Genomic DNA, 144,179 nt, shown 5'->3' on the forward strand with positions numbered 1-144,179 from the left:
TTGCAGGGGTTGGAAGGAAGCCTTAAGACACCATTGAGTCCAACCCCCCTTCTAAAGCAGGTACCTTGCAATAGATTGTACAGGTAGGCATCGAGGCAGGAATTGGTTCTTGCATAATTGCATACTCTGTGTCACTTAACAGTCATCTATTGAATTTCAGTAGCATTTCTGCACAGAATTGATTCTGATTGAGTCTTACAGTTTACATCTCTGAGCTCAGCTGAAAGTGATTCTGAAAGCTATTCTGGTTGCATAACAATGAAAAAAGCAAAGAGATATGTGCCATTGTGACAGAAATAATTGGGTTATTAATGAGCGGAGTCTGACATGGAATGGTCAGCTCCATTTCCGAGCATAGTGACACCTTCACCATTAACTCTTAAATACCCACCTGTACACACAGCTTCTTAGAGTCCCTGAAGCTTTGCTGAAATGTTTGACCAATTGTTCACTTACAGAATAAGTAATGTTTTTCGTAGCTATTTAAAATCCTACAATTATAAGTGAAAGCTTCTGCTGCCGTTTCTTCTTTAACTTATGACAGCTAAAATTAGAGGGTTTCATTCTATTGTTTTTATACCCAGGGTAGCATGATGTCATGTAGTAAGAACATCATAAAATGAGGCAAAAATGCAGACATCTAATCATGGATGTTCAGTGGAGTTGAAAAAGATGCCCTCTAAAGCTTGACAATTCCTGAAGTGCCTACATTGTGTAAGGATTCTTTCTGTTTGTTTCTGAGGAATGCTCCTTTCCTTGGCTTGCTTCTATGTGGTGGGGAATAAGGGAGTAACCATTGAGGTTGTTAGAGACGCTAAGCTTTGTTAAGGGGTTTTCCTAGTTCGCTACTGGCCAAACAGATCAGAAGTAATGCTAAGTTTAGTCTCTGGGAGGTATTTTAGTGGTGCTATCAGAAAGTCAGACTATGACGCACAGTTTGGATTGGGGATTTGAATTCAAAGTCTTTCCTTTAAAAGGATTTTCTTTATAATGAAGCAGATAAATTGCAGCAATATTTGCTGAAATGTTTTAACTTTGTAGAGATGTGTTTTTCACATCAAAGGCTTAATCTGAAGGTTATAGAAAAAGAAACATTCAGAACATATTATACTTTCTTGTTTTGGGTATTTTGGTATGTTGTCAGGAGACAGGATTCAGTTTGCCAATTAAAGAGGTTTAAAAAAAGACTAAAAAACATCCAAAAGGACTATTTCAGTAGTCAAGAAAAAAGTTAAAATCTGGTGGATTAGAGGGTAATATTTTCTTAAAGAAACACAGACATGCTTGAAATAATTTTCTGAATGGCTTCATAACATCTAATCAGCTTGAAATTAGAAATGTCTATTAGTATCTACTTTGTTTTCATCCAGTTTTTAGTGAAGAGGAAAGCAACTGTTCTGAGAGCAAATGAGAGTTCTGTTTTTAGCCTTGTTCTTAAATACGAAAATGCACCTCTGAAGAATGATGGTGACTTAAAGCCAGACTTTAGAACTTTAGCTTGAAGTAAAGCCAGGAGTTCTAACAGAACAGCTTGAAGATGCTTTACATTATTCTTAGGAGATTTCTGCCATTGAGGTCAAACTCTTTGAATGAGGCTATAATTATAGTCCCAAGTGAGGCTGAACTAGAAAACAGATATCATTTGGTTCTGGATCCAACCTAATGTTAATAATTAGTTCTTAGTTGTTCCTTTTCTTCCACAGACCCCAGTGTTTTATAATGTAGGTCAATATCATGGCCTTATGTTCGAGAAATGAAAGCTCAGAAAAGTGCAGTGAGTGCATAAGATCAATGACCAGGCTGATAGATCTGGAAATGGGCCCAGTTCTTGTAACTCTATCTGATCTTGCATTCTCTCCGTTAAACCCCAGCAGTATTTATATTTTCATCTGGATAGCTGAAAGCAGCTTCATCATGGCTTGGACTTTAACAGTGTAGTACAATGCAGAAAGTTAACTAAAACAAACAAACAAAAAACCTCATTAAAAAAAAAACATAGTATCTGAATTTAGATTTTGGTAGTTTGTGATTTCCTGCAGAAGTTCCACTTAAATGTCCAGACAGGTTTGTGCCCCAGAAAGATGAGTAATGAGAGCAGGCATTCAGGTACCACTGTGTGAAGAATGGCAGAAATTCTTACACAGCAAGAAAGCTGGAGAGAATGGCCCCAAAGCTTCTGGTTTTTGCAGTCTGTGTTTTCACTGACAGGGAATCACATGCTTAATGTAGTGGCCATTCTGTAAGAATCTTATAATAGTCTTCGTGCTTTAAAAAGTTTAAACCTATTTCGTGTTACTTGTTGCAGAACTTTGTCACTCTGCAAAGAAAATGTATCAGTGTTTCCCATGCCTGCAAATCACAGGGTGACATGCAATAGATGAGCTTTGATTAATCAGTAAGCTGTCTTTTCAGAAATGGAAATAGATTTTATCAAAGTGTGACAAATTACAAGAGTTAAATGAATGGATATTAAGGTGAAATGCAGGAGAGTGTAGCAGTCATACTGTCTATCTGATTAATTATAAAAATGCTATGCTCGTATGGGGATTTTCCTACATCAGTATGTAGGTATTGTTATTCCATGCTACATGGAGGACATCTTTTATCTTGGAAGAGGCTGTTGTAGATGAGGTACACTAGATGAGGTGGATGTAAAACCTCGTGCTCACCAGAGGGGATGAAAGACTGAGTGCTGTTTAGACATGTGAACAACTAGAAGTCTTCAAGCAGGAAAGAGTGTGGTTGAAGCAGTTAGCGCACTGATAAAATCTGCTGCTTCTAGCTTCAGCAAAATTGGAGAATGAAACAAAGTGTAGAAACACATGGAAGGAGATGCATAAGGCAGTTCCTATTGCATAACCTTGCATGCCTGACTTAGGTGCCTAGCTGAGGAAAACTTTTCCTGGGCTCTTGAGAGATTAAATGGAGAGGAAGTTCTTCCAGAAAGCAATTCTGAATCCAGAGGTATCACTCCACCTACAGGGGAGTGCAGTGCTCTTCACTGACTATGCAGTGACTTTTTTGGTAAGCTACCTGTCTCTCTCATGCTCCTCAGACATGTACGCAATGTGCAGAGGTAATGTGCGGTTCTGATAGGGTCACTGCAAAGACAGTTTGTAGTTAGGGCCGCCAACCTAATATTGACAGTGTTCTTTTCTCATATTCCAGCACCTTGGAAAAATTCAGTTTTCCCTTCAGTTTTCTCTGTTCTTTGTGACATTCAGATCCCACATGTAGAGGCCTAAAAGTTTGTCTGAAAGAAAAAAAAAAAAAAGTCAGTGGAGGAGAGTACCTTAGAGCTGTGCACTGGGTTTGTAGTCTGAAGACCATAACTCTTTCAAGTTCTTTCCAAGAAAAAGAAGCTTATTTCTGTAATCATGATCGGCTATTGTAAAAATCCCTGACAGAATGGTAAAATGTGCTGTTCAATTCATCAAGATGTAGGAGATGCTTTTTTTTTTTTTTTTTAAGAAGAGAGAAATTTGTGAAGTTTTTCTGCCAGATTTGATTTAGTGAGAAAGCAGTATTTGCTTGAAAAGAACATATGTGAAATCAGGCTATTCATTCAAATGGATGAAAACTGTAACTGAAAGAGGCTTCAAATGTATTAATTATGATTGGAAATAGATTTCTTCAAGTGTTTGATACCAAGAAGTTTGCATCCAAGGCCTAACTCCTGAGGGTCTGTTGAATTCTCAATCCCTTGCATCTGACTTGCAGCTCTATTAACACTTCTGTGTTCCTTTGTTGCACTTGTCATGTTTAATACAGGACACAAGGGCACACTGGTGTCAGCTCTTTACCAACAGGTCTTTGCAGACAGATGCTAAGATTTGATCCTGTTACTGTGTGTTTTACTCACTGCTGTACCTGGGACTTCAAAATGCAAGCAGCATGTTTTTTCCCTGTACATCTTTCCACAAATAATCTTGTTCTGATTTTCTATTAATTATAGATAAAATAGTTTTTAACTGAGCTAGAGATTTTAACCTAACTAGGGGATCTTTATGTTAATATGCTTCATAGTGTAAAAGAAAGTTTTTCCTCCTTTTAGATGACATTCCTGATTCTTGCATTTGTGTTCACCATACCTACATTAAGTTTCTTCTTAAAAGAAACTTCCTCCTTCTATGAAGTGGCCCTTTATATGTAGAAGTTGAAATTCAGCTGATAATATCATCAGGAAGTATGAGTGGTACTTGAAGTCAAGTTGACATTTTAATTACTGTTGCAGAAGAAAAACAGCAGTTTGTCTCAGGAATGATGTTGAGAGTTTCAGATCAGTCCTATGATATAACTGAAGGCAAACTCACTGATCACTTTTTACCAGTGTATGGTCAGTATTAGGTTTAGGAGCTCTGGAAGGGAATCTGAAAGAAAAAATGTTTACTGGATGCCAAAAGCCATTCTGAAATGCTGCTTGCAGACCAGCTCTCTGATGCTACATATTAAAAAGCAAGTTACAGGACTTGGTATACCTGGATAGAAAATAGTACATGAGGAGCACTTTCACATTAGCAGGAGGATTAAATAGGAGTATGTTAATTCTTGTCTGTAATTTTGTTTCATTTGCTTGATTTCACATTGTTAGTGTGAACAGATCCTTTTTCACTAGCAGATTTGGTTGCAAGGGTCAGTTGGTTGACCAGGACTTCTCTGGTCTTACAGTGCTCCATAATACAGAGGAGAGAGAAAAAAATTCAGCTAACTATTGGAGAGTCTGAGCAGAGGTACTTTGCACTGGAAAACTAGGAAATGAAAACCCTCATACTTGGCAGAGAGTGGCAAAATTAGGGTGTATATTCCCCAAAAAACTGAGAGATTAGGAGTTGAGAAAATAAACATGTTTATGTGGTATGCCAATTCAGTCTTGGAGATGACAAAAGGAAGCTCAGTTTCTATTTTGGAATCTGAGTATTTTCTAGCATTTGTCAATAAGGGCAAATGTGTTTTTTTTTTTTTAAAAAAAAAAAAAAAAAAAAGGGCTGCAAGAAAATTTCCAGGGCAAAATCCTGAGGCCAGCTAAAGAAGTGGTTTAAATGTATGAAATGAGTCTTGTTCAGCAAACACTGAAATGCTTGTAAAAAGCTGCAAAGTGGTAGCAAATACAGCTAAAGGGAAATGTGTTTTGAAATTCATGCAAGAAGACTTTTAAGTTTCCAGAGAGGCTGTGGATGCCCCGTCCCTGAAGGTATTCAAGGTCAGGCTGGATGGGGCCCTGGGCAGCCTGGCCTAGTATTAAGTGGGGAGGTTGGTGGCCCTGCGTGTGGTGGGGGGATTGGAGATTCATGATCCTTGAGGTCTCTTCCAACCTGGGCCTTTCTGTGATTCTGTAAGTACTAAACCATCTTTCCTATGTCATTTGGGTATATGGAGACACAAAGTATCCTCAGTCTTGTGGCTGATAAATGTCATCAATTCAATGGAACAGTATCCTTGCGTTGTTCATGGGTGCATGCTTTGTGGTGAAACAAGTCTGTAACAGTAAGCCCAAGCCCTTAAAATGCATGCAACCTATTTATGTTGGTGCTAAATTCTTCTAATGAAAACAAAAATACATGCATGTATGGTTGTTTTTGTATTCTTCTGAGTACTTTCTCAATGTACTTTTTGAAAGAGTGAATAACCAAGAGTAATTACAAATGTGCTCTTTTCCAGGCACACCCCTTGGTGAGAAGCATGCAGCCTCATTCCTGGGCCTGCTGCTCTCATCACGTTGTTTCTGGCCCAAGCACCCCAGCGCTCATCTGATGTGGGTGCTCCTGCACCACAGCTTGCAACGAGCCCTTTGGCTGCCTTTAGGCAGGCCCTTTAAATGCCCTCTTTGATGTCAGCTCAGCTTTGGGGATTGTTTGGTATTTTTCATGTGACCCATAAAAGGAGCTTTCCTGATAAAGACACTGAAGGGCATGGGCAAGGGAAGCACAGCGTGATTCCCCAGGGGATGTCAGCTCTGATAGTTGAAAGGGACCTTTTCATCTGGGACTTGAAATGGTCGGACTGCACCCAACCACTGAGGCGTGGGTGTCCAACTTTTTGACTTGCCTGGGCCGTACTGAGTGGAAAGGAATCTCTTGGACCGCTTATAAAGCATGCAGTATAGTTAACAAAAAATATGATGTAGTTAATGCATCTGGTTTGCAAAACTTTTATGTAAGTATTTTTTATTAAAACATGAAGGCAGGAAAAGTATAAGACTAGAAGGTTGGGCACATGTGCTTAGGGATTTAAAACATCTGTGATTAGATTTCTGCTTTAGATTACTGTCTGGTAGTTAAGAATGGACAAAATCTAATGAATTTTGTGTTTAATTGTCCATGGTGGAAAAAGATAGCTGATAACCATGTAAAACTATCTATGTGTGAGATTCTAGGTGTTTGAGGTATCAAATGCAACTTAAGAAAAAAGATAACTGATTTCTTTGGACTAATGAAAGTGGGCCTTGCCTGCTTAGATTCGAAATAGTAACCCACAGTAAACTGTTCTTGAATTTGCAAATGCTGGTAATGAGCACAGCAATAGTGAGCAGGATAAAGGGCTGACTGCAGGTGATGTTCAAAAGAAAGTGACAAGCTGGAGAATGACTAGATGGGGCTGGTTAGAGTAGTGGGGCTGGTCTTGAGAGTTGTATTTAATGTATTTTCTGGTGTGCTGAGATGAAAATCCTCGATAGAATGTTTTGCCATTGCTGAGGGAAAATGGGTTGTCATTCAAAAAGAATCAGCCTCACTTCTTGACTTGCTTGTTGATAACTTGGTATAATTGAATAGCATACAATGTCAAACTGTACAGTTCGGCCTTAGTAATAACTTCACCTATATGCTGAAGGTCTATGAACCAAAAGGAACTGAGGAGGAAATTAACTTGAGTGTACTTCTTGCTCGAAGTGGAAGGATTAATATATTACACGAAGGCATATACTTTTTGCAGAAAAGGTAATGCAGTCCTGGAAGGCAAGAGCTTCGTAACAGAGAGAAAGAAATATTGAAACCTTTCTACAAGAAGCACCAACTCCTTTTGAGTCTTTCTTGAAATGTATTCAGATGAACAAACTGTGGCAGGTGCAAAGAAGAGCTGCCAGGATGAGCGAGGGAATGAAACTCCATCTTGCAAAAGGAAATGAGAAATGCTTCCTACCCAACCAAATGGAGGTTGCTAGGCAGAAGGATCATTAAATATAATGAGAGCAAATATTGATAGATGGATAGGTTTGGTTTCCATGCTCACGGAGCCCTTAGCCTCCCTACATAGATCACTAACAGAGCGACCCACTGCTGCCTGCTGAGGTGAGTGGTTGCTGATGGGAGGTGAATGCTGACTGATGGGAAGGCCAGCAGACCTCGGAGCTTTTGCACGTGATGCTCACAAGAGGATTGCCAGTAAAGCTGTATTTCTGTCAGAACTGTAAAAAGTGTTCAGCCTTTAAAAAAAAAAAAAAATCATGGCATTTAAAAAATCTTGCCTGCTGTATCGCTTACAAAAGGAGGAAAAATCTTTCCTTTGGGATCTGGCTGGAACTCCTCTGGCCTTTTGAGCTCAGCCCTGGTGGTATCACAGCCTCCCCTTGCCTGAGCAAGGTGCAGCTTTGTGCCCAGTCGGGCCTTGATAGCTCTGTAAGTGCGAGTGCTGGTGACATCATGCTCCCAAGGGTGTCAGCTATTAGCTGCTAAAAATAGCTCCAGGCACACAGTAGAAAAATCAAATATCTCTTTCAACCACTAGTGAATGGGAAGGTAAAGAGAGAGCTCAGCAGAGGTGCTTTTTGCTTAAATACAAGGGCAGCAGTGTTGCACCACGACCCTGGCAACTGCTGCAGGTGGTGCTTCAGGACTGTGAGCTGGGGAAGCCTGCAGGGACAAGTTCATCCCTGATGTAATTCCAGCACTGTGATGGTAAGTGAGCTTTTGTGTTTATTTCCCACTGGCTCAGTTATCTTGCATTTTGCAGCTCTTAATGAAAATTAGGCTATGGGATTCACAGCACTGGAATGATGTCAGTATTACTGCCAATATAATCACTGCTCTATGCAAAAAATGAAACAAAGCAATATTAATACAGTAAAATGAAGCATTCTGAGAAATATCACAAAATTGTAGGGGTTGGAAGGGACCTCCAGAGATCGAGTCCAACCCCCCTGCCAAAGCAGGTTCCCTACACCAGGTAGGGATATATATATCATACAATATAAACTATATACAGGCATAAATGGTACATCTAGATTCCAAGCTGAAGTAAATATCTGCTCAGCACGTGTTTGGAGGCTCTTTGGTGTGAGTTGTTTGAGATTGCTTGCAACCTTTAGGCCTTGATTTTACAGATCTAGGAGGTAAGATGGAGAATTCCGTGTTTGTGATATTAGCTAGGTGGTTCAGATAAAATATAGCTTGATCTGCTCCAAGTTAAAATTGATTCTGATAAAGTGCATATATATGCAGAGGTGATATAACATGAAAGTTAAGATGAAAGTAGGGCTGGGTGTCTCACAATCTTTGAAAACTCCACATCCTGGAGTTTTTATACTAATTAGGCCACGATCAGACATGTTGGTCTAGGCTTATCAGTGCTTCTAGCCTGAGCTGCTCATAGCAGTCTTTGCTGCACTTCTTACTCTAGGGGCTGGCAGGATCAGAAACATGAGGGCTGGGACTCTTCCAGCCAAACACAAGGGATTTTCATTCCAAGTTACAAACACATGGGCTTGAAACTCCCTCGGCTAAAGTATAAGCCTTTTCTCACCTTTTTGAAGTCACCAACATGTGGTGAGTTGCAGCTGTCAGAACCTGCAAGTGATTAGGGAGAACAACCTATTCTCCCTGAAGCTATTGCATCCTGGTCCCCAAAACTGCCAGCTCTGTTTGCAGCCAGAACTCTGGCTGAGAACAGAGGTCTGCTGCACCTGCAGAGCCCAGCTCATATCTCTGCCAACTGCAGCCTTTCCAAGAGGGAATGCAGAGCTGGATATGGATGTAGGTTATCAGAGTGCATGCAAGTAAAGCAATGAATCCATTACAGCAACAGATAACAGATCCATAAAGCAACAGATACATTACTGATCCATTTTGTGAGATCCAATTATGTGAACTTTGTGAAGTATAGAATAGTTTGATTTTTACCCTGTGTTCTTCCTTTAAATGATGATATCTCTAAAAGATATTCCCATCCTTCCATTATTTCATCGAGCTGATTCATCTGTTCAAGATTGTTCAGAGCAGGGATTTGATTCTGCCATATTTCTGCTGGCAGAATATTTTTTTTTGTAGGTCTGCTTGGTAACTGTCATAGATAAAAGTGAAGAATCCCTGGTCCTTCACTTGTTTGGTGTGACATGTAAGGTAGAAGTACCTTGCTGTTACAAATTGCAAGGCAGGGGCTGATGTATGAATGGTTCTGTAAAATTACATTGTCTCTGTTTTCCATAGGAATTAGACAGTGATTGTGACAGTCCCTTTTGTCCTCTAAAAATGAGAATTTACAACTTTAATGATGTTCCTCCATCAGATACAGAGTTTACAATTGTAATGAATTTGATTTTTAAGAGCATAGATTTTTAGTTGTGACTGTGATGTTTTGAGTGCAAACAGACTTGCAGTCAATTTCTTCAGTCTGCAAAGCAGACAAAGAAGAAAATATGGAGGAGATTCTTCAGTTATGGTGGCAGAAGGGTCAAAATAAAATCATAATAAACTTGTGGTGAACTCTTGTGTGAGTGATTTGTAATTTAAGTTGGGGACTAATTTAGGTAGCTACTTAAAAGTAACTGAAAGAGTACTGTCTGAAAGAAACTGACGATAAGGAATAGGAATACAGAGAAGTTTTTAGAACATGAAATGCACTATTTTTTAGCAGACAGTGGACTTTTTCCTTAGCAAGTTTTCCTACCACATAATTTTTCCTTGCTGTATCCCCCAGAAGGCTGAACGCTGCTTTCTCCTGCAGACAATGCAGCAGCACCCTTATTTTGTACTAGTGAAACACTTTTCCATTCACAAGCTATTTCAGTATTCCAGAGCATCTTGCTACTCTAGCATTGCATTTGTCTGAATTTCATGTAATTTCATTCGTAAAAAGATTGTTCTCTCTTGGTTTGGGGTTGCTATCAGGGATGAAGGCACATGTAATAGCACAAACCACCGAGATCTTCAGGCAGACCTTTTGTCTGCTTAGGGCTTTCACTGATGGCCTCGATGCTAATAAAAATGACTGCAGAATAAAATAACCTCTGTAAAATATAATTTCCTTCTGCAATGCTGATGTAGCATGCACATCATGCATCATCTATGGGTGATGACGCTGTATCCTGTGTGTTGTGCTCTCAGGGTTAAACAAAGATGCTTATGAAATATTCTTGGCATGAGGGAGAACTACTTGGGCCTTAGGTTTGATTTCAGTTGAGTGTTCAAACCTTTTTGTGTACAAATGGACCTGATATGTATGGAGAGTATCTCAGTTTCAATAGAAGCAGAATAGAAGGCTATATTGTGTAAATGGCTGGGAATGGATTTATCTGTGTTTGTTAGAAAATTTTGGGAGAGAGGACTTTTAAATATCATAAGAATTGGGGTAAAATTATTGTTAAAATATCCATGGAAATACATAATTTTGTTTTATGCATCCCAAGTTGACCATGTTGCCAACTCAACAGGATGGGCTGGGAATGTGTTTAGATCCAACAGCAGGAAGCTGAGTTTGGACAGATTTTAACTGGAAATGAGGCACGTGTATCTGTTTCCATGGGCCATTAAGCACTGGCATAGCTACGCAACAAACGTGGGGTATTCCACGTGCACAGTAAATTGGTGGCTTAGCTACACAAGACTCATGTGTCATCTGAGTTAACTGACATTAACAAGGTGAAGGATCTGATGTAGAAACTGCTTAGGGAATAATGTTGACTCTTGTGCTGTAAAATGTCAGACTGAAAATTGGTGTAGTGTCTCTGGCTGGAAATTATATGAGCCTACAGCCATGGCTCTGTCCTGTTTGTGCACAGCAGATAGAATAAGAGAAGGGTTTTCTTCTGTTGCATAAGGAGATGCTAATGGTAAATTACTGGTCTAACCAGGAATTTTCACACAATTAGGTAGCGTCACATCTTCGCTCATCACCGAGACTATTTGCCACGAGATTTCTGACTTCAGAAGGGCATCCGCATTAAAAAGAAATCTGAAGATTGTCTAATGTGAGTTTGTGAGAGAATCCTTATCCAGGAAATAGTGTTGTCAGCAGCGCTGTTTGAATTAAAGCTGCAGATTGGATCTACTCCTTCATGCTGATCTCAACTTTTATGTAGGACATAAATTGAATACATTACATTTTCTAACACGCCAGGCCAGCAGTCTCTGACGCAAATACTAAAGCTGAAGTAAATAGGAGCTGGCAGTGTTTTCCAGCCTGAAGTGTCAGAGAGTTTGAAACTTCAGGTGCTGAATGTAAATGTAGTGGAGATGTCCTAGTTGAAAGATGTCTCAAAAATACACCCAAAGATATATATTGAACTGAGAATTCTCTCTGGAATCAGCAATTACTGCTAGCATTGTGCCAACCCAGCAAAGGAGCCTTTTGATGTATTTCAAGAAATGTGCAAGTTCAGTGTCCTGTAGCTGTGTCCGTAAGCACCAGACTCTCAGGCAGGAAAAAAAATGAAGGCGTTTTTTTCGTTGTTGTTAATTGTTAACTTTGCACTCTTGTGCCTTCCTTCCTCTCTCAGCTTCCTTTTTGCATTGCTAGGTTTCATCTTCACAGTGTTTGCCTACAGGCGTCCTTTTTCCTGTGAACACAGAGAGCCCCAAAGAACAAATAAACTTTTTTAAGTTGCTGATCCCGCACGTTTGCAAATTCACTGGGAGATTTGGCTCCCGTGTAAGGACAGAAGGATCCGGCTCCTAGGGAATAAACGTCAGGAACATGAAAAGAAAAGCCTTAGCAGGCACTGGCGCTATAAGAACAAAGAGTGCTTCCAAACGGCACTAGTGAAAACCACTGGGAGATGTGAAATAGTCTGACAGAAGCAGTAAGAATGATGGTTCTGAGTCAGGCACTGAATCAGGCAAAGAAAAAAAAAAAAAAAGAAATCCAAGTGAATTAAAGCCACTTATATTCCTGGAAATGAATTATTTCCTTTTTATCAAAAAGGGAAAAAAGACGAAGAGGTTAAGAATGTAATTATACATTGCAGAAAGAATTATATGGCAATTTCTGTCTCCCAGGCTTGCAGTCAGTGTACCAACCAAGCTCTGCTGTGCTGGCTGCCTTTTTGTAGTGCGTCTCAGCAGCTCTGCTTGTGCTGCCTATTTACTTTTCAGTACTTCCTCTTGGAGACTTTCTTTTACTTCATGCTTTTAGTAATCTTTTAGAGGAAGCTCTGGGTATTATTTTGTGTCCAGAATAAACAGCGCAGCAGCATAAGCTTCTATGCATAGGCTCTCTACTTCTCCTGTGAGTTTACAAATATTGCAGAAAAACAAACTGACCACAGAAATAGTGTTTTGAGACCCAACCACTAAAAACTAGTGCTGAGGACTTCGTTCTTTGCTTTGCCAATGAGTTCAAGTGTATCAGTTGTATAATTTACTATTTATGTCATGAAGACCTTCGGTGAAATACAAAGCCTATGAACCATCTTTCCCCCCCCCCCTTCCTATCTCAGACTGAGAATATTTTCATTCCATTCATCTCTGCTTAGATGCAGGGTGTCTGGAGGCTGCTGCAGAGTGTCTGTTTTCAATGCACGCCGGCGTTTTGCCAGTCATGTGTCACGAGGGAATGTCCTCCCATCAGTATGAACAATATGGCCATGAAAGGAGGTGAACAATAACTGCATTGTGTCCTCCAGAAGGTGGATGGAAGTTAAAGGAAATATGTTTTTGTGCACTGTACTTTAGGGTCTTGTGTATCACTTACACAGTGCTGCTAGATGTGCTTCCTAGTGTTTGCAAATGAAATTAAGTCAAGGTTGTAAACAAGAAAATTGTATTTATGTGTTTTTTTGATTGATGATGATAGAAGCATCATAAAATGCTAAAAAAGAGCAGCTATAAGGAACCTGATCACCAATACGCATTTATCAACCACGATGTTAAGCAGTTAACTTGATTCTGTCTGGACTTACTGGGAACATCCTTTATGTGGCTTTTCTTGATGGATGGAAGTTGATTGGAAATAATTATATTAAGATTCAGTTATTTATAAAGCCATAATTTAATAATAAAAATCTCTGCCTATGAAGGCATTTGGGTTGCTACACTTAACATTGGCGTACCCAGACTCCTGTCCTCTGGTCACAGATGAGGGTCCCTGTCATTCTTAATTGCCTGGAGAGCAGAAAAGGGCACTTCCTGCAAGTTTTCTAGCTCTCATGTGATGCCCAGATGTAGGTGAGCCCCTGCTACGTCACACAAACCACTGGGTAAAATCAACCAGAGCCCAGTTACAATTTCAAAAACAATCCCAGATGTTTTATGGGGTTGCAAGCTGCTTTAGCCTTCATTATCCAAAATAAATAATTTCATTCTTGCTACTTCTCTTGAGGGAAGAGTTAGAAATTGCTTCGTTAGGGTTGAGGGATGCCCAGGAGATAACTAGAAAAAACAATCTACCAGTGGCGTGGCCACCTGCAGCTGTGTATGGCTGTGACTGGTGGTCCCCTGGAACTGAGCTGCAGCACAGGGAAGGCAGGGACAGCCTGGTCCAGGACAAAGCAAGGTGAATGAGAGAAAAACAGGAAGGGGAACAGTGGGAAGAATTAGTCTTTATTTTGTGTGCTGGAAAGATCAAACTGCATTGCAATGTTCCTGTGTTTTGAAATACATTTTGTTTTGGGACCTGACTCTCCTTATGCCATCAGTTTAATAGACAGTGATGCAAATGGAAGCATCAACCACTTGCTTGTCTGCTCGTGCAGACAAACATGTATGTTGGATGGTTGCTTTTGAGCACAGTAGTGATCCAACAGTGCTAAAATGCCATTTGCTATGCTGTATCAAGGGAACCAGATATCGCTGTAGCCACATCATCAAATTGCATTACAGCCCTTGGTCTAATGACATTTGTATAGATCTTCAGCTCTCCGCTGTTTGTTGCTCATCACAGTAGGCTGAAGATAATCACACAGAGACACTGTCCCATTTGGTGTTCTTTCCCTCCGCCTTAGCTAATCATCTCTACAATGCACACAGAAGCCAACATAATCCGACTTCTCTGGTTGATTTCTTTATTTTTCTTTCTTTTAGCAGAGATACTTGAGAGATCAATGAGGTTATTGTGCCTGGTGCATTGCTCAATTCCCCAGCTTCCTGTTATGGTGGGATCTAGCAGGAAACTTCAAGAAATCCAAAGAACAGTCAAATCTCTGCTTCATGCTCCAGAGTCCTGCCCTGCCTATGTAACAGGGAAGGTCGAACAATGCGTAGCCTTAAAAGATTAAGTATCTTTTAAATACTGTATGTTTTGTTCCAGTTGACACAATGCTGGGCTTCATATTAGCATTGCTGAGTGCCCTGGTTCTCTCTACTTCAGCAATACCCACTTAAATAAATAAACAAATAAATAAATAAATGCTCATTAGGAAGGAATTTGGATTGTTTATGATTTTAATCATTATAACTGCGCAATTTGACCAGCTATCTTAAATGCAGTGTGTTTACTCTTAAGATTCAAAATGTTATATTGATAATTTAAACAATTGTAGGGGATGCACTGTTATATTGACCTTGCAAGAGTTATTAAACATAATAAATACAGTATTTACTTGCTAAAATTGAAAGGTTAGCAGCTCAGTCTTTTGGTGCTTCATATGGTAATCATTGGGAAAGCAGCTCTTCTTTAATGTAGCTGTCAGGCTGATGGGTTACAGAAGAAACAGATTCCCAGCTATGCAGGGGCTAGGAATCAGTAAAAGATCAAATGACCCAGTTTCATCAGACCATCAAAGAGTGAGACTTGAATTCCCTGAATTCAATTCGTTTTTTTTTCTGCTCGCTCACTTAGGCTGGTGCTAACCACACGTTCATAATAAATTTGTAATTAACTCTTGAGCTATTACTCATTCCAGGATGGCACTGAACATCAAGTAGCTGTCACTTATAAGGCAGCAGAGACTTGAATAGAAATGCAACTGCCTTTTTTGACAAATGCTTTGGGTTTATTAAGAACACTTTGACAGGAGATACAATTCTCTGTTAGTGAAGATAGCAACTGATTCTGGCATTTTCCTAATGGGAGCTTTTCCAGGGCTATTTGATGTAAGCAAATATCTCCGAAAATTGGCAGTGGAAGCAGTTGGATCTTGTCTGAAGCCTTGTCTAAAAAAAAACACCTGTGTGTGTGCCACAGTTTAGATCAGATTGTACGACTTTATTGATTCCTGACCTTGTGTCCCTGTCTGTCACTCAGCCTCCACTGCTCTGAACCATCATTACTCTGGATCCATGTTTTCAGCTTGCTGAGACACTGGGGACCCCACTGCAGAGGTACCCCTGCTCTGCTGCCTGGTGTGGGCAGACACATTGGCCAGGGGAAGAAGCAAAAATCCCAAGAGGAGCAAGGCCTTTCAGTTTTTGAGTTCTTATTCCAAAAGTCTTTTGAGTCAGCAGCTGTGGGCCCTTCCCAGCTCTGGAAGGAATGCCAGATCAGTGCCGTGAGCGAACAAGGTGTGTGCGGGGGTGGCTGCTGCTCTGTCACTTGTGAGAAGCTTTATTCTAAAAAATGCCTCTTTTTGCTGTCACCGTTGCCAGTGTAACAGAGACCTGAATGCTTCACAGGAGCTGGTAATGGTTTACAGAGGCTTCCTTGTTCATGGCCACTGGCCCTGCTAAACAAGCCCAGATCATTAGTGTCTGGAAGCTGGAAGCCTGTTAGGGTAGTCTGATGGATGATGTGAATGTTCTTGAGCCTCATTTCTAGCAAAAAAAATGTCATGCATAGTATATTGTCCCTCACTGACACACATGAAAGCTAGGCTGGTGCATCCATCAGCATCACATGAGCAATGAGCACTGAGATGGCACCTGGGGAAAAGAGAAAAATGCCTTGGCTAGTGGCAGGAGGTTGGAACTTGATTATCCGTAAGGTCCCTTCCAGCCCAAGCCATTCTATGATTCTTTGATTCTGAGGGACGCTGGCACCTTCTGGGAAATGAGACACAGAAGAGTGTGGATGATTTCCTTCAGAAGTTTGGACCAAAGCCTTGTATAAATGAGGAAAATCATTAACACACAATTAGCAGTTATGTAGTTATAATGGGAATTACTGTTTCTTAGCAATTTCAAATTCATTTTATAATGTTTTTACATTCTCTCTCTCCCCTTTTTTTTTTTTTTTTTTTTGAGCCTCATACTGGCCATTTTCACTTTGCTTATGTGTAATTCCACTCCTTTGTTTGCTCATTAGTTCTGCAGTCTGCAAAGCACTGGTGGTGGGCAATTTGCAGAGCAGCAGGGGCAGGGAGGAGCGGGTGGGCAGGCAACCTGGCTCCTGATCTTGGCTCTGCCCTTAGTCCCTTGGCAAACTGGTTCCTCCACTCTATGTCTTTCTTCCCCACAGAAAGAGACTCACAGGTGATGAACAGCTTACTGCATTCAGCCGCGTCAACCAGTGCCACTTACTAAAGGAAAACACAAACAAAAACAAGTATTTTATTCCTTATGATTCTTGAAATATGCATGAGTTAATTAAATCCAGTAAGCCTCTTCATTTTGCTTTCCTGAGTTAGACCTAAACGTTGAGTCATCACTGATGTACACATCCAAACTGCTATAGACATCTCAGCCTTTGAGGTTTAAGAAGTCTGAAATTATCTCGATTCTTCATTTAACAGATGTGATGTGCAAGCAGTGAGTCCTGGTAACTTGCAGAACAGAGTTATCCTACAGATCTGAACAAGCACTGCAGATTGTGTCCTTCTCCCTCCCTACATTTCACCCTTTTCTGTATCCTCTACTCTCCTTGCCCGATCTAATTTGATTAACAGGGTACAGTACTTTGTTGAGAGCATAGCTGTATCATTTGATATTACTAAATTTGTCTTTTAAAACTGTTGCAGTTGACAATAGAAGTACTGTAGTTTCTCTGCTAGAGCACAGCGTCATACGTATGCATCTGTGTGTGTGACACCTGAAGGCTTGCTGTTCTGCAGTCTGCAATTAGCAACTGTGTTCAATGGCACAGTACTGCAGTTACGTACAGTAGGGTTTGGCTGTGTCAATGCATTCATTTATTGGTGGCATTGTGTGAATGCATCCACTGAGAAATGTCACACCTGTTATTTTCCAAGGTGCTGAATGATAGGGAATGCAAAACTCCTTCATTATAAATGTAAAAATGAGTTTGATTTGGTTGTGATTGGAAACTAGCTGATATTTGTAAGAATTTCTGAAGCTCGCTAATGAACATCATTGTGCTTCTTCAGCTGGCTTCCTGGCTGCTTTTGCAGAAAGGCCAAACAAACTCTGACCATCCTGAACAAAATAATACTTCAGAACTTCTCTCTTCTTAATTCCACATGCCTTTGCTCCCCATGCCAGTTACTGAATGTTGTATTAAGCTACTTTTCATGGCTGTTCTCCTTTTCTGTTTCCATTCATTCCACTTTACACCTGGAGCACAACAATAATGTACTTTACACTCTCTGCTTTTTGTAGTAACTGTAAACTCACAAAAGTGATCACCTGCTGCTTGTGCACAGCAAACTGGTCCTGCTTTGTTCCCTGTAGCACACACTGTAAAATCCTTGGGGAATTATGCTGGGTATATGATAATTTCCAAAGCAGGTCTAGGAAATGCCATTTATAACAGCCACGAGAAGAACTTTTTGGCTGTAAAAAGTAGGAGATTTTTCAATCTGAGACTTAAAAAGGGATCTTCATTGTTTCTGCTTCTCCCCTCTGCTTTTCCCTGCAGCTGAAAATGGGGCAGAAAGCCAATGCCATGACATTTGAGCAGACAGCAGTTTATGGAAGTGTCTGTTATAATTCCACACCCACAGCCTTGGTAGAATGGAGCCTTCTCCCCGGCCATTCCAACTGAAGTTGCTGCCAGAGCTACAGCTGATTGAGACTTCATCAGAAGGCTGGGATTTGTTGGCATACTGAAACTTGTCTGTGTAGGTTTTATGTGCACATTCTCCTTCCCCTGCTTGCCTGCTCCTCTCCCCCTCCAGGAAGAAAACAAAAGAATTTCCAAAACTGCTGTAAAGTTTTCTCAGCCCTCATGCACCCTTGTTACAAGTGGGTTGGACTGTGGCATCAGAGAAGAGGCAGAAGCATGGGAATTGATGTGAGCTCTGCTTTCTGCCTCATTCAGTGATCCTGAGTGTTTGTGAGATACCTCAAAAATTCCAGGAAACATGTGAAACTTGCTAGTGCTCTCTCCACTGCTCTTCAAAGGGAACAGTAGCATCTGAGTGGCTTTTCCAACCCATTTGATGCATGCATATATTTTGGTGTTCTTTTATGCTGAGCACTTTCAGTAGTTCCATTATTATCCTGCATCACTTTGTCTGAAAGAAACTTTAATAGATATTATTCATAAATACGCACACATACATGCCGTATGTAAAGCATCTATGTATATGTATTCACTCTCCTTTCTTCCGTCATCCAGACTGAACTGCCACCACACATGTCGTGCAGAGCATCAGCTGGAGCACAGAGAAGGCACTGCCCTGTTTACTGGGAGAGGTCAAGCCTCTGTAAGCAGAGTTGCTGACAGAATGGTAAAATATCATCTGTCCTGCTCCAGCTGTGAGACTGAGCAAGCAAAGGGGTTTGGGCACATTGTCTCTTCATGCATATAAAGATAGTCTGTGTAATCCTACCTAGTCGGACAATTAAACATTATCAGTAAAACAAGTGAGCTTTCAGGCCTCTAGCTCCTCATAAGGTTTTAAGGAAAAATGAAGTGAGCTGGCTTACTTCCTAGCAAGGGGTTGATCACCATTTTAGTTCCTAGATCTGAAGGGAAAGGTGGAAATGTGAGGGGAAAAAGAGATGGGTTAGTATATCTCACCTGAATGGCTGTATGGATTGCAGTAGAAGTGCTGCCCATGATAAACAAAGAATGAGGACAAAACAAAAGAAAAGAAGTGTTCCTCCTGCAGGAGGGTTCTTATTTAGCCAGTGCTAAGAACATGGATGAAAGAAAAACAGTGTTGCTACTGTAGAGCTGTCAAGAAAGTGGATTGCTATGTCAGTGCATTAATGTTGAAGACTAGCAACTTAGTTTTTCTTTAGTTTTCCTGAAGTCCATGAAAAGGCTCCTGTGATTCATTCGTGCCAGTGGAGGGGATTCCCTCTGGATCTTTTTGTCTCTTGGTTATCTGCATTTTTTTCCTTGCCTCCTGAAGTATGATTACTTCTTGTATATGATTACTTCTTGTATATTCTGAAGTGGTTTGGGAAGGAATTAGATAATGGGCTGATGAAAGGTGGGGACTTTCTGGAACATGGAAAGTACCACACTGATAATGAACTCTGCATTCTTCTGGGACTGAGAAAAGCATGCATGGAGTTTGGTTGTACTTTTAGCCATTTAGATTGTGTGCATGCTTGTCTTTACATCTTTTGGGCTCCAGCCCTGCCAAGACTGAGCTGTTTTTGAGAAAATACCTCATTGCTTCCTAATACCAGATCACTGCTCTAGCGCACAGTATTTCATAACAAATCCATCCAAAGAGTGGTTAGGGTGTGCTGGAGCTGCCTTGGCAGAGGTTTTCAGTTAGAGCTGAGTCAGCACAGCCTCCAGCAGGTTCCCTTCCTCTGCCTTCCCATCTGGGATGGCTCCAACTCACCAGGCAGGAATCCGAGCAGTGGGGACCTCCAGAAGGATTTAATCTATCAGAAACTGAATTGCTGTGCTGGCTGCAGTCACTCATAATTCAAAGAGAACATGTTAGAGAAACTGATCTAGATGGATTTTAAAAACTCATCTGGCACTGTACCTCAGCATTTCTTGATCACTGCAGGAAAAAACTGAGTCTGAAATAATATAAAGTGTATTGCTGAACTGGCATAAGAAAATCTCCATTAGGGGATCACTGATTTTGCAGAGTAGGATTTAGCATCTGAAACCGATGATTAGAAACAAATATGGATAAAAATGGGTTGTAAAATATTGCCGCTAGCAGGACTGGGGATTCACAACTTCTTTTTGTAAAGAACTCCTAAACGGGGCGCACAGTGGATGAGAAGTTTAACAGAAAGAGATAATTCCTTTTATTTGTCTGAGAAAGGAGATTCCTTCCTGCAAAGAGCTTTGCTGTAAGCCCCGGACCATCACAGCTGCAGCAATGCCACTTCTGCAAGACGAGTTCCCCTGCTGAGAGCCATGTCCTGTGTGCTTCATTTTCCCATCTGCTAAGAAACTTCTCTGTCTCCCAAATGAGTCATGAGGATAAATTATGTAATTTTTTTATAAAATGTTTTAATTTGCTCCACTGGAAGGGCAAAGACTGGTAATTTCATAAGATGCAACTACCTAAATACCATCTGAACGTTTCTGGGGCTTTGTTTACTGCTTGTGATTTTCCAGAGCTGCTCCAAAAAGAAGATGAGAAATGATATGTCCATTCAGGGACAATATCTTGTCAGCAATCACTGCTCAGAGAGACAAAGATTGAATTAAGAAAAATGTAAGGGAACAAGCTTAGTTTAACGGGAACTGTCTTTGTGCCCATATGTTCCTTTTATGAAAAGATGAGCGACTTTTACAGCATTATAGTGACTCTGAAAAAAGATGATTTTTCCTCTTCAGCTAAAGTACAGCAAACTGAAACCTGCTCACTGTTGTTTTTTTCCACGCGATCACTCATTCAAAGCAAAGTAAACGTATCTCTGAACGACATCTGTCCTTTGGTAAATGGAGCACAGATGTATGGCAGCAGAGGGAAGCAGAATGTGGACCTTGCATCCATGGCAAAGCTGAGACAACATTTGAGGCAGCCATGGAGGTGTTCCTGCGACACAGTGGGGCTGGGGGAGATGGGGCACAAAGCAGAGGGCCACCGTGTGGACTGAGGTTGGAGTCTGACAGGCTGAGCTGTGCCTGGATGGATGGCGCCCGGGCAGTTCTGCTGTGATGGACCCACGTCGTGGATTCACCACCAAAGGCTGCGGGGTTATGAGGGATACGGGATTTGAATATCCACTCGTAGACATCACAACCGCCCTTCCTAGGACCAGGCTCTTCAGCAGAAGGTGGTGGGCATGGAACAGGTAGCGGAGCTCAAGGAGCCTTTGGACACCACTCCCAGACACAGGGTTTGGGTGGTGCAGTGTGGAGCCAGGAGCCGGACTGCCTTCCAACTCGGGATATTCTGTGACACCCTAGTCCAGCTCCGGAGCCCGGGGCGGCTGCTCCCGGCAACTCCTCACAGAACAAAGCTATGTGTTACGGGCAGAAGGAAGGGAAAGCAAGGGGAGGGGAGGGGAGGGAAGGCCGCTCAAAGGCGCCGCCGCGGGCTCCGCCTGAGGGCCCCCTGCCCCGCGAGGCCACCTCCGGGGGGGCGCTGTGTCTTTAAGCGCTCTGACGTCAGCGAGGCGCCGCCATGGCAACGGCCCGTCACGTTGCCCGGGTCCATGCGGGAGGGGGAGGAGCTCCTCCCGCCGCGACCGAGCGCCATGGAGGCGGTGGCTCGGTGACACCCGCGCGGACCGCCGCCCGGCCACCAGGTACTGCCCACCCGGGCCGAGGCGGCGGGAGGCCGAGCCCCAGGGGCGGGCAGACGGAGCGCTGCCGGTGGGGCGGCGGTCCCTCGGGGCCGCGAGGGCGGCGGTGGGGCGGCCTGAAGAGAGCCCCGAGCGCAGCCCCGAGCGCAGCCCGCGCAGCGCCGGGAGACGCGCGGCAGAGCGGGCTACGAGAGAGCGGCGGCCGCAGGGCGCTCCCCGCCTCGGGCGGCGCCGCCCGGGGTAGGCTCGGCCCTCGCGCCCGCGGGTGGGGCCCCCTCGAGGCAGGGCCGGGGAAGCCTCTCGGCCGCCCCAGGAGCTGCCCTCGGCCGCCGCGCCCCGCCCCTGCCGGGCGGCCACATCCCGCGGACGGGGCGGGGAGAGCGCGGGCGGCACCACCGCGCCGCTGCGCCGGGGGGAGGAGGCGGCGGCGGCGCTCGGCGGAGGGAGCGCGGCCGGGAGGGACAGGGAGACCGAGCCGAGGCGGGCGTTGCTGCCAGTGCGGCCCCAGCGCGGCCGGCAGCGCCGCGACCCGCAGGCGGCAGGGCAGGTACCGGGCGAGGGGCGCGGCGCGGAGGAGGGCCGGGGTGGGCGCCGAGCCTTGGAGCCGCAGCGCCGTCACAGCCTGCCGGCAGGGCAGGGCGGGGCGGGGTCCCTATGCGGAACGGCGCCCCTGTGCGGAACGGCGCTCGAAGGGGCTCGGGGTGGGGAGGGGGGGAAAAATCCTCGTTGAACACCGCGTCCCTGGAGCCGCCCGATCCGGCTCGGGGCCCCGAGGGGCTACGTGGGGGCGGCGGGGAGGCGCCTGCCCTCCGGAAGCCGTCCCGCGCTGCGGGCTGGCGGCCGTGCGGCTCTATCGCTGCCGGCACGGAACGGGTCGGCCCGGCTGGGCTGAGGGAGCGCGGCTCAGAGCCGCTTATCTACTGCGGGAATGCGGGCGGAGTTCTCGCTCTCCTTTATGTGCGTTCCCGTTCTCCTGCCTTCTGCCACTTGTTTGGGTTTTTTTCCTATCGGCGCTCGTCTGGCTTTGAGCGCCCCGTGAAATCGTCGTGGGATAACGGGGTTGAGCTGGGCGTGCGCCGTGGCGGAGCGCTGTCTGGAGGTGCTCCGTCTGTCGGAAAAATGCACCGTCATGAGGTGCTGTGGTGGCACTCCTCTGAGGCACAGCGCTGCTTTCGGCGTTCAGGTTTTTTTATTCACTTCTTTTGCAGTATTTGCTTTTCCGACTGTGCTTAGTGCTGAGGTGATTGCCTAAAAGCAGCAAAGCTAAAGGAGTTTAGGAGTTGAGAAAAAAATAGCTTGGAGTTGAATCTGGTTATTTGTGATATATTTCTGAACTGATAGAGCAGCAGCTGCTCTCTGAGTACCAGGAAAGGAAGAAGTTGGCAGAAGGATCTAGGGAGAAAAGACAGGTAACCAGCACCTAAAAGAACAGCAGAGAAGGGTTGGGAGAAATGAGAACTGGAGTCTTTTGAGTCAGATAGTTTTTTGTAGCTGCGGAGTTCTATGTGGTAGTTCTGTGTTCTAGTCCAGTCTCTTCATTGAAAAAGCTGCGTTCTGCTGAGATTCTAGTTGAGAGATGGGAGCGATGGTGTGGCACAGAGCGTCAGCCTGGTGGTAGCTGGGATTTTGCTTTGCGGCTGTCAGCTCAGTCAGGTTGGTGCACAGGGCTTTCTCTCCTCACCTGCAGCATTACCACAGGAGGGTTTGGAGTGCCTGCTAGAACCCCCTGTGCTTCCCTGCTGTAGGCAGGGCACCTGGGGAATCGGTAGTTCTTGCACAGAATTAAGTGGCTGCTGGGGGGTGTGAAGTGGAAATCTAACCCAGCACTCTGACTGTTGGTAGAAATAGGGGGAGTGATGTAGAAGATGGTCACTAATCTGACAATCGCTTGGCAGGAACAGCAGGTAGAACTGTTAGTTACAACCTGAGAACTCTGAAGTTGTATTAATAATAACGGTAACAACAAATCAAAAAAACAAGCATCCAAATGTGAAAAACCCTTAAAATTCTAGAAGTCTCCTAATGAGAAGGGGATCTTTAGCCTTTTTTTTTTTTTCCTGCAGCGCTTGTGATTTTTGTGTGTGATAGCTGTGATGTTCCCATGAGACAGGCTGATTTTATCTTGAAGGAGGAGGGCTAGGAAAAAGGGGGAGATCTTATGTATAAAAAACTTAGATGTTACAGAGATGTCTTTTTTGTATAATGTGAACTGACGTCATTAAAGTGGTACAGCAAATAGTGGGTGTTCTCTTGTAAAGCCTTCTCCCAAGTGCTTGAGAAGTTGCTCTCGACTGCTCAGGTCATATAAATCTTATGGGGAAGACAGTTGGCTATGTAATCTGTTATATTTATGTGGGATAATGAAAGTTTCAATTATGTCTTAATGTTCCTTAGCTGAGTACTCATATATCTAGTGTTTAATTTGTCCACATATTTTATTTTTCAAACAGTTTCTAAAGAAAAGCCTGGGATTCACAGATAACATGAGGAAAAACTTGCAAAATATCTTTGAATGCAGTGTACGTAGTTCTTTTCTAGAACATCAGGCAATCTTGAAAATGCCACAGAATTTATGAATTTAAGATCTTGAAGATAAAATAAGAAATAAAAACTAAATCAGAAAAAAACCAACGCAATGCAGTGTGTTGTAAATCTTTCTCAGTTACTGTTCTCTGTCACAGTCATAAATTAAGACTATGTTGCTAAAGACAGGTTTGTTTGATGTATTGTTTCTAATGTCAGGAATCACTTTAGCAAATCTCATCAGACCAGTAAGAAATTGAAAATCCCTGAGCCTTGTCATGCAGCTCTTCCTCATGGTGCGTAAGTGCTTATGGACAGTGATAATGGTGTGATCATTTATTTTAATACTGTCAGAAAATATAAATCCACAGGTTAATGCAATTTCTGAGTGCCTTGAACCTGGCTTTTAGTATGGGCAATATTGCTAACCCAAATTTTTCTCCCCTTTAATTGGGTGCAGAGCTGACGCTTCATCTTCTGAAGTGTGAAGTTAAATTTGTTTTTGTGTTCCTGTATGAAACTTCTGTATTTTGTAATCCAGCCTTTTGTAATAGAATTTATGTGAAAGATATTGAGCAGAGCTAAAGCGAACAGTCATGAAAAGCATGAACATATGCTGCTCTCTTAAGGTTGTGGTTTGCTTATCTGAAAGAGCTTCATAGAGCTTTCTAGATAACAAGAGACACTGCTATGCAAAGGTGCAGCTTTTAAATTTAAAAAATCTACTCTTCAGGATCGCATTGCCATGCTCAGCAGTGTGCAGACAGTGAGGTGTTTGATAGTTGAAGAGAGTCTGAAATGAAAGACCAAGAGGTGAGCTCCTCAGTATTTTGAATGGATCTCAGCTTGGCTGCCACCTATGATACTTGATGGTCTGATTCATCTGAATTGCTGTCGTGTGTGTGGGGAATACTATGAAGATGAATGACAGTTGACCTGAAGGTTTAATTAAAAAAAAATATATATGTATGGTTGGCCATGGTGATGTCAATGAAGGCAGTTTCACTTCCTTTGAGATGTCTCAGCTTCCCAAAGTGTGCCAAATGCTGACATACAGCAAATCCAGTTCTGATTCAGTTAGGCTTAGGTCTTGCAGTCTGTTACCGTATGAAAGGACTTCATCTGGGAAGGGAGTGAGAAGTACCCAGCGTACATATGAGTTACTTGGTTTGGAGGTAGAATAGCTTTGCCAGTTTCCAGGAGCCGTAGTTTTCCCCTCCACATTTTTTTGGATCTCAGACAATCATCATTAATCATATGGACCTTCAGTATAAGCCAAGTCTTTGAGTCGTGCTGAATGCTGCTGTTTAGAAACACTGTTAGAAGAGCTGAGTAATGCTAAGATTTAAATGATATTTGTATGATTTTCATCTTCACGTGAGGAGGGAAACAGCATCATCCATCCTAGTATTGGATATGTTTCTCATATGGCGTTGAATTTTGCAGCTACTCTTTGTGACTGGCTTGGCATCTTTGGGAAGAGCAGCTAACTTCATACTTCCAGATTTGGGGACTCCTGGGCACTCTGGGTTTGTTTTCTAGTGTAAGTAGCAGTCAGTGCCTCAGCTCACTGCTCTGTGCACAAGGGTTCTGCCAGTGAGATTGCATTTACTGCACTGCTGCCCTAAGAGCCAGAATTGCTGTGTGCACATTGGTGGTTGTTCCCTGAGGCACTTTGTGCTGGGATGCTCATTTTGAAACCAACCGGCAAAAACATCCCAGAATTTGTTCCTTTTGGGAATGCTGTGAGAGTCACAGCAAGACTTGTGGAGGCTTCTCAGCACTTGGATGTTGTGATGCCCTGATGTGAGAGCTGTGCTCCCCTGCCCCATCAGTACTGCTTTTAGGCTTGGGCAGAGCAGCTCAGCAGGTTGAGGTAACCTGATGGAAAAGAAACCTTTGAACAGCTTTCCTGCTGCCCCCTATTTTTCTTATCTACTGCACTAATTGCTTCTAACGTTAGTGATTTGTGTCATTTTCTATTTGGATCAAAATTGAAATGCAGTTTTTGATGGATTTGTCCACATCTAAAGTCTTGCATTAAAACTGAAGATGCTTATTCAAAACATCAGAATCACAAGGTTAGAAAGGACCTACAAGATCATCTAGTCCAACCGTCCTCCTGTCACCATTGCTACCCACTAAGCTACTAAACCATATCTTGTATATAGTTAAGACTGCACATACATATGGTTATGACCATATAATACATCAAAACACATTAAACACAGTATTAAAAGTTGATTAAACTGAAATAAAGTATATTTGATATGAGTCTCTTTTTGGTGGCCCTTTGTCATGACTGCTGGCGTGATGTGATTGTTGATGTTAGCCAAATTTTGGAAAAGGAGGACTTTTTCCTTCAGACTCTTGATTTCAATTGAGGTTAGTTGTTAGCTGAAACAAATACTCAGCCTGCACAGAGAGGTGCTGTGCTTGTCAGGCTCTCGTTTAGCACACTGAATTTAGAGCTGTAGTGTGCATCTAGTGCACTAGACTTTGATCAGTTCGGGTGATTTCACTGGAAGATTTTGACAGTGCAATATAATGTCTGAGTACTAAACGCTCAACTGTGGTAAAACTGAGGTTTTAAGCAGAGTTATTCTAAAAAGCTTCTGCTACCCCCTTCCCCCCCCCCCCCCCCCCCCCCAAAAAAAAAGAAAATTGAGAAGAAAAAAAAATAGTCATAAGGAAATGTATTTATCTTGCATATTGAAGTGTAAATTGGAGTCCCTTCCTTTACATATGCATTTGGGTAATGGGAAGGAAAGCAAGGAAGAGCTGACCAAGTCTTGTAGCACCCTCAGCATTAGGTGCACTGAACAACGTCTTGAAAAGTGGCGGGACCGAGTTTGCAGAAAGACATGAGGTCTGTGTGGTATAGACTGTGTGTCCAACCTGCTGGGTTTATGTTGTTGTTGTCCTCTTTTTTTAATATGTATTAATAAAAAAAAAAAAGAAGTGTTGTTACTAATACATTAACTGTGTTATATATATATTACATGCAGCCCAAGACGATGCTGTTTTACTCAGGGCAGCTCAGGCATGCCTGTAAGTTGAACCATGTGGTCAAGAAGTTGTGTTTTACTTCCACTGCAGAGATAGGAGGGGGAGTTGGGTGCCCCTAACAGTGTTGGATGAGAAGATTGAGGTGCACATGTAAGTGCTACTGCATTTTGTACAGGATTAAATGCATTTAAGTACCTCTTGTGGCTGCCGCTTACGGGACAAGAACCTTCTTTGCCCTTACTCTTTTTAGATTCTTTCAGTAGCTTGGATACAAAGTGCCTAAATGAAGGAAAAAAAAACAACCAAACAAAACCAGAAAACAATCTAAAGCATCCAGAACAAGGTGGTCAGGAAGTAAAGCTACTGTTTCAGGCACTACAAATACAATCTGAATCTCCAAGGTATGCAGCAGAGAAGGGGAAACTCTTTCATCTAAGCAGCGCAAAAGAGGGAGCTGAATTATTTTTAGTATGGTACAAGTCCAAGTAAAAGCACTCTAAATGACTATATGACTGTGTCAGCTCTTCAGTGCTGCTCCCCAGATGTTGATAAGCATTGACTTGGGTAGGTCAGGTAGCTGGGGACAGGAAGTCATTTGGAACTTCTTTTTCCTGTCATCTATTATGTTTTGTTACAAATGCTGGTAGGCATCAAAAGTAAAATGTACTTTAAAAAAAGATGAAAGAAAAAAAGGAAAAATGGCTTCTGCCAGTGGTGGTAATTCAGAAGCTTGAGCAGTTTGCTGCTCAGTCTCTACAGTGACATTGCAGCCCTGGTTTGCAGACTTTCCTAGTGACTTTGTTAAAAGGACAGGCGAAGTGCTGAGGTCCTCAGCAAACAGTTCAATTGCTTTGGGGTTGCAGAAGCATTGCTGGCGTTTACTTTTTCATCAAGTCTGATAACATTTTGCTTTGTGCTCAGCTTCTGGAGCTGGGAATTTAAGAACATTGAGCTATTTCTACTAATCTCTCAGCCACAAATGCTGATGAAAACTAAAAGTTTAGCCACCAACCTTCTGGTGTAGTATTAAATGTGGAGGTTGGTGGCCCTGCATGTGGCAGGGGGGATGGAGATTCATGATCCTTGAGGTCCCTTCCAACGCTGGCCATTCTGTCAGTAGTAGTGTGTGCGGCAGTGTGTGTGCCCAAAGCTCCAAAACAAAGATCTGGAAGAATGATGTCTGCTTCTTGGTGAGGGCTGGAACCTGAGACAATGTACTTGGCTGGGTTGTTGTTGACCCAGCCTGCTTTGAGATACGCTGGGAGTGTTGATGAAAGCAGGAGTTCTGGTGGGGTGGGCTGAGAACCTCCAGCACTGCGGGCTGTCCGGTGGCTGCGTGCTTGGCAAATGCATCTGGTCTGTCGCTGTGGGCTTTGTGTCTGCAGGGGAATCCTGCTAATTATAGCCTAATGACTGTCATCCTTCATAGAAGAATTCTCACTCTCTCTTATAATTAAAAAAAAAAGAAAGCCAACAAAACCAACTGTAGAAGTGTGTCACTTTTGTAATGTTTGCTTCTGCTGGGAGTGTTGTATTTCGTTCCTTCCTTTTTTTTTCTTCCATCCTCTTCTTTTGAAAGCTTCATCTAGGATTGCTTTCCTTCCAACACCCAGTCAGGTAATTTCTACCTTTTGGCGACTGAACTCTACATGTTAACGTTACCTAAATGTATCTGTTCTTTGTTCCTTGAATTTTGAGATATGATCTCTAAAAATACATCTGGATTTTAAGGCATCATAACAGTGTGAAGTGGAATGAGTTGCAAGCTCAATTTACAACTTCCTGTTAGCATAATGCCAGCTTTATCTAGAAGGGTTTTTATCTTTTCTAAAAGCTTTCTGCTAGATACAATCAGTATGTTAAAAATATTCTTTCTAGAAAGACAGGCGTTACTTTGGGAACCCAGTGATTGTGAAGATAACTCAGCAGCAGCGATACACACTGCTCGAGCAGAGCATCTTCCTGAAGCGTTCAGTGTGGTTTGTATGAAAAGGGGCAGTGCTGCACGAGAAACATCAAAAGCAGCTCCCAGCAGGATAAATATCTGCAACTGCATCTCATCACAAGTGGTGCCTCAAGTGGCTACATGATCTTTGCACTCTTAATCTCTTATGTGCATTAGTAAGGAGGAAAACTGGTGCTTGAACAGTTTTCATTTTCCAATATGGTATTTGTAGTCATTCAGTGATGCTCTAAAGCTGAGGCTTTTGGTAGATTTTAAGGCCTAAGACAATGAGTGTCTCTTAGAAAAATATGTTTATATATATTTATATATTTATATTCACGTATGTAAAAACCACGAAAGTAGCCTGAACTCTAGACTGGGAGAAAACTTACTTTTTGTGGCTTTTAATTGCAATTGCCCAGAAATGTATTGTGAACCATAAGCGAAATTAAAATCAGATGTGAGGGCAATAGCTTTATCTGATATTTGGGTAATCAGTATAAAAAACAAATGCTTATATTCCCTTGTTTTCTTATGAAGGAGTACAGCTGTATGCTGAATGTTACAGCTGCATAATTGTGTGAGCTGCATAATGCCTCGCTGTAGCTTTGGTACCAAGGGAGCGTGTGTGTAGGGCTGAATGGTGAGGAGGAGGGAAGGGTGCAGAATACTATGTATAGATCAAATGCAGATTTCTTTTTTCCAAGCTGATGGATACATCTGAAAGGAAGCAATGTGTGTGTAGCTGGTACTGCTGGGTTTTCTGCTCCTGCAGTGTGTGAGAATGCTCTACTCTTGAGATCTGTCAGCCAGAAATTATTTCAGTCAAGCGTACAGTCATCTGTGTGGGTCAAGGCTCTTCTCTGCAGACTCTATTAGTTTCTCTAAATGTCTTCACCAACTTTAAGCCTAACATTTTCTGTGTACTTAGAGCCTGTTATGTGTACTGTGCAGTCTGCACATGCCTAGAAAACAGGATGCTGCTGGAGTAGTGCTTTGTGCCTGTAGGAACCAGAGCAGACCTTACGTATCCATCACTTGGCTCTACGAAAAAGAAGGGACTGTGCCACTTCAGTCAGCATCACTGCTCGAGCCCCTTAAACAAATCTCAAATCAAGCTTCTAGAGGTGAGCTTTAATACAGATTGCTTCAAAGTGACTTTGGGTTGTCCTTCTCTCTTTGCTATTAAAAGTGTATCGGGCAAGTTGGTAGAATAGCTTCTGGGGATAGGTGAGTGTTTAAAGAGGCAGCTCAATATTTTGGCTCATTGGTCTGTGTGTGCCTGCCTGTCTTTTCAAGGAGAATATTGGGCTGGTACCATCCCTGTCTTGTTACTTTGGCTTACAAGTTTTCACCTCACAAAGGTCTTTCTTGCCACCGCTTCCACATTTTGAATTGCAAATCCAATGGCAGTTCATTCAGCATTGGAAAATCCTGTGGTCACTGAACAAAGTTTTCAGTGGCAATCATGTCGTCTTTTGTGACAGCAACAATAACTTGAATTTCACATGAAGTTCTGGTTACAAGGAGAGAGATTTGGGAAAAAAACAGAAAAAAAAGAAAGAAAGAAAGAAAAATCTTTGCTTACATACTGGAACATTTTGACCTGGAAATGAGCAAAGTCAACAGAACATGCAGGAATGTTACTTGTAGAAAAATCCCTCTTTTGGACTGTGAAATATTCATGACATTTAAAAATTCCTTCTTCCTGTGTTTTTTCAGTCTTTCGCTTAACACTGAATTTCTTGTTTTTCTAGAATCTAGTGTGTTGGCAAAGATGAGCAAGGGGTTTTACAAATGTACTTGGCTTAGACTTTGAGATGGATCTTAGGAATAAACTCATGCCTCTGAGCTTACCGCGCTGATCTAATGAACTGTCCGCTTACTGTGTGTGTAATGCTGCAAGCCTACAGTCACTGTTAACTTCTTATTTCATGGTAGTATCTAACCTGTAACTTCCTTTGCCAGTTTTGTGACTGCTGTTAATAACCTCAGTATTTGTCAGTCTGTTTTTCTTCTATGGAGACCATAATCAACCCAGCAATTGAATGTGGAGACAAATGCAGTGAGCTGCTAGAAGCCATCACCGCATGCGTTCGCTTTCTCCCGCGCAGGCTGTGCACGCAGTGTTGGCTGTGCTGCTGAAATGGCACTGGTTTACATCCAGCAGCACTTTGAGGTGTGCTCTCACTGCTGCTTCCTCTGCCCTCCCCACGTTCATGACAAGCACTCTGGGTTGATGCTTACAGTACTGAAGTCTGAAGGTGAGATTTCGTGCACATCTTCGTCTGATGCAGATTACCTCTGCTGATACATCCAAGCAGTTATCACGGTAAATAGAAGCTCTGTTTTTTCATGGCAGGCTTTATTTCAAAGTTCTAGTAAGATCCCAAGCTATCTATATGTGTGCAATAGCAGGTCCTTATTCTTTATGATGGGGAGGAGGGCAGGGTGTTTCAGTGGAGGAAGGCAAGCAGCAGCTGGCCTGACCCTGCTTGTGCCACATGGCTGTGTGCCACAGTTGGCACCCCGAAGGTGAGGCTGTTCTCATGTCCCACTGAGTGCTTGTTTGCTCGTGGGTCTCTTTTGTCACGTGCTTTCCACCTGTACATGAAACATTGAACACGTATATTCAGCAGTTCCTTAAAATTGAGTGTTATCTGTGAGAGAAATGGGTATTTAACGAAGTTCTGCTAGTGCCATTCCTCTTAGAGGCGTTGGTTGATTATTTCCTGTTTTTGTACCAAAGCTATAATGGAGACGTATCGCTTTAAAACACTTCCAAAATGTGCAGAAGTGCAACAATAGTGGTGACCTCAGAGAACAAGGTCACACCCAGGCTCGTTTCCTGTTTTGTTCTTGGGGAAACCGGGCCTGTGAAATGCTGGAGAGCCCAGGGTTACATATGTGTGTGCTCTGAAACCCAGGCAGCTGCTTGCCCGTGGTACAAAACAAAATTGTGAAAACAAACTCGTACAGAACAATTCCGTTACAGTTTCTAATCTTATTTTTTAAATGCTAATGATTTTTTTTTTGTTAAATTAATCATTATTCTGCTCCTTTCTGAAAAATCTACGGTGTTTCTCCCAACCAGTGTAAAGTGGCACCTTTCAAAGGTGTGCGTTAAAGCTACAAAAGGGAAGGAGGTTCTTTGGGGAGGTTTGGAAGACAGAAATAGGAAGAGAAAGATACAAAGTGACATGTTTGCATGTCCTATGTACTGTTATTTCAAATTATGCCTGCTTGGATTTAAGCGTATTTAGTTTATTGATGCTAAAACTCCTTGGAAAATTGAGTGTCAGGTAGATGAAAAGCATGTGTGGTCTTTTCCATTCATGGCTTTGAGGAGACATAAATGAATGAGCTGAACTGTGTAGGTCTCTAGTGTTGTCGCTAGATGAGGAAATATTCTGTAGAATGCTTCTTTGGCACATCCCAGATACACAAACTATTGCTCCGTGTGTGCTACCAGAGCTCAGCTTTGGAGAGAGAATCCTGCTGTCTGCCACTGCTGAGCAGCATGCTGTGCATGGGCTGTCAGCAGTGACAGGGTGCAGGCAGGTAGCTGGAGCTGTGTAAGTGACTTCAGTGTGTGGAAGTTCAGTGAGGCCTGGATTTGTGTGTTAGCAGTGTAACTCACTTGAGAGAGAGCTGCAGTATTTCTTGGTGCCATTTTCCTATATTTAGTGAAGTGTTAGCAATAGTTAGCATTCCTTATGCTTAGCCACCTGTGTGATCACTAGCAGGGGTGATTGCATGGAAGTGAATCGTGAAGCCTCCTGCCTTGCTTTCTGCTGCTCTATATTTGCTGCGTGTGAGATCCTCAGCATATGCATTGAAAAATGGAGAACTGATATGTATAGCTGAGCACTTCAGTTCTGAAGGACTGTTTTTTGGTGCAGACTACAGTTATCGCTTGAATGATCCTTTAGTTGGTAGCTTTTTAGACTCCAGGCGGTCAGACTGTTCTTTTTCTGAGTCTCCTTAGTCGAATTATATCTGATACAAAAATAGCAGTGCTTTGTTGTGGGGAGGAGTGTGTTTACACTCCTCTGCTCATTTTTTTTCTCCTTTCTATATGGTGATTTTACATGGGAACAAGCTAAATGAAGATATTTTTTAAAGAAACCGAATTACTTATGATCCTCATGTATAAACTGTAATCTTCTCTGGACAGAAATAACTCTGCTTTGCAGCACCGAAGGCTCCTGTCATTCCATGCCCGACTGTTCAGCAACCTGCCAAGTGTCAGCTGCTTCCAGAGCTGCATCGTGCTCTGCTCCTGAGTCAGCAGCGTTCTGGCCGGCAGCACTGGGTTCCCTCTGGCACACGGAGCTCCCCTGGTCTCACTCAGGCTGTGCTCACCTGCTGCTCCAGGTGGCTCCTGACCACGGCACACTGTGTCCTTGGGTGTGTTTGGAAAGAGTTTTCATAGAGAAAAAGACAGCCTTTGAGTCAACGTGCTACAGAGAAAGTACTTTCAAGATGAGAACTTGGGGTAATTTGCCTCTACCTGCCAGCAGAACAAAGAATTAAGCTGTTAGGCCGCTGAGTCAGGATGAGGGATAATTTGTCTCTGGAGCACTCAAGCTTGCTGGTGGCTTTTGTGACACGGGATGTGCTGTGTAATAGCAGTTAATTATTTTGCCTTGAGAGGTGGCAGTTTATTTTGGAGTCGCTCAATTCATTGATCCATATTCTCCAAGGAAGCCCACAGGGAGCAAAGCTGAGCCTGCAGGGACAGAGCTGTTGGGAGAGCAGAGCTGTGCCACAGGGCTGTGCAATGGCAGCTCCTCACTGCTCGCTCCGGTTGCTGCTGGCCCTTATGGGAAGCGTGTGGTGTCCCTGACCCTGTTTGCTGGCTGCTTGGCTATGTTGCAGTGATATACCCCCTGGCTAGCAGCATTATTAACAAGTTCCTGCACTTCCTGTTGCTTATTCCCACCAGGCCTCTTTGCTGCAGCAGATACTGTTCATAGCACAGCGTGCTGCACGTTGGGAATTGCACTGGGAAAGAAGCATCTGGCTTCATCTGATTTGGGTAATGGTCTGCACATACAGCTGCATCTTTACCATGGCTTCTTCTCTCTTTCTCACTTTTACCACATCACTGTAGAATCAGAAGCATCAAAGTCAGGGATGCCTCCACACAAACTCCTGCTTTGCTGTGCTGATTCTGACACCGGCTGTGTGTTCACGTTTGCCAGCAGCTGCTGAGTTGGTGCACAGCTGGGAAAGGATCCGTGAGAGCTTCCTCCTCACCCACTCCATTTCCCCAATTTCCTGTGGGCGTCTCAAAATAGTGTTTAAAAAAAATCCCAAGTGGAAGCATCTTTCTCACAGCTCTGCTAAATACTTCATGGTGAATGGCCATTAGGGCGTACATGCTGTCACGGTGTGATCTGCAGGCAGCCAGCCCAGCAAAGAGCTTGGGATGCACTTCAGTCTGATGGTTACATTGTGCACTGAGTTTGTTTGCTGTAGTATCCCTGTGCTTATCTATAGCTTAAGAGTGTCTCAGAGTTTGATGTTCAGCTGCTGTGAACTGTGAAAGAACTTAAACTGGTTTATCTGAGCTTTCAGTTCATCTGGGTTTTGTAGCAGTGCTGACTTGGAGGCTTTTGTGTCAAACCTCAAACCACTGCAGCATCCCAGCTGAGCAGTAACACCAATGGCCTTGCACACTTCAGGATGTACTGATATTGCTAGGGCTTCTCAGCTAAAAGGAATGGGATTTTTTTGTTTGTTTGTTAAAGGAAAGGTAGGAAAGGCATTGTCCTTTAAGTGGCTTAGGATTGATTCCAGAGATGGGTGGATGGGAGGGCTAGCTGGGTTATGTCCATGTGCTGCCATGTTCAGCTGTAACGCCGTTTAAGCCGTTCAGCTGCTGCAGCATTGTATGGAAGTGGCATTCACAATGAACAGTGCTGATAGTAGTGGCATTATAGAGTCATTAACACTGACTTCATGGCTGAAGTGCAGAATGATCATCAGTGGTCCATGAGCACCAGTTTTCTCATACACTCGCAGTGCTACCTGACGATAAAAGGTGCCCTGGCTTTACCTAATTGTGGCCGTTGTTCTGACTGTGGTGCTTTTTGTGGGTTCTAGAGCAAAAAAGGGAAAACATTTTAAAAAGGAGAGTATGATGCTGTTGGAACTGATGGTAGGACTATATTTCATAGTGGTGCAGTGTTCCTATCAACTGTTTTGAAGTTATAAGTGAACTTCAGAAACGGTAGAAGCAGTTATTAGCAAGCATGCTGAAGTGATTACAGGTTTTAAAAATTGCATTTTGGAATTGGACATGTGTATGGATTACATCTATCTTATACCTGTTGTGTACTAAGCAACGTTAACGTACTCTGGCTTCTGAAAGAGGACATTCATTGTAAATAAAGTAGTCTCCTAGAATGTTCACGTGTGGATTATAGTGTTCTGTAGTTGAACAGAACACAGACTTAAGGAAAGGCTTTGTAGTTGCCTTAGGTATAGCTGAAAAAGTTGGTTAGACTAAAGTCCCCATGCTGTTGTTACCATAGGTTGGATTTGGAGGTGATCCAATTTGTGTCTGGCTCTGGATTTATTCTGAAAAGGATTTCACAGGGGTTCTGTGGAAAGCAGGGGAGGTTCAGTTGAAAAACAAAAGTTTTTTTTAAAAAAAGGAGTAGATTAAAGAAATACTTCTGTTTCACTGTAGCAGGAAGTGTCATACCTCTCCAACACATGAACTGTTAAGAAGTCCAGGGGTGGTTGTTGTATTGCTAAGCTACCTGGAGGGAAAACCTTTTGCTGAATGAGATGGTTGAAGTGTGACTGGACTCCTGTGTCACTTGGTTTCATAGCTGTAGTGGGGATAAGGAGGAGAACTGATTTGAGGAAACTGTTACACAGGCTGAAAAATTTTACATGCAAGGTCTGTTCGTTATTTTAAAAACTATATCTAAAAACTACCCTGAAAGTGGGCTTGCATGTGGCCTCACTGCTTTTTTGAACAGTTGCTTTGTGTCCTTGTTCAGATGAGAACTGTTCTGGGTTGCTGTGGGCTGTGCCAGTGTGAAGATGTTTTTATAGATGTCTGTGTGTGATCCCTTCTTACCAATTAGGTGCTTTTTAAATGAAAATGACATCATGACTTGGCCAAGAAAATATGGGGAAAGTTATAGAAAACTTCTTTGAGCCATAGTCTGTGATTTAAGGTTTTCATCTTTAATTAAAATGAAAACTGTTCTGTGTGCTGTGTACAAAGATGCTCGATCACAGCACTGTTGAGCTTAAAGGTTTTTGAATGACCGCTTCAGTCTCTGCTCTCTGTTGCCATCTTGGGGTGAGGACTGACATTCTTGGAGGTTGCAGGATGGATGAGAAGAGCAATGCTTCAAATGCATTCAGTAACGTTTTTTAAAGTACTGTGGGGTTTTTTTTGTTTGTTTGCTTTTATATTCAAGATACACTTCATTTAACTATTTTCATTATAACTGAGGAGTAGAAACAACTTTGGTTTTGTCAGGGTTGTTAGGCAGTGTACTAAAGGAGTACCTGTTTGGAGCTTCCTGAAGAGTAGAACAAATATAGATGCATAGTGATACTGAAACTTATTTCTCTCCTTCTTATTGGCAGGTTTTCTTCATCAGTGGAGTGTGAAATAGAAACTGAAGCAAGATGAGTGAGCTGGAACAGTTACGGCAGGAGGCAGAGCAGCTGCGAAATCAGATCAGAGTAAGAATTGCTAATTCCTTATTTTTCATGGTGAAGTTCCTTCTTTTAAAGGAGTAAAGTATCAAGATTATATCTATTACTGAGCAAATCCTTGCCTGCAACTTGGCCAATCGTACAAATATTGGACAGATTGCTAATATCTCCCTTTAAGAAAAGTTGCTTCATTTAGTTAAGATCACATTCAGAAACCATTTTATGGTGTTGAACACCTTAAAGTGTTTCAGCTAATCTAAACAATTAAACTTGTTTAAAGTCCAGTGTATTTCTTCCTGTGGATGAAGTAAGCCCTGTGCTAGGGGATTTGCTGCTCTGGTATTTTAAACCCCTCCTGATTCCAGACATCAACATTTTATAAATATTTCTACAGTTCAGACATTTTAAAAATAAGTTGAGATGACTTAATCCACTCTGAAGCTTGCTTTCTGGGAGGAAGGCTATAAGGGGTGGTTATAGTAAACACTCTGAAAATCATTTAAGTTGTATATCAAACAACTCTTGAGCAAGATGTTAAAGAATGTTAAGATCCTGGTCTGAATGTATGAATTCAGTTCCAAAATGTGTAAGTAAATACTTCTGTTCCTTCTCTCAAAGATGACACTGTCATTAGCACATAGGTGGAACACTTCCTGGGGCAGGGGGGCACAAATTAATGGTAAAGGGGGGCCATCCACCTGTGTTAGATGCCTGCCCCAGTAGTTGCAGAACTTGAGCCTTACTTGTAGAAATTACAGGGAATTGGGAAGGGTCGTGTAGTGGAAATACTGAGTCACAGCCTGAAGCAGTGATTGAGCACCTGATGGAAAGGCAGGGCCAACTCGGAGCAGGGGAGCTCGGGTGGATGCAGTGCAGCTGCATGACCAGAAGGGGTAGAGCCAGGACCCATCCCTTCCCAGACCTCATGTAAGGGTTGGCAGTGGAGGCAGAGGTATCTTAGTTGATGTCCCTGTCTATCTGAGGACTTCCAAAGGTAAGCAGCTTTTTTCCTTCATTTCTGTGTCCGTGGCTGCCACATTTGGGCCTGTTCTCATTTGCTGCAGCCGAAGACTTTGCCACTCTGCTATTACTGCTGTACTTTCAATCACAGTAGCATTCTTATGGTTGATCCTTCAGTGTTGCTGTTACTAGAAACCCTGTGGCACAAATTGAAGATAAAACTATTTAAATCTAAGACAACTATCTTAAGCTACTCAGAAGTGGTTGCTGATTGAATGCCTGTATTTGTTTTCCAGTGGCTGGAGACTGAGTCTGTTTGAGGTGTCTAATTTCTCTTACTGTGCAAACAGAAATAAAACCTGTTTTTTGGGCAGGGTTGAATAATGCGCAGAATGTAAGCATAATGTAAAGGGAGAAGCCAGAGAATCTGTATGAAGGCCTGAACGTCATGCATTCTATAAAATGAATGAGCGTTCATAGAGTATTTTTCTTCCTTTAGCATGAAGTGTATCAGCAGCTTAAGTTTCTGTAAGCCTGCCGTCTGTCCTGCTCCCCAGGTCCTGCTTCTTGTGCCTGTTGTCACACCTGCTGTGGCAAGAGAAGTGTATGCAAGACTTGCTATTTATTCGTAGCATGTGGTTGTTACTTCAGCTGGATAGTTCCTTTCCTGGGTGCTCAGTGCCTGCTGAGTGAGCACAGGGAAAGGGGCTGGTTCCAAATGCTTTTTAATCACTTAGTTTGTAGAAAGAGAGACTTAAGGAGAGCTATGCTCAAGCAACCTTTAAGTCCTACTTCTCCTGCTCCTCAGCTTGATGCTCAGTTTTGCATTTTGGATTCAATTGTTGTGTTCTCTTGTTTCAGGATGCAAGGAAAGCATGTAGTGATACAACTCTTGCTCAGGTATGTTCCTGATTCTCTTCCTTTGTATTTAAGCAAACCCTGCAGTTTATGACTAACATGTTTCTGTTCGGTAACTGGAAGAACAGCAAAACAAGCATGTGGGAATGTACCCTGTGCTTATATAATTTGGAATTGTAGGTGAATGAAGTTAAACAGTTAAAAAGACAACTGTTTATTTTTACCTTCATGCCTAACCTAGCAAACAGCCACACCAAAAAATCCCAACCAACCAAAAAAAATCCATCATCTCAGTATGTTCTGATTCCAACAATAGAGTGTGTCAACTGTACTTACTCTGTTTGGAAGGATTTGGATCAGTGTCTTCTAGATGTGCTTTGGGAACAAAAATACTTGGCGTTTAGATTTTGCCATGCAAAAAGTAACAATGCAGTAAATGTTAAAGGATTTCATTCCCTTTGTTTTAATAGAGAACTTTCAGATTTGATAACCTGAAGTAGTCTCAGTGTGATGTAGTGATATCTTCAGAAGCTTTTTGAAGCTCTGCTTATAGTGGTTATGATGTTGTTCTCTTGTAAAACTTCTTTTCCCCAGCGTTGCGTGGTTTTGACACTGATAATCCGTTTTTTTCTTTTCTATTGCATGCCAAGATAGCTTTTATTAATCGAAGTTCAAATGTGTTTAGTTATCATTATGTTAAAAATAGTCTTCAGTATCTCAAGGGTTTTTATTTATTTTTAGATCACAACAAGTCTGGACTCAGTGGGTCGGATTCAAATGCGAACGAGGCGTACGCTTAGAGGTCACTTAGCCAAAATTTATGCTATGCACTGGGGATCTGACTCAAGGTTTGTATAATTGGTCTTTAAACCTGCAACTTGAAGGTTAGGAATAAGGTGGTCAGCAGCATCAAGCTTTGTGAGGCGTGTGGTACAGTCTTGGTGTCCTCAGAGGGAGACCATGAACCATGACTAGGATTTTCATTTCTTCAGCCATAGTTTGTTCCTGTGAATTCAGGGAGGACTGTATAGTAATGAGAGAAGCACTGGGTGAAAGGAGAGGTGCTTTTTACTAGCACAGGCATTTTGCTTTTTTCTTCTTTTAGTTTTAACAAAGCTCTTAGACTCTATTTAAGGAGAAGGGTTTGTGGTGAGGTGTACTCCTAGGATGATGGAGGTTGTATTTTCCAAGATTTGGAGTAATTATGTAACTCCTATGATAACAGATTTTTGAGACTTTAAGAGCAAACTTCATTTCATTGAAAAAGGATCTTCATGTGTATAGCAAAGAAAAGTTACAGGGCTTCTAGGAGGGAGTTCTGTCACTCTGCCTTAAAGCAATTGATGGTCAAATATTCATAGAGCTTTGTGTTCTGCTCTCCCTTGTATGCATTTCTTACACCCAGTTATTATATTTTGGATAACTGTAGTTTTGTTTTTTTTTTAAGAAGCATGAAACGTGTTTTCTTTTTTGTCCATTGTAATCATGAGCCCTTTTGGATGCAGAGATTTGTTCTGTGGTGTAACACACAGCTCTTTGCAGATTTTCCAACAAATGTTGCACTTAATTAAAAAACAATGGCAATAGTGAAAGTCTTTCTGATTCACTTGGAAACCATGCGTGGTGTGTGACTATTTTGAGAGGTTTTTAATACTAACTTGTTTCACTCTGTGTTTGTATTTAGGCTACTAGTCAGTGCTTCACAAGATGGAAAATTAATTATTTGGGATAGTTATACAACAAATAAGGTATTTATAATTTGTATCAATAATTCATGCATAATTTGTGTGTTTGCAAGTCAAAAATGAAATGAAGCAGTTAGAAGGGTGTTTCTTTGTAACCTTCACACCTGGTTGTTTAGTAGAGATATACTGTAGGCTGTGTTCAAAAGTAATAGGTGATACATAATGCTTTTGTCCAGTTTGCTAGTGCTGTAGCTTTTGGCTGTTCTTACCTGCCTCTGTGATGAGGTTTATTTAACTGATCTGGCTTTAAATTATAGAAATGGACAACCTCAGGATTTAATGCTTTGTCTGTGAGGTCAGATGGGGTGGGGGTGGAGAAGAAGGTGTTACAGGAGGGAAACTAAGGCAGAGTGTGGGGCAATGCTTTGTTGCTATAAACTGTCCAATTTCCATGGGTACAGCCATTCTGTTCTGTAACCTGTCATTCAGAAACAGAAGAACCGTATGAAGAAGTCTCACCAGAACAAACAAATGTTGTAGATGTTTAAGTTAAGAATACTTTACCATTAAGTAATGTTGTGCAGGAGTTCTGTATATACGCTCAGGAGACATAGTGGTATTTTTTTATCCTGATGTGTACACGAACATAGATCGCAGTACATTCTAAAACAGAACAAAATTTATGATGTGCAGTCTGTCTGCCATGTTTAATCTGCTGTAATCCAAGAATTGTTATGAATGACTGCAGTAAAACATGAAAGCAAAGGTGTGATGTAGCACTGATGAGCTCTGTCTTCCTGAAGATGCATGCCATTCCTCTGAGATCCTCCTGGGTGATGACTTGTGCGTACGCACCGTCTGGCAACTACGTGGCCTGTGGTGGACTGGACAACATCTGTTCCATATACAACTTAAAAACCAGGGAGGGCAACGTCAGAGTGAGCCGAGAGCTGCCAGGGCACACAGGTCAGCCATACACTCGTGTCAGCTTCAGTTTTCTGTTTTTGTGTTTTACTGCATCAAATGGAACAGTCTCACTTTGAGGTGTATTGTGAACTGTGAAATCGTTTTGCTGGCTTACAAAATAGCTGTGAGAGATCTAGTAACTGCTCTTGGATGGTAACCTTCAGTTTCAACTCTCACATCTGACGCTTTGGTAACTGTTTTGTTTTTAGGATATTTGTCCTGTTGTCGCTTTTTGGATGACAACCAAATTGTCACTAGCTCAGGAGACACCACTTGGTAAGTTTTTTTTCTCTATATTAATTTTCTTTTTTTCCTGCCCAGTGCGTCAGTGTTAAATAAAACTGAAGCTCTCAGTAACCAACTACAGGGTGTTAACGCTGTCGCTTTCTCTGCAGCGCTCTGTGGGATATTGAAACTGGTCAGCAGACCACCACGTTCACTGGGCATACCGGCGATGTAATGAGTCTCTCTCTAAGTCCAGATATGAGGACTTTTGTTTCGGGTGCCTGCGATGCCTCCTCGAAGCTCTGGGATATTCGGGATGGGATGTGCAGGCAGTCGTTCACAGGGCACGTGTCAGATATTAACGCCGTTTGTGTAAGTGAACGTTTGTACTTCTGCATGGGAAGAAGGCAGGAGAATACAGCAGTAGGTGATGGATTTAACCTGTAGTCTGTCGAGTTACCTTGATTTAAAGTCGGTTGGAGACTAAGTTATGTAGAATGAAGATTGCCAAATAACCTGTGATCCAGTGTGTAACTGAATTATTACCATTATGTGTGATGCATTGAAGTGGTTTTGGAATAGTTTCAGCAATGTTCTTGTTCAGCCACTGAGACTGTGCTTTTTTAAGAAGCAAAGAAAGGAGGATGGGAACTTTTTGCAGTATGACAGAGTGTTAAAACTGAAATTGTAGATAAATACAATATGCTGAGAGAGAGCAGAATAGCCAAGCATCCTCAACTTAAGCCTTTTTGTTAAATAAAAGCGTATGCGGTATTTTCTGTTGGGGAAAAAGAAGCTGGAAATGTGCTGGAAGGCAAAGTTAAAAACCAGTGCTTACGTTGAACGTTGATCCTCAGAATAATTTTGTAGTATTTATAAACTGGATTATATTTCCTCTCTGTCATAATAACACTATGTTCAGATCTGCAAGATACAAGCTCTGATAAATAGGGAATGAAATCTAAGCTGCATCTGTTCTTGATAAACATGAAAAATTATTAAGGCTGAGAAAATACCAGAGGCATGACCTGTACAAAAATGCAGTTCCTATACTTAGACCTGAATCCTGAGATGTGCTGAGCTCTTTTCATTCCAATTTCAATCAGTATGGCTATTGTAAGACAGGCTTTGATTTGGAGTAGATTTTGGCAATTGAAATTGCTTGTTTGCAATCTTCTGTCTTGGCTGAGCCAACCTGGCTGACCATCTTAAGAGGGAACATAGTGTGCACTTCACATAGGTCTTCTTGGCCCCCAGAGAGGGCAGAAGTACATTTTGCTTCATTTCACAGGAGTTAGTTATATCCCTTTTGATGCCTGTTGAACTGCATGCAGGAACTTGTCTGAGTAAAAGTGCAGTAATTCGAGTGTTACCAGTACTATTCCAGAAGTGTTTAATCGCAAAGCTGTGCGGGTAGCAGAGTTTGCTGACAAACTATTTTTGTTCAGGACATCATTCTGTCTTTGCCTGGTCACCCTGAGCATATCATATGGTGATGTTTTGGAAATAACGCATGAGAAATGTGTTTTTCTGATGTCAAACTTCTGTCTCTTAATTAACACTTCCAGTTTTTCCCCAATGGACATGCATTTGCCACTGGATCTGATGATGCCACTTGCCGACTCTTTGACCTGCGTGCAGATCAGGAATTAATGATGTATTCACATGACAATATCATCTGTGGAATCACTTCTGTAGCCTTCTCAAAAAGTGGTCGCCTTTTGCTAGCAGGTTATGATGATTTCAACTGCAATGTGTGGGATACTCTGAAAGGGGAGAGAGCAGGTAAGTGCGTGTAACTGCAGTGAGCAGTGGTGGGTATTGCAAATCTGTGCAGGGCTGGTTCATTGTCAGTGCTGTTGCTGACGTGATGAACTCTGCTTGCTTCCTTTTGGCACTGCTCTCTTGGAATGATACCATTTCATTTGGTTGTATCTTCCAGTTGCTACAGTGCATTGGCCATCTTCTATCTCTGCTGAAAGATAGCTCTAAAGGTTAAGGAACAGCCACCAAAGTTGCATTATATGGATGGAAAGTTTATCTTGCTGAAACGTACAGAACTAGGCAATACAAAATGTTGCATTTGCATTGGTTCTGGCACCTATCACAAGTAGTAATGCTTCTGACAAGTAGCTCTGTCTCTGGTATTGTCAAAGATATCACATTTGATTTTGAAATTGACTTGATGGCCAACGTTGTGGATGGCATTGCTGAAAACGTGGGACAAAACAGTACAGAGCGTGGCAAGGGATGAGGAGGCCTGTGGGGCAAGAAGATGGAAAAGTTTAAGAGTAGAGGAAATAAATGCAGGCAGAAACGTGTTTGTTTGTGTGCACGTATTGTTAGTAGCTTCACTGTTCTTTTTCCTGATATGGCTGTTGTGATGTGCAGTTCCTGAAGCTAAAGAAACAGAGGGTGCTTAGACCTCGTTACGTACTTATCAGCCTGTTTGAAGACTTAATCTGGGAGGGCAGAGTAGCAGCTGAAGTCCTTGCTCCATCCTGTAAACATTAACATTCCGTTGTTCTTTTCCAGGTGTCCTTGCTGGCCATGACAACCGTGTCAGCTGTTTAGGTGTTACTGATGATGGCATGGCTGTAGCTACAGGGTCTTGGGACAGTTTTCTCAGAATCTGGAATTAACTGGGAGCCAAACATGTACATTCTCCACTTGAGACCTGGAGAGATCAATGCTGCAGCCTATAGCTGTGAAATAACATTTCTACCTTGTATTTGCAGGTGAAGTTTTTCTATTCACTGATTATTACACAAAAAGGCTTTCTGTAAACTAGAAAAAAAATCAAGTGAAGAAACAGGGGAGGGGGGAAGAAATCACTGACTTTTTAAAAGGGGCCAGCACACATAATCATGGTGACCGACAAACTAAGAGCCAGTCTTTTTGTTTTTGATGGTTTGGTTAGATTGTCTTTGAAGGGTTTTTGCTTGTGCTCAGTCTGCTAATCCTGTACTTTTATTTGTACATAACAGAATATACACGTTATAGCAGCCAATCATGTAACATTTGTCTGTATGTAAAGAAATATGTTTGCATTTTTTTAAGGAACTACATTTATAGCTTTGCTTTAACCTGAGGTGTCACTTCTGAGTTTTGTAGTGGATGAACTATAATTGCTGTTTTAAATGTTTTTGTGAATTTACTGTAGATAAAGTGAAGCCAATGGTATGTATGTGTTTTTATAATGGAAGGCATTTGAATTTATTATTTTTTTTTTTTTAGAGGCCCTGGAGACTCCCAGTTAATACCTACTGCCTTACTCACTCACTTCTTGACCTGCTTGCCTATTTTTAATCGTGGGGGTTCTTCCTTAAGCCAGTGGTTCCTGGTTCATCCATTGGCAGTGACAGCCTCCAAACACCAAGGAGTTAATGCCAGGCAGAGTTGCAACAACAGAGGGAAAAAAAAGTCCAGTTCAGAAGTATTAGCCTCCTTACTGCGGCTTTCCGCATCTGCTATTCCACCCAGCCCTTGGGTATGGAAACCAGGTGACCTGCACTGCTGTTGTTAAGTGGCTGAGTGCTTTTCTTTTTGACAGTTCAGCTCTAAATGAGACAGTTTGGCCTGTCACAAACTCTAACAGCGATTTGGCATGATACTCTGTGCAGAAAGCAGTGTGCTTGCAGAGCTTGCTCAGTCACCCCAACAAACGGGAATTCAAGAGAACTTTGCTTAGAATCTTAAAGATTTAAATGTGCAGTTAATCACCTGTAATTCCCCTCCAAACTGGGGGTTTGCCAAAGCATACCACAACCAAAAGTGCTTGTTGTCAGTTACGTGCAGTGTGAGTTATGAAAGGAATTGTGTAACTTACAGTGAACCAAATAACCTTACTTACTTGTGTGGCCCTTTAAAACTTTGTGCTATGAAGTTAGCGACTTGCTTGTTCTCCTGTGGTCACAGGTCTGTGCCATAGTGGCTCATTAGATGCTAATTGTTCTGCAGTTCTCACACTGTAAATAGCCATCTCCTCTTCCTGATTTATTCAGATGTTGGTGGCAGCTGCTTATAAGTGACAGGTTCTGATCAAGTATGGTTGAGTGTAGGTAGAAGAAAATCGAGTGAGTGATGCCCATCTGAAACTACCCAGGAGGACTGCTTAACTTCTTGGTGCCTGGCAGCATGCTTGTGCCTGCAGTGGATGTTCCCTTGGGAATCTCAAAGCCTGTGGCATTTGTAGAAAGGGGAAATCAAGTCTATTGGCTTTTCTGAAGTGACTTGTCTTAAATAGATGTGAATTTCAAATTACCAGGTTGGAAGATAACGTTCATCCGCCCTCAGCTGAAGTTATGGGGAGTCTGGGTATCGGTGGGTCAGGTACCAAATCTAAGTGCCCAATATTTTGTAGTACGCCAAAACAGAGATGGCTCTTTCTCAAGTTTATGATGTTTGTAATCCTAAATTTCCAAACTTCCAAACTGTGCCTGTAAACTTGCCATGTCTGAGTGGCAAAGGTGCCAATAGATGTACCAGTCACAGCAAATTCACTTCAAGAAAACAAAGCAGCACATCTTGTGCTGCAGGAGCGTACATTTGCCAACAGCAGATCGTGGTGTAGGACCAAAATCACACAATGTATGTCACAGGAACTCCTCAGCATTTTGCTTTTCGATCTGCATTTGCAGAACTATTAAGGAATACTTGTTACTCTTTAAGTGAGCGAGTTGAGAGCTCTCAGATTTGGTTCAATTTTTAGTGGTGTACTTAACTTTTTTTTTTTTTTTTTTAACTCACAGCTGCCTTGAGTGAATTTGTTACTATAGAATTTTAAGAAAATGTTCTTTTTCTAAAAAGTTTTTTTCCATAGAGATGTGTTTTGAACCAATTTCTTAGCCAACGCTGTTGCAAAGACAGATGCCATTTTTACATTCTGGTGTTTAAGCTGGTTTCTACTTGTGAAGCTCCAAAAACAACTTTACAAATGTATATAACTTTTCTTAAAAGTTTGGGTAGACTGTAAGCATGGTAATGGCTCTGGTACAGGTATTACTGCAAATAACTTCACTATCATTGGTTGATGAGCAGTTGTTGGATTCAGCTGCTAGTAAGGAATGCCAACTACTTGCCTGTGAGGTTTCCAAAAGCATCATTAAAATACCTGCCTGTTTTTGCTGTTTGGTTAACTGGTTCTTCTAGTGCTGCAGGTCCCGTGGTGGCTCCTTCTGTGGTGGTGCACAAGGAAAGGTGGAAGGAGCCTCAGCACAACTGGAAAAAGTATCTGATGTGTCTTGGGAACTTGTAGAAAGCTTGTGATAGATCCTGCCAAGGTGATGTTTGCTGTTTAATTACTGTCCTGTATTATCTAATGAAAAAAAAAAAAAAAAAGCCTACAGCCTTGATGTAATGCATTGCTGCTGTTGTATGAGGCCAAATCATGAAGTTTCTTTCTCTTATGGCTATCAGTGGTGAGCTCACTCGTGAGAATGGATGTGGTTTAATGGTTAAATGCTCAAACTCTCTCCAATATGAGGAAGTTAAGAAAATGAGCCTTTGTAGGTTTTACTTACAAGATGTAATTCCCAGCTTTGAGAATGGTCTGTGCCTCTGTGCCTCTGCTATGGTGTAGGCACACGTGTGCAGCTCGTGCAATTTCTAACTGCTCCATGGCAGCAAACTGGGTGTACAGAAGATTTTGCAGCCCCAGTGGGTACATCTTAAACTGTAAAAGTTTGCTGCCATCATGGTCTGAATTTCAAATACCTTGTGTAATTACAGAAATGTAGTAACTGAGACCATTGTGCCAAAACCATTGGTGGCAAAGTAACTCATTCCCAGCCTCTCTTCTAAAATCCTATTGGTTATGGCTTGGAAAGTGGAACGTGGAACTCTGTGCTTTGCGTAGCAAGGTTTATTTCATTCGGGTACAGTTGTTGGGTAGTTTTGGGTTTTTTTTGTCAGCATTTTCCAGTGTTGATTTAATACTGCAATACAGGATGCTAATCAGGCCAGGCAAGCACCCAACCTGGGCTTGTTCGTGTGTAGATTCAGACATCGATTTATTGGTGGGGATCTTGATTGAGATTCTGGAAACCACAGAAGCTTCTAACCGTATACTCACTGAGTACTGCAATGTTGGCCTGTTTTCATCTGTCTCCAGACCTTTTTTCTTCCAACCATCAGCACCATCTGCCTTGCAAAGCTGCAGCTGCCTGGCAGTGTCTGGCAGAACTGATAGGTTTGAGCGTTGACACCGATCTGCGTACTGAAGCGGAATGTGGATTGATGGGCTGCCCCCAGTCTGTGAGAGGGCCTGACCTGGACTGTCCAAAGCTGAATGGATGTAACAGCTGGTCCTGGCGTGCTTACTGTTGTGCATGGGTTGGAAATAGTTAACTCTTCAGTTTGTGTCCCACAATGAAGTTGGCGTTACTTTAAGGTAGAATGAAACCATTGTGAAAACATTCCAAGCGTGCTTAGTCTTTCCTCTTTGAGGACAGTCACCTCCACTAGGTTTAGTGCTGTGCTTTAAGATGTTGGTGAGAATAAGTATTGGCTAATTCAAATAGTTGGTATAAATGGTTGTGTAGCAGAATGACTGATTTTTGAGATAGCATTTCCTGTAAAAGTAATTAAGCATGGGTTGATGGTGCACTTTGTATACAGTAATCTGGCATGCATGCTGGTAAACTACTTCCTACACTTCAGAGGCACCACAAGCCTTTTTATCCAATTGCTGGTTATGTAAAATACATGCAGAATGTTAATGCAGTGTTGTTATGGTAAATGTGTGAACAGTGTTACTAATTGATATAACTGATAACAGATTACATGTGCCTGACATTCTTATACCACACAGTATGTTTAGGTTTTAACTAATATGGACTTCGGTGGAATAGTCTTAGATATTTCAAGCCTTTGTTTTACTTACACAATGGTGCTCTATTTGTGTTTTTTCTTTTTTTTCTTTTCTTTCTTTTTTTTTTTTTTTTAAAGAAGAAAAAAATAAAAGCATCTGAACACTTGTAGTACATATTACATCCAAAGGAGTCCAAAACAAAACTGCTTCTAACCATCTCGGTTTTAATTTGCCTTCAGTTTCTGGCATTTCTCATCAGCTCGGTTCCTTCTGTCACTTGTTGCTGACTACTTTGGATAACTGCAGTCATGTTACCAATTATGAAGTGATTCTGCACTGCCTTTGGATCGTGTATGTATACAGAAACAGTCTTAAAGCTTTTATTTAAGCTATTGAAAAAACCAGGGACTTGTGCCATTTGTTCTTTAACAGTGCTGTTGTAAAAAGACTTCCCTGTGAAAAAAGATCACTTGCTATGAACTCTGTTTATAGCTTTTTTTTTTTCCCCTCACAATGGATCTTTTCTTTGTATTTGTACAGTGGCTCAGTGAAAGATGTTGCCATGAGTTGATATTGTAACCAATAAACAAGTGCTTTTAACCAGACGGTGCCCTGTGTGGATGCTCCTTTCCGACTCCACTTCATAGACCCCTGCCCTGCAGCTGGAGGCTCTTTCCCTGAGCTCCATGGAGGCAGAGCAGCAGGAGGCACTCTGGATGTTGCTGCTTCTGCTGTTAAACAGCAGAATCGTTATTCTTTCTTCCTACCCAAAATAGCTTTTTGGAGGCTAAATGAACTCACCAGGACCTGGTCAGGCTGCACTGAAGAGAGCAGGAAGTTTGTTAGGGACCAACCTGGACCAAAACTATTTTTTTTACAACATTCCTTCATTCTTACCAGCAGAACTCCTGTTGCACAGTGCCATCTGCCACTTTTTTTTTTTAAGGCTGTAGTACCAATTCACTGATTCTTTTCTCTACAACTGAACTAAGCAATCAATACTGCTTGGTGAAATGCAAATTCAACCTCAGTGGTTGTGGGTTTTGTCCTCCAGTGGAAGCAAGGGGGTGGCTTTTCCCTACCGAGACAGTTGTGAAATAACGTTACTACAGGAGAAAAAAGAGAGTCAATTTTTTAATAAATAACTGTAGAACACATGCATGTAAAGTTCTCATCTGGGTACAATCTCTGCAACAACGCTTCAGACGAGCACCCACACACACCTGTGACCTCACACAAAGGCTGGGCTGTCGCTCATTTTCACAGTTCTCCTTAGTCAACCTGAGACACCTCACACACTGCTAACGCCAGTTCAGAGCTGTGCTGCTGCACATCAGAACCCACCACCACGTACACTGTGGTGAAAACAGTGCTCTCAGCTTCAAGTTATTAACAACATTCCATTACTGGTAGCTTTTAAATCTACCTCCTTTTAGGATAGCCCTTATTTACCGGAATATAGCAAATCCTTAACTCTTAGGTTTTGAATTTGAGTATTTCATTAGTCTTGTTAATACATCCATAAAAATATATAAATATTCTGAAAAGGCTTTCTCTTCTAAAATAAGTTATTCTTAAAAAGTCTGGTTAGAAAAACAAAGGTGCTCAGTGATTGCAGGTGTCAGCAGCCACGTTAAGAGGCTTTGCACTGCTAGAAGTGAGCAGAGGTGGAAGTACTCCCACGTACCTGTCACACAGCTCAGGGCAGAGATCAGTGCTACAGCAGAACCGAGGAGCAGGTCAGGATGAGGAAATGCCATCAGACAGCCTCCACCTCTGCATGCAGGAGATGAGCTCTGCCAGAAGCCTGACACCCAAATCTTTCCCTCCAACATGCAAAAATGGGGTCAAAGCCGCCGACTCAGCTGCTTCTTTGCTGCACTTCACCTGGAGGTGAGTTCCAGCTGTGCTCTCAGAGATGAGCATCCATTTTACCAACTATTTGTTTTTACTTAACGCCATCTTGGCTGGAGATGCAGGAGCCAGCGGGGAAACTACAGCCTACTGCATTCTAAGAGTGACTGCTCTACAGTTACCACCTTTTGTTTCTTTATCCAAGAACTGGAAAATCTTCCCAACCCAATTCCTCTTGCTTCAAAAATGGTCAGGACTCCTGTCCACCACGCTGGAGTTCATACTTCCCTTCCTTAAAAAACCAAAACAAGCACAAATGAAAAAGCAGCATTCTTCTTCCCTGGCTATTCCTAGTCAGCTGAGAACAGGAGAGAGACAGCAGTGATAAGCACTCTCCCTGCATAAACTCCTGGATGCCAGGAAGCCAGACCTGCCCCAACTAAGCACTAACAAAAATCAGAAGAGATTTGGGTTTTTATTCTCAAGTGCCCAAAGAAATTTAGTGTTAAAGATTTTTAACCCCAAATCTTCAGAACAAACATAGCAGTTATAAGCATCCCACAGCTCTTCAGTTTGGTTCACCGTCAGAGTCCAAATTAAGCTTTACAATAATTAAGTGTAATCAAAATAAGATTAAAAATATAAATCATTTCGTGTGACTCCACGGAGAAGTGTCATCTGTAAAATTTCTACTTTGTCCTACAAAGGATCACTGGGAAGGGTAACGATGATGCTTTATTTACTCTTTTGAAGAAAATGCTTTGTAAAGCGATCTAGTTCATTCTCAAGGTGAATGGCTTTATTTCTGTAAAACAAACAAAAGCAAAGTATTCACTTCAATGCAGATCAATCACAAAGAGGGCAAGAGCAATAATTCTGTTTGGTTTCTATTCCTGAAACCCACAGCACTGAGAAAACCAGAACATTTGCTCTGGTTGGAGCCTGGGCCTACTCCTGAGTCCCTAAGCCACCCATTGCTGCAAGTTTCTGTTCCACAAAGGCCTACTGAACTGAAGGACAACCTGACAGCTGCTCTAATGCTCTCCTGTTCTCTGGGAAGGTGCCACCCCCCCGGTTTACCTGTGGGAGACAAACACTTAAAGCCACCTCTCCTATACAATAGAGTAAGGTAAAAACTGTCTAAGAGAGAGCAGTTCAGGAGCTTTTCTCATTCTCCTTGGAAGAAGTCTGCATGTATTTAACTCTTAACCAAAGAGCTGTTTGGTTCTGAGTAAAGGAAAGAGGTATCGGTGTCTACACCTGTGTATACCTCACTTGTAGGTTGAAGGTAACAGCAGGCATCCACTCAGAGGTCAGCAGTGCCAGGAACTGGTCCTGGCAGTCACACGCAGACTCACCTTAGTTGCTTGGAGTGGCTCTGTATGTTCTCCAGCTGATCTATTTCTTTGGAAAGACGGGCAATTTCTTTTTCCAGGTTTTTCTGGGTAACATCCACCTGCTGACAGAGCCGAGCAAAGGTAGTGGCCATTTCCCTGAAGGAAAAACAAGTTTGTAATTGGAGCTTGCAGAAGTCTGCCACAAAAATAATGCAGGATAAATCACACAGTGCTGCAGTGCACAGCAAAACGCTGCAATCAAAGCCTCCAGCTGCCAGGGGATTACAGAGGAATCTGCACAAATCAGGAAAATCACCTAATTTTCAAATTTAAAAGGCAACATTGATCGTAAAAAGGTACCACAGTCTGTTCTAACATCACACGTGTCAACTTTTGATCGAGTACCTACAGGTGTTAAGCCTGAGATGGGGATGCTGGCAGGAACCACTGCAGCAGCCAAGCCCAAAATCAGTGTCCATTAGAACCGAGCCTACTCCCATGTCCAACCACACAGTAACGTGTTAAAGAGTCTCGAGTCCACAACTACAGGCTCTCACATGTAAATACCCATGCAGAGGAGCACGTCTTACCCTCTCTAGGTGCCAACTTCACGCCCATAACCTAGCAACACCTATCATTGCTACAGTAACACCTTCTCCCTGTAACAATATCACAAATGTCCCTTACAATCAAGGCTGAGGGGCTGCAAGAATTTCCTGCTGCCTTCCCACACCACCTACAGCCGAGCCCACTGCCAGGACAACCCAGCACCACACGGACAAAGGTTTCTTATCCTGTGTAACACTTACTGCTGCACCTGGTGGCTGCAGTTTGCACTCGTAAGGCTGACGATCATCTGCAGCTTTTCGGTCGCGTAGTTGACGAACTGCTGCTTGAAGGCTCTCTCTTTTGCTTTAGTGGTCCAAGTTAGTCTCTCATAGAGATATAATAAGCCATACATACTTAAGGAGAGAGAGATGAGTTTCCAGCCAACTGTTTTCCAAATCTGAAAAGGAAGACTCGTTAGTTTAAATAAGAACTAATAAAATTAGTTTAAATAATTAGTTTAAATATTGTTGCTACAGAATGCAACTAGACTATAAAGAAGGAATTTATTTTCACCTTTTTTTTTTTTTTTTCTTTTTCTGTTTTTGTCTTCAGGGCCCTTTTACTAGATTAGATTGTTAGCAAATATATGACTGTCGAGCAGTACAGCTCTACCCAAATCAGCTGCTGCCCCCGTGGCTTGGAGAACATCCAGGTTACAGAAGGAGGAAGGAAAAAGCAAACTGGCTCCCACCAGTTCAACAGTACAGAAGGCACAATCAAATCACCCCACAGTTCAGAAACTGAACACAGTCAGAACATGCCCAGCTACACTCAGAGTCATCACAGCAATTTTCCCCTACAATCTGGCATCCAGTCCACCACAAGTGCTCATCCAGCCCAGCCACGCTAGTAAGTTACTACATGCTTCATGCTGCATGGTATGGAACCCCAGAAAGGAGAGAACAGCCCATCTCTGCCATCAGTGAGTGCTGCTAATACTACTTGCCACTCCGCCAACAACGATGATGCTCATAGAGGTCCGTGATGTCAGTGAAGCTAAACTCATTACCAAAGGAACCATGAAATCATCAGGTGATGTGTTCTCTGGAGTTGCAGCAGGAAGGCTGGCAGCAGATGGGGTGGTAGCTAAGGGACGAGGGATCTAGAAGAGTGGAATACAGCAGCCTGAGTCAAAAGCACTGTGGAACTACACAGGGATCGGTTTTATTTTCATATATTCAGGGTTCCGTTCATTTAAAGGGAGCTCTTCAGCACAGAAGTCTGAACAATGATCCTGGTAAACAGTGGAGGTTCTGACAGTTCCCTGTCATACAGGGGCTAGGTTAGAACGAGGGCTCTGCTCAAGGATGCAAATGTGACAAATTAAGAAGTTCCCCAGAGCGTTCAATCCAAAGGAAGACAGAACTTAGGCAACATCTGCAGAAAGTATGGGAAAGATTTTTGGTTCCCTTTTAACCCTGAATATAACTCAATAAAACAAGCCTTGTCAAAAATGTTTCACACAAAAGGACTAAGGGAACGCAGCAGGAAGCAGGGAAACAGGAGAAGCAAACAGGATTTAAAAAAAACATGTAGTAAAAAAATAATCAATATAGCCTCATTAAGGTAACACAAGGCACTTAAAAGGTCAGCCTCATCTCTGAAGCACTCACTTGTAAATTGGGATCTGCCAGTCCCAGAAGCACCCTCTGAGCATGTTTAGGACCCAAGAACCGGTTTACGAGTGAAGTCCATCCCAAGGAAAAGTGGAACATGATATCCTCCTGGAAATCCGCACACAGACTGTGACAGTTCAGATCATAGCTGAGGTCAAACTTCCTGCATGGAATCAGCAAGTGAAGCTGGTTCTGAGCACCAGAAGGCAACAATGGTTTCAGGTTTTCTAGAAACAGAACCGACAGAGAGGATGAGGCTGACAGCATGTTCCCAAGTAGAATCCTTGCAGCGCTGACCAGCTTTGAGAACTACAAGTATCCAAAGTGACTTTTTAAACAAACAAACAAAAACCTAGACAAAGAAATCCTCGAGCATTTTAGCAGTCTGGATCCTAACACAGCAGCCCGTTCACTGCTCAGATAAAACAGCCACACAAAAGCAACTTGTAGATAAAGCACCACTGTCAGAAAAGGAGACGTTAACTTCAAGTCCTCCAGCAATGGTAAAAGATGGTGGCAAGTAAGTTTGTTTATCCAGCCATTTGGTGGTGCCATACAGATAAGGCAACATTACTGAGTAAGATAACAAGGCTTCATGTAATTCAATCATCGTGCTCTAAATCTTTTATTACCAGAATCAGACCAGAGCAGAAGAAATGGATAAGCATTAACATTACATAGGAAACACTGCTACCGAAAAAACCCCCAACGTCTCAAAAAAAACAACACCCAGAGTGCTAAATCAGGATCCTACCACAACTGCTTTGGGAAACTATCCTGTAAATTCAGAGCAACACGGAGACTACACTGTAGAAACATCATGTGACAATTACTGCATTTCATGGCTAAAATGGGGTTACAAAAGGATTAGGCAAGTTCCCAGAGGGAAGTCCATTACTGCTTGCTTAAGCCATTAATGCAGATACTGTATTTTGGTTCAGAAGTCCCTTGGCAGGGCATGGATCACTCTACTGACCCTGGTTCATCCTTCCTCTCCCCAGACAGCTGTTACAGGCTATTACCAGAGACAGTCCTGAGCCAGGATGGTTTACCCTTACTGCTGTGTGGTGCAAACATTAAATCACGTTCAGAAGGAAAATTATTGTGGAAGCACATCTTCCCAGGTTGCCTTCTCTAAACAAGAAAGCCAACACCCTGCTTTGCCCACATTACCAATGATCTCCTGCTGCGACTGGTGCATCGACTCATTGACTTCACTGGAGCAGCGATCAGCCAGGTTCTTTCCCAAACCATCTTCTATGTGTTTGTTGAGTTCCTGAAGGTTTATAAAGAAAATATGCTCATCAACTTCTATTCAGCTCGTCATTTACGTTACGTTGTTCAGAGGTATGCTAAACACTAGGCGTTATTATTTGCAGTGGGAAGAAAAGCAGGTTACCATGAAAATAAGATGCCTTTAAATTGTGACGGAAAAATCTAATTAATGTGACGCAGGGAGGATTTCTCTAGGTTTGTTATCACTAAAGGCACATGGAAAAAGCATGCATTTCAATAGAAATGTGACACTGAAGAGCACACCAGTACGGTGCTGCCCTACAAAGCAGTCAGTCACAATACAGTAGGCGACTTCACTGGTCTCCAGAGAGATAAGACCAGTCCCACCAACAGTGTGGAGTCTGCTCTGGGCATTTTGCAGAGCCAGGACAGGGCAGAGAGACACCTGTATCATAAAGTTCTGTAAAGCTTAAACAAAGCACCATGTAAAATGATAAGCAAATCATGAAAACATAGAAGTCAAAGGAAAGACAAAGGAAACTTACTGTCTTATAGAGCTTCAGTACTTGAGGAGAAGGGTGAAAGTCTGAATAAAATTCATCAACTAGAACCGAAAGTCGGCAAATCTCATCAGTCATGGCAGAGGAGACCTGAAAGACAAAATGCAATCCTCTCCTATCTTTTCCAGACAGACTGGAAGCAGGCTTCTGAAACAACTCAGTTACAACAAGTAATTCAATTACCTGACACTCAGCAAGGACTGCCAGCGTGTCTTTTTATTTCTTTTCTATTCTTTGAAATGGAATATAGATGTACTTCAAATGTACTTCACAAGCTTGGGGTGGGGTATGTACCTCTGTCATGACTGAAAGGGACTGCTGTTCAGAAGCATTTGAACCTGAGAGATTTTTGACACTGCTGTGACCTGCTATGGTCAGGACACTTCAAGGTCATAATATACTCCCTCCAATCAGCTTCTGCAGCTAATCAGAAAAACTCCATCAGTCCAGAGGTAAAACCTGCAGGCTTCTCCTTACAACCACAGACAGTTTCAGATGAGCTGATCTGGATGCCAGAGGCCATGGATAATGCAATTTTTTCCCAACACACACTGGAGATGCTCTGTTTTTTCTCTTGTATGCTCAGGACACACACAGAAGTGGATTACAGCCTAGCGATCTCTTACACATCAATTAGCACTGCTAATGTGAATTAAAACAATGTCTTATCAAATACTTCAGGCTTCACCCCAGCCAAGCATCCTGGACTAATATAATCTGATAGTCTGTATTCATTTATACGCTCTTTGAACATAAATGTTGTCTCCAAATTTAGGAGAGCAAAAACCCGCCCCAAATTATGCTACCACTTTGAAAAGTGCCTATTCCAAACACTTCAAAATTCACATCTACTCAAGCTGAAGATTTGCTCTGTCCATCTTTGCAGAATTTCAGATCAAACTTCTACGAAGCTCGGAGTGCCTGTGGTCAGCCACAGCTCTAATGCTGAAGTGAAGTCACTCGTAAGAAGTTCATCTACTGCTCAACATCCACGTGCTGACAGATTCACTTATTTATCTGCCATGCTGTGTCATGCACACACTCCTCCCTCCCTGCACTACTTACTTTATTTTCCACTTCCTCAGTAACACGTTTGATTTTTTCCTTAGTATCTTCTGTCAAAATGTTCAGCTGATTTCGAACGAAGTCCAGTCTGTCCTTCTGGTCTTCTCGCTCTTCCATTGAGAGCACTCTAACAGAGCAGAAAGGAAATTACCAGCAGGTATTCTCCCAGAAATGAAGCATGTACCATTAGGCATGAACCACCGAGCTCACGGCTTCCTGAGCAGCCAAAAAAGTTCCAAGGTTACAGTAGTGGAACAAAGCAGAAACACTGACTGCTTCTGAGTGACTGCAACGTAGATACAAAATTTACAAGTGCGCTTAAAGGCTGCATTGATTGAATAGAACTCTAATGACTGGGCTTTGATATATCTTAAAAAGTAGCATTTGGAGTTGGAACTGAATAAAGAGGGAGCAGAAATGAGAGGCCTTCAATACTTAGCCTTTCCTGATTATGAGAGAAAGAAAAGATAAGCCCAAACTGTCCTGCTGCTGCTCACCGGCACCATACAACTGTTCCTTACCAATGACATGAGCCCAATGACCCTGCAGAACAGGAGGCAGCAGAAACTAACCTTGTCACAACAAACTCTCTTCAAAGGTGGCAGACCTATTGTTTAAGTAAAACACACTGAAAATCTAGAGCAGTTGTGTCTTGAAGGATCAGCAGTTACATTCAAAGACAATTCAGACTAAGAGGGGTCACTGTACAGGTTTGGGTTGGTCAACTGACAGAAAGGAGGAGGTATCAAAATATTTTCCAACAGTTTCACAGAAGGTTTTCACAGCATCTGACAAAGTGAGACAGATTAATATGTAAACAGGCAGCTTGGCAACGCTGATATGTTTGGGAAGATGAATGTCTGACAGGAATAGCAGAGTCTGTTGGGACATAAAGACACTTTATTAACAGCCACAGAAAGGAGGTGGATGGAAAGGAATGTACGAGAAAGAAGAGGCAGCAGCAAAAGTGAAGAAAAAACATTCGTATCCCAATCTCCAAGAACATGGAACTATGAGAGAGAAAAGATGAGTTATTACCACATGCACTAAGGATGCACTAAGGATGAGCAAAGAGAGAGTAAAGACACTGAAGGATACAACCTGAAAAGAGCCAGTGACACAGTCCAAAGAGCTCACATGGGCTCTTCCCAGCCCTCTGGGCACTCTTAAGCGCTTGCAAATCAGAGCACTACAGCTTCCCATGTAGTTACTCAATGTTACAACACACAAACATCTACAGATAAAGCACTGGATACAATGAGAAAAAAACTTTAAAGTTTTAAAAAATGATTGGAAAACCCACTGATTATCTTTGTGACCATAAATCAGTAAGAAGGAAAACAAAGTAAACCAAGATCAGGAGTCACAGAGCAAGGGCAAGACTGAGCAGTGCAAGAGAACGGTCAGGCTGGCACACCAGAGAAATTCTCCATTTCTCACCAATAGAAAAAAAAAAAGTGCACTTCAGAATCCAAAATGATCCAAGAAACCACCAGCATGGAAACGGCTCCAGGTCATCTAAGACCTGGAGAAACCAAAACCAACCAGCCCTCCAACACACCTACCTTTTTTCTGCTGCAGCTATGTTTATGGCGTCCATAATGTTTTTCACAGTATCTATTATCTGTTTAGCTCTGATAGTGTGCTGTTCAAACTTGGTTTTCACGGCTGACTGCGAGATACACTCCTGCGAGGAGCCCAAGCCACAACACATTACTGCAATTCCATACCAACACCTTCTGGAATTTCACTGTCAGAAAGCACTTGCTGCTATTAGCATGAACTTAAACCCATGGGAAACAAAAAGAGAAAACATACAGAAATCAAAAGATAACAGAAAAGGAATCTCAAATGAATCTACAGCAGCAGGTCTCTACCTTCATACCTTCACGTTCAGTGACAGTAATGTGCAGAGGTTTTTTTGTCTAAAACAAATGAGGAATGGAAACAAAAACCAAACTCTGTGTCTGTGTTAAATCAATCCAGCTCTTAAGAAAACTCTCCCAGCTGCCTATTGGGAACACTGAATGTCTAACGTGACCCCTGGCAATACTGCCTCACATGAGTTCTTTTTGTTGCAATTAATATTCACAGCTTCAAGCAGCAGCTCTGTGTCAGTAAAGTGTTACAAGCTTAAGTCAATACTGACAGTCCAGGCACAAACTATATAATTAGGAATTAGAAACAAAAGTTTTCCAGCAGTCCTTAACATACTGCTGAAGTGTTAAATCTATTAGTACAGAGCACTCTAAAAATTTCTTATCAATCTGAATCTTGAATACTGTACGGCAATTCAGTGCTACAGAAAATAAACTGAAAGATGTATAAATGTTAAATATGGGCAAAAGCAAATCAGTTGTGATTGGTCACGAATTAAGACTTTAGGTAAGCGTGTATCATGAGGCACGTGGCCAGTAAGAGCTGGAGCTCAGTCTGCACTGAGACCACCCAGCAGCAGCATCTTCTGTACTCAGGGGGAAGAAAGCAAGCAGCTCGTTTCCTTAGATCAGATCTGTTTTGTGGTGGTGATGTTTTGTGTAGCTTTGGTTTTTTCCAATTAGTCTGTGGGTAGCACAAACAGCATTTAAGTTGCTTTTGAAAATCTTGTCTATGACCTCAGCACTGTAAAACAAACTGCAGCTATCTACAAATAACCAAGCAAAACAAAAGAAACAAAATGAATGAAATATATTCCCTGTTCCTCGATGAAGCAGATCTAGAAATCAGCAATGAAAGGCCAGAGTTTCAGAAATATCAGCACATTGTTAGAGCTAGACTAGACACAGAGGAAAGAGTCTTCCCAGCATTAGTATGTGGTAGGTAAAAGGACGACAGTCACTCACAACACAACCAGACAATCCAAGTTAGAGCACTAGGAAAAACACAAAGGTTAATTATAGGACTGGAAAAGATAAGAGGACGACAGGAGCATTTTTGCTGTTATTCTGTAAATAACCAACTACTGAAACAAAGATAAAAGCTTTCAATGTTCCAATAACACAACCAAACCCATTGAAAGTCTACTGCCTTCCAGCATGGCCAGACAGTCTTGGTGTTAGGGAAGGACCCTGCTGCAGGGTACTAACTCAGGCTATGTTGTTCATTCCAAATTACAGCCAGAACTACTATTCTGCCCTGCATGCCTTTTCCATTCCTCCATACATCACTTCTGTTTGGTGAAGCAACTCTGCCAACCTACAACCCGTGACATAACTGGTTTGTGGTTTTACGTAGAATATTCACTCAAGACAACTGCATCCAGTCCACTGGATCCAGCACAAGGCTTATTGTGACTTCAGGATGGATCATTGTGGTGGTTGTGACCTTGGGACAAAAATTTCTCATCTTACTGTCCAGCTCGAGACTCTCAAATCTGATTTACCAATGTGCTGAGCATTTATAACACCAAATAATTTAATAAGTCACATGTCTGCCAATTTTTAAATATTCTGTGTTGAATGCATAACTGTAACTATGAAGGATTTTGCAGAAAAAGAAGTGCTTTGGATACAGCAAAAATACATGGTAGCAATTGATTTAAAAACTTAATTTCCACTTTTTCCCAACTAGTTGAAAGTTCCCTGCTCTGCCTACAGACAAAAAAAAAAAAACAAACAAAAATGCGTGTTTGGTTACAAGGAGCAACCCAAGCAAGAAACTTCAAGTCTCTTGGACTTATGTGCTGTCTGTATTCTGAACTAATTATTTCAACATCTCAGACGTCTTCCATAACAGTGCAGATAAAGCCTGAACAATCAGAGCATATCCAAGACCCCAATTTAAGATAACAAATAACAGCTTTAGAGTTATCAAATTCCACAAGATAAATAGATGCTATCACACAGGAATCAACTGATTATCTAGCCAGACCTACTGCCAAAGAACGTGTGAACTCAGCTATGACTACAGTTGAACTGAGGTTGAAGGATGGTTTCAGCACAGCACCAAGGATGCAAAAAGAGCATTATAGTTCAGAGTATCAGAGCTAAGAGGTAGATAATAGTGATAATTTCTAAACTCTGACTTTAAAAACGCAAGTAAATATTTACTTTTACATTAGTGAAACACCACCTTACTGTTTGAGTGCTGGATTGCAATAATGAATTACAAAGCTATCAGTGCAGAACAAAATAAGTCTTACAGTACAGCAGGCGTTTTAGCAGCTAATGGTTATTAAGTGACAGAAGCATTTCTAAGAGCAGTCTCTTATCATCTATACTATACTGGTATTAAGATATCAAACCATGAGCTTAGAACCCAGCTTTGACCCCTTCCCTCACAGAACAACACTGTTCTACCTGCTGCTCTAAGGGGCAACTGATGAACACAGCCAGAAGATAAGGCACAGCTGTCACATGGTTGGAATAGCTGACACTCCTCCACTTGTTCACCAAGGTCATACTCAGTAAAATTAAGCCACACATAAACAGGAGTTACCTTCACATCAGTAAAAGGGGCAGTTAAAAAAAGCCCATCATAAATACCTCAAATATCTGCTCAAAATTTTGGAATTCTTGGAATCTTGTTTGAAACCCTTCAGCAAGTGCTCCACCTGTTGAACATAGCAGACCATAAGGGAGAGAACACAGCACGAATATCCAGATCACTTTTATCAGGCTTTATGATTTTTTTTTTTGCATTTGAGGGAAAACAAGAAAAAAAAAAGATTTCCTACACACCAGTCTCTGGCATTCCTTGGGCCTTCTGTCTCCTGGCACTCAGAACTTCTTTTGCTGAAACAAAAAAGATGCGATTCCTCGCTTCTACAGGATCAATAACTTTGAGCTCATCAACGAGAAAAGTCAGACAGCGCTCCATGTGCTGCCTGCGCACCTGAGGAGAAGGTGGAAGCTCATGAGAAACAGGCAAAAACAACTGAGCTGCCATCAAATCAAAACATCCGAGCACAAAACAAACCATGCCTGACCCTTCCTTGGACTCTAGATGCCTTCTAACCCTACTGATGCAGCAGCTGCTTTAAAATCACTTAATCAGTCCTGGAAGCAAACATGTTTCCTTCTAGAACTGTCTTTATTTATGCACATTTCCTATCTCAGTCAGGTACGGAGGGAACTGATCCATTCCCCATATGCAGAGTACTGAGCATTCCTGCAAACCAGATGCCCTCAAAGAGCTGAAGAGCACACTGACAGCTCCTCCAACATGCTTTGTCACGTATCATCTGAACCCTCAGGCAGCAGTACCACAAAATCAAAAGGTAACACAAAGAACATTAAAAACAAGCTTACTGTGGAAGACAAAGGTTCTAAACAAGCCTTCCACTGCCTGCCTGCGTACACAGCAGTTTGGATTAAAGCAGCAAATTATTTCCATCTATCAATCTATCCTTTAACCTGTAAGACAAAGCTGTTGTTTTCATTCTAATAAGTGTATTACCACAGTGATTTATACAGATATATACCTCCACGTGCATAAAAGCATGCACACACAAATATATTACCATCTTTGCATATATGTATACATCAATCCAAGCAAGAGCCACCAACTCACTTACATCTTCCATATATTCTGGCTCTGATGCAGAGGCATCCCATCTATTGTTCAAGATGAAGATATTTGGCTTAGAGAGCCGTTCGTTCACTTTATGGAAAAAATGTTTTTCCTAAGAATTAAAACACAAACAGAAAACTTGCCAGGCATCTGAAACTGTCACGCATTCTTAGAATCATAGAATCATAGAATCACCAAGGTTGGAAAAGACCTAAGAGATCATCCAGTCCAACCGTTCACCTATTCCCAATAGCTCCCACTAAAGATCTTCTTAAGATCTTCTTAAGAGATCCAACTATGAACGAGGTTGTTTAAAGATTCATATTAAAAATAATTCATTAGCATTGAAAACCACAGACATCCAGCAGAAAACCACAGCTTCTGATAGTTCAAAAGTCATCAACTCTCTTAAAACCGATGCCAACAACACAAGCCAACAGTGCTGCTAACTTGTCTAAAATGGGCAGAAATACAATTAATAAAGCTTCCAAAACAGGTATTTCAGAAAACACTGCAACAAAAAAAAATCAGCTCTTTTATACATCTATCACATCATTTACTGACTGTCTTCTTTGTTACAAAACTGAATCTCCTTCAATTTTTCTTGCCTTCCATTAAGTTTGCTCCCAGCTGTGTGACAATCACAATATTTGTCAGGAAACAGAGAAAACACAAAATATGACTTGACAGTATCTGCTTTTTTTTTTTTTTTTATTTTTGCCCCCACTAAGATGCCTGGCTGAAACTGTGAAGCCTTCATTAGTTGTCATCCACCACACCAACTTTACTTTCTACAATCAGAAGCTATTCTTCATTTCCAACTGTATTTTTTTTTTCTTCAACTAAATTATTATATTATATTATTGTATTAGTTTGAACCACAAAATAGTTACATTTCCTGCTTGAGCTTCTATGGCTTGAGTCACAGAAAGAAAAAGCCACTGCTGAATGTCTCCATTTTAAACATTAAACAAAGAACTGATGGGAAGTCACTGCACACCATACCGTGTTCATGAGAGTTGACTCAGAATTGGCAACCAAGACAAACACATCAGCATCTAAGCAGAATTTGTCAATCCAGCTGTCCAGCTCTGTAGTCACATCTGTGCCAGGACTGTTGATAACAGAAAACAAATTCATTTATACAGCAATGGAGTTTCTACAGTGATGAAAATAGTTTGGGATCACTTAAGGACATTACGGTTAAGATACGAAGTCTTGCACTTTTGGTCTAATGCTGAACTCAAGTTTAAGGCAAAGAAAAAGCTCACTACCACTTAGCACTTATCTGTCACTTATTTGACCATCAACTTGTTACAAAATGCAGTGAATAAATATGCAGATCATAACAGCCAGAAAAGCATCAGGTCTGTCAGCACTCCAGTCAGAATGCTCTTCCTCCCCATATCCCAAGTTTTAGATTGTAATCAGAAAGAATAGTTATTCATTGTGCTTTTTTCCACTAATAAAGGCCTATTTAAAGTTATAGGCCTATGCACAGTTTGCATAACATAACGATCAAAATGAAGCCAGGACTATTAAGCTGTCAGTTGTTCAAAAACAAGTGGAATACAATAAGCATTAGCTCACGTCTGCAAAACCTCAGTTATTTCTGGTTCAGACCAGGGGAAGTGTCAGCTCAACACATAGCCACATTAACTAACAGTGTCAGGGAGATTTTCAGGCACTCACTAGAGTGACATGTACGTCCTGCAACCCTTAAAATAAGCTTCTAGATACGAAGTCCAGGCCGCTCACCCTTCACGTGATCGGTTTGGAGCATTTAAGGACAAGGAACGAGCAAAACATTTACAGTCGCATTGACCTTGGCCACACTTCTATGCTGCTGTTTGTTTTAAAGGGTCAGCAGGCTCAGCCAAAAGCAAGTCCCTCCTGCAGCACTCACAGGACACCTTTTTGTTCCAACCATTACAACGCCAGAATCGGCGGAGCAATGACAGGCAGCACTACGTACCAAAGAACAAGCTCTGCGCTCTTGGGAGAGGAAGAGGGGGAAAAAAAAACAGCAATAGTAACTCTACAGCAGAGCAATCAAGTCAACAAGTCTCTTTTTTAAATGCTACAGTGGCATATTTACTTGAGGAGGTGTTTATTGCAACAGAAAGCATACCTGTCCACTAAGACCAAATCGTCCCTCAGCAGCGCACACTTGGACTTGGGCCAGAAGACATGGACCAGACAGCCAGCCTTCAAATCTTTATCCATGTGAAGGGCATGAGCAAGCTGATTGACTGTCTATCAGGAACATGAAGAGAGAAGACAAACATGCAGTGTGTGCCACAAATGAGTCTGCAAAGCAGCCTAACTGAGTTCCCCACAAACTGTCAAAAGCGTAATATTGACTTTTGGTGAATATTTGTGCCTTTCTTTTAAAAAGATTTTTTTCCCATCTTCTTAACACTTGCTACTACTTAAAGAATGAGTTGTGCTTCAAAAAGTACATGGGAGTTTTGAGTATTCCTCACAGGGCTCCATGTGAGACTGAGAGCTGTCATGAATTTGCCTCAGGGCTTTAAGGCTTCCCCGTGAGCAGCACAGGAAGGTAAGTGCCCTAAGGCCAACTAGAGATGCTGTTGATCTTTAGCAAGTAAGAGAGCTTACTGACAGTCCTGCAAAAATTGATCACTCAATATACACTCTGCTACAATGACATACACCTTAGCCACTTTCAGTTTCACCTACTAGCTTATAAATGATAAATGAGTTATCCTTATACTTCCATTAGACTTCAAACTGCTGTTAAAGACAGAACCTTTGAGAAAATGTTCCTGTGAAAAAAGACTTTTTTTTCTCCATTCCAGAACTCTACCTTGACACTCTTCTTCTCATCCGACCCCTCTGTCATGAGGTAGGCTTTATCTCCATCAGTCCCTTCCACGCTGAGAAAGCAGTTGGTCGTGTGGCCAATCCCACTAGGAAGTACCTTATCCCACAGCATTGCATTAATGACCGAACTTTTTCCACTGCTTGTTCTAGAGGAAAAAAATAATGAGAGCACTCTGAGCACAGTGAAGCAGCATCAAGCACACCTTCCTTATGAATTGAATGCACTCCCTTTTAATCATGTTAGGCCCATGCTATTTTGGGGTGTGAGAGAGCATCAAACCACTTCATCATGGCTTGCCAGAAAAGAATAGAAAGTGCAGGAAAAAGAATAGAAAGTGCAGGAAAAGTTCATCAGAATAGCAATTACAGCACCCTTTCTTGATATCAACATCTCCTGTCCAATCAAGAAAGCCAATTTCCATGTGCATAACTCATGCCATCCGAACAAGCCCAGCCTGTACTGAAAAGTCAGCCTTTACATGGCATATCTATATCTATATAAGGGATCTGTTAAAAAAAAAAAAAAAAAAAAAAAAAGCAAAAAAAGCAGTCCAATTCTGCTGCACCAGAAAAAGCATCTAGCCTAAAACAATGCCTCAGATCAATGCAAAGCAGTTGCTAAATACCACCACCCTGTCCCTCAGAAGGGGCAGCTTGCCCTCTGTCTTGGGCCAGTGCTGGAATTCCCAGAGAAAAGAACTGATGGAAAACCTGTGTAATATTTCGGATAGAATGTTTTGATCGGGTAACAATTCAACATTCCTGCATGAGCAAAGCTAAGGGAGTAATTCCAGAGATGCTGGAGGACATGAGGAAAAGGTTGCATTACAGGAGCAGAAGAGGACTTAGTAGCCTCTGTGATGGCATCAACAGCGACTACTTAAAATGCCTGTGAAATTGCCATCTCTGTAACTTAACACACTGCCCTCAGAAAACATCGATCTGTGCCAGTCAGGAAGGAACCAGGGCTTCTGATATAGCCTCTAAAGCATTAGATGTGGTGTAAAAGGAGCACTGTATCAACGTCCTGAGATATGCCTCCAAGTACTGCTGTCTGGGAATTCTTGTTACAGCCAACTCCAAACAATTTAATCAACGATAATCTCAACTTAATCAACATCTCCAAAGGAAGATGTAAAGCGGTGTGCAAAAAGATAATCAAATTTATTTCTTGCATGCAATCCTTATAATGCAAATGCTGTTTTTAATCATGGAACTTAGTCTTGTCCTTAGTTCAGAAAGAAAAAGTAGCTCAATTAAATCAGTGTTCTCTTGACTCAATGCAACTGCTCACCAACTCAGCACCTCCACAAGGACGTGAAGTTCTCAGCAATGCCCCATTCTGCAGTAAACCTCACCCAGTAAGATTTGAGACTTAACTCTTACACAATGGTGTGAAGTAAACACGGGCTGTAATTTGTTAACTGAGCTACTTCCTCTAGCAGAAAGTTCAGGACTCACTGTAAAACACTTAACAAATTCATTCAGAACGTCAGAGGGAGAGTTCAGGTTAAGGTTTAATTCATTATCTCCTGTGCTGAACTTGCAAAAGCAACATTCACCATGTAGCACAGCTAGTAAATGCATTCAGCTTTTAACTTCGTGAAATGCCAAGGTTCAGATACAGTTTACTTATCCCAGCTCCTCTCATCTTTTTTCTTTAAATAATGGAGCAACTGCTAGCAGAGTGAGAGTGCAACCACATACAACACTCAGTGCTGTATGTACTTTTTTCATACCAGCACCATTTTTTCAGTTAAAAAAAGTCATATACCAGAAAATACACGTAACCATTTAAATAATCTATAACTTTGAAAACGCTAACTAAATATGCAAAGTATTTGATACTCATTCTGTAAAAAGACAGCGAATTCAGATTTTTCCTTGTTAAGGGATTCCAGGGCAGCAGAAATTCACGTCGCGTTCAGATTTGTCTGCAAGCCATGTAATGCATTGTTACTATTTTCCCTAATAAGCACCACATAGACCTATGGAACTAATGGCACAACCAGCACAGCAAGGGCCTCTAACACTGCCTATTTTTCTTCAGTTGCTTATATGTGGAAATGAACAGCTCCAATTTTTGTTTTTCAGCACTTATAATACACACCAACAGAAGTTCTTAAAAACAGTAGTTCAGTACAACAAACACTCTGAACAAACAAAGCCACCAAGTTAAACAAACAGAACATTCAGGAGAAGGCAACTCTCATCTTCCTAAGTCAAATAATAGACCTACACAAAAAAAACATTTTATGTAACCTACCCATAAAAATATGTAGCAAGACATACATAATTAAACTACACAAATAGAACAAGATGGTGTCACAGAAATGTTTAGCACCCATTAGGGGAGGAGTGAGCATGTTCAAAGAATAATCATATAATGAACTAATTCTGGTGCAGGTAAGTTACAAACATGGATGTTAAGTTCTGAAAGAGATCAAATTCATTCATTACCTGCCAAAAAATGCCACTTTCATGTGTCTCCGTGAAAGCACTTCACCGATGACTGCTAACTTCTTTTTATATGCCTGTATTTCTGCTAATTCATCTTCTGTTGCTATACGTTCAAGCTCTGGGTTTCTGTATGTTGCTACACATAGAAAAAAAAACAACAAAAGCTATCACATACAGAATGCATACTCCGGGATACAAGACCTACATTATCAATACTTTGCATGACAAAGATATGTCTAAATTTTAATTATGCAGCAGTAGGAAAGCAAAAATAACTCCATGATGTGAGCCCATCATTTAAGAGTTCCACAGAGCACTCGGGAAATCATGTTAAATCACTACAGATGAATCAACAAACTCACTACTAAAGTTAAAAACAATCTATGTTTAAAGAGAATGCAGAGATCTCAGAATATGAACGGCCCTCTTCAGCACACCAGGCTGTGTCCATGGGCTTACTGCCTGGCCTTTGTGACACTGCCTCCTTCAGAAAGCCAAACAAGGACTGCCATGGACACTAGAGCCAGGCTGGGCTGCCCTCTCAGCACAGAGCTCAGCGGAGTGATGAGCAACCAAGCTGTGTGGCAACGTGCATCTCCACACTGCTGAAACCTGTGGTGTTGTAACCACAGGTTTTTTACATCATATCTTTATGATCCACTTTCCTATCAGAGAGATCAACCTGCTTAACAGGTAGCACAGCCTGTCAATGCTTTTCTTTGTGCAATGAACTGAAACGGGGCTGTAAGTGGCCCCAACCCACATGAGGTAGCTCAGCTTCCACCATCACAGAAATGCCACACGATGCAGCCAGCTATTATTAGGCACAGCCATCCCAGGTATGGCTACTAGTACAGCATTTCACTTTCCTCAAGCAAAAAGCACAGCGATGTCTGAAGGCATACATTCACACAAGCAGCACACAGATATGTACCATAACACATGCTGCACTACCACGAAGTCAATTCAAAGCAACGGATCAGGCCTTACATCAAGTCAAAAACTGACCTTCCACAAAAGCAGCCCCCTCAGTGACGTAGTCCAGCAGCTGCTCAAAGATGGCAGTGATGGTCTTTTTGGCCAGCACGAAGTGCTTCAGCGGGGACACGGCGGCTTCTGCCATTATGTAACTGTGAGGAAAGTTGCACAAAGTGACCGAAACACGCAGAGAGCCCGCGTCAGTGAAAATCGACGTGCTCTCAGCACACTGGGTAATTAAAACAGATCAGCTCTCAGGTAATTAAAACAAACAACAACGTAACCGATGGAAGTAATGCTGGCAAACCCTTCACCCTCCCCACCACTCACGCTGACAGCTGCTCACAAAGCACAGCTTCAGCACCGATTTCGTACGGCTCCGTACGGCTCGTTCCCAAGCACGCCTCACCCCCAGTCCTCCATTTAACCCCGCTCCCGCCCGGAGGTCACAGCCTTCTCCCTCGGCCAGGCCCGGGCATCACGGACGGGGCCAAACGAGGCCAGGCCGCAGCTCCCCGCGCAGCCCCGCAGGTCGGACAGCGCTGCGGGCCGAGGCCCCCGTTCCTCCTCAGGCCCCGCCGTTACCAGGCAACCGCCGCGCCGCCGGCGGGGCACCGTGCTGCCGCCGCCGCCGCCTCCTGCCCCGCCGCCGGGCCGCACACTGACGCCACTTCCACTTCCGCCTCCTCCCCCTCCACCTCCCGGCTCCGCCCGCGGGACGGAGCGGCGGCCGCCATGTTTAGTGAGGGGTCGCGGGGTGGTGGCCGCCATCTGCAAGGAGGGCGGAGGGGACGGGCGCGTGTGAAATGGAGACGGGGCGCTGAGGGGAAGTAGCCCCTCTCTGCCCTTTACAACTGCCAGGGCTATGGTTAATTTTTAAAATAGATATATTTTATATTTTTTGCCATAGCTTCTTCCCCAGACAGCAGTTTAGGTGCAGCCCAGTGCCAGCGGGAACATCTGCACATGAAAGCTGTCTCCAGCCCAGGCCGCCCCGTAACCCCTCACAGCCCTCGGGAAGCCCAAGGAAAGCGCGGGAGGCAGGGCTGCGTGCCGGCAGCACCGCCCTTCAGTCAGACGCCGGTAGCTGAGGTGACGAACGCTTGTGGGCTTCATAAGCACCCGTCGCTTGTACGTTTGGGACTTCTGCATGAAACAGGAGGAGAAAGGCAGCACAAAGGACTGTGGCAATCCATAAGCATTGGGGAGAGAGTAGAGAAGCAGTAGGGCTCTGTGCTGCGGGTTCTTGCAATAAGAAATGGGATTTTAATCTTAACTCTTCCATATAAAGACATTCTCTCATTTGGTAGCCAACATGCTCCCAGAAGCTGTGGTACTCGATGCAGATATTATAAGCTATAGGCTCAGATGCCTAAACACTAAATGAACCACTTCCCAAAGTGACCCTGAGATTAAGCAGAGCTTCTTGTCACTGCAGCAGAGGAGCCCTGTGTGTATCAGTGCAAGAAACAGCTGAAACGGAAAGGCTTACCGAAAAACTCCTGATCACTGCAGTTGATAGCTGTAACCCAGGACTGATCAATTAATGCTAAAGATGACTTCAGGGCCCAGCAGCACTAGGCATGCTCCGAGCTCAGCCTGGTTTTCCACCCAGCCTGAATTCCCAGTGACTGCACAGTGCCCTCCCTGGGAACAACAGGCTGTCCCCACACATACGGTCATTCCTTCCAGCACTCCAACTTCTAAACACGTTCCACTCATGACCTATTTTTTCTTCCACTACATACCTTTCTTGTTTAGGCAGGCTGGTCATGCCCAAAATAAGCCTAAGTAACTTATTTCTGCTCCCTCTGTGGTGAGATGAGACCAACTCGTCACATACATTTCCATTTACTTTCTAATACATACAGTAAAAAAACACACACCGCACTGCTGTATTTGTGAAATCCTAAGTAAAACCTGAATGTATTTCTTATCCAGACACTGTGGTGTGCATTTTAGATTGCAATTTGCTTTCATACCACTCGTATGGCATATTCTTTTAATCCCCATTTTAAAGATTAGAAATCGACATATGTCAACAGGAAGCCACTATGGAATCCTGAGTCACCAAGAGCAGGGTGGAAGAGAAGCTCAAGCATCCCCCCCCCCCACTCTGTTATATCCATATGAGCAAAATCAGCCTTCCACATATGGAACAATTCTTATTAGTACTCCATAACCTACATGACTGCTACCATATTAAGCCAGGCAATATGAAATTAGTGATACTAGTGCAGACATTGCTATTCCCTATACAACAAACTAAAAAAAAAAAAATACAGTCAGGATATGATTGGGTTGTCCTTTTCAAAGATTACATGTAGGATTTGGTACTAAACCAGCATTTCAATACAACAAAAATAAGTCCTGCCTCCTACTAAACCACTATTAAATGGCTCCTTTTCAGATGTTCTGGAAACACTTCTCTAGACATCAGAAATTCCATAAACTCACTATATTCAGCCAATGTTTATAGCTATAAAACTCCAGTGCTAAGTCCCTTGCACACTTGGGAGCTGATAACACTAAGTCTCACCAATCAGGAAATGTTTTATACATTAATTATGCCTATATAATACTTACATTAGACAACCTTACAAATTTACAATCAGTACAGAAACAAACTCCAACATTTTATGGATTACTTCACCCTGATAGCTAAACAGTCTAAATGATCTCACCCTTAATTATCTGTACTACTATCAGTCACTGAGAAACATAGCTATGGACTGAAGCTTAAAAATTCACTTAGTAAGATTGTAGTGCCCAAAGAACACTATCTAATCAGAATAGCTGTACTAAACCACTTTTAAATGATTTTTTTTTAAACCATACCAGTGTTTGAACCAGTACATTTAAGTTTATCACATACACATACTTCCCTCAAATTACTAGTCATAGAAAGCTAATTATAAATCTACAGAATAATTATGAACTAGTTTACTTACAGAGGCTTTCTCCAAATGAGGTTGGTGACATATTTCAGAGCTAAACTAAGATTTTAGATATGAAAGTTACACTATATATTCTGAGCTGGATCACTTCACACATCCCCTTAGAATTGCTGCTTAAAACCCAACCCAGACTGCACACAAGCAGTACATGTCTCCTTTGTGCATCAAAACAAAGACAGCAAGTGAAGGTAAATAAAAGAAATGAAAGTGATGTTGGCAGTCCCTACTAAATGCGTGGATGAAAGCACTGCTGGGACAGGATTTGAAATTGAACACTGACCAAAGACTGAAACAAACGATGAGGTAGGATAGGTAACCTTGAGAGAAAGACGCACCAATTTTAAAAGCTTATCAAGAATACAAGGTGGTCAATACAGGCTGACATATGAATTTTGACATTCTCATGCCCAGGAATTTTTGGAACACAGTTATCTTCAGCAGGCTGGTGCCATTTTCTAAAAGTGAGCAGTGCCCTGCTGCTGTGGAGGATAACATGAGTAGGAGATGCAGCTGAGATCAGTATGGTATTACTTCAGCATGGACGGAGAAGCTGGCTTTCCCTCTGTCATATCAAACTCCAAAGAGCTGCTGTTGTACCTTTCATGTGAAAGTGTGGGATAACAGTTGGAATTATTACGACATGCAACTATTCCCACTGTCCCTCCCCCCAGAATGTGATCCATCCCACTGTACGTGTGATTATACCTACGGAAACTCCTAGGAAAGGAAATTCCTAACACCAAGCCATTACACATGCTTCGTTGACATAAAAACATTATAATTGTACAAGTGCTATTAAAACTGTATTTAATATTGTGTTTTTAATTCCAATCCTAACAAGCTTATTGCAGGGAAAGAAAATAATCAAGCTGTCTCATGTATCTGAAGATGACTTAGAAGATCTTTTTCATTTCCAAATCTCATTAAACAATCAGTACATTTATGTGGCAAGTCTGTGGAATGCCTGAAATCCAAATGGGTTTTAAGGTCTTCAATCTGTCCTGTTGAATACTCACAGTACTGACACAAATAAATCCCTTCAGATAAATGAGAGCTTAAATGCTTGCAATACTCCAACATACCTGAAAAGCCCTTTCCACAGTCATCACAAACATGAGGGAATATTTTGGTGTGTTCAATAGCTACGTGCCTGTTGACGTTTGTATGCAGCCTGCTCCTAAAGCCACACACTTGGCATACAAAGAAGTTTTTGCATTTGTCAAAACTGATTTTGTTTATGAGGCTGTACTGTCCACGCTCCTTGTTATGATAGCTGTCGCTGAGCTCTATCAGTCGGCACGCGTGTTCATTCACCACGTGGCTGTGCAGATCTTCTGGATCGTTTGTTTCATGCTCACAGAATTGACACAAATACTGCTCGTCACAGCTGTGCTCCTGGAAGTGCAGGTACAGCTCGCTGCTGGAGGAGAACTGCATATCGCACTGCTCGCACCAATAAAGGTGGTCATTGAAGTGAGTGTCTGCTATGTGCTGACTCAGATTCTCAAATATCACCGTTTTGTAATCACAGTATTTACAGATGTATGGGTCCTCCTCGTGCAGTTTCACATGTTCAATGAGCTGCACTTTGCTGGAGAAGTTTTCTTTACAAACTTTACAGACATGAGTGTCCGCACACGTCTTATGCTTCAGGATCATGTGCTGCTTTAAATCAGAGAAGTACTTGCTGTTAAACTCACAGAGCTCACACTTGTACAGGCCGCTGCTGTTGGCTCTCAGCAAAGGCCATTTCTGCTGAGCTGTGATATTCAAAGCCTGGTTCTTCTCAAAGATTTTACAGGTTTCAAGAGGGATCTCCTCTAGGTCCTCAGCTTCTAGCTTCTCAGGTGACACAGTTTGTGTTTCTATATCATGGACTTCTACAGCATTAACTTCTGTTGTAGAAATTTCTACAGTTTGAATATCAAGAGGTTTTTCTTCTTCTGTAGGGCTGTCACTGAATATAGGTGAGTCACATACGTCTTTGCACATTCCATTATTAGCAGCTTTATCTGTAGGAGCAAGTAGATAATAAAGGTCAGTTTAAAAAACAAAACAAAACAAAAACAAACAACCCTGCAAAGAATCTGGGCGCATATTTAGTTGGTTGTAGAAGCCTATAAGTGCAAAAAGCAAATATTATCATTCAGGCACTGAAACTATAACTAACAAATAAATAATGTAAGCTAAAAAACCTTGATCTCTTCTGTCAAACCAAGAAAGTAAAGCACTTGTTCCATTAAACACCAGTATACGTGGCTTCCAGCCTCCCAGTGTGTAAGCTGCAAATGCACACTTACCTTTATCCTTCTTTTTAGGGTCTGTATAGTGCAACCCTACGTTTGAATGTGACCCACTCCAATGAGAAGTCCCAGCATGCACTGGACTCCCGTCATCATCTGTGTCTATGCTCTGCACCGGACTATGGTATCTACCTGCAAACATAAAAGAAAGATTTTTTTACTTTATATAATTGATATAATATTCAGTCTAAGGGACATCAAATCAGAAGACCCCAACATGCACTCTTACCTCTGTTTTCAGAATACTTTATGTCTGGTTGTTTCATAGAACAAACGCTGTAGCAGTGGTCAGAAAAAATCCCACTATTGTCAATATATTTAGGGGCACCTGAAGAATCTGTATTACAAAAAACAAACAAACAAACAAACAAACAAACAAACAAACAAAAAACAATTAGCACTAACAAACTGATGTAGCTACATATGGATTCAGTGTGCACTAAAATTCTCATCTGGCTACGTTTTTACTTCTTGCTTTATGAGCATTCTGTGCTGCTCTGCTAATGTTCCTGTTCTGATTTACAGCTTTCTGCTGCTGTCCCAGTGTTCAGAGCATCACATACAGTTGTTGCTGAACTTCCTCTGAAACAGTAAAAGGAACACAGCTAACACAGTGCTGAATGCTTATGGACTGGAATGCTTACTGACCTCTTAATCCCAACTTCCAGGGAATTTCTCCCCTTGTGTGTCAGTAGAATCATCTCCACTTTATGGTCTGTGCAAGCTTTCCAACATGCAGGGAGTAGAGAACAAACCTGCTCAGATGCACAGACTGAAAGTGGCCTAAGAACAGAGCACGCAGGGTGGGCACCCTGCATGTTCATTAGAAGGCATCTTAACCCACCCCTTGTATGTTACTTATTTTCCAAGTACAAACATAACAAAGCTATTATTCTGAGAAAAATTAAATGAATTGGAGCTCTAGGCTGACCTGAATATCGAGAAGGGTGCTGTGTCTTCCGTTTCCTCTTCTTAGGATGTTCATTCATTTTGAACAGTCTATGTTAATCATAAAATGAAAACGTTCAAAATTGGCTAAACTTGTATTTATCAGCTTATACTTTTCATGAAACAATACAAGTATTCTGAAACCCCAAACACCACACAAAGAGTTTTTCTTACATCCCTCCTATTTATTCTGTTACAATTAAGAAAATATTAAAAGCACACAAATAACAAATAGTTCTGTATTCCTGCCCCAGGAGTAAGAAGGCTCACCATACAGACTGCAGCTGCTGCATGGTATGTTACAAGCAGCTCTCCTGCATGCTGCCTTCTGTCAGAGATTAGATACCCTGGGGCAGTGACCTTCAGAGACTTTCACGCTGGAAATAAAAACAGAAGTGATGCCATCTTACCAAAATCCCACACTTTTCAGCGTCAGCAAGCAGAGCAGCTCCGAGGCTGACAGCTGCACTGCACCCACATACAGCAAGTACAGCAGCACGAGGCCTTCATCTGCAGAAGGACAGCATTTAATATAGTTTAATCATAAAATAAAGAAGAAACAGTCCCCCAAATAATCACATCAGAAACAAACACACAACTATTACTAACTGTAAGGCTGAAAAATACCACATGGAGTCGAAAGCAGTGCTCGGTTGGGAGCATCAGCGCTGCTGAGCGCACAGCCCGGGCTGCCCTTTGTCTGCGGCTCCCGAAGGGAAAGGAGATGACACCAAACCGGCTGGGCTGATGCGTCGGCCCAAAGAACTTCAGTGCTGCAAACGGAACCCGAGGCGTTCCGCAGCATTAGGGTGCTCACAGGCCCAGCTTCAGAACCGAGAGAAAAAAACCACATCTCCTATCACGTTACCGACGTTCTCGTGAGATGGAACAATCGGTACGAAGCACGGCTTTATTGTAACGGGCCAACCTCAGGGCGAACCGCTTCAGTGCTGTATCGGAGGCATCGAACGCCGCCATCGCTTCGGTCGAGAGGGAAGAGCCCACAACGCACCGAGACCGCGGCAGGGCGAAGCCGCCAGCCCCGCCGCCCCTCCCCGAGCCGCGGCCTAGCGGGACCGGAGGGGCGGGGGCAGAGCGAGGCAGCAGCGCGGGCTCCGCGAGGGAGGGCCCAGCCACCAGCCGGCACCGGGAGCGCGGGACCGAGCGTGAGTCACGGCTGCGGCCGGCGGGATGCGGCCGACGGAGGGGGGAGGCGAGGAGGTACCGAGCCGCGGCTTCGCACTTCAAATGGCGCCGGGGACAGGGCTTAAAATGGGGGCGGGCGGGAGAAGGCGGTGAGCGGCCCCGCGCGGCGAACGGCCGGAGGGAGGCGGGCGCCCGCGGGTGCCACGCCGATCCCCAGGGCTCCGGGCGACGCCGCGGCCGCCCCTCCCGTGCCTCGCCGCCAGGACTCACCTTTCTCTCCGCGCCCAGCCCGCACCGCAGCCGCCTCCGGACGCGGCGCACCCCGCGGGGGAAGGGGCGGGGCGGGCCGAGCGGCGGCCGCCATCGCGGCGCCCCCTGGAGGGCGCGGTGCGGAGAAGAGGCCGCCTCCCGGCTCCGCTACAGCGGTCGGGCGGAGGGGTGGCGAGGGGCTTTTCCTCCGCCCCATTATACGAGGAGCTGCTTCTCGGCGTTGGAGGCTGGCTGAGGGCCGATTCTTCCGCTCCAAAGGCTGGCGTCGTTGTGCTGGACTTAGTTTATAAAATCCTACCTTCAGCTTTTTCTGACTTCCCAGACAGAGCTCTAGGGGCAGCTGATTAGGTTGCCAACCGTGCTTTTAGCATATGGTCACCCACGATGAAGGCAAGCAGCACGAATACAAGCACTGTGGTCCTTTTCAAAGCACATTTCTGAGAGCTCAGAAGATAACGCGATTCATCTCTCTGCTCTTGAGAATTACCAATCAAACAAGATTTTAGCGTCTCTCTCTGGTTTGTTCTGCACTGTTTATCTCAGTTATAGGAGCCTGGGTTTCCTCCAAGACTGGTTTGGAGGAAGTCCCCATAAATTAACTACAGCCATCCAGTTGGGTGGATGCTCACATACTTCTGTTCATGGCAAAGTTTCCTACGTAAATACTGTGAATATGAAAAAAACACTTTCCCTAGTGCCCAGTGGAGGGCAGCAACACAATCCAAAACCAACCCCTCCTCCAAAAAAAAAAAAAAAAAAAAAAAAAAGCAAACCCAAACAAAACAAAAACCAAGAAAACCAAACCCACCCAGCCCTTTTCTTTGAATCTAGTCCTCAGTGAGACACAATCATGGTAGCCAAGCCACTTTCACATAAAGCACAATGTCGTCTTTGTGTTTTGGCTGAATTTCTCTTCCACAAAGAGAAATCCACAAAGAACAGCACAGCCCAACCACACAGCTAAAAAGGCAAGACAATGAAAGAACAAAATGTGAGGATCGCCTTTGAAGTCATAGATACAGTTCAAAGCTGTAGGCACCAAAAGGTTTCATCAATGCTTTAGAAAGAAAATTCATTTCGCTTTTGAAACTGCCACATTCCTGAGATCTTCAAACAGATCAGGGTCAGATTTAATCATGCTGAACTTGCTCTAACTGGAAACAGAAGGAAGCCCAGGTGGTAGTAACCTCCTGGTTTAAACAGGCAACACAGGTCATGTTCTTTTCAATCAGCCGAAATAAGAATGGGGTAAAGTGTTTAATTAAACACATAGCACATGGTAACTTTTACCTACCTGTGGCAGCAGAGGCAGACTGCTGTTGTGATGGGAGGCACTTCAGCTTTGAGCTTGCAAGCTGCAGAGCTAGAATATCTTGTTGTGCAGCCAAGAGGTGACAAATCTAGCATCTTAGCTCCTTGTAGGAGGACTTGTTCTTCCCTTTCTGGAAGGCCCCAACCTGACTCACATTTCACAGAGAAAGCAAGGGAGCTGTGGAGCATATGGGTTTCAGGGCATCCCTTAAGGTTTGCACCCAGCAGACAACACCACTGATCAGAGAAAGACAGCACTTCTTTATATTCTGCCACCTCAGTCAGTTATTGGATATGTGAGGAGTACAGAACAGATGTCAGGCAAAGATCTTCCTCTTTCAACATCAGGTTTTGCTGAGAATAGACTGGGTGAAGTCTGGGAGATAAATGCTCTCTCAGGTCGCCTTTCACTTTTATTGACAAAGGCCTCTCCATATAGAGCTCCATTTGTGCTCTGAAATAACTGAGTGAACCAAAGACACGTAGTGGTGACCTGATTGCATCCTGATGCATTCCTCATGCCTCCAAAAAGTCAAATCCTCAGCAAGAGAACTCAAATCCCTCCCACAATAACAGTTTGTTGGACGTTGAAGGCTAAAATAAAACACAGAACTTTTGCAATTCTATTACAAGCCCACATTCTCACACTTGTCAATGTATAATTTCCAAAATAAGCTTCTCACTTTTTAAAAGTAAGCAATAGATACAAAAATGCAACCTAGTTTTTATTTTTAAATATAGTTTTGGTGATGAAATATCTTCATAGTTCTCCAAACCAAAACTGATCAACTTCAGAGAGGCTTTGCTGCCATTCTGCTGAAACACTTCCACACTGCCTGCTCTTCTCTCACAGCTTTGGGACAATATCTGAACTAAGTCACTTATTCAGTGTATGCAACAGTGAACACCATGTGCAGTTAAGACCTCTCACATAGCTATTCCCATAAGTAAGGCTAATTTCAGTATTTTTCCCCACCTAAATTAACAGATGTAAGCATTTTCTACCTCCTTTCTTCAAGCCTTTCCAAGAAGGCCCAAAATACCAAATCACACCTGCACAACTCGAGCTGCTATAAATTCTCATTTCAGAACAAGTGTACCAACCATATTATTTTAATTTAGTTTTTAGTATATACAGTAACACTCAAAAGTGTGATAAAAACCCCAAGTAGTATTTTTTTAATTAACAGCATGTGATACAGACAATGGAGATAAATAAAAAGACTTTTTACAGTTCCCCATGAACATGAACTACAATTAAATGGCACAGGCCAAAGTTTGCTTGTTACTTGAATAGCACAGCAGAAGGGATTTTTTTATTTATTTTTTTTTTTAAATGTGCTGCAAGACTTTCTCAGTACAACAATACATGCATTTTACTGCATATCTTAAACTTGTTTTGGCCCATAATTACTAAAAATTTCTTGTTTTCTAGCTATTATACCACAGGACCTGTATTACAGAATGACATACACATCCCAACATCCTCCCCCCACCCCCAATAGTGGTTATTTCAAAGATAACTGTCTGGTTTTGAAAAGGTATTCAACACTGGTGGGTGTTTATACTCTCTTTTTTGATGCAGACATGAACTGCCTCTAGCTTCAACAAAGCAGCATAAGCATCAAGAGAATACATGCTTCTGGGCTCTGTCTATGCAAAATGCCAGCAGAATCCCGGTCAAGGGAGGTGATCCCTGATCCTCTGCTCAACACTGGGGAGACCAAACCAGCAGTGCTGGGCTCCCCAGTAGAAGTGACGTGAACATACTGGAGCTGGTCCAGTAAAGAGCCATAAAGACATGGTATACCTACAGTGCAAGACTGAGGACTGTTTAGACCGCTGAAGAAAAAGCTCAAGGGCACCTACACACACCTGCCAGAGGGCGTAAAGAAGATAGGCGAGGCTCTTCTTGGTGCCCTACATAAGGAGGTTAGGCAATGAAATAGAAGGAATTTCATTTAAACATCAAGAAAAAGCTTTTAGTGGGAATCCTCCTCTCCAGGGTGGACAGGACAGCCCGCTCTAGCTGACCCTGCATCAAACAGGGCAGTCAGACTGGATGATCTCCAAAGCAGGCAAAGGGATTTCAGTAGTGTATGTGGCTATTCAATTAAAACTTGTAGAGGTGGAATGGGGAAAGGAAAGAGAAGATGATACTCCCAGATGACGAAGTTACACATTTATATTCACACACATGCTCAAAAAATAAAAAAATATAAGTGTACACCACAGTGGCTGTAAGACAAGAAGAATTCATCTCTTTCCTCCCTACCTCTCCCTCTTGCCCCAAACAAAACAGTAAGACAACTCAGGACAGCCTGGTACAGTTGATAATTTAGACTTTAAAACACTATTACTAAATCCTAGGAATTGAGCAATATATTTAGACCAATAAACAAAGAATTAGAGCTCAGCTGTGAACATACACATCTTGGACCTCATGGATTGAACTGCAGCAGACGTAAGAGCCTCAGGAGACAGAGCTTCTGCTTGAATCAGGCTTTCAGTAACTTCAGCAATACAGTTGTCAAGTTTAACTGGGAGTAATTCTAATACTGGAACAGGTTCCTAATTAAATTGATTTGAACTAAACAGTTCCTAAACTATTTTACAGCTACTGGGGAATTGGCACCAGAACCTCAGGAGTCAAGATAGTATATTTTCTGGCCTCCCTCATGCTGAAAAAAAATTGTATCACATACAGAAATGACAGCAAGGACACTTAAGACATTAATGCAAATCAATGGGAAAGCTAACAGCATTGCTTAAATTAATCTTCTTTTGCAAATATTTTAAGTTGTTCTTAGACTATGGGCATGTCCATTTTCACAGAGAGGGGTGCTGGAGAAGGAAGGGGCCCACCTCTGTAATGCGATCTTGTACTTTTGAATTCTGTCTCAGAAAGCTCAGAAGTAAAGAATGCTGTACTCTAAATACTGCATTAACAACAACTGTATTCCTCCTGAGTGCGGGTTCACAAGTAGGAAGAAGAAACTAAGAGGTTGTTGGTTTTTTTTTTTTAAGGTAATAAGCAATAAACCTCAAAGTCCCACAGATAAAAGCCACTACAGACAAAATTACCACAGTTATGAATTAGAGCTAAAAAGGCTAGTTAATAAAGAAAGACTATTTCCAAATAAAACAGTCAAGGATTTAATCAGGCAGCTAGTACCCATTCCTATCATAAAACAGCACCCTTCATACTGAATCACATGAACAAGTAGTCTGGGACTTCAATATACACAGAGCCTAATTCTGATTTCATTTACTGTTGTGAATCTAGAGTGTTTCTAATGACATCTGTGTTCTATCTGCACACAGAAATCAGAACTTCCCGAAGAGCAGGGCACCTAGACTTGGTTAGTGTATGCAAACTGAAAACTTCTATATGCAGTTTCTAGTTGGCTTCTTTCAAGAACACAGATTAAAAACCAACCCACACACTGTCAACTGCAGGGCTGAGTGGTGAGCTACCCATCAATTTGGACAGAGAACCTTACCCTAAACTGAGACAACTTTCAGCACAAAAAAGATAAAAATTCATTATTTGTATGAAATGTATATTACAAAATTAAAATGGGGATTCAACAAACTGCAATGATATCTACAGCTACATAGTATTAAAAAAAACAAACGAAAGCCATATAAAACCAACAATGAAAGTGTGGTTCCTCTTTCAAGTAAAACAAAAATTAAAAAGAAACCATGGAAATTAAAAAAAAGATCTCAGAAGCAGCAAATTACAATTCTCTCTGTAATACCACACCATTTTCATTAACTTGCAATATTTTAAAAATGTTAAAGACATCAATAGAACACTAATTTCAGTGGCTTCATTTTCGTGTTTTGTTTTTTTTTTTTTTTTTTTTGAATGGGCCCAGCCCACATCTGCAACCTGTACAGACATGCAGAACAGGAGGAACTCACAATTATCACTTAGAACAGGTGCTGGAACGTGCCATTATTAAAGGACAAATTACATGCCAGTCGTAGAATGACAAAGAAAATGCCTCAAGTTGTCAACAAACACATGCTACTGACTGCTAAAGGGCTTTTAACATTTTACATGGAAAGGGAAGCTGAAAAACCAAACCAATCCTCCAGAAGACCAGCAGCAGGGTCAGCACATACAGAGTTCTCTACGAGCTCAGTAATTTCTAAATTGTCTTTAATATGCAGGCTTATCTTCACCACAAGATACCAAAGCACTGACAGTTTTGGTTTTATTTAAATGCTTAAATGCCTTCTCTCCCCTCCCCCCAGTTTATACTGAAATTATGCCTGAAAAAACCTGCAAATGCACTCCTTCTGAACAGAAATTGTGCATAAGTCAGAGGTGCTTTTTGAGCTGCCTCCAGGAAAGCAAAGAATGTATTTCAGAAAAAAACTAACCAGCAGCAACCTGCTTGATTTGTCATTAAATCAAACATGACTAGCTTCACAACTGATGAGGTTAGTCTTTAAAGTAATATTTCACTAATTTCTTCCTAATGCTTTGCAATAACACGCACTGCCCAGACCTGGGCTCCTTGCTCCAGCAGTTTTCTTACAAAGTTTTGCAGGAATAATGTGTTCAGATTTAACTGAAGCCCAAAACAAGCTGCTTAGTGTTTTGTGCGTTTGATACTCAGAATAAAGGGAACATTTTCCAATGTCCATGAAGTGGGAATAATTAAAGAAAATAAAAATTCCAATTCCAAGCAATCCAAAACAATCTAGAGCTCAGTTACAGGTGTTTTCACAGTCAATAAGCAGATCTTATTTCAGATATTGAGAACAGATGACATCACCCTATTTACATCAACCTAAGTCAATAGTAACTCCATTATCTTCAGTGAATTTATATCAGAAAAGTAGTGTAACAAGGTAAGGTAATTAGTATTAAATGCTTTGAAGCTGGAAAACCTTTTTTCCCCCCTGAAACACCAGCAGAATGTTTTCCAAATGCCCATCTTGGTTACAGTAGGAACAATAGCTTTACGCCCATGATCTTCCCCATTAAAAAAAGACCAACTATAATTACCCCACGTCACAGTATGTCTATATCACTATGTTTCCTTTCTTTTATTATTTGATGCCCATATGAACTTCCACAGCTCATGCACAGCATTTAGTTGCAGTAAGTTTTGGAAACAGAGCCTGATTCCTCATACCTTTCTGTTTGTGCAAAAAGGGTGCAAAACACTGTATGCTTGAACTGAAAGATATTTATACCCATATTTACACAAGTATATCATTAAGAAGGGGTAAAGTACAAAAGAAGGTGGGCTCATAGGATGCAAAAGATTGGAGTTCTCTTTCCATCCTGGTTGGAAAAGTCCAACCATCCTCCTATAATAAAAAAAAAAAAAGTAAAACATTGTTTCATTAATAGATAAATAATGATCATGTAGCACCTAATGTGGCATTTGTGCAACAATTTTACTCTGTTAAATTAAGAGTTATAGCCAACAGGGTTTCAGATTTTGCAAACAAAACAGTTTAAACTCATTGAAACAAAGCCATGTTTTCAAAGAGCTGCACCATTAGTGTTGACTGCAAAGTAATATGTACAAAAAAAATTTTGCTCTAGAAAGTATGCCCAAGGTTAGCACGAGTAAAAATATTCATATGAAAAAAAAAGGAGTATGTAACAGTCAATACAGAATAATGGGAAGTCTGTTGGACTACTCCAAAGGGTTTAGTAGAACTAAGGAAAAAACTTCACATTTCCCACACTAGTCCTGGAACTTCCGTAGTTTTCACAAAGACACGTTTCCCCCCCACAACATCGTCAAATATCTACGTGTACAGTAATTAACTGCAAGAGCTTGACTATGAAAGGATCTTCAAAAACCAAAATCCTGGCTTTGCAATCCCCAAAGTCTTTCATAACGTAATTGATTGCACATTTTTAAAATATATTACAATTTGCTAAATTAAGCCAACCACTCATTACCTCATCAGTACAGCCTGCACAAAGTACAGTTTATTTATATACTTATATTCTAATCTAACACCAGCTGTCAGCATATTTTATATTACATGTGGTATTGCACTTTTTGAGTGGCACCTCAGTGTGTGTCTGGAAGTGAGTGAGTTGAAACCCCGAAAGCCCCAGACCTTTGGAATTCACTTCAAGTGCTGCCAATCTAGCAAGCTTAAAATGTTAGGGCAAACATCACCCTCAGAATCATGGGTTTCACTAATTAAAAAAAAAAAAAAAACACAAAAAAAACCCCAACCTTTTTTAGTAGTTAGAAAAACATTCCTACCTGAAGCTGTGCATGAGGGCAATCTGACATCTGTTTTACTCTGAACAGTTTCAAAAAAGTGGTGCCAATTTAATTGATTGCACACATCATAATTATGTTGGAGGACAACTAGATTTACAAATATATACTACACACACACAAAACAGACAAAGCTATAAAATGCTTGGTAGCTCCACATGCTTTGAGCTAGCCAACATATCTGCTGCATGTTGAACTGCTTATTATTGATCATATTGAAAATTTAAACAGCTATTTCTGATGTATCAGTTACTGGATTAAACAACCACTTCCAGAGCGGAGGAAGAAAGAGGAGAAATGATGGACCCAAAAGTTGAGGGTTTAAACATACGTTCCTTGAATAGCCAGCATATCACTTCAGTAATGTGAAGAGTGTTGCCCCAATTTTTACTTAGTGTTAAAGAGTCTTAGGCCAAGTTCACCTCTGGCATTAGTGGGAGTGTCTCCCACCATTTCAATGGCACTTGTGTCCTCTTTCACCAGGGCTGAATTTGGTCCTATAAATGGTCACCTTCAGTAACATTAAGGGAAGTGGGAGCCTTGGACAGATAGAACTGGGCTGCAAAATTAAAAGAGTGAATATTGGACAAATCATGTAAATAAAGAATATATATTAATAATAGTTCCTATTATATAAATAGCCTTTATAAAAAAATAATCTTTCAATAATTTTAATAACTCACCTTTTTTAGGTTCTTGGAAAACATGTATGAAAAAAATCTATTCAGTTCAAGTTAGATTAAAGCAAACCTAAGATGAACACTACAACTCTTTGTTGCACTAAACCCAATTCCGACCATTCAGTTTCCAGGTTAGTCAGTTTTGGGGGATGATAAGAAAAGTTTCTTTGTGAAGGCATGAATTGCACCCCTAGAAATACTGAGCAGAAGAAACACCATACTGAATGGGCCTATTTCCTACTGTTTTCTGAAACTGTGCAGATGACAGACCCAGAAATCAAAGGATCATCTAAACCCTATGTATGTTAATGCCTCTGAGCACATTTAAAAGGCACTGTCCTCTCACTGTTTTTTAGATCTTTGAGCTTAAACTCCTTCCCTTCAAACTACACTGCATTTAAATATTAACTACCACTTGAACTTCCTTTCAATGCTTCTCATTCCAGCAGTTTCTACCTGCTGTACCAGACCTAAGGTAATATGTGATGGACTCTATATTCATGCTGGCACTATTTTCTTTTTCCTTCTAATTTATCCTATCAAATGAAAAAAGGAAACATTCTTCCCAAGTTTACCTTTTTGGGCTTAAGGCATAACATGAAGTCACACATCATACTAAAGCTTAATTTTTGAAGTGTACAATTTTAGTGCTATCTGAAACCCTGTTTTACATTGTTTTTCAACAGTTGTCTGAATAGTTAGTCTTTTTTCTTGCCATGAGTTCTAATATCATTCGTGGTTTGTGCAATTCCTATGCAACCAGTCTCTGCTGCTAACGGGTATTAATAGTGTAGTACCCACAAAGCGGGTTATTAGTTCTCGTGTTCTTCACTTTCATTTCAGTTCAAAGCATGCTGCTTTATTGTGTGGAAGATCCAGTCCATTTTTGTTGTCCAGCCACCATGGTGAGCATCATTCATTTGCTTCATGAAGTACTCAAGAGCTTCCTGCTCAGTTTTGTCCAATGCAAGGGTCTTTCGAATGTACGCAATATCATCAAAGGACTGCAGTTCTGGCATTCCTGAGCCAAGCATCATGGAGAAGAGATTTATGAACAGATTGGCATGCTGCCGAATTGCTAGATAAGCCTTGTAACACATCTCTTGAAACCTGGAAGAGATAGAAAAGAAAAACCACACCCACAAAGAGACAACACTCAGTATATTGCCTTGTTAGATGCATTTTCTTTTTCACCTCTAAAAAGATTTTCAAGCAACTATATACAGATAAAAGGTTGACATTCACAGTTTAACAAAATCCAACAAATGTTAAGAAAGACATCCTTATCTTCTTTTTTAGATTATTTTAACTGCTGTAAGACTTAGTATTGGTCAGACTGGTACAACAGTCAAAATTTCTAGCCTCAATTCTCAATTTATGCAAATGTTCAACAACTCTAAAGGGGTACACAGAGCCATTTTACTTATTTGTGGCAACATTTCAGATCATAAAGCAAGCTTCCTGATCAATTGCTGTGAACAGTGGTTCCCTGGTGATCATCAAGGAGAGATACACTTCTGTCCCACACTTCTATGAAGTTACTGTTCATCCTTAGCTACTCTTCAGAATGCACTGAATACAGGAGCATTTGCTCTCTTACAGCATTGAGTGTGAAATGTCTGTTTATGTGAAACAATTAAAGGTCACCAGAATTGCATTTTATGTTATTGCATGTTACGTGTTATAGAATTTAAATGGTTTTAGAAAGGTACTTACCTTTCAAACTCCCTTGTTTTGGTGCATTCTTGGGCTCCTTTACTAATCACTATTAAAAAGTCCTGTGTTAAGACAAAGGGCACACGCTCTCTTTTGTAGCCAAATTTCTTCTTCTTGTGGTCAAGGAAGTGGCCAAAGTCAATGTGAAACAGCTTGGAAAGACAAAAAGGTGTTTTAAGATTAGTAATTCCTCGTTTAAAGGATCTAATTGTAAAATTGCTCATCCCTCATATTTCAGGTTTTTTTTTTAAACAAACATCAAATTGAAAGGTTATGCTGGGCTATCTATGTACTTGCAAAAATAGATCTTACTTGTCCATCATCTTTCACCATGATGTTACTGTTGTGGCGATCACCAATGCCCAGTATAAAGGTAGCAACACAGTAGCCAGCACAAGAACGTGTAAACAAGTCAATAGCTGCATCATACCTATGGAAAACAAAGAAAACATATTGCTACATACTCTCTAATAATACAAAATTATCAATTCATTTATTTAAAAGGTTATGAACCAATTTTACCATTTTCACTCAATGCAGTAGAGTTTCTAGACTTTACTGAAGTGTACTTATCTACACTAGACATAGAAGTACTTACAGTTAAGCATATGGAACAGTAAACAAGCTGTTAAAATGACAGTCTGTTTTCTAAAGACAGGGATGAGATTTCACTTGGAGGAACTACAGTTAAGCCACGTCACCTTAATTCTGCCTTCATCTTGCTTTACTGTTGAGAAGTCATACGACTGCTCAAACTCATTAAATACAAAGAAAATACAAATAGGACTATTAGGCAAATGAGAGCAGGGAAAAATACAGACTGTTTCCCATTTAGATACATTTTAGTTCTCTTGAAGCTTCCGTCAAAAAGAGCAAGTGAACAAGGAAAACCCAGCAACAAGAAATCTCACATTTCTCCTTTGTTCTTGTCCTTGAGCCACTGATGCAAGGTATGGCTGTTGAACTGCAATGCTCCCTTTAAGCCTCCTTTACACTGAATCTGCATGATCGTATGAGAACTCCTCACTACCTCAATGAGTCCCACGCAGTCACCAATAGACAAACAACCGTAAGGCAACATCCTGTAAGAGAAAGGATTTTTTTTTTTCCAATAAATTTTAAGACAGCGAGCAAAAGGCGTTGTTTTATGATCTTGACTGCTCAAGTGTTATGTTATTGACTTTAGGATATGAAAATCTGATTTAATGTTTTACAGGTGTGTTATATATTGTCACTGGTTCTGTGAAAAAAGCATAATGGCCATTAGTCCTGTAACATGTATCCACTGTATCCAAACCCTGTATCCACCAGTGTTACTCTTCAGTTTTGTATCAGGATAAAATTTTTCCTTAAACTTTTATTAATGCATTTTTGGAAGCCTTGAGAATCCACTGGAGAAGCCTCTTAAGAAAGCATGCAGGATAATTTGACAATATCTATTCAACTATATTAAAACTGAAATACTAGAGTCAGAACCTAAGCATTCAGAAAGTGAATGTTAGGACTTATGAATTCCTTTGCAGAAGTAGCAGGTAATACACTGTGTTGCCAGCATGGAATGTTCAAAATGAGTTTTCAAGTAGCACCTGCACATAATACAAAATTGTAATTGGGATCTATAGTCAGCACCATTATTGTTCATCCAGATATTAATGGACTAACTATACCCAGAAAGCCATTTACTCATGTGCTCTTCAGAGTTCATAAAGTATTCTGTAATCTGTAAGTGAAACTCAAAGGATAGACTCAGTAACTTATTTCTTTTTACAAGTAGATATTACTTGTTATCTCCCCCTTTCTCCCCTCCCCACAGTTCTCTGCCCCTATCACCAAATCTGCATTTCTTCTGTCAGTTTCATTTGAAACATTTTTTCTCAGAGAAGTCAAAGCAGTCTTATTCAAACACTAAAAGTAACAACCATTATCATGTTTAACACCCTCTCTTAAAAGATTTCAGAGAGTCACGCTTCTAAGGAAACCCTTTTCTCTCCTGAACTTTCTTTCCTTATGAGGGTAAAAGTATCTCTCACTAATAGAGGAAAACAGCCTTCTAGCTACACTGGATCAGTTTTTTGTGATAAAAAAAAACACACAACAGTAACACAAATCAGCACCAGTTTGATCTAAGAAACTGGAACACCAGTGCAGTGAGTAACCAGCAGCAGAGCTAACCACTGGTGCTGCCATGGAGGTAAGCTTCTCTGCTCTGGTTTATAAGTTGTTTATTTGCTGAAGACTATAAGTTTGATAACCTATTCAAAGCAAATGCTACAGATACCATCAGACTATAGGGTGGCTTGTTTGTGTGATCGTAGCCATTCCTGATATGTAGATCCCTCACAGCAACTTAAATGAGACAAACATTTTTCAAACCAGATTGGTAGGTTTACAGAACCCAGTTGTTTAGCTAACTGAAAGTTATAAAAAAATCCTCTTTAAAATATACAAAAGCATTCATACTTATTGCATTTTACTTACTACCTTTGGGTAGTAGAGAAGTATTCTCCAGTAACAAACCAAAGCATAAACCATTAGGAACAGAATTGCTTAAGAATGACCTCTAATGCTTACCGAAGATCAAGACCTTGGTTTTGCCAAATGTTTTCCATAATTCTAATTATCTGAAGTGTCAGCATGTCTTGACGTAAGTCTAGAATAATCAAATAAATAAGACAGCAAGTTTCATAACACAGGATACTGTCACTTCTTATTTCTTTTAGAAATAACCACTTTTGAGTGGTAAAGTGTAATAAGGTTCATATAGATTAATGGAGGTTTTATTCTCTCAAGAAAAGAATGGCTGGTAGGTAGGTGAGAATGAACATGAACTTGTGGTGGCAATTTTAAAGCTGTTTAAAAATACATATTAAAACATAACAATGGAATTGTCGTGTGACCCTTACCATCTCCATTTTTAAAGATTATCTCATTGTTCTGAAATAGCAATTCAGACATAATATCTGGGTTTTCCCAGTTTAACCACAGGGGTCTCTTTGCAGATGACATTATTCTGCACTCCTCAAGCCTATAAAAAAAGATATATATGAAATAAGGATATTTAGATTCTCATATCGTGTTTCCATGATACTATTACAATCTCCATTTTCTTCAAAATATTTGAACTGGTATCAAATTAAGTAATGCACGGAGAACTGAAAATCTACCGCTGTTTTCATCTTGAAATTTATATTAGTAACTGCAATGCTAATCATTAGCTAGCCACAAGTGAAGAGTTAGCTACACTCATTTTTCCTTTGGCAGCAAGTGTTCCTTACACATGGAAAAAGGGCCACAGTTCCTACCATTTAACAGGAACAGCAAGCTATCATGTTGTTCTCTAATTTATTACATCATTGCACTGAAACTACTTCACTTAAATAAACCCAATATTTAGTATGTTAGCATTTAACTGTGATGTTGTTGATGTTAACCTTACTAAGCATTTACTTAGTTATCTGGGTACATTTCAGAACTGAAGACAATACCGAAGATTTCCTAGTTGATGAGCAGGATTAAGAGGAGAGATAAAGCCTTGTAAAGCATCCATAAAATCTGGACGTCTCATTTGTTCAACAAGAAACTTCATCTGCACCTAAAAAAAATTACATTCAGATTGTAAGAACACTGACTAAATGTAAAAGATGATAAGAATCAGGTTTCAGCTTTTGCTTTAAGCATGGTTTTGCACAGTTCCACTATCAGCAACTCTGCTTTGCCAGAGGTTACACAAATCAAAGCTCTCAACTCAGGTTCCATTAGCTTAAGAGAGAGACGATAGCAAGGTGCACACAAAATACTACAGCTTCAAAGATACTACCTACTGAAGTTAGTAGTATAAATACATTTCTAGTTAATCCAGTAAAATAGTTCTAGTGATTCCTACGACTAAGTCACAAAAGTTTTGATGTGTGGACAGCTTAAAATACCTTCTGGGTCTCATCTTTCTTTTCCTGCTTGAGAATATCTGTGAGGTTAATCAACTTCTCCATAGCCTCCACCTGCCTGCTCAGATGCTTTAGGTACATTCCACACGCTCGACAATAGGACTCCAGAAGTAAACCAAACCTCTGACTTACAGTTTTATTGTGCATTTCAGACCTACACAGAGAGGAAGAACAGTTACAGCTTTAAGACAAGACCACTTACAGGTGCCAAAAAATGAAACTATACTGTAACACCTTTCTGAAGGCTGCCTATGGGTCCTTCCCAGTTTAAGTAACTTGTGTCGGCCTCCCACAGCTCATCTCATTTTGACTTAACTGATCAGCAGAGTTCCTTACTTTTTACAACTAACCCAGCAGTTTTCACTCTTCCTTTTATTTTGACCCCATTCTCCTTCTTGCTACATCCTGTCCTTCTCTGTTAACTTTATTCAAAATCCATGCTTGTCAAAAAAAAAAAAAAACCACAAACCAACCAACCACTAAGCCTCCAGTTTCACTTCAAGTTCAAGCTTTCTAAGCAGTTTAATCTTCTCCTTCTGTCATTAATCCCAGGCTAGTTACTTTGTTCTTAACTACTCTCAAACTTCACATCATTCTACATCCCCTCATATAAATTAGTCAGCCAAGATATTCCATTATCCTTGGTCATTATTAAAACAGGTAGAAAACAAAGATTTCTTATTTCTATGTCTTATCTTTAGTGTTTCATCTTAGAATAGCATTTTCAGATGAGCTCTGCATACAACTCAGAATGCTGAAATCTGAGTTCTATTCAGCCTTCTCAACAATAGAACTTATGAGAACCCATGCTATACTCAATACAGAAGAACAGGGATATTTTGGCTATCAATCTCTGTGGTCTTTATAAGAATTTACGAACCATAATTTTTCAAAGGTTTATCTGGTCTAGTTGTGTGACTTGCTTTGGGCCTCAACTATTTGTAAATGCACAAAGATGTTACAGCCTTCTAAAGACAAGTCTGCACAGATAGGGATTTTTCAGGAACATTTTTCCATGGCTTTCTGGCTTAACTTCAGAAGTAGCTCAGTTTTGGAAAAAACTACTCAGAAAGACTGGTGGAAGGTTCTAGAACAGAGATCTGTCATAAGCTGTAAGCAGCTAATAATACAGGAAGCTTCCAGTTATCTTAGACTCCCCTGCTTTTAGAGTAACTGCTATTAGAGGAAAGAATCAAAATGAAGCAGATGATATAAAGATTCATAATCTATTACTAATTTGCTTTAAAAACTGCAAGGAATGCATTCTATTATCAAACTATGCATTCAAACTCTTAAAATAAAGTTTGCTTTTTAATTGTCGAGTAGTAATATTTCCCAAAAGAAAAGCATGTAGCATATGGAGCTTTTTTTTTTTTAAAAGCTTGTAGGAATCTTGTCACTACTCAAGATTTACTAAGCTTACTTTAAATGCCAAAAGAAGAAGTGTCCTATCCGTTGATTGGTCAGTGCCTTCTTGAGTAAAAATCTCACCAGTTGATTATCTAAGTACTGTTCATATTTCAGAACCTAGTTAAGGACAAAGAAAATTTGGAAGAAAATTAGCTGCAGTTATTTTTGCTGAACAGCATATAGATTAAGACAGTTAAATAAAACACAATTCAAGTTTGATATAAAAATTTTGTAGGCTGACCTTGGTATTTTAATACACACATTAGCATTTAAAGAATATCTGCTAACAGAGTGCACAGACTGCTTTTATTTCAAAAACTTACCACCTGATGCTTCCCATACTGTTACCAAATATTTTAGCTTCAGCATGCTTAACATTGTAAAAAAGATGCTTCTGTTTGTGTGTCACCATATGCAAGACAGCTGAAACAGTTGCCTGTTCCAGTTGGTAGAACAGTTCTGCATCTCTGCAGAATTTTGACATTTCATACCAACACCAGAAACCAGAGCACAACAGAAAAGTAACTTTCATCTTTCAGAGCTCCTCCTAATGTAATATGCTCTGAAAACAGGATTCTTACATTTTCCACAATGTCTTAACTTTTCTTGTCTTTTAAACTTGCATAATTATCAAATGTACGTAACGCATCAAGAATACCTAAGTGTTATATACCTGTACTAGCTGGATTAAGTACTGAGACAGCTTGTCATCTGTTAAGTACTTCTCTAGACACCGAACTGCAAAGGCTCGCACCATTGGATCTGGATAATTGCAATCCAAAAGCTCCATTGCTTGCTCTGGCTTGATTGGAGGCCAATCTTTCACCAAACAGTACATCTGTGGACAATGAAGTCCAAGGACATTATACACACTCACATTGAAGAGGAAGACGTTGTAATACACACCCAATAGAAAGTATAACCACACAAGCTGCTGCTGAATATAAGCTGTTTGTCACTCACTTCTAAAAAATAGTTTGGTATTAGTGCCAGTTGACTTATTTTATCCACTCTAAAAGTACAAAAACAAAATCTCACATTGAAATAATACTCAGCATCATAGCAAGGATTCAAGTAATGCCACCAGAAAAAAGACTCAGATTGAACTTAAGAATGAGAACACAAAACCTTTCCTGGAACAGACAAATGGATTGCATACAACAAATACAAAATGATCAACTAGTTAAAGAGGCAACTCAAATTATCTGTTTTCATTCAACATATAAGAACTTATGTTATTTTACAAAAAAATCCAGATTTTAAATCTTCTTCAGAACTTAAAACTTCTTCAGTGACATTCGTTTGTTACCTGAGCCACTTCATCTCTAGAATTCCATTTAACAGACAGAAGTAATTTGGGCAGAATTTCCGGGGTATTTACGCAATAGTGTCTGAAAAAGAGAATGAAGGTTGTTTGTACAAAGTGTCATTTTTGTTTTGTGCATTCACTTTTGTTTTTCCTCAGTACCTGTGGCTCCAGAGGAAGTCCTTCTCTTGCTCAGTGATTTCAGACAAAGGATCCCGTGTACATATGGCTCGCAGTTGCTCCTTGTCACTTTCTCTTAATTCATTGTCTCTAGCTATTCTATTACTCTGCAGAGAGAAAGTGGTCCATTAACCCTCCTCATTCTACAGTCATACAACGTAGAAGTACTCTTACAGCGCAGGAACATTTATACGACACATAATAACATTTTGTTGTTTCCTTCTACCATAAGTGAGGACTTACAAGCTTAAAATAGAGAAATTGAAGACTAGGCCTTTGATTTTCTATAACTGCTTTTATTCACTGCTGGGACAGGAAGTACATTTCACCAGTCAGCTTTGTGGAGAAATAGTAGTTGGCATGTGATGAACAACAGCAGCCTAGCATGGCACAAAATGAAACAGGTCACTTCTGTCTCCAGTTTTGAGATTTCTAAGAACTGCTGAATGGGCTGAAAGAATCAGAATTGAAAAAGCAGAGTACAGGAGGGTGAGGCTAGGTAAGTAAAGGTAGAACACTGTAGGAAAGCTTGCATAACAGAATGACCAGAAAACATTAGCCAGAACTAGTGTAAAATACTCCCTAAAGAGCAGAACTAGCTAAAATTCATTTCAGCATGTACTAAGACTTCCTACTAGAACCAGCTAAGACCAATGACAGAGATATTGATACTACAGCTTAAATATTTCATAGCCAAGTTCAGTTTTCTTCTACATCTCCGATTTCTTACTTCATATTTATTTTTTGCAAAGCAACATTGAAATGATGCAGTCTCTAACACCTCCATGACAGAATCAATTAAAAGGGAAAAAAGCTTAGGCTGCATTACTGTGTTTATATATAATAAAACTGTAACAAACAAGTCTGACACTTAAGATGAAGTATCCAAAAATTTTCCAAAAATTATACGCAGATTGAACAGTGTTATTAAAATGAACTCATTTTGACCTCTGTACAATACTGACTTCTACAAAAAAAATAAGAACAATCGATTTTATTAATGTTCAAAATGTCTGAACTGTAGAATGCTTCAAGAATAGAGAGAAAAAAGACACAGTAACGATCTCCCGTTCCACATTTTTCTTATTTCCACTAAAAATATACAAAGCAAGAATGAGCAGGGCTTTCTCAGCTAGTTTTATTGATGGTGATTTTCAGCTGACTGAACTGGTACTTTGGAAAAGAGCCACCTGCCTGGCTTTTATAGAAAGTCAAATAAACACCAAACAGAAACTGAAGAAAGGAACAATTCTGAAGTTTTCAGACAAGAGACCAAGGCACCTCTTAAGAGGTAAAGTGTATTATTTCTAAGAATACAAGCAATGCAGCAACAGTTGTCAGATTACGGCAACATGGCATATACTACAGGCTCAGTTCTCTATATTCACGTTCTCATGACGTGTTCAGTCCTATCACACAGGACAAAAATATTCCTGCCTTCAAGCTTCCATCTAATGCTATTACTTCAGAGCTTTTAGCACCTTTACCTGCTAGCACTGTGATAGTTGGCATCTCAGCGCACCAACATGCTCATTTATTAGCATTCTGAAGCATAGGACAGGACTCAAAAAAAAAAAAAAAAAAAAAAAGAGGGATTCAAGACTGCTCTGTTGCCACATGGAAGTTTCCAGAACGTATTCTAAAATATGTTTACATATGCAGTGCAAGTAGCAAAGCTAGAGACATTCAGTAAGGAAGTGAATGGATAGATGACTTTAGAAGCACCCCAACACTTGATCAAATTGATGATACAGAGCAAGCAATTAATTGTTCATATGCATCTTGATTTTGAATTACCCTAAATTGTAAGAGAAAGTCACAGAAGTATAAAATGTACTTGCATAATGGGTCAGAAAGATCATAGTTTAAGTCAAACCAAGAAGAAAAATGAATTTATCCTGTTGCAGTCAACATCAGAAACTTGAAATTTTAGAGTTGTGGGACAGTAAATTAGATTTAATATTTGAAAATTGTTTCATGTCCAAAGTAATAATGAACTTACATAAATTACGCCTTATGCAGAGTGCAGTAATTGCTTTTAAATGCAGTATAATGCACTTCATGGTAACCAAGAAGTATAGTTATGTTCTCTGCATTATCACAAACATCTGTATAGAAATCATACTTCAGTGACTGCTTGGCTAATATTGACCATTTCAAGCGAGCATTCTACAGCTTTCAGATAAGGCTGGGCAATGCTCGGTACTCTAGTATCTGATTTGAAATATATACTGTATCGCCTCTTACCTCCCTAACTAAAGGGAGCACTAAGAGTAGCCATAAAAACACACAATACTTGAATATAGAAAGCCTGGGCCCTCAAACCTGAAGATACCACAAATTTAAAGGGAACAATCACAGTACAGTTCAAACCTACCAAACATTTAAGAATTGGGAAAGGATGAGTAATGAAAGAATTTTCTGCAGATGAGCCTACAAAAAATGGAATTGCAATAAAGAAAACAGTATCAATGAATGAAAATTACAACTTTTCAGAAGTTAAAGTGAGTAGTTCAGACACCTGAATCAATTATTTAAATATACCAAAAACATGCTTACAGTTAGCATGGTAAGACAGTTTCTTTTCTAAGTGCTGGTCAGTAATAGATTAAGATAATCTATCACTAGCATACTGTGGAAAAAAAGGCAGCAAATACTTTGATATTTTAGTAACTATTCTTGGAAAGCAAGTTCTTCTTACCAGTCCCGCATAGCTGTAATTAAAGCCCAGTTCACGTGAGATTGTCCAATTGGCATGCTCTTCAATCACTGTCATATCTGGAAACTTCACAGGATTGCTAAACCAATCAAATTCCAGCTCTAAACATGGAGTTTCCTATGTAAAGGGAATTTAGATTACTTCTGTTGAATTATGCTAACTAGAATATAGCATATTTTGAATATACATTCCTGAGGAGGCAGTTCACGAGCACATACTTACCTTATTCGGATTTGATCCAGTAACACCAATAGGATTCAACAAATCCTCCAGTCCATGGGGTACTGCCCAAAGATTCAAAGCCATTTTCCCAGATACAAGAGTGTCTGTGTAGTCAAACATGTTTATATTTCCCCAAGCCAACGGACAGTGCTCCTTAAAGAGGTTAAAAGGTGATTTTTCAGTTTCAACTTTTAATTATCAGATATACATTTTCAAAAAAGAAACATTAAAAAAATAATAGGGGTTCACCACAGCTTTAAGTACCTACTAGGTCCCTCCCAACCAAATATTTCTTATTTCCATCTGTGCAGTAGAGAGATGTTATCAAAACCAAGTTATTCTGATCTATCGTAAAATAAACAGCAGGCTGCTTTCCACGCCTTTAAACTCTAGCTGATAGTAAACCAGCAGGTCAAGTAAAAAAGATAAAATTACGTTAACAACGAATGGCATGCTTTGAGTGGACTCCTTTGCTACTTCAAGCAGTTTAGGATGGGGAAGGACAGAAAGAGAAACTGGACTTCAGAAAACAGTGAAGTACATAACCTTGCTATCATGAATACCACTTTGCTTGGGCAATTGAAGCTGGCAGTAAGCAAACAACTAAAGAAGTATCATTATATCAGAAATTGCTTTGTGTTTCTTTTGGCAACACTTGTTCAGGTCCACTTTTGTCTGATAAGCCACATATCTAGCACACCACTTCATTGTTGTGGAACCACTGAAATTGATCTCTGACATCAAATCTCTGATTGTGAGTCACAAGAAATAACATTCTTATCTAAGAGCAACTTGTTACATTTCCAGATTAGCAGAATGAAAGTTACAGAAGTTGTATTATTCCTATGTATTCAGACCTCAAAAGACTACCACTGAGTTTTCCGACCAGCAACATAGTACTGATATGATTTAGTGTTGAATGGGCAAGCTTCTTTTTGTGGTTTAAAATAACACTGACAAATGAATGATACATAAGAAAAATCCCTATTTTAATCAGATTCAAATCAAACATTGCATTGAGACTAATTACCAGAACAGCAATTGCCAAATATCTTCCCAAACTTTGCGTAACCTCTGCTTGTTAGTTTACTAAAGCTATGAAGCACTTTACCTCTTTAGCACCCTTCCGGCCTTTAACAGAACAGATAGAAAGGCAGAGCCGAGCAGCACGAGGAAGATCAGGAATGTACATGTCATACAACAGCCATTCATTCCATCTGCAACATTTAAAAAGCAGATTAAAACCAGCTAAAAGACACTGTGTTAGACAACTGCATGCAATCAACTGTTATACTAAAAACAATGTTATATCCCTAAAAATAATACTGTTAATTCCTAAAAGTAAAAAACAAGATAAAATGTAACAGAAATCTAATATTTCTGATGTCTGGCCACATTTCTCTTGTGCACAATAAATACTACACAGAATAACTATTTTATTTTTGCTAATATATTATGCTTGGTATAATTAGAACTTGACTGTAGAAAAATGTTTTAGAACTGCATTTTACAGAGCTAAGCAATAAAATGACACATTGCTAACACTTCTCCTAAATTTGAGGGGAATTGTTGAATATATGGATGACATTCCTCAGCAACAGTGATACAAAACAACACTGCTATAGCTGCATAAAGAAAGGAAAACCAAAATTGCTAGCAGCAATTGGACACTTTCCAAAAGCTTGCTTAGTTCTACTTGACTGTATTAACTATGTTGCTTTTAAAATGGTAAATAAATGCGATAGGAAGCAATTAGCAGTCAAAAGGCAAGGAACTGCAAAATCACAGCAGACAAACATGTTACCGCTTTAAATGACTGCCTATTGTATCACTAATTGGAATACAGTCTCATTTAGTTGTGAAAGTAAAGGTTTCCTCAAATCCTTTTTACATAATGACAGGTTTGCTATCCCACAAGCTTGTAATGCATTAGCAAAACAGTACTCCATAGAAGGAAATAAGCACTTTTTCACTGCACTTACTCCTTAAGCACACCAGAGCCTGGTACACAGTCACTGTTTCTCCTACTTCATTACCATATAGTCCCTCCATCGTTATGTAATAGTTTGAACATGAATAATAAAACTAGTGCTTTCATTCTGCTCTTGGCTCTGTAGTTCTATGATAAGACTGTTGAAATAACTCAGATATCACTCTATTTATCATAGTAATAAGAGCAGAGATTAGTTCTAGAGGAATATATGTTCATGAACTTCTTTAAGAAGGACTTCTCTCTCAACATGCACAACTGTGCTTTTGAACTGCTAAATACAGTTATTTTCTCAGTTGGAAGCAGCAGCAGCTTCCAAGGACACCATTAATTTTTTCTTACGTGTCACTTTCAAATATTATGTATCTGTGTGTAACCCTGTTTTCCCTGTGTATCCCTGTTTTCCAACCATGTCCTTGACCATCTTTCCCATAACATTCTCCCTCAAAAACAGCTATGCTTGAACAAGAAGTTTAACCATCTGTGGGATAAGCAGGAGGATTAAGCTATTTTTTCTAAAAACCTGCATGTATCATTGTGCCCTCTAATGTTAATACCTAATCATATTTACAGTAAACACTCTGAAACCTCCAAAGACTTGAAGGCAGACAGAAAATGCAAGTCAGAACTTATTTTTGAACACACATATCACATCTAATCCTAGCGGATGCTAACATTTCACACCTCTTTATTCAATCTCTTAAATATTTGTTCTCTGTATGCTCACATACACTCATATAAAGCTTCTTTTTGCACACTAATAGCACTTTAAAGCTCATGGGATTTATTTATTATTATTTTTTATGATAAAATTCACAGCAGGTCAAATCTTCTGGAAACAATCAGCCCAGACCTGGCAGTCACTTTCACATTACCAAATGATTCCCATCAGTGCTTCTGCTTTAGCACATGCTCTGCAACCACACTGGAACAAATGTGTGGATTGCATTACATCACATTGCCTCTTGCTGATGTTGGAATCTGAACCTGCAACTGGAACACCAGCTGTAGATCCAAAGTGAAAAACAGAGCTAGACTGCCCAGAGCTATGCTGATTTCATGGTACTAAACAGTAATTACATGGGAGTTTCAGAGGCAATCATGAATGTTTATGTAAAACAGACCTGGTCAATACAGGGACTATAAATGTTCTTCAGCTAAAGTATTGCCAGCAATGAGATATACCTGAATAATGTTATGCAGTGCCTTCACTTCTTCAATACTATAATTCATAGTGCCCCAAAAGTCAGGTTCTCTGCAGTTTTTCTAGTATCTTACCTGGGATTAGAACAAGGTACCCTCTGAGTATTCACATTGTCACATAAAGGTTCTCCTCCATGGTAGATTCCTGTTCTAACGTAGATCTGAAAGTAATGTTAATATCAGTACTAGTTTTGAAACTCCACTATAAACAAAGTTTTCATTCCTATCAACATACAGTATGATTACAATACATTGCTTTCTCCTTTCTATTAAAGAAAACACCCATCAATACTTCACTTCAACAAACAAATAAAAACAGTTTCACCACCACTCCTCAACCCAAATTTATTCATGCTCTTTAAGTATGTAAGTATATTCCTATGGGAAAAAAAAAAAAAAAAAAAAAGTTTTGATCTTTCTCCTCACTACTGTTGTAGAAGTACTTCTTAAAAATACACTAATGAACTTGAAAGGAACTTCTAAAAACAAATTGGAATGACGAATTCTTTATGAGCCAAACCACAGAAAGAAAAAAAGACCAAATAAATTCTGGGTGAGGTAGAGACTTGCCATATGACTTCAGCAGGACTAAGCTGCACACGCCTTTTCTCACTGATCTTCTCATACCTCCCCTTCTAAGAACAAAGCTAGCAGCATGCTATCCAGCATCTTCTCGTCAGATGTATTTTCACTTACTGTACAATATGCTTGAATATGTTCATAGTTTAAAATGTGGAAGATAGCACATCTATTATGAACTCAGCTGAAATAAACTAGAGCACTCCTCTAGCTGTATACCACGATCCATGCATTTTTCAGAAGTATACAAGAACACGTGGATTTTAGAACATGGCTCTGTTTTTCAGAATAGAGGGCTGAAATTTAAATAACAAAGTGGTCTAATCTTCTAACATTAGAAATAACACCTCTTTTCTAATGTAATTATGGAAAAGAGAGAAACCGTGTGTGTCAAAAGCTACATATAATGCTATACAGCATTTGCCTTACCTTGTCAATGTCTCTAATGTTCACATTTACATAGGTTGCACAGAGGATTCTTATTCTGAGAGCACTGTTTATAGTCCAGAGCGATTTGGCTGTAGCTTCTCCATTCATGTAGGGTGTAGCTGTAGAGATACGCCTGGAGTAAGATGGCATTGTAAAGGTATCCAGTGGCAGCTGGGTATATAGACTTTCTTTAGCCATCAGCATCAGATTGGGCATGCGACCAAGCATTATACAACTTCTTATGTACTGTAAGAAAACAAAACCAAAATTCAGTATATTTTCTAAGCGCATGCTCCTGGTAATCACTACCTAAAAGCATTCAGAATAACATAAAAATAAAAGCATACTTAAAGAGCTCAGGTCTGTTCCTTTATGTAAATCCTTCAGTGTTTTTTGTTGCAACATTCAACAGTTTAAATACATGATGGGGTAAAATGGCACAGCAGTACTTCAAACAGATTTTTGGAGGTATGAACAATGCCTACAACAGTTGAAGGCTTAACTGCAGATACAGAACAGAGCTGGCAAAGACAAGTGTCTCGTAGGGCTCTTAAGCTCAGACACAGTGCAGAGAACAGTTCCAGATTAGGGATGTTCCCAGAAGCAGGTTAGCTATCTTCTGCCTTCCATACTGCAGTTATAATGTACTGTACCAACCTAGCACATGTGCCTCTAACACTCCTAGCCACAGTTAGAAAAAGAACAGGAACATACAGAACTGTTCATTTTTTGTTCAGAAACTTTTCAGCTTTGCCTCTTTACACTGATCTTGCCACACTCAAGCCTGTATTGTGTCTGCTCAGGAGTGACTGCTGAAAGTATTTCATCTGGCAACAGTACTACAAAGTGTTAAGATAGGGTCAGCTCTGGACTGTAATTAGTAAGCTCTTCCGTGGCACAGAAAGGCATACCAAATACTTTTGAAGCAGCCACACTAGATCAAATAGGCCTAGTGTTTGATCTCATGACTGCACAAAATTAGTCACATATGCCTGCACTTCTTCCCCAGCTTGCATAATATTAAGTTCCTTTTCCCAGTATCAGGATCCCCCATCCCCCTTATCTCCTCCATAGCTCTGAAGAGCAGACTGTCAACCATTTTAGATAGAGGAATTGGAGCTGTTATTACAACAGTACGTTTCTCAGAGAGATAGCAACAGCAGTCTGTCAGGAAATATAAAGGGTAACATTGTCTACTTCAGAAAGGACTGCTCTCAGGCTCTTCTGCCAGTTCTGCTACAGGTACAACACTAAGAGAACAAAGACACTGAAGGATGGGTAGCAACAAGGAAGATTTAACTGATAAATATGGTATTGGAAGTTTACCACTCCCCTTTCATAAGATCGAGAAGTTTACTGATGTAATCAACAGTAAGCCAAGAGAGCTTGCTTATTTTTTTTTTCCCCAACCCCTAAAGCAGGGAGGGAGAAGATTCACAGAGTAATGGTTGCCTCATAACTCAACATCCAATTTAATTTCTTTTTGCATTGCATCAGCCCCATTCAAATGTTATTCATCTCTTGCCATCAGAAATGTAGTACAGATATTTCTCAGAGAACCTACCACTGATTTATTGCTCATGTTAGAGCAAAACTGCTACTGCATTTTTTTTTAAAGTTGAATGAATGACATAAATTCTACTTTAAATTACCTTCCCTGGCCACATACTGAAGCACATACAGCAACAAATACACTCTTGAGTCAGATACATATAAGCCAATTACCCTAAAGAAACAGATTTTTACTTTCTTTGGTTTTGACTATATATAATGAGACTGATCACTTTTCTCCCACACACATTAGGATTTTTTCAGTGTACTTTAAAATGAGTTCATTATGTTACTCACCTTATACTGGCTCAGAGGATATTTTTCTAGCAGGTATTCATCACAGCCGCACACTTTCAAAATATACTTGCCCTGGTACTCCAACACGCAGAGCTTCAGTTGTTCAGATGACAGCAACATACTTCGTGTTTTCTTCCTAATTGCTTCAGCAATAACTTGCTCAGGCACACAGTCATGATTGATTTTTAAGGTGTACTTCTGCTTATCATTGTTAGGTGAAACTATTACCCATATCACCACTATTATTTGCCCTAAAATAAATACGAAATGTTAGGCCTACCATTTTCAGCAAACCATCACCCCTTCACACCCTAAAGAAACAAAGCCACATAGAATTACTACTACAAGATGACAAAAACAAGATTCACAGCCCAATCCAACAGAGGATTGATAACTTCTGCGAGGAACTAGATGCCCTAAGCTTATTTATGATTCAAGTGTAAATTCAAACTTTTACACCTTGGGATTAAGAATGTTATACATCAAATACTACTGACAATTCATAGAATCACAGAATCATAAAATGGCTTGGGTTGGAAGGGACCTCAGGGACCATCAATCTCCAACCCCATTGCTACAGGCAGGGCCACCAACCTCCATATCTAACATTCAGCCTTCAAGAAAACAGTAGTAACTGTTCCATGAAATTACTAGAATAGCAAAAAAGTAATTTTAAAGTTTTGCTGCCTGCCTTTTGAACCGACATTCTATTAAGCAAGTTTTTCTAAATAACTCAGGGTTATGATACTGCTGCAGTGTATCAGATATACTACACAAATTTGCTTAAGTCACCAGTTGTGGTTTTTGATTTCAATCACAGAAAAATATTGTGCCTACAGTAAATATTTATCTTACCTTTATCTAGTTTATTGTATATGTGTTTGGGTAGCTCAGGTGAAGACTCTACATTTGGAGGACAGACATACAATGCTCTACTGTGCGGAGCATTGGCATCTCGAAGATCTACTGCTTCTTTACAAACATTAAGAATATTTCTTCTGAAATCTTGTACTTCAGGATCCTTAACCATGTCAAACTCACAGATGGGCATGCCAATAGCAAAACCTACAATGTTGCAGAAGCATGGAAAAATAATTACAACAGATAACTAAATTAAACTAAAGATTCCTTCTACGACTGCTTGAAAAAAATACATTTAAAGCAAAATACAACCTACAATATTTGTGTTAACCACTGGCTTCCACTTCATATACAAATTGTTTTTATGTCATTCAAGAACAAAGCAGTAATCACAAAAAAGGTTAGAAGCCTGATACATTTTCACTGAAAATCCTGCAAACCTCAAATTACCACTTTCATTGCTAATAACTCTCAGGGAGGAAAAGAATCAGTAATCAACTTTTTTGAAGTCAGCAAATAAAGTTTTTTGAGTGGGCCACAAGAGCTGTGGCACCTGATTTTCTCTAAAACTCTGACAGGATCATTGATAACTATTAGAGCCATAATCAGCTTTGCTTACAACTCAATGACAGGTCTTCGCATTTTTTTGTGAGCTCCCATAGCAGCCTAAGAAATAATGAACTTAACTCTTGGGCAGATTTGCGTATTCCTCTCAACTCTTCAGTCTCAGGTCTAACTACATTTGTTTTCATTAGATTACATTCCTAATGAGTGATTCACGCATGAATGCTCAAATTTGAAAACTTTCACTTTTATCTCCACACATAGTCAGGTAGCCACTACTCTCCCCGAGTTCTGACCAGGCTATGTTTCACAAAACAGAAATCTACCCATGATGCATTTACAACTATTAGATAATTTAACAATTAGGAGCACCCCAGAACAAGTATTTCCAGTTGATAAGTCTCTACCACTGCAGCATACACCTGTTAGAAACTAAGAAAGGCAGTATCCTTGCACTAACTGAATGTAGATACTTAACCTAGATACCAAAACACATGCTAGTTTTCCTGTGCCTCCTGGATAATGGAAAAGTCCTGGGCTTCCCAAGAAATGATTCAAAACAATGTACTCGGGTGTTTTTATCATGATCCTTCCCACACCTACTAATGCTCTGTCTGAAAGGGAAGGGGGGAAGAAAAACACCTTGTTTCTCAGATTTTGCACTCTAAGCAAGACAAAGCAGTATTAAAAACTGTACCACTGCAAACGTAGCTAAATATTTGCAATTAAACCCTCCTGTACCTTTCCTTAGTTATCACTGTTCCGTAGAATTCAAAACAAATCAAGATCTGCTTCCCAAATAAAACAAGTACAAAAAGGCTTTGCTCTGTACTAATATGAAATCCTGCTAACTGGTGACTACCAAAAATATGCACTACTAACCTAAATACAATTGTATATATATAAATACACATGTGTGAATGAAATAAAGAATAGTTTACAAATATTTGCTTAACTATGATCAACATGTTGGGACATTTGGTGCAACAACTCTGAAATGTAATCTTTGATAGACGAAGCAAAAGGTAACAAATACAGCACATTGATTCTAGTTTTCTATTTTGAAGAGGAGAAACCAGTTAAGCAGATTAGCTATGTTTAAATACAGATAATCTCACCTATTTCTCTGTTAAGTATCTTTTCTTCTCTGTTACCTACTGGTTCAATGACTTTTAGGAAAGGCTGAAATAGCCGCAGGTCACAAAGTCTCCGTGTTTCATCAAAAAATTCTTCTCTTTCTGCTTCTTGCGTAACACTTACAAAAATGTAAGAAGATTCATCTTGAAGGAGCTGATAGAGAGGGTATTTTCTTGCTTCTTTAAAAAGTTCATGTTTGATAGTTAGTAATGTAGCCTCACGGAGGCATTCTAGAGTCACTATCATTCCGTTTGGGAGAAGACACTCCACAAGGATCCTCGGGGGCATCAAGTGGATGCCCCATAGTTCACCAGATGAGGGTCGGGGCGGCATTTTTAAGTCTTTCAATAATTTTGTACTTGAAGTTTTTCAAGCAGTGATTCGTATGAGTTAAACCTACATAAAAATCAGAGATTTAAACATTAGTATTTTAAATACAAACATCAGAATGAATTTCAGATCAAAGCTTTTCAAACATTTCTTACAGTCACAGACATATACTTCGAGGTCATCATATGTTACTCAGGTCTCAAACAGTGCATTACTAATAATCTCATTAAATTCAGCATTTGTATTATGAAAAATTCCTTATAAGAAAAGGCAATACCAGACTCCTAAATAACAGTCCATTATGCTCTCTCCCTTAGCCAAGTGTCCTGACAGCACAGGGCTAGGAAACTACTAGGCTATTATTCCAAAAGCCACATGCTATGTATGTATGCACATACGTACATAAAAAATAATCACGACCCCCCAGTTCTTCAGTACTTCTTTTCTGAAATGTTTTCTCCTGAATTATGGCCACTTTTATCACACTGCAGTTCTTAAGATGCATAAGAACATTTTCCCAAATGCACTGCTTCCTAAGTAACACTCAGCAGGAATAGGGTTTCTTTTTCCTTCCTTCCCCTCCTTTGTAGTTGCAGTTTGGACTTTTAAAATTATCAGCAAAGCATACTAAAGGGACACTGCAGGTTTAGAAAAATGCTTTTCCACTAACACTTCATACATGTTTAAAAGGACTAAGGGACTATGCTACTGACTTCTTTTTGAAAAGCAGCTTAAAGAAGCTGTTTTCCTTGTCATTGTAATGGTCTCAGCAAAGCAGATGCTGAAATGGAAAGTTCTAAGCACACTCACAGTGTATTTGAAGAGTCAAACCAGGAAAGCTTTCAATTACAAAACATTACAAATGAACCCTGATAGAACCATTCAGAGCAACTTGAAAAATCATGAATTACTGCTAACTCAGCCTACAAGTAAAAAGAAATACTGAGAAGGTACAGTGGCATCTTGTTTTTTTAATCAGGTAAAGCATAAGCAAGACACTATCTAAAATAACATGTTTTTATCTACACTTCTTAATTACAAGCATAGGTAAAAAACACATTACTGTTAAGGTATATACCAGCATTAAAATACCAAGCAAGAATATGCAGTCGTAAGAACTTTTCTGTCCACATACACAAACAACAATAATATAGGTGGACCACAATCAAGTTAAGTATTCACAACACAGGCTGAGTTTCTACCAGCAGTCTTTTAAGTTTGGTGCCACAACCCTGGTTGGGCCTTTCTGAGCTGATGGTCACGAGGGCCCGCTGCCCAAGGCAGGTGTTCTCATTCTACATCATGCTGGCACCCACACTCCCCAAGCCGGCTCCTTGCAGGCGCAGCTAGATTAAAATGGCAAAGAACTACTCACTCTGCCCCTCTTGGTTTAGTTTCCACTGTTTGAACTGCCTTACTGAGAGACAGAGGTGAACACCGGGATCTATGCAGGGCAGAAAGCACTACTGCAGCAGTGCTGAGCTAACTCTCCTTCAGAAGTGATGGTTTCATTGCCAACCTTCCCTCCCTCCCCACCAATAATTGCCAACAAAGAAACTGAGGCAAAACTGTGAAACACACGCACACATTGAATCCTTCTGTACATCATGTTTTCAAAAGAAATGTAAACCTTTGGCTTTTGAAAAGATTATAAAGTGAAGTGCCAACTCAAGATCGTTTCTTTTAAAAGCTTGAAAATGGACCAAAAAGGACAGCCCAAATATCTACACTGCCTTTAAGAGCAACTGCCCCAGAAGAGCAGCTTTTGTTTTAAATTGGGTAACAGACGTGCTGGGTCTGTGTGTAGTCGCTGTGTGCACATTCACTTGTGCATGTAAGCACGCCTCCAGGGTTTGGATTTGGAAAGCAAAAACATAAACAGAAACAGTTTTGAAGTACAGTTGGCAGCTTGCATTGCTGTGTACACTCCATATCTGGAAGGCTGCCTGGAATAAAGAGAATCAATTATGTTCTTCGACAGTCAAAGTATAATTTTCAGAGAATTCTGAAGAGATGTTATTTAGATCCAAGTAAGGCTCCATGCAAGCACTTCAAATGAACACTGCACCACACCTGCAATCCAAAAATACCTAAAACCTTGCTCCTGAGCCAAAAGCTTTGTCAGAAAAGAAAAGCTTGAAGGCATCAGCAGATCAGACCGCGGCTTTTTGAACTCATTACCGCCTTCCTGATGTGTTAAGCATCTTCTCCATCGCTAACCTTGCTAAGCTACTAACCTAACAGATTGAATTTTAAAACTCAAAAATAATCAATATATATGGAGGAAGAAAGAGGGAAGTTCATCAGCAGATTTCCCAAAATACTTATTTATAGTTGCTTGATACATTTATCATGCTGATTTATATGACCTATTTTCTTATATGATAAAGTGAAACTACAAAATTTAGTTAAAGGAATTCTAAGACACAGGCCTTCAAAATATGTTTTGGATGAACTCCAGTACGGTGAGGTTTCACCACCACACAATAGTGAATCATGCAGAACTGAGACAGCACAGTTAACTGAACTTCATTCTGTTGACTGTTTTATTCAGTTGCAGGCTACAGTTAGCTTTCTAATGCCTTCTCCATGACATACAAGTATGTTAACTCTGAAAATATTTACCAGACACTGAAGTTTGCTGCTACTACTTCTGAGAATTCCTTCCCTCTGAGGAATGGAGGTCAGTGGAGGAAAAATTCAGTAAGAGCTGTACCACACCCCAGTTAACAGAGGTTCCTAACCATAACACGTTCTGTGTTCATAACATATACAGACTTAGTTTGGGACAAATGAACTCTAGTAAAAAATGCCCATATATTTTTCCTAAAGACATCTGAGCCTACTGCAGCTGTTACAGCCACACTATCACATAAAAACCTCGTGCATCTACAGCCCAGTAGGACACCCTGGCAGTGCTTTTTCCACTGCAAGCATTTTTGCACACAGCATTTTGTCAGAAGACTCTCAAGAGTCTTCTGCTGGTCTCAGTTCTATGCTAAAAAGGACTGTTATCCTTCAGTAGAAATGGAATCCACATCATAAAAAACAGCAAATGACAACAGAGAAGTGATCTTGCATGAACTCCTCTATTAGAAAATCCAGACAACCTTCTTGCTAGGAGAACACAGATTTTTACAGATTAGATTAATTTTCACTGCAGAGACTGTCCAGAGATATTCTACTAACTTCAGGTGGATGACAATATTTGGCTATTAAGTAACATGATTAACACAATTTTCTTCCCTGTTTTGTAAATTTCCTGTGGAATGGCTCTCTAAAGAGAGGAGCATCACCTAACATTAACACGTGTTTTATAAACCAGATATAAAGACTCACCATGCAAGTCTGTGGGCCAGTCCAGCAAAAAAATCTAAATCATTTTATTCACTTTAGGAGACTTATTCTGTCATCCACCAGCACCTTGTACTACTCTTCAGGCTTTGCAAGTAGGAAATTCTCCTATTACGTACCACCTAATAAAAAAGCTAGCAAATACAGAGGGAAGAATCAAAAATGAGCTGTACAGAAACACCACATCAAAGGCATAAAACACGCGAGGCTTATGCAAAAAGATATGCATTCCAGTAACTGAAAGAGGACTGAATAATTTTGCATTGCTGTAAACATCAGCTAGTGTTTCAAAATCAATTCGGAAAGGCAGACTAAACACTCAATACAATTTTATCAGTCTGTACTTGAGACTGAATTAACCATTCTGACTTCTACACTTCAGTTGAAGACCACTGGCTTTTCCAATTGTAAGACAAACCTCATTACATGGCTGTCATAAACAGGATGCAGTAATGTTTTATAATAATTTGCACTATCATCAGTATCAAAAAGTTGTTCAATAAGATGGGTATGTATTTTATTTCTTTGCCAGCTGGAAGTATCTTCTAGACTTTTTTTTTTTCCCCCCTTTGTCATCTAAGGGAAAAAAGGAATCTGCTCATTAAACAATCCAACTATGTTTATAGATTCCAATTTACTACACAGTTGTGAGTTCTATGTTCTGTTCCAAACCAGTAGAAGAACAAAGCTTTAGCTATTTCCCCACAGTTTTTCTGTTTGTTTTTTTAGAAAAAAAGATTCTATGGAATCCCCAAAACTAACATCATGAAAAAGAAGTTGTGTGGCAAAAGTAACATTCTCAAGAACGCCAAAAAATCTACGTTCCATTTTGTTCCCAAAATTTCAAACTTTCAAGACCAAAATATTTTATTCTCATCTTTAGAGAACAGTTACTCCAGTGCTTACCATGAAGAAAACTGGGCCGGGCTGCTTGCCTAATTCTGCTGCTGTCCCAACCTGATGTGTGGTGATGGTGAGGCTGCCTCCGACGAGATATTTTCAGTCCCGTCCTTTTGTTCTTCCTGCTTGCCAAGCTGGCACTTCTCCAAAATCCAGGAAGACAAAGATGTCTGAAACTCCTCTATGACAACACTGTTACACACAGTAGCAGCGCTGCTTTGTTCATAACAGAAAGCAAGAGAAGACTAATGTAATGCAAGTAAATGAGTGTGAATTTCTTCTGTATTATTTACGTATGTGAATTTCTTACGTACTATTTTTGTCTTTATCCTTCCACAGAAGAGGCGCAAATACGCAGAATTTCTTATCTGATCACAAACAGCAGCTCAAGGGAAACAACGTGCAGAGGGATCTAACAACCAAAAACATCTTCCCAGCGTTTCGTTTCCTTCTGAAACAGAGAAGCAACAATATCAATGTTAGCTGCAGTTACCTACTTCTCTCCCCTTACCCCCAAGCAGCACCTCTGCATTGTTCTACACCAAGCTAGAAAAATTAACATTACTGCTGGTATTTGTAGAATTACAGCACAGAAGAAATACAAGGTCATTCTCTACTGTGAAGAGGAAATCTCACTAAGACTCTGCTTTAGTTTAGTTACATATGAGAAGATAGGCTATATTAGATGTTTCTTTAAAGTTCTCTTGCATGCAGCTATCTTTTCATTTCTGAATCTAATATCCTTGGGTTCTGGTTGTAGTGACATTCAGACACTGTAAGTAATACCAATGATGAGATCATCCAGAAAAAAAAAGGAACTCACTACAAAGCATTGCTGGGCCATTCTGAAGAATTACTCGAGAATGATATAGTATCAGATATCAGAAGAAAAAACCCAAGATGAACAGTTGTTTTTTCATTTGCCTGGTTTTAAAAAAGCCCAAAGTATTACTACTTTTTTTTTTTTTTTTCCTGTAAGAAAAACAAAACACCTTCATAAATCCTAGGGTTTTGACATCACATTATTTCTATCCCCCCTTGAGCAGCCTCCCCCAGCCATGCATGCACATTGTTTACAGCATCACTATCTGGGAGCCATGAAAACAAGATGACAGGAAAGAAGCATTTGCAAGTTGCTGGTGACCTCTGCAACTCCCACCATGACAGTGCTTTTTCCCTAGGGAGCCTGTGACATACCAAGAGCACAGCATCTGTCCTAGAACATTTTCTTCCAGTTTAAGGCAGATTTGATTTCCTTTGTTAAAGAAAGCCTGGAATTAAGACTCTTTTTAGTTACAAGTCATTCAAGAATTCCATTTCTAGCTTTACCTCAAAGGATCTTGTATTTATAGAGGACTCAACAGTCACACAGCACAGTGAAGAACTAGTGAGGCAATGCATCTTCTCTTTATGCTTCCTTCATGTACTTATTACTCACTGCTTCATGGCTGGGGGAGCAGTGGGGTGGGAAGAACTCCCATCTGAGTGCTGGGATCAGAGCCGTGCTGTCAGGGCCAGCTGTGTGCTGGAGCCCAGGGAGCAGCACCCATGCTCTTCTGAGCTGTTTAAGCCAAAAGCCTTGAAGTTAGGCAGTAAAAATCAGAGCAACGAGTCACTTTGTACCACCAGTAGAAATAAGGCTTTCCTTTACTTTTTAAAAATAATCTATTTTGTGTGGGTGACAAGCATTCCTTACAAGAACTTCAGAGAGAACGCAAAGTAAAAGCACCTCTCTGTTCCTTGCTACAAACACCCAGAGCTTCAATTTCAGTTTATGTATGCAGAAGTCTTTTTTTTTGGAAATCATACAGAGCAACATCAAGAGAACTGGACAGACTCTTCCGTGTCACTGGACTACATAGTAACAAATACTAGCACATATATATACACACAGAAATACAAAATTCCACCTTAAATAATGCTGTTTGCTTTTCTTTCTGCTTCTTCCCATCCTCCCACCTTCCCAGGCTATTTGGAACCCAGACAGTAAACAGAATCCGTACAAACAGGAAGTGCTGGCACACAGACAAGGACAAGGAGCAGCAGAGCGAGCCCAGGTGCTGCACACTCCCTCCAGCCGAGCCCTCACCTAACGCCTGACTTTTAGAAGTAATTCCCTTTGCTGCAGCAAGATGAACCTCTAGTTCTGTTGAAAAAGAACTGCCCCCGCCTAGAAGGGCAGCGAAAGAAATACAGTGATGCTGGAGGCACCGCAGTCCTCAGACCTGCTGCTCTGCTACAAGCAAAAGTAACAGCGGAGTCAGTCAGCAACGCTCACCCTATCAGCTCATTTGGAAATGCATGTTCCTACAAAAACTGGGCTGAGATAAGAACTTCTGTTTATAAATTTTAATTTACCTTTTCTCAGCAAAGGCACCCCATCAGCCCTTCCTTTCTAAGTAGAAGCTGAAAAAGCCAAACTCGATGTTGAGTTATGACATATCATATACTATTCACATAACATTTCTTAGAACCAAGGCTGAAAGCAACAGTAAATAGAGATAAAAGGTTTCTGCTACACTGAAAGAATTGCTCCAGACCCCGAATGCAGCTCATGTGTAAAACAAATAGGTTTAGAGGTGGCAGTGAACAGCAGTGTTTCTGCAAACTGTGCAGATTTTCTGAAGTTAAATATAGGGGAATGAATGGGAGCGCAGAAGCTTCTGTTTTGTAATCCAAATATAAGTTAGGTTTCCTCTTCTTCTACCTTCACCACCACAGCCACGCACTTGCACTTGTAGAAGCATAGGCTTCGTTTCTGTAGACTTAATGGCTTCCTTTAACAACAAGCATTGTTTGCAAGTAACAAATCAACAGAAGATGGGATGAAGCTTTACTTCTGAGAGAGCTTTTACAAAGAACTGTGTGCCTCAGCAAAAGCCACGGGAGTTTTTGTTGTTGTTGTTGCTTTAAGCTTCTATACTAAAAACAAAACCTCCACACATTTTCCACTGAGGTATTTCCTAACTCTTTTTAAAACCATTTGTGGAAAGTTCATGACAGAATTAACACAAAGGCACAGCTCCCTAAGTGAGACATCTCAATTCTGCAGCTAAACTTTCTTGCTCTACAAAGGGCAGACAGTAACACAGTCCTCAGCACACCGTCCTACACAGACGCAGAGCTGTAGAATAAGACAGCAGGCAAACCTATGCAGACCCTTGAGAACCCTTCCCTGCAGAAACTGCTGCCTGCTTCTTCACCAGCTACAACCACCCCAGAAGAGTACAATGGCTTTTTGAGAATCAGTTGAAAATAGTAAACACTACTGACCGGTTTTGTATCACAAACAAGTTCATTGGAGAGTAACTAAATATTTATTTAGCCATAAACAACAGCTCTGCTAATAGGTAAGGAGCAGGAACTTTCTGTAGAGGATTACTGATGGATCTTTGCTTACCACACCAGCAGATGGGGACTAGTGGTACTTACCCACACACAGAGTGGCACAGCAGGACGCTGTTCAGCTGTGAAACATTTTAACACCAATCCCTTCTCCTGTGGGGCTTCACCTGTGCCCCTAAAGCTCATAGGCTGCTTAGGTGCACTGCACCTACATGTGTCAGAAGATGGAGGAGGGAGTCTCTATTTGAGGCAACTCTTTTGACAGAATTACTGATTTTGTAAGTACATTTGCTTGCTTTATTTAAGCTGGAAATAAACCCAAAGTTTCTGTGAAGCCTGAAGGAGCACAGGTTTATCCTTGTTCAAACCATCAATGATGCTTGAATAAGACTTCTCTCTGCACTTCCACATTGAGCTCCAAGGTAACAATTATGATTCCTCAGACAGTAACATATTTGCATTTGTTTGTTTGCTCTTCCTGAACATATGACTCATGTTGACTATGTTGTCATTAGTCCTTGCCTGCTTCAGCCTGAAGTATGAGAACAGCTATGGTTAACTGCAACAAAGGGTTCTTCAGCCTGTTTTCATCAAATTTTCATCATTTCTGTACGCATCTGTAAGAAACATCTGCTTTGCAAACCTTGTGTTCTGCAAAGAAGCACTGCTGAGACACTGCGCTTGTTGTTAGTGCATCTTCTTCTCCTATGCACCAAGCTGCTACCCACATTGTTTCTCTAATGAGGTCAGGATACCACCCATTCATGTTTACTACATCTGAAAGAAACTGCTAATATTTGCCTCAATAGATACGTACAAATAACAGGAACTTTCCTAAGAAGAGACATGAACGCAGAGGCATTTGAACAGTAAATACCACCAACTTCTCTGCAACAATTTCAAGACTTCTCAACTCTCCTGCTTGGAAGGTCACTTTCATATCCATAACAGATTAAATGCTTTGACACTACAGCATATGTTGCCTATCAGTACAATCAGAACTCTGTTAAAAGGGATACATTACAGTGACAGAACTTCCTTTTAGGAGAAAGAAAAAAAAAAACAACCTAGTGAAGATTAAGCTTGTGTGATGTCCTGTTCTACCCCAAGGTTAAGTATCCTACATTTAATTCCAGTCCATAAAAAAACACCAATTAGGGAAGAGGAACCATATTGCAAGTTACCTAAATCATGGCTCACACACCAGGGCATCAAGACAACATGAAGCTGTTGTAATGATGGTTACACATCTCAAATCACCTTGCAATTGCTTGTGATATCATTCTCTCTGCTGATATACAGTAAAGGGTTTGGAAAAGAGGTGGTGAAAGAAGAGCTGAAGAGCTGGGTTGCAAAATAACTTGACAACACATTTAAGCAAAGCCTCCAGAATCAGGCATAGGTTTTGCTCTCCTTCTCTTCAGGTAGTTTTCTTGCCTCCCAGTTCACATTTACATCCTTTACCTCTAGTTAGCAGTTATGCCATCTTCCTCAACACATCAAAACATTCCAAGCTGAAGACCTAAATCAAGGGAGCACTGCTGAGCAGTGATAACTACCTGAGTGCTTCATCCTCCATTTCAGAGCAAGATGAAGAGGAATATAACTTAAGAGAATTTTACTAAAAAGCAGAATAATTAACTTCACCTACTCAATTAAAATGCTGGTGTCCACTTTAAATGCTTCATTTTAGCTAAATACCATGTAAAAAAAGAAATCACAACTGGTTAAGTGTATCCTCTACAGCAACAGCATCTCAGATAGATGCTAAAAGTTTTCTTGGGAAAACCACTTTGATTCTACAAAAAGTGCTCTTCAGTAGTACCTGACATTGAAATGGAAGATTGTACAGAATTGACAGAACAAAATGCAGTAAATTAATTGCTTTCCTTCCACCAGTGAAGACTGTCTTCACAAACTGGTAAGCAGAACTGGATGTTCAGCATCTGCATCAACTTCTCAGAACCCAGTAGAAGTTTTCACTCTCCATTATTAAAATCCAGCAGTAGCATTTGCTGGTAACTGTGTTCAGACTGGGAACATAAACACAAAAATGAAGAATAAGTGGTATATTTTATAGTCTAAGCATTTTAATGACCACAACGTACTTATTTTAGAGTACTATTTGGAATGGAAGTATTTACTTCCTTTCCCAAAGGGAGGTTTATCTAGAAACTTCTTAAGTTAATATAATCAACATTAACTTTTTTATTTTTTTTTTAAGCTATGCCTGTAGTCAAGAGCCCAGTTAATGCTTTCCAGTCTTAATAAAAAGTTACTTAATAGCACAAGCACCAAAGTTGCCTAACAGCATATCTCACCACAGAAAGTATTTTCATAAAACCTGAGAATCAATTTATTACCACTTTACTTGCGTGGTAAAGCAGTCCTTACTCCCTGCTCATTATTCCTTTCTTTGTGCCTGTACCTGCAGATGTTTTGTGCTTAGCTTGCCAGCATCTCTGCAGCCATCAGCATCATTGTTTTTCTAGAAAGGCAGAGGCTTAAGTCCCAGGGCACAGAAATTTTGTTCTGTTATACTTGAATTAGAAAACAGGCAGGTATTTCTATTTGCGGTTAATTCATCTCAGATGGAATGCTGACTCTCAAACATTTCAGTCCTGCTCAAGGCTTCTTGCATTTTGAAGATGTTCAAGAACTGCTTTTTTTTTTTTTTTTTAATTGACTACTAGTATTTTGAAGACCAACCTAGGTTGCTCTGTTGAAGAAAACCAGCAGAGGTATTGCCCATCACAAGGGCTCACTGCTAAGCAGTCAAGACATTTGCCAGACAACTGGGATCCTAACAGGTACCCTGTGCTTCTGAAAGGATCACAATTCAAGTAAACTGTGTGAGTTAAAATCTGGGAAGAGTCTTTGGCAGAGTACGAGGTATTATCTCCATTAGCTACCTCAAGTACTAGCACAAGACTGACTAGCCTGCACATTAAACGATTAGTATGGAAAAGAGTTGAGTTTTAGCACATACATATGTCTTTTGAAATACAGTACAGTCTAGGAGGCAACCTTCCAGTCCCTTTTCCTTTCTTTTCTGCTTGGACTTGTAAAAGAAACATGTTGTATGTGTATTATTTTTCATCTCTTTGCCTTAGAAAAGGGCCATAATGTACAGCCAATAATGTGACTCAGCTGTCTCGGTTTCAGAGAACTTTACCGTAAGTCTTGGCCAATTCAGTAAACCCCTTGTATCCAACAAACACGCTTCATGGTTCACAATCCTCAAAAAGCTCAATTTGTCAGCATTTATTTTACTCGTAATTTCCAATTAAATTAAAACTGCCAAATCCATCCTATGTAAAACCCACAAGGATAAAGTTAATATAAGGAAACTTATCAAAAAGCAGGCTAAAAGACTTCTTTGACATGTACCTAACCTACTACTGGTGAAAAAGCAACAGGGCACAAAAGAAAAACACACCGAACACCAAAAGTTCTTCACTTGACTCAACTGCTTTTAAACTACACTTCAGCAGTGCTAATTTACTTCTACTGCTAAATTAACAACATGCCAAAGAGGTGAAGGCTACGCTAAACCTTCATCATTCTCCCTCCTCCTATTTTGCAAAGGTAAGTTGGTTTCTTTGAACTTTGTTTCCACACTTCTAGAGTTCAGGTACTCAGACATAACCTCTCTAGAACAGACCATAAACATTCCCAGCGAGAGTACTTGCTCAGTCATGCCTGCCAAGTGCTTTTATTCCCCACTTTATTAGCTTTGAGAAAAGTACACTGTTACTAGAGAACAAGTGATTATTTCCACTGTGTCTCACACTACTTCTTTGAAGTACACATGGTTTCTACACTGCCTTTCACAAAGGGAGATCCAAAATTAACTAGGAAAATACCTCCTATGCAAGCTATATAAAATAAAAACGCTTGGTTGAAAACCACTGCTTAGAGATAACAGATTCAACCTCACATAGGCAGTACTCAATCTGCAACATTTCCATTTGCCCACAGGTTTGCTTATATATTTAAGGTAAGTCCAATCTTTTAAACAGTTTAGCGATCCTTAACCTGCTCAACCCCACTCTTGTTTTTTTTTAAAACTGTAGCAACACAACATGGAAAACAAACAGTTAACACTTCAGAATATTTCTTCTGGTTCATATAATATTCCATTTACCATTCAAAAGTATGTTTACAGAATAATTCAAATTGGAAGGGACCTCTGGAGGCTATCCGAGCTCATCCAGAACTCAGAACAACTCACATATGATTGGCATCTGAACAAACACCAAGAGAAACAAATCTGTTCTCTCTGCACCGCTCCCACTTGGATGAAGGCACCGGGAAGAGAGATTTGTAACAATTATTTGCCAGGACACATTCAACTCAGAGTAAAAGAAAATTCCACCCAGTTCTACCACAAATAATTTTGTTGCCTCTTGTCCCCTTAGTTACAATTTCAGGCAAGTATCATCACTTGGAGGAACCAGAGGTCTTTCTTTTTTCCAAAGGAAGAGGCCAAACTCCTAAAAGCACAGAACGTGATGACCAAAAAGGTATAAAAACAACTCCTACCTTAACTGACACCTCAAGCCATCAGCCTGTTCCTTCAGTTTGTGGAAGTACAAACACTTCCTCTCTCTAACGCTCCTCCTCCACCTCATTTACATGCACAGAACACATGTGGCCCATTTTTTCTCATCTGGGAGATTTAATAAGTCTCACGTGTTTTCCAGTAGTTACAAAATTATAAAACTGACTTTTGCTTTATTACTTACAATGTTTTAAAATCCTCTTTGCATTATTTCAATTCATATTCCTTCTCTGGCTATATTCCACAAGAGAAAAAATAGCATCAGTTTTGACTGTTTCCTCTTCGGTATCAAAGTTAAAAATAAATGGAAAGCCTTAGCTCCATTCATCCAGAGGTAACAGACCATGCATCTCTTTTTGAGTGTAATGTTATGGCTATTGAAGTTGTTTAAAACTTTATGACACGTGAGCAAGCACAGTATGTGTTTAAACACAAGGAACAACCGCGATCAGAAAGAAGCTCATTCTTCACATGATAACACCTTTCTAAGGTATTATTTTTTTTTTCCAATACCTGGAAAGCTCTTACAGACTACTTGGTTTTGTGAAGCAGCATGATGGTTAAAGTACAAAACTTTTGCTTTTCATCAATCCTATTCCAAATCCTCCAGCAACTTCTTACAACAGCTGTCCAGAAACAACTATTCCCCACTTACTTCCAGAGAGCAATTAACTTTGACTGGCACAGAAATAGTTAACTAGGTCCTGAACTGCTTTATGACTTCCAATAAAGCACAATTGCTTTGTAAACAGCTCAGCTACACCACCTTTTCCAAAGAATACTCCAGAAAAGAAAACAAAGTGAAACCAAAACACTCAGTTTCATTATCAGTAGAAGCAAGCTGTAACAAAAAGCAATACATTTCTGCCATTCAAATTGAATGAGCATTGGAGGCAGCAGAATAGCTAAAACATCTGGGTGTGGGTCTGTAGGCTGGGCTTAGTGCTCTGAAAAACAAGTAACATTGTCTACAAGTTGATAAGAATGGCATCAAGTTCACACCCCTGAAATTCAGGGCACCTGCCCCAGCAGAACTCCAGCTAAGCCTCTGAAGCTGCTACGTTTATTGTCTTAATGACAAAGACAACACTTCCCAGATCACAGGCAGCACTGTGTGGTTTCACCAATTCCCCTGCAAACACTGTGAGCTTTGTTGATCTGGGGTTTCACAGCGACGCTGTTAAAATATGCTTCCAAATTGCTGCTCTGCAAGAGCTTGCTGTTGGAGAACAACGTTACTTATTGTGAAATTTTCTCCTCACAAAGAACATTATTTCAGAACAAATTATCCAGTGAGTTCCCTGCAGTGTATAAACCATTAAAGCCGTCATCCTGAGGACTGGAATATTCCTGGTCACACATGTTGTTTACACACAGTGAGAGCTGGACTTTGATTATTGCACTGCATTATAGAATTGGGGCATAGAAGGAACTGAAGCAAAAGCTACGAGAACATCCCTGTAAGTTAATTGTGAGGAGGATAAATTAAAGAACTCAGGTAATGCTGGCAAAAGCAAAGAACTTCCCCAGCACGATGAATTTGGAAACTTGTTGGCACTCAAACCTAGGAATGTATGGGTACAAATAGGTGACGGGCCAGGACTCGGCATTCTCCATTAAAGCAGTGAGAAATTCAGCTCCCAAAGCCAGTCCAGCACCCCCGGCTCCCTTCAGAAAGGCCTCACACCCCGCAGCCGCACGGCCCGCTTGTAAACACAGCTCACGTGTGTGCGCTGCGAGCACGCGGTGCTGCGGGGCTATGGCTGTGCAGCAGATCCTTAAAGCCTTCGAGAAGAGATAAAACTGACTGAGGAAAAGAACTCTGAGCAACACCAGCAGCGGCTCCGATACCTCAGTAACGCGAGGCACGCCCACAACAGCACCAGAGCCCCGCGGGGAAAACGAGCGCGCCGTTTGCGTTAGGCCAGTCGAATCCTATAAATACCCGAGCTCCGACAAGAAGTCGCCTTCTCGCGTTCATCACCGACGACGAGCGGACCCCGGGTCTGCGCGCGGAGGCGAAGCTCCCGCCCAGCAACGCGACACAAAGCGCTCGGCTCCTCCGCTTCCCGAGCCGCGGCCGCACGCCGCAGCACCCGCCCCGCCATCCGCAGCGCAGCGCAGCGCCCCGCCTGGGGGTCGCGCTTCCCCCCCGCGGGCCCCGCCGCCGCCTCGCTCACCTCGCGGGCGCGGTCTCCCCCGCCGCTCCTCGCGGCCCCCGGGCGCCGCCCCGCGGGACCCTGGAGCGGGCGGACCGCCTCCCCCCGGGCGCTGGCGGAAGCGGCGCCGCAGTCCGCGCGGCACCCCCGGGCGAGCCGCCTCCCGCAGCGGCAATAACAGGAAGGCGGCGGGGCCTGACCCCGGACGGGGAAGGCGCCGCCCGCCGGAAGTGGAACCGCGGGGGCGTGGGGGAGAGGAAGGCGGGGGAGGCGGGCGGCGCGCGTGCGCCGCCGAGGGAGAGCGGAGCGGGAGGGTCGCGGCGTGACGTCATCGCGAGACGTCACGACGAACGGCGCGGCCTCGGCGCGTTCTGCGGCGCGCTGCCGGCGCCGTGCTGCCACCTAGCGCGGGGCCTCCGCCGTGGCATGGGATGCGGAGCTCCGCGCTGCGCACGCGTGGTGCCCGCCCCGTCCCGCCTCACTTCCTGCAGCTGGGCCCCGCCGTGCCCGGCGCCGGCTTCCCGAGGCCCGGCTTGCGCGAGGAGGCGGCTCCGGCCCGGTAGGTGCGGGCGAGGGGACGGCGTGGGCCCGGGGCGGTTCCACACGGCGCGCGGTGCCGCGGGGCTTCCCGCGCGTGGGAGGGCCGTGTGGTTCGGGTGTCCGTATGCGCCTTTGGTCTGAACCAGCTTTATGTGCGTCCTTGCCCGGATTGAGTCGTAGAATCTTAGCGTAGAGGGGCCCGGCCCTCGGTGCGAATGGCTGCGATGTCTGCTGTGTGCGCTGTGCGTGACACGCTGCGTTTCGGTGAGGCTCTGTGGAGCTGCGGGCGAAGGGGCTCTCCGAGGAGGATGGCAGCGTGCTGGGAAACCTACCGGCTTGGGAGGAAACCTCTGCAGTTCTGGGAAGACAACCCACGGCTTTTTCATCGCTTATATAAACCCGTGTCGCTGTTCTAAATTGCCCCCGTGCATTTAGAAACTGATTCCTCTCAGAGTGCTGCTTGTCATGTAGGCTGTGAGCTCTGCCCGCGGCTGAGGAAGGTCGTGGGCTGGCCGTACACACTGCTGGCTGCGATGCCCACAGTTAAGGCCGAGGCCCAGCTCGCTCACAAAAGAGGTTCTTTACTCATTTGCTGTTCTGTGAGCATAACAAATTTTACAGCTTATTGTGTGAGTGAAAAGGAGGAGTCCAGGTGTCCTGTGAACTTCTGGATGGGTATCTGTAGTAACCAGCAGTGTGATGTTAGAAGAACACGTAAATAAGATGAAACAGAATGGTTTTCTTTCTTTTAAATAGTGTCTGAAAGGAGAAAAATGATGTAATTAGAGCAGTTTTAGTGACAGACCACCTTTAGAAGAACACTAGAGTTGTATGTGCAAAGCCATGGAGTTCTAATTTTAAAATTGCCCATGCAGCCTTAACTCTATCTTCAGAGTACTGTTTACTTTGAGGAACAGTGAATGACCTCATAAATAATGATTTCTCTAGGAGTATTGCTTTATGCCTTTTCCCCAGTGGATGCAGATCCTTTAAGCAGTGTCTTGCCTTGTGCTTGATATCCCAGCCTTACCCATTGAGTATGGAAGATGAGGCACAGCAAGCACTCATGCAAAATTAAGCAGATGGATCCTGATTGCCGTTTACTGTAGGTTGCTTTATATTGCTCTCTGAAGTATTTATCTATAATTGACTCTCTTTTTAAAGTAAGAGGCCCATTATGATGTTGAAGTAAAACTCTGAAGTTTAATGACATGTTTAGCTACTTGCATAGCTGATGTCAAGTGCCTTGAGAGGTCTGTGGTGTGATGTGTGTAACTATTGTGAATACAAGCTGGTTCCATCATCAGCACCACTGAAATTGGTTACACTGTCTACAAGGCACTAGTTGCAGAAAGTGAAGCTAGCAGAAACTTTTTCCATAGTTCCGTTAATCTAGCAGAACCTGTGCCAGAAGTTGGAGAGAAGCTGGGTGGCAGTACAGAAGTTGGCCTGCTGATGGGCGGTTTACACTATGCTCATTCTTCGTTTATTCTTTGTACAGCATATTGTTTCATTATGTTTCACTTAGTTTTCACGAAGCTGTTTTTGACTTTGTATTTGTGGTCACGTTTTGATTCATGTTAGGTTCATGCCCTCCTGGAATTTCAGAAAGTCTCGACAGTGGAGAGCAATTTAAAACAAAAACTGCCAGTGGCTCTGTTACTGATTCAAAAGCTTGTTCCCAAGGCAATGCATGCTCTTCTTTCTTGCTGTTTTTTTGTTTCTAATTCTAGTTTTAGCAGTAGTTGAACTTCCTCCAATCTTACATCATTTAGATGTAACAATTCCAGAAGTGCTTATGTCACCTGAGAGTTTTAATCCCATGTTTTCTTTTTTCCTAATGGAACACAAACCTTTATGGGGTCAGACTTTCAAAGGTAATAGAGGATCTAAAAATGCAGTCATCAGCTGGGATTTTCCAGAGCTTGAATGCAACACAGTATTTATCTCCTGCTAATTTTAGCAGATTGAAAATCCCAGAAGTTATCCCAGATAAATGCTGTCTCCTCCAGGTTCCTAAATGCCTTTGAAGTCAAAATCTATTTTCAAATGCGATTCAGAATCAAAGTTCCTATGTGGCATTTAATTTACCTTTCCATCAATCTTCCAGAAGTCTCCTATTAGCTATTATTTAAGATGCAGACGTGGCTTGCTATTTGCTTAAACAGGGGAAGCCCACAGCACAGACATGGTTGCTACCAATGCAGCCTTAGCTAGAAGTCATCAGCAGACACCACAGATAATGCAGCTGTCTACCACAATGTAACAGTGAATGGGATTTGTTATGATAAGAAGCTAAGAAGACATTAACAAAAGTAGCTGTGCCTCGATTCATAATATCACTGCTCAGCATTATTCTGGGATTGTTCATCCCGGGCTTTAGATGTGATTTATAAACTTTAATTAAATAAGCCTCTCAGAACCCCTTGTTGGAAATGTAACGTTAGTTCTAAGAACTCAAATTAACTGAGAAATAATAGAATAAAGGTTCATATGGGATAAGCACTCCATTTTTGTAGAAGAAGATACGGCTGCTGCATAGGTTGTGCGTAGAGAAGGAAACGCAGAGAAGTAGCTCAAGGTCATTCCACAAGACTATGGGAGATCTGGGAAAGGGGCGCTTGAGAAATGATTGTGTACAAGATCTGCTCACGTTGTTTCCCACTCCTCGGCTTGTTGATGACTCAGATGAGAAACGTTAACCTTGGGATATTTTTTCTTGAAGATTTTTGTGATTATTTGGGTGATGTAGGTGTGTGGAGATGTATTTTATATTAATGTAAAATAAATACGCTTTGAAATATTTCTGTTCTTTCTAAGTTCTCCTCTAGTATCGTGTAGTAGTTATGAATTGTAGTATTTGTTTATGTTTTAGATAGTGAGCTTCTGCTTAGGCTGTCAGAAGAGGATGTGGCTAATGGTCGTGTCCCTCATTCCTGTTAACACAGCTTTAGGTGCTGTGTGTTGGAGGTCACATCTAGCAGTCATGGAGCGTTGGGGTGTGTATGGCAGGATCTGCTTCTGGGTCGGGTACTGTGAGGGATCTTCATGTGTCTGCAAAGGTGCCCTGGGGTGCTAACGGCTGTGTTTCAGATCACTGTTTCTTATACCCATGTATTTTTAATATCTTGCCATGGTTATGTTGTCCTGCTGTTCTTACAAGCTGATTTTATACCTGCTTGGAATTGTAAAAAAGCATAAAGCAGAGGCAATACAGTTGCAGAAGTTGTCCCCTCAGTTGTTAGTGTGACTTATTTGAGCATTTGTGTCTTTTTGGACTAGATTGGAAGAGGACTCCTCATCCTTCAGAAATAGTATGCCCACAGTCGTCTTGGCCAATGATTCTTCTACAGCAAGCAGGACTTCTTCCTCATCCTGAGAAACCTTCATCTCTTCCTATGTCAGTGGCTACAAGGCCCAGAGCCACCTCGCCACTCTCCCCACCAAAATCACTTGGACTGGGGCCTTCCTTTTATCACGCACAAGACGAAGAGCTTGCAAAGGTGGTGGAGCAGGACCCTATGCTGGAGGAACTATGTAAGCCTCTGTGCTGTAAGCTCTGCAATGTCACTCTGAATTCAGCTCAGCAAGCCCAGGCTCATTACCAGGTAAGCAGAGTAGTAGTGGGCATGGATTCCAGGAATGCTGCATCTCCATTAGGTTTTGAGTGCTGTGTTGAAGTGGCTACACAGTAGCAGCATCATTTGAGTTAACTCATCTGAAGCTACCTTTGCTACATCTGGGGGACTGGAAGCTGTGTCTAGAACTACTCTATGCACGTAGCTTCACCTTGGTTGAATTTGCTGGTCATCCAGATAAGCTGCAGAGCTTTCTTTTAAGGTATAATGACAGGATCAAATCACAAAAAATTTTTCTGTGCGGACAGAGAAATCCTACTGAGATGGCATGAGTGGAAAGGAAAATACCTACTTTTTCTTTGTTTTCCACCTCTACATCTTCCCAGTGAAACTGAACCTCTGATTCCACAAACATGATGTTTGTGAGGCCTGGACAGATGTTTTCTCTGGAACTAGCTGTGCCCTTAGGAGAGTAGTCTGCTACCATGTGCTTATCACTGCCTCCTTCCTGAGGCTATGCACACCACTACTTTGCTGGAGGCCGTATTTATGCAAAATCTCATGTGCTTTGAACAGTGTATGGGAACTGTTGAGTCATGGCCTGAACCACTGATTGAGCACCTGGGTAAAAGACCTGGTCAGCCCTGGGAGCTCAGGTGAAGGCAATTCATCTGTGTGATTGGAAGGGGTGGAGCCTGGCTGCACCTCTCTTAGACCTCATTGAAGGGCTGACTGCTGCTGGGGAAGGATCTCTTTTTGGAGATCCCTCCTTGGTGATGCTTTTTCCTGGGATCTAGAATCTTCTGATAGGGGTGAGTGATTTTCTTCCTTTTCTCTTAGTGCTTTTTTATTGTGCTGGTCCTTCTGTTATTACATCTTTGTTGTAATGCCTTTCCCATTGTATTGGTCTGTCCAATTGCTACAGGAAATATCAGCTGGATCAGCTCAAACCAAATTCTGTTCGCTCAGTCTGTCTAGTTGGTTTCTTTGGAATTAGTTAGGAACAATTTGTGTATTTTTTTGCTGATATTAAATTAATCTTAGTCTTACGTTGTCCCTGATGTCAGTAGCTTGCCTTCCTAGCGCTGAATTTGTGAGAGGTATGGATATGGTAACTTTTTTCACCACCCAGTGCAAGAGGGTGGTTCTCTGTGTCTTCAGAATACCAGGCCTGGACCTCACGTTTGCTGTTGGTTCTGAGAAAAAAAAAAAAGTGTTTTTCTGACTGTAAAGGAATAGGTTATAGTTTAACATAGGATTTCTGCAGTATTTCTGTCACAGTAAGGCGGAAGTGCATTTGTAGTTAAAAATGTATGACTCTTATTTATTTCACGTATGTTCTTTAATATATATCCACTGTACATACACTTGCTCTCATATGCTTCTCTCAGTTTGCAAAGCACCAGTAAGAACTGCAGTATATATTTTCCAAGAGAAAATAAAATACGAAGCTGAGCTTTTTAGAAGTTTGGTTTTTTGCATTATCTTATACCCACAGCCTCTTGAAAATGGATGTGTGTACTCAGGCTTATAAAAGGCAGTTAATGTCTTATGTCTAAAACACAAAATGCTGGTTTTAAGTGAAATAGATTAAAGAACTAATTGTAACCTTACTTGTTTCAGGAAATTGTTTGAAGATTAGGCTTAACGTGAGCATTTTGGAGCAAAGGGGGGCTGTCTGCATCTCTCAGTGTATTCTATATTTTCTGAGTGATGGTTCCTTTACCTGAGGTGCTGGCTTCCTGGCTGTTTCTTTCTTTTTATCTCTGTCTTGTTTTGTATTCGCTGTGAGATGCTGTTATTGGGGCAGTGATTAAATTGAGTTCTCTTTGCAGGGTAAAAACCACAGTAAGAAGCTCCGAAATTACTATGCTGCCAATAGCTGCCCGGCACCCGCCAGGATGAGTAACTCGGTTGAGCCTGTGCCACCTCAGGTTGTTTCCCTTCCAGCTCAGGTAAGGCATGGGGAGGTGACAGAGATTGTGATGTTTGCTTGCAACCTAACCCTCATTGAGAATAACTAGGTCTCATGCTTTGAGGGTTACTGCAAGAGTTTGGAAAGAATTTTCCTTATGGTGACGCAGGAAGGTGGATATAGACAGTTGTGAGCTGTTTGCTTTCTTTTGAAGGAGCAGATACCAATCTGCTGTTGCAGCAGAATTTTGAACTTGAAATAGTCTATTTCTGCGTGGCGAATACTTTGTTTCCTACGTAAGTCTGATGTGCTGCTGATTAAGACTGTTTAAAGAAAACTTAAAAGAAAATAGCTATAGCTGGATTTAAGCACGAGGCTGTGGATCTGCTCTGCAAAATCATGCCTCCGTTGTGTGAGTGAAGCTTATGTGGAAAAAATGCTTAGATGCACCTGCACCCATTGTCCAGTGTTATTATGTAATTCTCCCTGTTCATTCTGCAGTGGTTATTCCTGGGTACAGTGTGAGTGGAGGGATGGGTCACTGATTCAAACCCGTTTGCTCTCAGGCATGTTAAAGGCAAAGGAGATAATGTTTACTTTGTTCTTCTAGTCTTTTGATTGTCATGGGGCTTAGCAGCTAAACTGTCTCTTGTGTGTGAAAGTGCAGAGAGTTATAGCTGAGCAGCAGGGATAGAAGTTATCCTGTCACCTCCAAAAGTTTTAAGCCTCTGTCAGTACAAAAGCAGAAAGCATTTGCTCTAAGCAGGTTTTTACATGTGCTGTCAGAGCCACCAGAGGGAGACTTAGCCCTGTGTAAAATGGCTTTGTGGCTCACAGAGCTGAATCAGAGTCTCAAGAGGGCACTGAGTCCTGTCCTTGGTAATGGCACATGGGTGCTGTACTTGCTGGGGTGTCTGGTGCTATTTTTGATGGAGGGAATGGTCCAGGGCAATAAAAAGGCCATTCTGGTGCCGTGTGAGGATTTATGTTATAACTCATGGGTCAGAATTGTATATAAGCCTGTAAGCTTGCAAGAGATGTAAAAGAAGCTGGACTTTACAAGTGCTGCAGTGGCATGGCTGTATCAATCTCTTGTTGCTGCAGTTTACAGAGCACTCTTCTCCGGATGATGCACAAATACTGAGGGAACCTTGTTGCTGCCCCAGTCAGCGTGCCTGTCTGATGAGACGGGCAAGGTATTGTTTCCAATGGCAGGAGCTCCTCATGTGGGGCTGGATCTTCCCTCTGAAGCTTTGGTTCAGGTGTCCCTGCAACTGAAGGGCATGGCTAAGAAATTTGGTGGCTCTGTTATTGCTTTTATCTCTCAGTATCATCAGGATACTGTGGAGAGATTGGCTACACTGGAAACACAAGCGGGGAGTGCTGTTACATTTCAATGAGTCTTCCTCAGTACAAAAGTCATGATTTGTTGGCTCCCAGGAGTCAGGAATAGAGGTGTTAAATCACTGCTGTTAAGTAAACAAGCCTCTGTGGCTGTTGACGAAATACAGAGAGTTTATTCAGATTGTTCTCCATCTGAAGCATGGAATTTATATAGATCTCATGTGATGTGAATGTGGAATGTGAAGATGCTGTGGAAAGCTGAGGCAAAGAAAACTAAGTTGTTCTTGTAGAAGCAGTTGGGTAGGGGCTGGAATGTCCTAAGCCAGTGTTTTAATTCTAGTGGTCTTGCTTGCTCGCAAAGGCGATAGTGGTCTCAGACACTGTGTTTCAAGTATTGCAACAGTTTAACTTTGTTTCACATTGTGTTTTTTCCCTTTGCTGCTAGATGGGATCCAGCAAACCAGGTGGCCGAGTGATCTTGGCCACAGAGAATGATTACTGCAAGCTTTGTGATGCCTCATTTAGTTCTCCAGCTGTGGCACAGGCTCACTACCAGGGGAAAAATCATGCCAAACGGCTGCGTCTTGCAGAAGCACAGAATAACTCATTCTCGTAGGTATTGTTCAACTTCATGCTCAGGCTGAAAGCATGTGGCAGTATCTCTGGAAGTCTTTTTTGTTAGAAAACTCGGACTTGCAACTGTTTGTATTTGTTTAATCTTCAGGGATACATCAGAACTAGGCAAACGGAGGACGAGGAAAGAAGGGAATGAATATAAAATGATGCAGAACAGAAGAAATATGTACACAGTTCAAAACAACACAGGTAATCACGAGTTTGCACCTGCTCTATTGTATATTTAGAATAATAATGAATGTTCAGTAGACTTGTTTTTCTTCTATTTCTGAGCTCTGTTCTAGCAGGGACAGGTTGTTAAAGGAGCTGGTTCCAGCTCTGTTGATTCTTCTTGTCTGTGTATATTTTCCCAGCTGCTGTAGTTACTTTGTTTTGTCAGCCTGCTTGTTATTCTGCTTTCTTGGTTTGTAACTTAATTTACCATCTGCCCTACCCGTCTGTAGGGCTGCTCTAAGTGATGACAATTTTCCTGCTTTATTTTCTTGGCAAGTGACCAGATGCTTTGACTCCTACTGTAGCACTGCAACCTCTATGTGCTCTCCTCTGTCCAGAATGAGAAAGATAAGAAAGTGTGTTAGCCTCCCTGTAAGACCATCTGTTCCTAGAACCCCTTCTCAGGTGTTAGTTGTTAACTTCCTCTTTATTGTTGAAGTGTTTTAGAGTGTCCAGCCCAGCATCTGTTTCTCTTTTTCATTTTAAGTTGTGTTATGTGCACGTATTGGCAGAAACCCTGCTTCCTGGTGAAGCTTGGTTTAATATCATAATTTCAGTCGTTATCCTTTGGAAGACGTTTGTTTTAACATTCTATCAAATGTCATTTTGGGATGACTTTAAACTGGGTTAGACAGCTTATTCTAATCAAAAGACTGCTCTAATTCTTGAGTTGGGTGATTAAAAAAAAAAAAAAAAGAAATTGATTAATCACTTAAATGATCAATTAAAGATGCTAATCTGTGGCTTCCTTTCATGTGTTTGTTGGACTTGAAGTTGTCAGTGAGGTGCCTCAAGCTTTTTTAAATAGATAAATAGACTTTTCTGTTGTTTCCTCAGGTCCCTACTTCAATCCCCGCTCTCGTCAGAGGATTCCTCGGGATCTGGCAATGTGTGTCACCCCCAGTGGCCAGTTCTACTGCTCCATGTGCAACGCTGGGGCCAGTGAGGAGATGGAGTTCAGGCAGCACTTAGAAAGCAAACAGCATAAAAGCAAGGTGTCTGAACAGCGGTACAGAAATGAGATGGAGAACTTAGGCTACGTACAATGACGCACCACCCTTGGTAGTAGTCTGCAAATAGAGCAGCTTGTCTCTCGCCTGCTGTTTGCCACATGCCCTGCTTTGTGCTCCATTTGATAGGAGTATGCTCTTGAGCTATACATGTAACACCTGCAAACTCAGTGGTATGGTTAAATTTTTTTTCTATCATAGTTGGCAGGATGACACTGTGCAGGACATGAAGTGTTTTTGATGTTTGTTTGCTAGTTATCTAAGGCTCCTCATTGTGTTGAGTGACTGAGGGGACTTTGTTTTCTCTTCGGCCTTCTGCATGAATATGCAAAGCCCAAGAAGTGCTGGAAACTTCTGTGGTTCTACCGCATGGGTGAGACCACATGCAAAGCCTGTTCCCCTCTTTGCACGCCACAGAGTAGTGCTCCAGAATGTATTTCTCCAGCAGAGTCAATCTCTGAACAGCTTGTAAAAGAGGAGCAGGAATGGGACCTGTAAATGTGTGAGTTAGGGGTGAACTTGTCCACAAATTGCTAATTGTGGCTCTTCTTACAGCCTACAGTAAATTCTTTTCATGTGCCTGTAGAAAGGCTGTGCACACCTCTCTACCTTGGAGGGTCTTGCCTCTTACTCCTTTCTCTGTGATGCAGATTTCTCTCTGAACATCCGACGTTAGATATCAGCTGATTAGCCACATCCAGAAATATTCTTCTACCAAACAGTTAACAATGAAAAAGGGTTCTTGGTACTGTTGACTGAGTACTTGAATGCACTGCGGGTAGCTCAACTCTCTGTGGCTTAATGAAGTGAATTGGAAAGCAAACCTGCTTGGGTGGGATGTGCTGTGCTCTGATTCCATGTTAGGATAGGATAGGGTTAAGGATAGGTTGGAAGGAGCTGTCAGCTGTAATTTCTTTGCATACTAATGTAGAAGAGAGCCTTGGTGCCTGCCTAGCCTGCAGCTTTGTTGCTCTGGGAGAGCAGGGCTTCCTTGGCCTTGGGAAGTAGATGTCAGTGTATCCCACCTCCACATAATTCCCTGGAAAAAGCCAAAGGGATGTTAAAGATAAGAGGTGAAATGCTACCCATATTAGATGAACTTTCTTCCCCCTCTTCCTTTTCTCATCTCAAACTGGGTTTTAATTCTATTTCTTGATGTGAATTTCATCATTAGGGACCATAGAAATCTAAGGTTAGTTAGGGTGTGAATGTCAACAGTGATTCAGCAACAACTTTTTGGTGATGCAGAAGTATTCACAAAACTTTTCAAGCATCTTTTTAAATGTCAATGAAGAGTATGTGTCTGTTTTAATTTTCCTTAGCAAAGTGGAAAGGGGATAAAGAGCAGAAGTAGGGCTGGCACTCTTGTACCCATTTAGGTAGATGTGAGGAGCTGTGATTGGAACTTGGCTCATGATGTTTCTGTCACGTTAGCTTCAGTGGCAAGCGCAGCACGTGGCTAAACCCTGTTGGACCTTATTCACTACAGCACTGCTACAGCTGTAGGTTGGTGGCTGATGCAGAGAGGGGGTAAAGGAGGGACCAGCCTTCTCTCTTACTCCTCCACGGGTAGCTTGAATTAAGTGCAGCTCCATCAGTTTCAGTAGCCTTTTACCAGGGATAAACTTTATCTGATGCATGATGGTGAAGGTAACCAATCCTGCCTTTTTTTTTTTCTTTTTTGCTATTCTAATCCCTGCCTCTTGCATTCCAGAAGGATTATCTGCTTGCCTTAAAAAATGAAAAATGACTAAACAAAAAATCTAGGTAGTTTTTATTAGTCTTTTTAATCCACTTCGGAAAGGCTTGTCTCACTTGGCTGCTCAAAAATGAATGCTTTTCTCAGAAACTGAGTATTGTCTCTAGCTGAGCACCAGGTAGCCATGCAACCTTAGCACTGCTTTCCTATATCCTGGCAGGGTAAGCTCTTGCAAAGTAGCTGAAAGCAATCTACATCATTCCAGGCTGATCCTTACTGTGCAGATACAGGCAGGGCAGCAGACATCCTCTTGAGTGGGATTCCTTCTCCTCCTTTCTGCAAAGCCCTGTTAAATACGCTTTGTGCACAGGAGTGTATTAGGAGGTAAAACAGGAGCCCAGACTGAAGAGCACTAACTAGACAGTTTTGACAGGCTGTTTGTTTTTCCTGTGCTGTCTAGCCCACGGTTCACCTTTGCAGCCCTGAAGAAGGTTCCCCTTGGAAAAATCTCCTGTCAACCTTCTCCCCTCATTTTTTGCTGTTGAAGGGCTGGTTTCCTCTTAGTGCTATCTTTTGTTTTCCTAGTCTGACGCCACTGTGCAGGGCCAGAAGGAGCTGGATCAGCTGTACCTTAAGTATTTCACCAGTATATTCATGCTTTGTAGTTAAACATCCCTCTTGCTGTAAATTAAGCATGGTATTTCCTACAAGCTGCAATTAATAGCAGAAAACCAACACTTTTTAAAATAAGAGCTGTGGGTGCTGCAGGTACTTATAATGAGGACCAAGAAGGCTTTTTTGGTCTGCTTTCATATAGCTTAAAATCAACTGTTCACCTCTTTGCTTGGTTTACTTACTTGGCTCCTGCTCCCAGCCCAACAGTCTGCTTCTCATTTGGCATTTCCAGTGACTGTTCACGTCCTGTGACTGAGTGGCTGCTGGAAGTGTCAAGACTCGTTTTGCTCCATGTGCCTGGTACCTCCTGGTACAAATGTGCTACGTCCCACTCTCTTTAGCAGAGGAAACTGTTGATTACAAACACCTCACTATCATCATTAGGGTTCAAGCCAATCCAAACTCATGCTTCCCAGTGTGAGAAGCAGGATGGATTGTGGTTTTATTTTTTTGGGAAAGCTGTTCTCCAGATCATTGTTCAGAATGCGTGTTGTGGGATGAGAAGGATACCATACAGCTGCAATACTATTTTCCAGACCCAGCAAATTATATTCTCTAGTTAATCAAAGTATCAAAATCAAGAAGTAGAACTTTTGTGAAACTGCCACATTGGCCAGTAGGTTAATGACCTTTGCTGCTAGAAATGGTATACAAAACAATGTCTTCATATTTATTTTACTGTGCTGACCACTAATTGACTTGTTAGTATTTAAGGCACTACGTAGGTTGTTTTTGTTTTAGTGAACTCTACATCGCATCGCACTTTGCTTTTGGATCAGAAATGATATTTAATATATTTGTGAAAATGTTTTGCCTCTCACGGATGTGTTGTTTTCTTTCCCTTGATGCAAAAAGCTCCACCCTCTCTCCCCGTTCTCCCTCCAAAAACCCCCCACACAAGAAAAAAACAGCAGTGCAGCCAATGGATATTCTTTGTTTATTTTCACAACAAGCGAAACTAGGATTTCCTTTCAGCTCTTACTTAAATGTCCTTTTTAGGTGGTGGGTTTTTTTTTTTTTGGTCTGGTTGTTTTGGTTTTTCCTTCCAATGATTCCTTTGGTAACTTGGTGATATCTGTGGGGAATTCTTAAGCATTTCTTTTAAGGTAAGGAAGCAAATTGTGGAATCCATGTACTTGTGAGAAGTATGGAAGTGGTAATGTTATGCTTGCATTTAAGCATTAGTTGTTATTTTGTGTTCTGCACTGATGGTTAAATGCACTGTAATCTTGCCGAACATTGGTCTCCTTTTGATGTTTTGCTTTTTTGGTATTTCTCAAAAGGAACCCTGAAAACTTCTGTGGAGTTGCTTAAGATGTTCATTAGTGCAACAAAATGCGTTTTTTCTATAAAGCTTATTGTCCTTTTTCCTTTCCTAGATGCTCATTACAGGGTATTAGAAGGGAAAGCTATTACCATAGCATGGATTTATATTTTGGCTTATTAATGCATGAGGTCCTTTTGCTTCATTATTTAAGTAATACTCTCACAGTAACAGATGGAAATCTTGGCCAAGTCTGGAGTGAATGAAGTACTCTAGCCAAATAACATTGTGTTGGCTAGGGCCAGGGGAATTCTATTGCTAAAACTTATGGTTTTTACTTCTACATTTGGGTTTTGACACTCTTCAGGTTATGAGGTGGTTTGTTTTTCGTTTTCTTTTTGAGGAATGTGTCTCTTACTCTGTGAAGATTTGCTCCTGCTCCAGCTAAAGTAGTTTGAAATCCATGGACTTTGGGTAGGAGCAGGCCTTGAAACCTTTCAGGAATTTCATGCTGCTGGTATTTTCTCATAGATACACTTCTTTAAAAATTTTTAAATTTTATGACCTTGTATACAAGGATGCTCTGGATGAGAAAGACACCTATTGCCAATTATGGAAAAACAAGCACCAGGATTTCTAAGGGATTAACAGTGAATGAAAAAGTATTGATTTGCTCAACTTGATTTCTTTGAAGCTAGTAGCTGAGCTTCTATTTTTGTGAGCTGAGCCTTTTTCTTTACCATCTGCACGAAGTTGGAAGCGAAAATAAAATACACTTTCAAATAAATGTGGTCAAACAGTAGTTCTGGGAATTTCTTCTTTTTTAAAAATATCCCAGTTAAAACATATATCTTTTTATCTGAAATATCTACAGGTAAAGGCAAGACAGAACTTTTTTTCTTTTAATAAAATCAGTTTTTCAGTCTGTATTTTGCAGGAGAAGAATGATTTAATTTCCTTCTGCATCTGTCCAGCAAGATCATTTGCAAGTGCTTTGAATGTGTTTCATCTAGAGCCTTCTTGTCAGGTTGGTTTTGTACATTTGTCCTTCTTTCCTTTATGTTCTACTGACCCCCCTGAGGGAATAGTTGATGAAAATGATTTTTTTCTTCAATCTATAATAAATCATCTTCCTCTTACCATTGTACAGCCTTAGTGTCTGGTTTTGCTGCTGCTTGTGTTATGATGCCAGACAGTGCATAACTGAATTGATTTTAGCCTAGCATTGAGTGGGGCTGTGTGAGTATTATGTTTTAATACAGCGATAAAGGGGTAAAGCCATTGTAGGATTTGTTACTGTGGGTGATCAGAGCTCTTTGATCTGTTACTGAAAGCCAGCAGGTGGCTGAGTTCTCTCTCTGAGCTGTATTGGCTTCAGGAGGAGTTAAGATGGGAACCCAAAGGTATGGGAAGAGCTTTTTTTTTTTTCTTTTTTTTTTTAATACAGTACTGGTCCCTAGAGTAGACATCACAAGTTCTGAAACAGCCCTGGGCTGAACCATAGACTTGCAATTCTAACTGCAAAAATGTTCGGATGAGCTGAGCCTGATACATATATTTGCTTTTTTTTTTTTTTTTTTTTTGCCAGTGTGCTCTTTTGCCCTTTTGTAACTTGAGAGCTCTAGAAGAGCATATGCTTATGCAGCAGAAATGAGTTTCCAAACAGAAAGTACATCCTGAACTGGAGCATTAACACCAAGAAAATCTGAGGTTTGCCAGGTTGAATTCAGGTGAGAGAAAAACTTTGGTTATCCTTGGTGCTGAGAGCAGAACGAGCTGCTGATCTGAAGGGCAGTATCCTGGCACCTAAGGCACCTTGGGTTTTGTGACAACTCTTGTGGCACAGCTCTAATCTAGATGCAATTGTCTGAACAGGCTAAGTCACAGCCTGAACCAGTGACTGAGCACCTGGTGGGAAGGCAGGGCAACTCAGGGGAGCTTGGGTGCATGCAGTGTACCTGAGTGACCAGAAGGTGTGGAGCCAGGATGCACCCTTTCCCAGACCTCATTTAAGGCTTGGCAGTGGAGGCAAGGCAATCTTGCTGGAGATCCCTATGTAACAGGCCTTCCAAAGGTAAGCAGTTTTTTTTCCTTTGTTTCTGTGGCTGCTGCATTTGGGCATGTTATCATTTGTTGTAGCCTAGGATTGTGCCCCTCTGCTATTATTGCTGTGCTTTCCATCACGCTGTAGCATTACAGCATGTATCCCTGCACTCCCATGCCCTCTGTGTTTCAGGGGATGGGGGCACTGCAGTGAGTAGTGACACCACGGTGGGATTATTTTGTGGGACTAGGAGCTGCCTAAGTACTTAGGTGCCTTCTCCTATTGTAAGAGTCAAATGCAGGGTGTTTTAACGTATTCTTGTTTATAATTAATAGGTCATTAAAAAAAAAAGTAGAGCTTTATTAAATTGGACCCCAGCCCCTCGCTGTCTTTTGCTGGGCTGTGTTCCTTACAGTTGTAGGAATGGATGAACAAACCTGTGTGGAGCAGCATCTTCCTGTTATGGGATGTTTGAGTACTGTCTGACATTATAAGATGCCTTTTAATACTTACAACTGAAAATTGTATTCTGTGTTAATTCCATGGCAATTTAGTGCAGTTAAACCTTTGTGACACATAGAGATACCTGAGCAACCTAATTTGGGTTCACAGGTATTTGTTAAATTATGCAGCAAATAAAATAGTACAGAAGGAAAATCTTAGACTAACTGTGTAATTCAAAAGCATAAATAGCCCTCCTTCTGTTTCTCCAATTAGCCTGTTGTGTGAAGAGCTTTTTTAGTTTTGTGACATTTTACAGCTGAGGAAGTGAAGGAAAAAATAAGTGATTCATTCAGAAAGGCTGTGACTAAAAAGGAAGATTGAACTTGAGGCCTTTAAATACCAGGGTTCTGACCCTGCCCCTTTTCCATGAATCCTCCCTGCTCCCTGCCTGACGAAAACTACAAAATTTTTAAAACAGTTTGCTTAATAGCTCTTAGATTTTCATTTTTATCTATGATGACTTTACCTTGTATGAGGAAATGGTCTTTAGCAAATTACTTAAAAAAAATAAATGATGAAGCTTGAAAGAGTTTTCCACAGAGATTTTTGTGGCAGAAGCAATACAAAGTGGTGAGAAAAGACCAACAGAAGAATTTTAGAAGAACTGTAGATGCTCTATGCTTGTGAAGTACAGGTTTGGAATGCTCTTGTGTTCATTTATGTCCAGTTCATATAAATTCTCTCTCGTCCAATTGCTAGTTCTCTCAAAGTGTTTGAATGGGATGCTGCTTGTCCTTTTAGGAGTTCTAATGAACTGCTGTAACAGATAATACCTACAATGCAGTTGGCCTAATCCCTCTCTGAATGACGCTTGTTCTCTTGGCCTTATTCTGCTGGGCTTGCTTCACTTCTCTACCTGCATAAAACAAGAGCAGATATGCTTAAAGTTGTTGGGATTACACAGATGTAGAGAAAATGGAAAATTATCCACTGTATATTAGCTGAGAGTAGAGTTTGCTTTTTGGTGGGTGTTTGCATTACACATAAAGGAAAAGTATGAATTTAAGCACCGTGTCTCGCTATCAAGGGCCATCTTTTTTAACAAGGCGATACTATGAATGAAAGAGTAAGGAGTGTAGAATTGTAAGAAAAGGACATTGTTGCATATAGGGCTAACTATGCTGCATTCAGTGTGTCTGTAGAATTTTATGCATGAATGCAGCATTTACCTGAGGAGGCCTGGCTATGTACTTCTCTAAATGCAATGAGACCATGTGTGAACAACAGCACCTTAGCTTGTCTATTGCCCTGAGTATTAAAAGATTAAATGTAGGTATGAAAAACCTGTGAAAAATCAAATGACAAAACTCCCATGCACCAGAAGATGAAGACATATGGGCTATCATCTGCTATTCTGGGGAGGCTATAAAGGGTATTTCAGACTTAAGAGACTTGCAAAAACAATAACATAATGACAAAAATCTTTTGATTGCGGCCAGCTAGAGAGTTTGGGAGCTAACTGCTGTCATTTGTGGCAGTGGCTCATTATTGCTCTATATGAACTTGTGCAGATGGGATTAATCCAGCGAAGGCTGGAAGTTGTGTGAGGCAGGGCTGGCTGAGCTCAGTAGCTATGGGACTCATCCTTCTCTGCTTTGACCTGCTGTGTATATGCATGTGTGCACAAATGAAACAATTCTTGTAAGCACTCTTCCACTTTGGTATTATCCACTGTTCATGAGAGGAGAATGTAAATAAAAAATAAGATGTTTCGAGGTTGTAGTGACCCCAGGATGAGTGCAACAACACACAAAACCGAGGAGGTAGAAATTCACCAATTTGTCTTCTGCCAATCCCACTGTCAGAAGACACATGCTGGATATTCAGCTCTTATATTTGCAGTTATACTCTTGAAATAATGTGGTAAGATCTGAGTAATACTGCTGACCATATGAATTAGCTTCCCTTGAGGCTGATCAACTAGTGTTCAGGGCAAAAACCAACATGTAGGAGGCTTGAGTGTCATAATGCTTGACTGAATGCACTGAGCCTTCCTCTGTACTCTTTTCCCACCAGGCAAAATGCAGCAGAGCTGGGCAGAGTGTTAGCCCAATATCAGCAAGCATGGAAGACATGACAACTGTTAAAACATAAGATGTAGCCACATACCTGAGGCTCTGAAGGTAGTATTGGAGGTTGTAGGTGAACAGAGTATGAAGAGGTATCAAAAGTTCTGGCTAGGTGCGGATGCTTGGAGTGTTAGCTCTGAACAGGTTTCTCAGTTTAGAGACAGTTATCAGCCTAGAGACCCTCTGTGCATAGCTTAGTATCTGGTACATGAGACAGATTTATGAAGGCACAAAGTTAATCTAGATTAGCATGGATCTCCATACAGCTTCTCACAGCTGCTGAGAAACTTAGGGATGGATCATACCACACCTAGAAGTATGTATGTGCTGGATGTTTATTAGAAGATGATAAGCTTCTGGGAAGATGTTTTTAATTTGGGTGCAGACTAAAAATGCTAATTATATGACAATGGTCTTGACAATGAGCATGCACACTTTCAATTTTATTTCTGATTGCGTAACAAAGTTGGCATTGCTTTCTTCTCTAACTTCGAAGGCATTGACTTGATGTAAGAAATGGTGTCCTAGAGCCATTCTGTGAAAGTGAAGCTGTATTTCTGTAACTGTCAGCTTGCCCACATAACAGACTGCATGGTAAATGTCTGAGCAGCCAAGCTCTCTGAAATGGTTTGTGAAAGCTTTGAAGTTACAGATGCTAGCTGATGTTTATTGTCACTGGTATATGACACCATATTCGCACAGTAAATACAGTGCAGGTCTTCCAAATGGAACTATATGTAATCACCAAAATATTAGGTCTGAAAGTTGTATATTGAGCCTGGATCATAGGCTGTAATACTTAGAAAAGAATATAACATATGTCTCAGAGGTAAGTAATCAGAAGGAAAAAAAACACAAATAGGAACATAAACAACTTCATAGGTTTTTTTTGTATCTGCAGTGTTCCTTCCAGCCATCAGACACAGATGGAAGTTTCACAGGACCTGCTGAGATTGCAAGTATTGTAAATTACTGTAGGATTTTGGTGAAACTGACTCTAAGTCTTGTGAAAACAAGGCTTAGAAACCAAACTGAGTTAGTCTTGGCAAAATCCAGCTCTACAAGGAGAGTTGCTAGCATGCAATTGTGCAAATGCATTTGGGGGCAGCTGTAGACTAGAGATATCAGAATAATTCCCTGGGATTGCTGGAGCTGCCTACATGAAAATTAAAGACTGCATTGCCCTGTACCCATGAGGATGTGACACTGTTTACCAGTCTCCGTATAGAAGCCCATCATCTTAATGCTGCAGTACCTCAGTCAAATTAAAAATATCTGAGTGTTCTCATGGATGCTGGTCAGGGTCACCCTGTGCTCACTGGACCTTCTGAAGATGAGCTTGGTTTATTCCAGAAGGAAATGAAGCTGTGTCACATCACGCAGGAGCATCACTTACATTTGGTATTTGTGATAAAACAGTGCTCTACAATTAGAGCATCAGATGGCTGGCAGCAGTTTTGCCAGATGAATACTGCACATCTTTCCCAGAAGGATTCAATCTTTAGTATTGTTTTGATGCTGGAGGCTTTTTCAATTTCTGTTTATTAGAAATGATTTATTTTTGTTGGAAGTGCTGTCTTTAACCCAATATTCCTGGTGCCATCTACAGTGCTGTGGAAGAATTGTGGCTGCAGTGCTTTGCATTCATGGATGGGTTGTGTGACCAAAGCAATGGTCACCTTAACAAAATGAAGCCTCTAAGGGCTGCTCAAGGCCAGGTTGGATGTGGCTTGGGTAACCTGATCTAGTGCTTGATCTAGTGGTCAACAGCCCTGCCTGCAGCCAAAGGGTTGGAACTGGATGACTTTTGAAATTCCTTGTAAGCCAACCTATGGTAAGAACTAAGAGGTATAGCCGTGAGGCAGGGACAAGCCACTACGTCCTGAGGGTTTTAGAGTCACCTGCAGATGTGCTCCAGTTTTCTCCTTTCGAAAAAATATACGTAAAGGCAATTTTTTGTTAGTTCACTATTTGCTTAGTAAGAGGAACAGTGAATGCATACTGGGTCTGTACTCAGAAAGAATGGATTTTGCTGGTTGAAAAAGTTGTGATACTGTGTGAATTGAGTTTGCTAATGTAACACAGCCCTCAGTGTTCCTTCCCAGAACATTTATCTTCATTGCTCCCTCTGTATTGTTAATAAAGCCTGTGAAAGTCAGTTACTGATCAGGTGGAGCAGAGACTTGGAAATAGCTGCTTGCTCATTCTTAACCAATTCCAATCACTGTATTTTCATTGATGTGACCTTGTGGAAGCTGTGACATTTCTCTGTTTCAAGGGAACCTTTCCTATCTCTCTGGAGAGAGTAAATGTGAGGTGAGGGGATTCATAGATATTTCATAAGAGTATAAATAATAGACAAGGTGTAATACACGAGAGAGAACTCTGGCTGTGCTGAATATTCATGGCAGTGCTGCGATGTGCTTGATCCTTCTTCTGAGGGCTTTCTCTGAGCAACTCAGGCATTTTCCTGACACACTGGAGGAGGAGGAGGAGGCAGGCAAACAACTGTGTGGTGAGATCAGAACTCACCCCCTAAGATGCTCTAACCAGCACTTGATTCTTCTTCCCTGGAGCACTGGCTGTAGTAACTGAAAAGTCAAAAATAGCACAGAGCTGTGACCAGTTTTGGAGGAAATGGGTCACAGTAATTCATAACTCCAGAAGAAACCCTGTCACTTCCACAGGCTGTTTTCCACATTGATCCTGCAGGCGGTGTGCTGTTTAGTGAGCACCAGCCCCCCTCAGACTCATTGCAGGTACAGGAGGAGGTTTTCTGCTGGCTGACCAAAATCAAGATGAACAGAGTATGCTTTCCAGAAGTCCTGCAGCCTCTTGGAAAACTACATTTTATGTGTATCTTCTGGCTGCGGAAGTCCTATCTGCCAGGTTGAGGAGCCCTGGCACCATGGCCACGCTGGCTCTGATGGGTGCCTGGAGCAGTGCAACATGTGCAGCATGCCTGTCCCCATGTCTGTGCATCAGTGTCAGCCTGAGGCTCAGCTCTCACACACTGTGCTCACACCTCCTGATGGCAGTGCAGACTGTGCTTTTAGAAAGGACTGTTACCTCCTTACACCCATATTTTAGGTTTTTATTCAATGTTGCCCCATTATCAGGGTATTTTAGAGATGTGACAGTGTGTTATGGATGCTGGCTCATTGTTTTGAAACAGGCAAAGGGGAAGGTATTTTATTTTGATTTCAACAGCTCACACAATAGGATTTTGGAAGTGGTAATATCCCATGGAAACAGAAGATGGAGCTGTTTTTTGAGGAACGAAGAGCGCATTGAGTTTTTGAGAATGAAATAGCAGCCACTCTGATCTCAGCAAAAGGGCTTTTTCTCATGAATGAATAAAAATAGTGCAGTATTCCAGGGCCCGTAGTAGTGTAATTAGTGTATGAAATAATGAGACCCCATCACCTTCTGCTCAGTCCCTGGGCTTTGTCTGGCAAAATTAGATTCTTTGCAATTTTATTGCAATGTAATTAAAATGTAACAAGGGAGTACAGAACTCAGTCTTCAGAGATGTCCATCATCAGACAGAAAAGAATTAGAATGAGAAGGATTCAGCAACTTGCTGGCTTTGCAGCTGATTTATTTGCTTACTGCTGAAGAAAATTTAAAAAACTGAAATGTATCTATTGAAAGCTATGGAAAAAAAATCGGATTTAACAAAATGTTGTTCAAACCTTTAAATAGATATTTTTAATTGAAAGTTGTTTTTGATTTGTACTTGACAACAAATGGATGAATTCCAAAACAAAACATCCTTGTGTGGAATTTTTCTTCTAATCCAAATGAAGCATTTTGTGACTTCTTACTTTTCAAAGTTTTGATTTCCAGTGAAAATAATTATGTGAATTTGCCACTATGTTCGGTTCATCTGAATCTGTATGCCCTGGGGCAGGGCTCGGTCCATTGTTATGCACCTGTTTATATGCTTAAAGCCACAGCAGCCAACCAAGGGAGATGGTGCTGGAGCACTGAAGGCTAAATACCTGCGTGAGACTTCCACTCCCCATGCCTTTGTTGTTCTGTCCAGTAGGAAATTTGGAAAATTCATCGGAGATCACTTCCAGTGCCCTCCTACTGTCTCTGTGCCTTTCTGGCTCTGAACACAAATGGGAGTTTTTGTATTTGGCTCCAATGAGAAATGCGTGAAAAGCAAGATGTCTTTCTTTTTAAATTGCTCTGAGGCAGAAACAATTAGAGACCCATGGTAATGAAACAGTACTGACTGAAAAGGCTAACCCAGAAAGACTACTCTTCTGATGCAGAAAATAATGAGGACTACCCTAAACTTTTAATCAGGACCTCAACTTTTATTTGCAGCTCCTGCCAAGGACTGCATCCCCTAATAACATTTCTGTCAGTTCCAAACTCCTGAAATTAATATGAGAGCAATGAGGATTTAGTGGAAGTGCTAATTACAGACGCTCGAATTATTCTGCTGCGATTCAAAACCTCTGGAGTGGAGAAACTCTTAGCACGGATGGGCTGCCATCTAATTTCTATGAAGTTGTGCTGTGGAAGGTGACCCTGGCTTTAGGCACTTTCATTCTGCAAAACATGAGCATCCTTCTTTCCCATTGATTTCACACCTTGTGAAGAATTAGGATGCAAATAATAACTTCCTCTTGCTCTGGAAACTGTATTACTCATACCCCTATTGTATGCCATTCCTTCTATTTCCACACTCATTATTTGTCCTAATGTCCTGGCCAAATGGATATCAATGGTCTCGGGGAGCTTCCATTATTATTCATGCTCTGAGCCTGGTGCCAGCCCAACGAGGTGCTCTGGGTGCCTGGGAGAACCCTGTCAGCACCCCTCAAAGGGTTTTATCATTCTTGTAGAAACTGGGTACACAGCAGCAAGGCCACACTGCCCTCAGTGCAAATCCTCGATACACTTTGTCATTTGGTAGTTCAGCAATTAGGGAACCAAGAATTAAGTTTGAAGGGTTTAAGGCCTCTATTTCAGATTGCTAGTTAGGATCATAGAATGGCTTGTGTTGGAAGAGACCTCAAAGATGATCTAGTTCCAACTCCCTGCTGTGGGCTGGCTGCCCCACCAGCTCGGGCTGCCCAGGGCCCATCCAACCTGGTCTTTGCACTGCAGTGGAATTGCCAGGTCACAGCCAGAACCAATAGCTGAGCTCCAGGTAAGAAGGCATGGCCAATCTAGGGAGCTCAGGTGCAAGCAATGCTCCTAAGTGACCAGAAGAGGTGGAGCATGGATGCACTCCTACTCATCCTCATTTAAGGGTTGGCAGCTGAGGATGCAGCATCTCTCTTTAGATAAAGATAGTGTTCCTCTGGAACTGTCCCTGGTTGTTGGACAGGGTAAGCTGATTTTCCTTCTTTTTTATCTGTTGTTGTTCTGTGTGCCTGTATCCCATTTGAAGGTCTTGTCATTTTTTGCCATACAGACATTCCTGGGATGGGGCACCCGCAGCTCTCTGGGCAGCTAGAGTGTCACAGACCCGGGCTCTGGCTGTGGATCTTTCCTCAAAAGGCAACAATTTTTGTGTGATTCTTCTCCGCCTGTTTTGCAGCCAGCTCTGAAGCTTGAACCTTAATATTAGTTCCATTCCAAGTGTTGAATAGCATTAGATGATTCATCTCTTCTATTAACACAAAAAGTAATACTGCTTTCTGCTTTGCGCGTAATGCCTTTTGAGAAATAGATGAAGACATAAGGGATGTCAAAGAATTATTTAATCTAAGCCTTTTTCTCTAGCCCTGCGTTTTTCTCCCTTTATTGAATGATTATGTGCTGGTCCCTTCCCTTGCCCCATTGTGCTGGAGATGATGCATGCTGACAGTGGCCATTTCTTGTGAGGGAAGGCTGTGATAAGGGTTGCACAAAGGCACAAAAGCCCCTTGGTGGAACAGAATGAAGAAGGGGAAGAGACTAGCTATGTTTTCTGTGCTCTGTTAGTAAGCCAAAGCCACTATCGTCACTATCACAAAAATACCAGCCCAAACTTTGAAAGTCAAAGTGAAGCCTGAATGATTGGGCTGAAACCTCCTTCAGTGAAGAGGCAGTATGGAGATTTTCTGCACTGATCAGTGTCTGTAAAGTCGTATATGTTCATAATCCCAGCAAACATTCTGGGGAGCCAGTGTGCTCCATGGCAATATAGATGGAGAAGTTTTTGTTGTTGGGATGATGGTTGACAAGTGAGGTGGGTTTTGCACCTGGAAGGTGAAGGCCTGTTGTATGGATTTGGAGCTCTCATTACATGGTGAGGACCTGGACAGAAGGGATACTGCACACTCCTTCCCTTTCTCTCCCCTCTCTGCCATTAAGAAAGGGGGAAATAGATCAAATAGGAAATGTTAGAAGTAAAAATGAGAGTTAAGAGGAATCTTATAGCATTAGGTTTTGGGGAAGGATACTTGTAAACCCAATACTCGGTTTCAAATAAAAATGTCCTGTCTCTTCCAGACAGGTTCTTGCTATTGTCAAAGGTAGCAGCTCTACCAAAACAAAGCTGCATTTTTTCAGCACATCATTATTATGGTTATTTCCCCAGCACTGACAGCATCCTCACTGCTTTCTCACTTTTTAATAGATGTGTAAGAACCTGGTCCATCTCCCATTGCAGTCAATAATGATCTTTCTTAATGAGCACTCAAATCACTACCAGTCTCTTAATGTAGAGATGCAGCTCCTGCTCTGTTCTCGGAGCTCTCCATGGCCAGACCCAGGGCTTTAGATGGCACCCAGTGGCCATCAGAGGCTCTCTGACATGCTGCTGGAGGAACAGGACTCCAAAATGGCAGACCCAGCAGTGGACCAAAGGATGTGGTGGCTGTGCCTGCAGAGGGGCAGCTTTGTTGCCCTGCTCCACTCCAGCAAATAGCCTGTGAGTGTCAGAACTGCAATTTTATTCACAGAAAAAGGAGCCTTTCCTCCTTTTCCCTCTGAGCTGGATCCCTGAGGGCTGCAGTGACCTTGGCGCTCCCACCAAGAGCTGGGCTGGGGCCCAGGAATTAAGACATGCAGGTTTCTAAGGCCAATTACAGCACCTGGGAGTGAATGATAACTGGCTCGAGCTCTGCAGCCTGGAAAGCTGCTGCATACCAGTGCCAAGTTCACTGCAGTGGGCACAGTGCAATTGATGTAGATACTGAGGAGGTGCAAAGGGAGGTGGACCCATCCAGCAATGGGTGCTGAGACTGCAGCGTGTGTTTGCTGTGTGAGGTTCTTTATTCAGATTGTGATCTAAAGTGTTTGCAGTACTTCAGTCAAAAGGAGAAGGAAAAAAAAAAAAGGCAAAAAAGAATGTGCTTTGATGAACTTAAAGAGTAGAGCAAACCTGGCTCCCTGCTGACTGTACCACCGTTTGCTGAAATTTAGCTTATCAGCACATGGTGATATTTGCTAGCAAAACAGACTAAATGATCTAAACCAAAGCACCTGGGGCCATTATAAACTTCCAGTGCCTTAGAATAGAAAATTGTCTTGTACGGGGGCTCTCAGGCTTCTCTCATATCATCCCTCCCAGAGGCATCTGAAGACATCTGTCCTCAGCTAGGATTGCGAGGGCTGCCATCTATTTTCTCACTGCAAAGCCTATTTTACGTTTGCATTATTTACACTCTTGACTGCTGATTT

General features: G+C 41.3%; 5 protein-coding genes across 5 annotated transcripts; 2 read left to right on the top strand and 3 right to left on the bottom strand.

Annotated features, from left to right (window-relative positions):
* Positions 1-36,798: 36,798 nt before the first annotated feature.
* Positions 36,799-44,164, top strand: GNB4 (G protein subunit beta 4; the record flags this gene model as incomplete). The annotated part of the gene is made up of 9 exons (XM_079539712.1): positions 36,799-36,855; positions 38,650-38,688; positions 39,388-39,494; positions 40,331-40,394; positions 41,135-41,297; positions 41,507-41,573; positions 41,693-41,894; positions 43,091-43,307; positions 44,058-44,164. The coding sequence occupies 9 exons, from the start codon at positions 36,799-36,801 to the stop codon at positions 44,162-44,164; spliced, it is 1,023 nt and encodes a 340-aa protein (XP_079395838.1).
* A 6,758-nt stretch (positions 44,165-50,922) lies between these two features.
* Positions 50,923-68,551, bottom strand: MFN1 (mitofusin 1; the record flags this gene model as incomplete). Its single annotated transcript, XM_079539848.1, has 17 exons — positions 50,923-50,992; positions 51,546-51,680; positions 52,334-52,530; positions 53,080-53,235; positions 53,747-53,976; positions 54,923-55,025; positions 55,531-55,635; positions 56,611-56,737; positions 58,176-58,297; positions 61,095-61,162; positions 61,290-61,443; positions 62,126-62,233; positions 63,127-63,235; positions 64,253-64,377; positions 64,952-65,114; positions 67,429-67,564; positions 68,437-68,551. The coding sequence occupies 17 exons, from the start codon at positions 68,549-68,551 to the stop codon at positions 50,923-50,925; spliced, it is 2,223 nt and encodes a 740-aa protein (XP_079395974.1).
* A 3,676-nt stretch (positions 68,552-72,227) lies between these two features.
* On the bottom strand, positions 72,228-74,655 carry ZNF639 (zinc finger protein 639; the record flags this gene model as incomplete). Its single annotated transcript, XM_079539849.1, has 4 exons — positions 72,228-73,375; positions 73,664-73,798; positions 73,896-74,003; positions 74,598-74,655. The coding sequence occupies 4 exons, from the start codon at positions 74,653-74,655 to the stop codon at positions 72,228-72,230; spliced, it is 1,449 nt and encodes a 482-aa protein (XP_079395975.1).
* A 10,480-nt stretch (positions 74,656-85,135) lies between these two features.
* Positions 85,136-104,737, bottom strand: PIK3CA (phosphatidylinositol-4,5-bisphosphate 3-kinase catalytic subunit alpha; the record flags this gene model as incomplete). Its single annotated transcript, XM_079539710.1, has 20 exons — positions 85,136-85,406; positions 86,013-86,164; positions 86,325-86,442; positions 86,924-87,094; positions 88,584-88,662; positions 88,916-89,037; positions 89,498-89,604; positions 89,939-90,110; positions 91,380-91,483; positions 92,040-92,204; positions 92,676-92,757; positions 92,835-92,959; positions 95,554-95,688; positions 95,794-95,946; positions 96,905-97,010; positions 99,062-99,147; positions 99,995-100,240; positions 101,843-102,093; positions 102,698-102,907; positions 104,386-104,737. 20 exons carry the CDS (start codon positions 104,735-104,737, stop codon positions 85,136-85,138), a joined length of 3,207 nt encoding a protein of 1,068 aa, XP_079395836.1.
* Positions 104,738-122,895: 18,158 nt separating this feature from the next.
* Positions 122,896-128,331, top strand: ZMAT3 (zinc finger matrin-type 3; the record flags this gene model as incomplete). The annotated part of the gene is made up of 5 exons (XM_079539759.1): positions 122,896-123,204; positions 125,010-125,129; positions 126,879-127,045; positions 127,158-127,258; positions 128,120-128,331. Exons 1-5 carry the CDS (start codon positions 122,935-122,937, stop codon positions 128,329-128,331), a joined length of 870 nt encoding a protein of 289 aa, XP_079395885.1. The 5' UTR covers positions 122,896-122,934.
* Positions 128,332-144,179: the final 15,848 nt, after the last annotated feature.

This window comes from Tetrao urogallus (assembly GCF_951394365.1).
Source record: "Tetrao urogallus genome assembly, chromosome: 9".
NCBI classification, from domain to species: domain Eukaryota; kingdom Metazoa; phylum Chordata; class Aves; order Galliformes; family Phasianidae; genus Tetrao; species Tetrao urogallus.